Consider the following 128,790-nt stretch of genomic DNA (forward strand, 5'->3'; position numbering starts at 1 on the left):
ATACCTTATGTTTAATAAGAAGTCAATGAATAGTTGTTTCAGGTTACTAACAAGAATAAGAGAATAATTGAGTGTGTTTATCTGCAAAGAACAATTTTATTATTTTAATTCTCCCTTTTTAAAAAATGCCAAATTGATTTATGCAGAGATACAGACCACATACATAAAAGTATTCTATCACTAAAAATACTTGTTTAAACAAAGTATTCTATCAGTAAAAAAATAGGAAAATGTATCCAAAATCAGGATTCTTTTCTGTTATTTTTCTATTCTATTCTCCTCAAATAGGGGATCTACTCGAAGCAGATCAGTGAAGCTGGAATTATATAGTCTTTATTATAAAAGGACAGCTTTAAAAGATTGAATATTTTTCTTCTTGGAGAGTAGAAAAATAAAGAGAAACGTGATAACTTCATTCAGATGTGTGCAGACTTGTCACAGGAGGGTATGCAATTGAATTTTTATTTCTGTGAAAAGATAATCACTTGAAATGTGCATTAGCTGTAGCAAGGCAGATCTTCATTTATTTATTTATTTATTTTTTTACTTCCAAAACTAATTTGTTCTGATTTTAAAAAAATCAAATACAATATAAAAGTGGACAATGAAGATCAAACAAACTAAATGCAGTGGTGAAATAGATGTTAAAGGGAGAGGATAGAAAGACATGGTAGGTTATATGTAGACCTATTTGTCTATACAGGAAGTTATTAATGAAATGGGAGCACATTACACATCTCTGACAAACCTATCCCTTCTAGCACATGCCGAGTATGTCTGTGGTTTACCGGTTTATTTGGTGATTGATTAGTTTTTAAAGCTTGTAGTTGTTGAATTCGGATTTACTATTTGCCTAGCAACTGAATTATTAGAAGGTGAAATTTCTAGCAATATGCCAGCTGAATAGAACATTCTGATATTTTTACCACACCAAATTTATTTTCTGCATTTGGACCTACTTTGAAACATTTAAAGTACTAGATATTTTTATACTAAGATTCTTTGAATTTTGAAGTGTAACATTCTGAATGTTATTCCTTATTTCTGCCAGAAAATTATATAATAACATCTAAAACTGTGACTTTCTGTAGAAAATAAATTTGACTCAATTTAAAATTCTGAGCACAACTTACTGTCAACCATGCCAAAACCTGTTCTGTCTGACAGATGTTCTTTGGAGTCTAAATTGATAATTTAAAAGGACACTTTCAACCATTCAACTTAGTAAAGTGATCTCATTTGTATACAACCCATTCTGAAAGATCTATCAGTATATAGTTCTTCTAAAACCAGTCACTCTCTAAGAGACATTCCATTTATTTAAAAAGTTTAAGGCATACTAATATTGGCTGGCTTTTGTTTTCTGATCAAATTCCTCATTATCTTTTAAAACCTAGAGCTCAGTATTCCTATTATGTATTAGTCCAAGTTCTTAAAATTGTGTTTAAGGCTTTTTTGAGGAAGATTTGACCTGGAAGGTTTTTTTAGTCTACTTTTATGAAAAAATTTAGATGACAAATTCAAAGAGTCAGATATGTATTATCATAAATGTTTCTAGTAAAGTATTAGCCCTGTTGCCTAAATTTTTCAGTTTTAAAACAAGAGTGTTAGACTGTGAAACATAAGACCCAAATTCAAACCCCAATCTCATGGTCATTATCTGACCTTGGCAATCACCCATTATCTGTGATGTTTAGCTTTGTTGAACCTACTATTTCTTCCATATGATGCAGGTGATTAATATAGAAATGTAGGAATCCGTTATTATATGCAAAGTATTTGAGCACTGTATGTTTACCAGAGAATATATGGTTTCAAATTATGAAAGACATTCAAGCTGGTATAAGTAAAATGGGTCATTTATTGCAGGAATACAATTGAAAATGTCATAGGCTGAAGTACAGTCAAACCATACAGAGATTGAACTGGAACTGAGAAATCATCCAACAAATCAGAGTAACACACTCTTTTTCTAAGTGGTTGTCTGGTTTTATTTCTACTTCTTTCTCCTTTGCTGTTTTAATTGGTATCCTCTGCCTGCTTCTGGACAGATTTGGCTTCCTAAGTTTCAACTCCAGAACATTTAGAGATCACATTCTCTCAGCATTCTGCCTTACCCTACTTTACCCAATTTGGAGCCCTGTTATGTCTGTAAAGCTAATAGTTGGTCCCCCATGATCAGTGTCCTCACACAAGCTATCAAGCTATGGTAATGGGAGAGGGATGGGAGAGTCATATGGTACAAACATAAATGTTTATGTTCATGTTTCAGTACACATTACACATGGAGGACATTTTTTTTCAAAGTGGCCAAGGTGGGTAGGCATCTAAAATATTTCATTTTTAAGTGATGGGGGAATTGAAGTTGACAGAGATAGATAGGTTTTATTAAAGACTAGAATCAAATTTTGAACCTGAGTATTCTCATTCTGAGTTATTTCAGAATGACATTCTCATAGTAGAGAGAATAAACTTCAGGGATGGAAATGATTCCTTCTATTCCAAATTAATGGAATTATGGAATCATCTCTAATAAACAAACAAATAATTGCATGATTTACTTACAAACTTAGGTACCAAGAACTTGGTTTTGAAATTTGTAAAGGCTGCCCTTTTGTCCATTTTTATATGTGTGTTTCTCAAACTTACTCATTAATCAAGTATGAACTACACATTCTAGTCACCAGGACAGGTAATTTGAAGACAAATTACAAATCCAAACTCAACTCTCAAGAACAAAATCTTGGAGTGGGACTTTTAACTATGTATTTTCACAAAAATTCCTCAGATGGTTCCTATGAGTGCAGTGACTTAAGTTCTGTGTTTAGTCTCTACCAAATAAACAAACAATTTGGTGTATTATTTTAGTTCACTCCCCCAAAAAATCTTCACTTAATTAAAATTAGTGTCACATTCTCAGATTCCACATAGGGGAGCAATATGTTATCTAAATGAAGCTCTAAAAATTTATATTATGACTCCATGTTTGAGTTCCCTTGATTTGGTAATAGTCTGCATGTTAGAATGAGAGGAGGCAGAAAGATTGTAGTGTTATTGAGGAGCGGATGACCAAGGATAAGTCATTGATTATGAATTCATTCAGTTATTCATTCATTCAAGAAAATTTTACTGAGTGTTACATTGTTGTGGCACACATTTTGTCCCAATATGTCACATAGAATGATTATGCTTATAATTCCACAGGAGTTGGAATAGAAACATAGGATACTGGAGATTCGATTGACATAGTTATTGTGGGATCTTTGTACTATTTGCCCTCCCTCCCTCCCCGCAGTCCTGATGTTGTCTTCTCTGCCTTCTTTTTTACCAGAAAAATAACTCAAAAGAAAAGCAATTGAGCAGCAACAAAAGGGTCTTGACTTGCCTGTGAGGCCAGCAAGATAGATCAGTTTATATAAAGTGCTGAGTAATGCCTGAAAAGCTAGGGGCAGTTGGCCCCTTTCCTGCAGCTCTGTTCACCTCCTGTAGCAGTGCTGTTTAATCCCTGATGTTTTTTTTATAGCCCTGTTTCTAAACTCAAAATGAACCTCAAACTAAATAAAGCATCGAATATATGCACCAAAATTTTCTTTATTCAATTCAGTAGCACCGATGACTCTTTTGTAAGGGTGGCCTTGCTTTACTTATTGGGTAAATAAAAACATTTAAAGTTTCTATGAAGATCTCTTCTTTCTAAAAATTGCTAAATGATTTCCTGAGCTAAATACCTTTCTTTGGACTTAGTGCTTAACAGAACTAACACGAGGCTAGGTATGTTGAGTTTTCAAACAGAAATTTCCTTTTTGACTCAGCTGAAAACAAAGGTGCTCTAGAAGTGAGTGATTCTTTAATCTCCCAGCCTTCCTGCATCTCCATACGACATCAGTACATTGTTGTAAAACTGTGCATGGTGTAACTCTACCCATCAGTGAACCAACAGCATAATTTTTCCAATAAAATCATTGTTGCAGAGGAAGGGAAAAAAAAAACACAATGAAGGTTAGTTCACAATGTACATTTTGATATCTGTTTCATGTAGATTGTGGTAAAAATAAAATGTTACTAGTTGAAATAGAATGTACTTGTAGTTTGAAATCATTTTGACTAATTTGTCATTTTCAAACATAGATTTTAAGAAAATAAAATTTTAACCTCCAGATTATTGGTTAGGAGTAATAAATAGCAATATGAATAAACTGATACATAATATATTAGATTTGGGAATTTAGATTATGTTTTAAGAGTTTGCTTTAAATATATTTCAATTAACAATTAGTTATTAACCAAAAATTATGGGAAGTCTATTAAATAAACTCTTCTCAGTGCTCTTTTTGGTTAGTATAGGGAGTTTGTAATTGCAGTGAATGTGCAACACATTATTTACAATTTATATCAGGTAAATGGTACAATGTGGGCTGTGAACTGTGGTGATTGGGAAGTGCTATGGCCTGGCTTCTGTTTAAAGAGAGCTAAATATTGCCAAATTCCCACTTATCTTTTCACTTTTGATAGGAATATATTACATCACTTTTAAGATTGAAGGCAAAGTGGAATTACTTTATCTCTCAAAAGTTTATAGGTTATGACTCAAAATACTATTACCTTTGTCATTGCAGTTGTCCAGAAGGAGCAGTTTTATCCCTACTGGTCTGGATTACCTTTTCTTTCTTTGCTTGTTGGGTTTCTTTGTGTATGACCTATGGAGTCTGTAGTGGAGTGACAAATTCAACAAGGAAGAAAAGCAAGTCATGGGGACAGGTGTACTACCCAAATCTTTGAGGACCATCTTCCTTCGGTCAATAATAAAGAAAATCTATCTGGAAAGTGCAGAAACAGAATATTTACCATGCCAAGAGTTGAGTTTTCAGAACCTTCTATTTGAGATTTCTGCTAAAAATAGAAACAAGCCAATTAATATAACCATTACTATTTGCACATAATTAGGCCTTGAAGAAATTTGTTAACTTGATCTGGCTTGCCACTTTATTTTTCCTTTTATCCACAAATACCCTGCAAAAATTAACAGTGGTTTTAATAACTAACAAAGTATTATAGCGAGTCAATTTGTTGAGTAAGATTCAGATAATCTCAACATATGTTCCTAAATAGTTCTGTCAATCCATTATTTATTCTTTCAACAAACATTCATTGTTCCTATTGGCCTGGAATTCTGCTGTGACCTGTGGGACCCAGTCACAGGCATACAGATAGACCATGCACATTTTACCATTTATAAATTATATTCTGCTACAGTAAATACAAAATGTCTTTATTTATTGTGATTATCTTACTAATTATAATTATCTACTCCCTAAACAAAGTGAATAACTTTGACACAGGATGAAATAAGTTATATTGTTTCACTACTCTATTGTGATCTCTTCACCATTTCTGTAAACATAGCACTGATTTTAAAATTTACCATAATGTACTTTTGAAAATAAAGCATTCCAGAGGTTCCCCTCCTAAGGATTTTATATTTTGAGAATAATTCTAGAATGAATGAACTTTCCTTGGCACTACCACATTGTTTTGTTCTTAATCTTCCTCTTCTTCCTCCTCTTCTCCTTCTTTGTGACATTTAAGGTTTACATTATCAAGTTTTGGAACACATATAAATGACTGTGTATTCACTATATTTTATTCACATATAAATCACCTGTATTCACTATGAATACACGTTTCACTATCATAAAACAGATTAACATATCTATCACCTCACATAGCTGTTTTGGTTAAGACCAGCTGAATATACTCATTTAACAAAAATCACCCATACAATACAACTGTATTAAGTGTCTTCCTGTTGTGCTTCAGATCTCTGCCTTTGTTTATCCTACACATCTACTGCTGTCTCCTGCCAACTGCATCCCCCTATCCCCTCCTCTTATTTTTCTGTATAGACTTTCCTTGGCACTTAGATAATTCTATCAGAAAAGCCCCACTAAAATTAGTTTATTGTCAAGTATCCTTCTCTTGAAATGAGCAGCGCCAAGCCCACCGTGCAGTCCCCCTCTTCTTAGCAAAAGAAGATCTCCTAAACCCTCAATCTGAATCACTTTGATGCTGAGAAATGAATTAGATATTGAAAAGAAAGAAATCTCTTTAATTAATTTGCACTGATGCATGAACAACTCATCTGCTTTCAAAGATATCTGTCTTTAAAAAGGGAATGCTTATTAACTGAGTGGAAGATGTATTTAATTAAATTTCAGGCAATTTTTTTTTGTAGTTGTAGATGGACAGATGCCTTCTTTTTTTTTTTGCTTATTTTTATGTGGTGCTGAGGATCCAACACACTGCCTCACACATGACAGGCAAGCACTCTGCTCCTGAGCCACAACCCCAGGCCAAATTTCAGGCAATTTCGAAGAGAAAAAATTTTTTTAGCAGAGCAGCCTTTCTTCAGAGTGAGGGCTGCCAGGTTTGAGGAGTAAAAGTGAAAAACATCCTCTTATTTTAAATTGGAAAGTCAAATAGTTGGTGATTAACGTTTACTGTAAGTGTGCACTAAATATTATGTTGGATATATTTACACTAAAAAAAATGTTGTTTTGAAATTCAGATTTATTTTATTTTCACCTTCTGAGCAACCCTAGCAAGATTTCTTAAATAATCATTGTGGTTACTGGTATTTGCCTTGGCATTAAGCTGGCCTTGACTTACCTCACCTTGAACCTGCTAGTCCACCTCCAGCTGAAGAGTTGGTCATCTGACACCACTATATTTCTTCTATCAGTCTCCCAAGAAAAGAACAGTGGTTTTCCCAACAAATTAAACATTCTTTTAGTCTAACTCTTTAACTCAAAAACCAAAGCAATAATGCCCTGCCTAGACCAAAGACTGGGAATTTGCTGAGAGTGAGGGTGGGATAACAACGAGAAATATATTTGGGGATTTAAGCAGAATGAAAAATAGTTTGAGTGTAGGTTTTAATTAAATGTGATAATAGCATTTAAATTATTGACAAGGTTTTATCAGGCATACAATTGAACATCTTAAGCTGCCACCTGCTATTGAGCATTAAAAACTAGGAAATTTTCTCAGCACTGAAGGCATGTTAGAAAACATATTGAACAGAAGAATAAACATGAATCCAAACAGCATGAATTTTTGTTTTAGAAATTTGTCTTAGATATTTTGTCTTAGAAATTTGTCTTAGAAAATTGTCTTAGAAATTTTTGTTTGAACTATATTTCTAGTTCTTCATCATTAACTCCTGAACAAAGGCATTGGCACCACAAAAACAGGTCGAAAGAATGCAGGACATGCATGAATCTTATGTTTCCTTGTCTACCATGTTTATCAGCATTCATTGATAATCTTTAAATGAGATGAATCCTAAAATGTGTATCTAAATTAGACAAAATGACTATGTATGAATATGAAAACAGGTTATATCACGTTTTTCCTCTTATTTTATTATATTCATTTTTCTTTTTTCCCTCCCAGTACTGAGGTTGAACCCAGGGGTATTCTACCACTAGGTCCTTCCCCAGACCTTTTTAATTTTTATTTTGAGACAGGGTCTTACTGATTTTCCCAGCTTCAAACTTGGAATGCTCCTGTCTTAGCCTCTTTTATAGCTGGGATTACCAGCATGTACCACTGCTCCCAGCTTATCCTATTATTTAAAAATTGATTCTGTGATAATTCAGGATAGTGTTGCAACTTTAGTGTGTGTGGCACACACTAACTTATGGGGTTGAAAGAGATTTTCTGTTTTCAAAGTCAATGTTGTGATGATGTTCAACCTTTTTATTCCCTCTACTCTGGGACTTGAAAAATAAGTCCATAAAAAAACAGAAATACCTAAATCTCCAAGTCAAGGTCCAAGTAGCCTAAAATCTATTTCACAGAGCAGCTTGTAAAATGAATTTTCTTAATTTCCAGAATTTCCATATTATTCTTTTCCACTTGCCAACTCCAGTGCCTTGTACATGGGTTCCTTGTACATGGTGTATATTCAATCAATGTTTGTGGGATGAACAAAATAGATTTGCATATACTGAATGTCATACACTCAAACAGGAATAGACTTGGATTTGCTTTGACAGAGTACTGTGCATAAGGGTAGTGTCCAACCAGTACAAATCTGTCTTATCAGCTGGTGGGCACTCTAACAGAAAAGTATTATAACAATCCCTGAGGGTCTCTAATCCTGGCACATGTACCACAAAAGAATATGGAATGATTGACTTCACAGTGTAGACTCAAGGCTAACTTAAGTATAATTTTATATAATAAATAAATTAATTATATAATAAATTAATTTGTATTATAAAAATAACATATAGGGAAAACTTAATATAGTTAGTTTTGGGGTCAGGAAATTATCTCTGCCCTTTAAGACCCATTTTCTGCAAATTATTTCAGCTTACTCCCCAAAAAAGTAATTCTACTTTGAACAAGAGTCTATAGTAATAAGAGAAAAAAGAACTAAATGTTTAGTGTCCAAATTTTATACACACAGAATCTTTATGAACTGAATTTCTACAGCTCTGACTCATAACATCTCGATCACTCCTAATACTTTCTTTTTCTACAGTTCTATTCGCTTTCCCCATCTGCCCCTGGCTGCTTTGCTAAATTCTTCAAGCATCAACTATGCCCCTAGAAATTTTGCTTTGTGATGAGGTAGTTTCACAGGAATTTTTAAGAGCCAGAGAGCAACTTTAAATTGAATATAAGCTGAAGAGAGACCCCCTGAGCAGAATCCCACATTCCAGGACAATGTCACAGTATTTACATTTCTTCTGGCTATAGCAGTTCGAGGACTTCTGCAATCATTTTACATTCTGAATGGCCCAGGCAACATCACAAGAGTAAAAGTGAAAGTTGTTATAAAAATTAAAATACCTATGAGTTTTTAAGAACACATATACCTAGATATCTAGTAAAAATTCCACCAAAGAGACATACTTTGTCTCTTAGGAACATATTCTAATCATGCCACAAATCCCCAAAGGATTTTCAGACTGATTGAAAATGCTGTGTTATTTCAGAGAAATGGTTATCCAGGCAGATATTTGCAAAGTGAGAGTGTAACCATTTTCCCCCAGCATTTTGTTTTTTATTAAAATGTTAATGATTCTTTTTTCCTTCCAAGGGAACTGTACAAAGTAAGCTTGATTTTTTGTTTGTTTGTTTGTTTTTCCCCTCCTATTATGATCTCACAGCAATAAAAAGACAAATGCTGATAGCAGCATTTTCTCTGGTGGCTACTTATAACTACATACTTCCCACCTCGACCAGCAATTTTGGCAAAATTGACGTGCACCACCCGAGAAAGCAGAGAGAACAATGACATTCATTTTGCTCGTGTCTTCCTGAGATTTATATTAAGTTAGTTTTAGATGATAGTTTTCAAATACAACTTTGTTGACTCCTAACATTTCTACAGAATCATGGGTAGGGGTGAGAAAGGGAAGGGTAAATGGGCTTACCACCAGGTTTTCTCCTTTCTAAGTAATTCATTTTATTCAAAACCTATCATACACAACTAGGCTTTAGGCACTGCCTTCCTCATCCTCAGCTAACCAGGCCCAGGAGACCCACATTTGATTTTAGTGCCTATACCTCACCTCAAAATCAGCAACCACAAACACAGTCAGGAGCTGTTGGAATTCTATTTTCTAGATTCTCCAAAATTTCTATGACTAGACAATTTACCACTAGAATAAGATTACTTATTTTCTACCATGGAAGACCTCCTTAATAATTTGCTTTTATGCAAATTACTTTTGTTTTGTTTTGCTTTGTTTTGTTTTGGGTACCAGGGATTGAACCCAGGGGCACTCAACTACTGAGCCACATCCCCTGTTCTTTTTTTATATTTTATTTAGAGACAGAGTCTCACTGATTTACTTAGGGCCTCTCTAAATTGCTGATCCTGGCTTTGAACTCACAATCCTCCTGCCTCAGCCTCCCAAGTCCAGTCAGTCAAGCCATTGGGATTACACGAATGCACCATAGCACCCAGCTCATTATGATTTTCTTGTTATAAATTAATCACAGTTGTTTAAAGGAATTCTATATCTTGCTATCCTGCTCCCAGACAGCTGCCCTGGCTGCTTTGTTATATTTCTTCAGACATCAACTATGCCATGGGCAGTTTTGCTTTGTGATGAGGTGGTTTTACATGAACTTCTAAGAGCAGGAAGAGTAACTATATTAGAGTTTATGCTAAAGAGAGACACCCTTGAGCAGAATTCCACATTCCAGGACATTTCCTCTGTCACAGCCTTTAAACATCCTTCCAGGAGCAGCACCACTAGGGGAGGGTTACAATTCTTTGGGTTTTCAGGGAACATGTGTGGTCAAGCAGATTATGGGAACTGATTAAAATGAGTCTTGATACTTTTCTTTCTCTTCACAGTCATTCAGTACTACCTCAGATATATCGCCAAACTGGAATTAAATCCCAAAATAACTCCAACTGATGGGATTATTATTTTGGTCTTCTAAAATTTAATTCAATAAATTATATGATGAGGCAAAAGGTGCCTAAACTTGCACAACTTTATTAATTAAAAATATTTAATTTAATATTTAAATATTTCTTGATTCCAAGTATGCCTAGAATGCAATATTTTATTTTAGTTCAAAATAGATTTTTTTCCCCACGATGTATTACCCTTACAGTAGCATCAGAAGTAAACACAGATTGTATATTCAATAGTAACAAGTGATGCAATTCTTTTAATCAACAAAATCACAAGTGAATTGAATGAGATCTGCATTTCTTCATTTATTATTATGAATTTTTGAAAAACACATTCTTCTTCTTCTTCTTCTTTTTTTTTTTTTTTTTTTCCTGTGGTGCTGGGGATTGAACCCAGGATCTTAGTGCATGCAAGGCAAGCACTCTACTAACTGAGCGATGTCCCCAGCCTAAAAAAAGCACATATTCTTTCTTTAAACAAAACCATAAGAACTTCAACCTGAGAAGACACAAGTCTGTTTATTTAGTTCATTGGTCCATTGGTTAATCATTTGTCCCTGTAAATGAGTTCCAGAATCAGACAGAACATAAAATAATGGCAATTATTCTAATGGATCATAATGATAGCAGTGGAAACTGGAAGGAGAAAAATGAGAGATATGTCTCACCAAGTAGGGGTTGTGGGGGTCAGGAGAGTGGGTAGGGGTTACTTTCATGTTTTAAAAACAACATGGACCTTAGGGGAATTGATGAGCACAGAAAATCTCATGAAAATTTACCTCAGCTGTGCTATTTCTCAACTAAATTGATAAGGGCATCGGAATGTGAAGGTGTGGGGGCCTCGGTTGGAGGGGAGCATTAGACAAGATCCGTCTTTCTCACCCTGGTTCTGAAGCAAGAGAAAGGTGCAAGTAGTTAAGGACAGAAGGAAAAGTCACAGTGGTTAACTTAAAAGGGGAAAATTTCTTCAAATACAAAGCATTTATAAGATTGACTTTATGTTTTAAGTCTTTTGTGTGAGATGCTACAGTGAAATTAAAATTCCTCATTTTGAGCTTTTGTAGCTTTTGTATTTCTGTTTGGGTGGAGAAATTTATATATCCAAAGAAGGCTGAACTATGAGACTTTATGAGTTAAAGATACTTTAAATAAAGTCCCCCCATCTGCACTACAAGGTAACCAAAACCGAACAGTTTACCAGTGCTAGCCACCTCACTTGGAAAATCTTTTGGCTGATAATTAGTTTGCTTAAGTCCAAAGCAAACGTGTGTAATCTTCTATGGAAAAGACAGATATATAATGTCCAGAAGTAAAGACTTCAACGTATAGTTGAAAATTTATTATGTCATGTATTAAATTAGGTATAAAACTAAAAAATGATAGACTTTAAGAAACATCTACATAAAGAGCATCATAGGATAAATAATTGGAAGGAAATTAAAAATTTAAATTTTACATGTTCGAGTGAAAAATATAATACTACATATTACTAAAATGTAATTCTTATGGTACTGGTTTGCCCCCTCCTCTTTTCTATCAGTTAGATATGCCTGGAAATTATACTATAATTTCTTTAATTTATTACTGATATGTTCTAATAATTTTTCCTATCTTATTCTTCTTTCTTCCATATTAATTAATATTGGTCATACAGTTGCTATTTCTTTATCATTATTATTTTATCACTCACAAATTCCATTCATTTTCTTACAAGCTTTTTATTTTCATGGTCCCTCACTTGCATCTCATTTTCTATTGAATTTTTAAATTTTTTTCTATTTCCTTTAGAATGTCTTATCTGACTGGCTTCTACTTTTAATTTGTTTTGGTTTTCTTTTAAGGAATCAATCTTCTTCCACAATTTTGTTGTTTCATACACTATTTATTCTTAATCTATTTTTTTAAAATCATCCATTCAAAATTGTTGTCTGATAATATATACCTCATTAATTTTTCCTTCCTACCTATGGTTACTTTTCTGCCTTTTCTATTTTGTCTAAATGCATATCCATATTCATTTTTAAAATATCCCCTGTCTCTTTGATGTCTTTTCTCACCAGGTAAGTTTTATTGTCTAATCTTTAGAAAATAGCAAGGTCTCTCTTATCTACCCAAAGACATATTTAAATGCTGATTATAATGTAAACAGAAAACTGTCAAGTCAAAATCACAGATGCTGCTGGTTATTATAAATCTCTCCAATGTATGTTTTCATAAATCAGGAACATTTTAAGTAGCAGTTATAAATTTTGAAGTTAGAAAGTCAAAGTTCTCTTTCAAGTATAAATGCTTATTTATATCAACTTTTAGCAGAACAAATAGGGATTTCAAGTATAATTACAACTTTATTTCATAATATTTCAGAAAAAAAAATTAGTAATAATATTTGACATTTTTTATACATTTAATAAATAGCATCATGGAATAAGTCATAATTTTAAAAATGGGTATATTCTTATACTTGAGAATAAATTAAGGATTTTTAGAAGGATTTGGATATGAGATCTATTTAGCAGTTGAAGAAACACTGTCCCTAAGCTCAGGATTATGCTGTTATAATATAGGTTAAAGTTCTCACAAATGAGTACATTTCCACACCTAAATAAATTTATAATTATATATAATACATTTGAATTGATGACATTCATTAGTGGAACTTGCCCTTCTTGTTACCTTCTTGGCTGTTTACTTCTATAATTGGCACTGACAACTCATGACTAAGGATGGTTTCTTGGAGGGCTTTTCTCAAATGGACTATTTCTGTAGAGTAGGAAGGCTTTAGGGAACTATTTCTGTTCTATTCATACAACTTAATGGACAATGAAGCCCGGTGTGGCATTCTCTATGAAAGGCAGTAATTGTCCATAATGATTATATGTGTGCTTGTTTGTGTATGTTCATGAAGGGGGAGGGGGGGAGAAAACACCTATCACCTATATACAAAATCTAAATATATGTGTATTAAAGAAAATGCTAAAGCTTTGAAATAGAAAAGATGAAACCAAGTGGACAAAGACATACCAGCTAACTGCAAAGAAAAAGAAAGTAACAGTCGCTGTGTGCTATCAAAGTTGACTTCAGAGGGAGAGAAATCAAAGTCAGCCAAACAAAGGTTATTTGAGGATATACAGTCAGGTGGCACATACTGACGTTTTGTTCAACAACAGACCGTCTATACAACAGTGGCCCTGTAAGTCTTAGCTATCCTGAAGTCATGACAGGATGTGTTACTCTTATGAACATGATGAAGAGGGTGTAAACAAAGCTACTTTGCTGCCAATTATACAAAAGTATAGTAGCAATACAATTATGAACAGCACATAATACTTACTAATGATAATGACTGCCGCAGTCCGGCTGCAGCAAAATAACCTGTGACGAGCAACTTGTGTAGATTGATACAGCAGGAGTGGGAGCCGTTTATTGTATGACAGGAGGGGTATATATACATTCCACACAGCTTATCTTAGTTAACATAAACTAGATACAGCAGTCAACCAATAAGGAATCTCCACACTAAATGGCTTGCTGGCGCCACCTCACAAACCACTCCCCCTGGCAAAATGCCAGGCGCCATCCCAACTTGTTTACAGACCCTAACAAATGACCATATTACATAATGCCTATACTACTGGTTTATGTATTTTCTATACTTTTGTCATTATTATAGTGTGCACTCCTGCTCATAAAAAAAGATTATGCCATGTTATGCTAGCAGCAGCCTCAAATATATGTGTTTATTATGTTTCTTCATGCAATAATGTTGAATAACCTGTTCCATCTAGTTTTCTAAGTATACTCTGTGATATTGGCATGAAGACAAAATCATCTAATAACACATTTCTAAAAACATATCCCCAGCATTACATGATATATGACTGTAATGGATTCAATCCACTGCAAAGATATGATCATGATGGTGGAATGAGACTGAAATCTTTACTCTCACATGTATGATTGCACAAATGTGCAACTCTGCATCATGTACAACCAGGGAAATGAAAAGTTATGCTCCATTTGTGTACAATGAAATGAAATACATTCTGCTGTCATGTATAACTAATTAAAATTTTAACTAAAAATGTTTAAAAATAATAAATAATGAATGAACATTAAAAAAAGATATGGTCATAAGCATTGTCTACACACAAAATAACAGCATTGGAACTCCTAGAACAAAAAAGACAGAAGCTACAAGAATAAATAGTATCATTAAAAATAGACTAATTTATGGCTCCCAGTGCATAACAATAAAGTAGAACAGAAATATGTGCATAGGGAAATAATATATGATAAGAAATAAGGTAAACTCATTGAGATGTACTAAATTCTGTTGCTTTTAAATAAAGAATAAGCTTCTTTTCAGTGTTTCCATAAGAGTCATTTAAAAAAAGACCCCTCTTAGGACAAAGAGAAAAATCCCAATAATTCCAAGAAACAAAAATGACACAAATAAAATTATCAGATCATAATGCATTGAAACTAAGCATAAACAAATTAGGAGGAAATTTTAAATATATTCTCTTACACAGTTCTTACAATAGAGAAGATACTGAAGTCAAAATATTTTAAGAATTTTCTGGGTCTTTTTTTCCCCTTATTTGTCCATACGAATGGTAAAATAAGTTTTTCTAATCCACCCAGGCTCCACCTCTTGTCCAGCCCTAGTGACCCTCCCTTTGTAAATATTAATACACAATTCAAAGGGGTTGTTGTCTTTCCTATTGGAGAAAGCCCATATTCTTCCTTTAGTGTGTATTCCTTGCTTTACCCCAAAGATATTTTTCTCCCTGCTCCCTCTCTTGATTGCCCCCATTCTCCCTTAAATATGTACCTAAATAAACCACTGTTTATGCATGTTGAAATTCTTTTTCATCATCTATGCCAACAAACCTACTGGTCCTGGGTCAAGTTTCTGCTTCTCTCTGGGAACTCCTTAGACACTCCTTCCGAGACATCTCTTCCCCTTGTGACAGATGTACCATAATTTATCTACCCTTTCACCTCTTTATTGTCTCCAACTTTTAGAAATAAAAAATAAAGCTATAACAAACCTCTTTCTGCAGGATTTTCTGTGGACATAAGGCTTTAACTCCTTTATGTTAAATATCAAAGGGTGAAAGAGTATGTTAGTTTTGTAACAAATTGCTATGCTGTTTTCCAAGTGGACATAGCATTTTGCCAACCAACAATGAAAGAGAATGTCTATTGCTCCAAATCCTTGCCAGCATTTAATGTTATCAGTGTTCTGGACTTTATTCTTTATAATTGGCATATTGGAGCATCTCATTGTTAATCTAGCTTTCATTTCACCAGTGACATAAAATACAGAGCATCTTAACATATGCATATTTATCATATATATATATCTTGTTTGGAGAGGTGTCTGCTCCTGTCTTTTATCCCCTTTTATTCAAAATATTTATTTCCTTAATATTGAATTTTAAGAATTCTTTGTATATTTTGGGAAAGAGTCCTTTATCTGGTATACCTTTTGCAAATATTTTCTCCCAATGCATACTTGTCTTTTCATTTTCTTGACCTTGTCTTTCACAGAGCAGATGTTTATAATTTTAATGAAGTTCAGTTTATAAATTCTTTCTTTCATGGATCAAGCCTTTGTGTTATATCTAAAAAGTCTTTACCAAATACAAAGATAATCTAGGTTTGCTTCTATGTTAGAGATTTAACATTTAGGATTATCATGCCTTTTGAGGTAATTTTTCTAAATGGTATACAGTCTGTGTCTAGATTTATTATTTATCTATTTTTAACATATAGATGTCTAGTTTTCTGACAATACTTATTAAAAAGATTATCTTTTCTCTGTCTTATTATCTTGTTTCTTTGTTAAAGATCAGTTAAATGTATTCATGTTGTTCTATTTCTGAAATGTCTTTTCTGTTCCATTGATCTATTTGTAAATTTCATTTGTTTGGTTTTTGCTTTTTCGCCAGCACCATGCTGTCCTGATTACGTTAGCTTTATAGCAGTTTCTGCAGCTGGCATAGTGTCAGTCTTCAGACTTCAATCTTTTTCATTATCGTGTGGGTTATTCTAGGTCTTTGCCTTTCCCTCCTAGAAACTTTAGAATCAATTTTCAATATTCACAAAATACCTTGGTGGGATTTGAACTGCAATCACATTGAGTTTATAGATTAAGTAAGGAAGGACCAATATCTTGACAACATTGACTTTTCCAACCCATGAATATGGAATATGTTCCATTTAGTTCATTCTTTTATTTCTTTTTTAATAGATTTGTATTTTCCTCATATAGATCTTATACAAATTGTGTTAGATTTATACCAAAGTATTTCATTTGGGGCATTGCTAATGCAAACAGTATCATTCTTAAAATTTTAAAGTCATTGCTAGTATATAGAAAAGTAATTAAACCTTCATATATTAACCTTGTTTTCTGCAACCTTTCTATAGTCACTTATTCACTCTTGATAGTCTTTTTTTAATATTTCAGTTTTTCTATGTAGACAACTATGTTATCTGTAAAAATAAGAAGAAGACATTTTTATTTCTTTATTCCCAGTATGTTTGCCTTTTATTTCCCTTTTTTTGTCCTTCAGCATTAGTGAGGACTTCTAGTACCATGTTGAAAGGAATGGTTAGAGGGAGTGTACTTAGCTTGTTCTGATCCAGTGGGATGTCTTCTAGTTTTCCTTGTATTTTAAGCTCCTATTATTCAAGGGAAATTTATTGAATTTTTATGTTAATTTTAAACCTAGATTATTTAATTATTTTATTGCTTATAGGAATTTTATAAGTGTTCCTATTGAACTTTTTAGACATAAAACAATATATAAATACATATTATTTTACATTCATTATTCTTACTATTGTATAATGTAATTATTCATATATTTAATTGGATTGGTTTGTACCTCCAGAAAATTGTTAAAGAGAGCAATGTTGATTTATTTGTTTTAACGGAAATGCATCTGGATTACTCTGTCAATTATTTTTTCTTACTTTGGGGCATATATATATATATATATATATATATATATATATATATATATATACATACACACACACACAATTATATTTCTAATGTAGTATGAAAATTACCTTGTGTGCTGCCAGGAAAAGGTTAGTTTATTCTGTAATTTGTGTTAGAATAACTGAGTAACCTAAGGGAGGAAAAATGGACCTCTACTTCACTCCAGATAAAAATCAAATCTTAAATATGAATATCAAAACTTTTAAATTTATAAAATAAAACCATCAAAATGCTAAAATTGCAAGAAAACCTGATTGATATGTGTATGTCTATATTATATAGAATCTTTTTATCTTTTCTCCCACCTTCACCTGCTTGCTCCCCTGGATACTTTCTAAGCATGGCAAAAAATCCAGAAGCCAGAGAAGAGTTAGCTAAGCACATAAGGTTTTTAACATTTCTAATTAGATTTGTTAATCTGCATAAAATCACAAAACGTGATTTATTCTTTTTAAAAATTCTCATATCACAAAGTCAAATGGTAAATATTATACCTAAAAAGATGCCATAGTTATGGGAAAAAAATAACTACAAAAATAGGAGTGCTTTATATAGTCAGTCACAGAGAAGGAAAAAAAAAACTCTTAAATATATTAAAAATATGCTCTACTTTTTTATATAGGACAAATGTAAGTTAAAACTATATTGTACTCCCATATGTGTCCCTATCGTTCTGGAAGTATTGAAACTCTGATGACACATTATGTTGGTGAGGATATAAGTAAAAACACTACAAAGCAGTAAGGAGAATCACCTCAGAGAGAATCATTTTGTATTAATCATCAACGTTACATTTTATTTTTACACAGCAAGTTCACCTTGAGAGTTTAATTCTATAAATATATTATTTAATTCTATAAATAATTCTATGCATATATGAGAAATTATGCACATAAAATATATTAACTGCAGCTTTGTTTGTAATAACAAAAGATTAGGGCTGGGATTGTGGCTCAGTAGTAGAGCGCTTGCCTAGCACATGTGAGGCACTGGATTTGATTCTAAGCACCATATATAAATGAATAAATAAAATAATGGTTCCCCAACAACTAAACAAACAAACAGAAAGATTAGAAACAACCTGAATACCTGTAATTGGGGAGTTGGTTCAGTATATTATGGCATATGCATGCAATGGAAAATTATATAGCTTATAATAGAAATGAGTGAAATATATAAAAACTGAGATGAATGAATTCTATTTTTTTTAAAGAGAGAGTGAGAGAGGGAGAGAGAGAGAGAGAGAGAATTTTTAACATTTATTTTTCAGTTCTCGGCGGACACAACATCTTTGTTTGTATGTGGTGTTGAGGATCGAACCCGGGCCGCACGCATGCCAGGCGAGCGCGCCACCGCCTGAGCCACATCCCCAGCCCTCTATTGTTTATTATTAAGTGAAAAATATAAGGTGAAGACAGCAGTATATTACATTACTATTTGTATAAGTGTTTTAATAGAATACATAGGAATATACATATAATCATGTGCCAGCGAATACATATTACATACCTGGAGAGATATATATGAGACACAGATAAAGGAACAAGGTGGAAGGAGACTTTGTACTATATTTTCTTTCAAATGTTCCAAATCTATATTATATATATATATATATATATATATATATATATATATATATATATACACACACACACACATATATCTTCTATCAAAATCTAGTTAAAATAAGAATCTTTATATATTCTGATATATGTATATCAGATAATTTCTTTATGAGAAAATTTATCATATTTGTTATCCCTAAACTTTATTTTCCAAATAAATAAATGCCAGTATTATCCTGGTGCCTTATGAAGGAGCTAGCATTTTTAGAAAAACCATTCCTTTTCCTTTGTTCTATAGGCAGCCTATTCTTCCAGGCCCAAAGCTAATTGTAGATTATAACAGCCTCTGAAAAGTTTACCTAAGAGAATGAGAATAGAACTTTAGACTTAGGTCCTTCCTTCTTTCTGAGCCTTCAGTAAATAATATGGTCAGAAATCTCACAGCAATGGTAACCTCCTTCAGTGAAATTTGAAGTCCCTGGAGGACTCCTCACAAAGTAATTATACCCAAAATTTTATTACTGCAGTTTGTATACAGCAAAGCTGTAATTAACTGTATGATAGCTTGCTGAGCTCAATGAGTTAATGTGGTATCCAAATAAAATTTGAGCCTGAGCTTGGGAAGTTTTGGCACAGTATTATCTGTGAAATTTGAGCTCATATTAAATATGCCTTAAAACAATACATCTGGGATTTGTCCTCTGGCATCAAATCAGGTCTGACTCTGCTAGATGGAGCTGTGAGTTTTGCCTCAGGTCTTTTTAATACGTTTAGCACTACTGGACTATAGAATCAGCAAGAATATCATTATTGCTTTAGTGAAGAAAAACATTTCAGTTCCTATTGAGTTTATGGCACTGTCTGCTCTTGAATCTTTGTGTTTCTTACAATAAGAGATTTCTGCTGTATCCTATACCTACAACTATCTTCTCCCATCCCAGACTCAATCAAGTAATTCCCCAGTCTACTTTTTCTCTCATTCTTAATCAGTCACATAAATGACATTTGTCTAACCTTTGACTGTTTTTCCCACCTGTGTTCAGGTCAGCCAACCTTACCATGTTTAATGAAGTGAGTAGGTCACAGTGCTAGTCATCTCAAATCTCAGAGCAGATGAAGGACCACTTAGGACACCAGTGACTCTTTGATTGGCCATTAAGGCTGACTGCAGCAACCTACTCTGACCTGCATGGCCAGGAGTGACTTGTCAGGCCTAAGGGGTTGCATATTATGTCTTCTCAGAGATAGCTCCTTTCCACTTTATCCTAGTTGACATGACTGTACCATCTTTTGTGTCTGTAGGTTCACCATCTCTGTCTTTTGGGTGGGTTTCAGGGTGGACATCCCATTAGTGAAGTATTGGCAATTAACCTAATGTATTTTGGTTAAACTATATTTGAACAACTTCTTGATGTGGCCCAGCTCCTGTATCAGTAAAGAACAAGAGTTCATAAACAGGATGCTGAACAGAATGCTATACAGGAAACACATTTGTTAAGAATTTTTATTAAGCAATTACTTTTCAATTTGAGGAAAAAACAAAATGCTAAATCCTCAAGGTCATATTTCATGACAAGTATTATAAATATTAACAGCTCTTAACCTTCTCCTTAACATATCTCTGTTTTTTTTCTTAGGGATTTCAACTGCAGAGTAAATGGTAATTAAAATGTGCAGGATGACAAGATGGAGCAAACAGTGCTTGTACCACCAGGACCTGACAGCTTCAACTTCTTCACCAGAGAATCTCTTGCGGCTATTGAAAGACGCATTGCAGAAGAAAAGGCTAAGAATCCCAAACCAGACAAAAAAGATGATGATGAAAATGGCCCAAAGCCAAACAGTGACTTGGAAGCTGGAAAGAACCTTCCCTTTATTTACGGAGACATTCCTCCAGAGATGGTGTCAGAACCTCTGGAGGACCTGGACCCCTACTATATCAATAAGAAAGTGAGTGATTTTTGTCAGGCATATTTTGCTGCTAATTGCCTACTGCATATGTTGGACCACTGTAGCAATGTCATACTAAATTAGCACAGTCTTAATTATCCTTCTATTTAGAAATAAGACACATTTGTGGGTGTTTTATGCATATGCATGAGAAGTAAATCAATTATAACATATGAAGCTGTCCCAAATGCACTATGACAGATACCTAAAAATAAATGTTAGTTGTAGGCAGCTAAGCTAATGAGTTATTTTCCCCAGAAATTACATTTATTATGCAATTTATGTACTTTCTGCACTTGGAAATCTGGAAATCATCATGAGTTACAAAAACTTAAGAAAATATTAGTATTAATTTCTCATGAAAGAAAATTCAATATTGTTGACTTTCTAATTTCTGTATCATTAAAAGCAATACATTGATCAATTTCCTGAAGAAACTTTTCCACATGGAAAATAACTACACCAACTGCAATTTTTAAATTAGTTGATATTTTGGTAGAAATGTTTTGACATTGGTAAAAATTAGCAAAAATGTAAAATTCTGAAGAACCGTTTATAAATGATATTTTAATGCATAAGTTTTCTGTATCCATGCTTGAAATGAATACCTGGTATTAAGCACCTAATCTTTTATTACCAACGTGATTTCACCAAACCAAAAAGGAATCACTGACAGAAAATAAAAAAAAAGTTACTATATGGATTTTTAGTTTAATGTATGACTTTGGTTATTTTGCTACCTTTTATTATCTTTTTACCAAACAATACATTTGGGAACTCTGGGTGAAAGGTTAGAAAATAAATGTGACTAAACAAATAAAAGATTTAATTGGACAGGGGCCTTAAAATATCCCCAGAATTTTTAGGGATTTTTTATTGCTACCACAGTTTTGTTCATAGTTAGTGTTTGTTGAATGCACACACAAAGTTTGGCAATTTTACTATGTGAATTCAAGATGGTTTGTTAATCACTTCTAATTGACTTCTAAAGCTACAGAGACAAAATCATAACCAAGAAGATGACTCTTTCCATGTTTACATTTTTTTAAACTCTTCACTGAAGAGTATCCAAACTCCTATGCTTTGTCTTTATTTGTGAAAATATAAATGAGTGTTTTGAGAGGAACAAAATTTTTTCATGTTGAAAAGGAACTAATTCTCTATGTGGAAACCAGACCATCCAATCAATCTTTTCTTTGAAATAAAAGAGCTTTCAGACTGATAAAACCTATTGTCTTGTGGGGAATTCCCCTGATCTTGAAAACACTAAGTCCATAATGAATTATATATAACAAAGGACATAAAAAAACCCAAAATAATGCAAACCCATTCAAAATATCTAAAGGTCTTTAAATTGAGGGTAGAAGACCATCTCTGAGGAAATGAACTGTTAACCAAACTTTGTTAGGCTCCCATCTAAACTTGCCATTAATATTGCCCATCCTTATCTTCAAATTCATATTTTTTGAGGAAGGAAAAATATTCTGACATTTTGGAACAAATCACAGTGCGTGAGCAGAACAACTTGATAAGAGAAATATTGTTATCAGAAAGGAGTTTACCCCAAGGTTAGGTGCATCTCTTGCTTTCACATTGAGTAGACATCAAGCAAATCTTCAAATGTAAGTCATTTAGCACCAAAACGAACACAATTTTTTGCAGGGCTGGAATCCTTAAAAACCAACATGGCGTGGTTTATGCTCATGATTTACTTATGCATCTGACATTTTCTTCTTTTACATTTTAATGTTTTAAAACTGCCTGTAAACTGCCTGTATACTATTTTCTAGTCTTACTTTTTCTTTTATAACTGGATTATTTCAGTATTGAGGAATAGTCTTCCTCAATTCTGAGTGAATTTTCTCTGATTAAACTTGGAGTAGCTTAACAAAATTTCAAACTTTTAAGAGTAATATTTCTTTTAATATTTGATAACTGATTTTATTTAGAGACTTTATCTGAGATTGGTAATCTGTTCTTCATTAAAACAATATAGTGCACACACAGTACTTTTGGTGCAGCTGAAGGGTCAAATGGTGGAAAAATCAGTAAGTAAAATGTTTCTTGGAGCGAGATTTTGCATGATTGATGATATTAGAGATATAAATCTGTTTTGCAAACTGAAGTGAAATATGCAAACATCAGTTAGGCCAGTGGCTTCCCCAAAGTCGAACTCTTAATACTACAGTTAATGTGTCATTTGATAATGTATCAAGCATCTGGTTTCTTTCTTAGTAAAATATAGAATAAATAAATCAAGATGACCGTTTTAGTCCCTTTGTGCTACTATAACATAATACCTGAGGTTGGGCAATTTAAAATGAGCAGAAAGTTAGTAGCTCACAGTTCTGGAGACTGAGAAGCCCAAGACTGAGGGACTAGCACCTGGGTATGAAAGGCAGTAAGTGTAAGACAAAGGAGAGCAAGTGTGGCCTGAATTCACCCGTTACAGTGGCATCAATCCTACCATGCAGGTGCAGCCTTTATGATCTAATCATCTCTGAAAAGTCCCACCTCTTAATACCACAACAATGGCAATTACATTTCAACATGAGTTTTAGAAGGAGCAAACATTATAGCAATAGCATTGACTATAAAAATGGTTTCAGAATCCAATCTTTATAGTTTGGGTCTAAGTGCAATGTCATACATGCAGGGACTTTATGTGAAAGTAAATGACATAACACACTAAAGTTCACTGTGATCTTTTACAAAGACAATGTCCATGAGCTTATGGAAACATCACTGCTGCTGGTGTATTTTCCATTGACATATGCCCACATATTTTTATCCTCTATGCCCCAGTTTCAAATGTACAAATTATATAATATTCAAATATTCTACTAAAATTGTTAGAATAGTTGAAACCATGATCAGTGATATTATAATAATAACTGAAGAAATAATAGTAACCATCTCATGAACATTCCTGATGCAGGGAGCATTAGGTGTTTTACAGACTCTCAGATATTTTGAGCCTTCAGAAGTCCCAGGTAAGAACTAAGAAAAAAAAATGCTATCATAATAAAGTCACAGAATTTTATGTAATTCATCTGCCCTGAACAAGTGACCTTCAGAACATGATTCCAGGTTGGGTTTTTTGTTTATTTGTGTGTTTACTTTAGCTGTATAAAAGGCACATTTTGCTTGTGAACACATCTTTTCCCCCTTTTATGGGATGTATTTCAGTTTCTGTTCATAGCTCGGGTTGATGCACCATGTGCCTTATACATTCAAATTCTTCACTTGCTCTTTATTACAGAAAATTCCTCTGTTCTCATGTCCTTAAAATTACAGATGACTCATTAGTACCATGGGAAGAAATATCCTTTTGACAGTGTGGCAGTTTACTGGAAATAGAATGAGATATTTTAGATCTGCAGGAAAAAAAAAGTTTGTTAATTATGCAATGTAGAAATGTATTCACTTAAAAACTGTACTCTGTCCTTGACTGTCTCCTGATTGTCTCTTGGAGTATTTAAATACAACTGATCAGCTTCCCGAAAACTATGTGCACTCCTTCTTTACTGAGCCTGCATTGGAAGTCTTGCAAGAAAGGCTGCAAATTTATGCCTGGTCTGTTATTGTTGTTGGAATTTTAATTGTTATTTTAGGGTGTTATTTTAAATCAGCCTGAGGAAGTTTTTTTCTTGTAAAAGTAATTTAATAGAAAATCAGAAAAAGAATTGATAGTTAAAAGCTTAGGGTTCCATGAATTGTCATATAGACGGTGTCACATTGCCAATGGTTCTTTGCATATTGGCTCCTCTGTAACAACCTGTCACCAGGCCTCTCCGTTTCTTCCAAAGCACTGAAGCTGACTTCTAAATCTTCTTTCTTCCCATATATCATTTTTCTTATGCCCCTTTCTTTTTTGTCTCCTTCCAGTCTCTGACTCAGAATGTCCCAAGATGATAATGTTGGTAAATAAAATGATAGCTTACATTTATCGGATGCCTTTCATAAAGTAAGAGATCCTTCAAATGAAAGTGACCAAAACCCACAGAAAGTACTTTCAGGAGAAAAAAAAGAAAAAGAAAATGTTTGGGCTCAGTCTGGTTTTACTATGAAAAGACTCTACCTAAAATGACGTTATCAGGACAGTCCTTTTCCATTTTGAGCTCTGCTTTTACCCACGCTGGCTTCATTTATAGACTGGTTACCCCACAAGATGGGAGAAACTGCCACCAGTAGGTGCTGAGATAACATCCTACAGTCTAGTAACCCAAGAAAAAGGCTCATATTTTCTTCAAAACCTCTAACAAGTGTCCTAGAATTCCTTCTAATTAGGCTACCTGGTATTCTCTGAATCAATTACTGTGGCCACAAGTATATGAGATTATTTTTGGTCCGGGTTGCTGAGGAGTGGGTCATTTCCATTCGACCTACATAAGTAGACAATGAACATAGACTTTTTTTCCTAAATTGAAAAGAATAGAGACAATTAGAAAATAAAAGTCATGCTAGACAAGTCATAACAAAACGTATGTATTCTATATATTATGCATCAAGATATTTAAAATTCCTATTTAATCCATGTGTCCTTTCAACATAGCACTTGTCTTTATTTAAAACTAATGAAACTGGAGTTAAGTAGTTTTCCTTTGACCCAAAGCTAGTAAGTAAGAGACTAGGTTTAAAACCAGATCCATGAAGTCCTGTGGCCCCTTTGGTTTTGTGGTTATAGCACTAATGAGATCAGTGGGAAAGAAAAGTCGGTGGTAGATTCTTAATACATCTACAACTGCTATCCTGCCCCTCTACTCAGGCCACTTTGCAAATCATAAGTCATGTCTTCTGGGCTGGCAGTGTTTTCAAACCCTGACTTCACTGCTTGAGCATCCCCTGCCCTTGTAAGAACTAAAATCTTGGTGACTGGGTGGTCTGGAACAGCTTCTAAGTGATTAGGATTACATTTCCCACCAGATTCTAATAGGGTATTAAGCATCTTTTTTCAGAGACAATCAGTCCAGGAAACTTAAACTGTGTAACTTTGAAAGGAAGTAGCATTTGAATTTGGATCTGAAGACCCAAAAGGATGACAGTGATGAGTCTTGCAGGGGAAGGGAATAACATAAGAAGTCATGTAATAGGACTGAGAGTAACATAAGCAGAGAGTAAGATGAGGTTAGGGAGGTGGCCTGGTAGATAAAGGCACATTTTAGTAGATCTTGAAGTGTTTGAAGTGTATCTTGAAAGGAAAATGAATTCTCTAGAATGTTGTGAGTATTGGAGTGACACGGTCCACATTATGTTGTTAAAAAAAAAAAAAATCACTGTAGCTTGGCTGGGGTTATGGCTTAGCAGTAAGAGCACTTACCTAGCATGCAAGGCACTGGGTTTGATCCTCAGCACCACATAAAAATAAATAAATAAAATAAAGGTATAAAAATAATTTTTTAAAAAATCACTGCAGCCTCTCTATGGAGAACAGAATGAACAATTTGACAAAAGAAAATAAGTTGGGAATCTTTATGGAGGTTTGGTCTAGTACTGTGACAATGGAAATAGAGAATGCTAGATAGACACACAAGGTATAATTTATTTTAATTTATATATTTATTCTAATATGCTATACATGACAGCAGAATGCATTTCAATTCATAGTACACATATAGAGCACAATTTTTCATGTCTCTGGTTGTACACAAAGTAAAGTCACAACATTCATGTCTTCATGCATATACTTAGGGTAATGATGTCAATGTCATTCCATCATCTTTCCTAACGTCATACCCCATCTTTTCCCTTTTCTCCCCTTTGCCCTATCTAAAGTTCTTCCATTCCTCCCATGCCCCAACCCCGCATTCCCATTATGAATCAGCATCCACATATCAGAGAAATCACTTGGCATTTGTTTTTTGGGGATTGACTTACTTCATTTAGCATAATATTCTCCAACTCCATTTACCTTCAAATGCCATGATTTTATTTTTTTAAATGCTGAGTAATATTCTATTCTGTATATATTCCACATTTCCTTTATCCATTCATCTGTTGAAGAGTATCAATGTTGGTTCCACAATTTAGCTATTGTGAATTGTGCTGCTATAGACATTGTTGTGGCTGCATCATTGTAGAATACAGTTTTTAAGTCACTTGGGTATAAAAGAGTAGTGGGATAGCTGGGTCAAATGGTGGTTCCATTCCAAATTTTCCAAGGAATCTCCATACTGCTTTTTATAATGGTTGCACCAATTTGCAATTCCACCAGCACTGTATTAGTAGTATGCCTTCTTCCCTGTATCCTCACCAACACTCATTGTTGTTTTTATTCTTAATAGCTGCCATTCTCACTGAGGTGAGATGAAATCTTAGAGTAGTTTTGATTCACATTTCTCTAATTGCTAGAGATGTTGAACATCGTTTTATATATTTGTTGATTGATTATATATCATCTTCTGATAAATGTCTGTTCAGTTCCTTGTCCCATTTATTGACTGGGTTTTTTGGTGTTAATATTTTTTAGATTTTATATATCCTAGAAATTAGGGCTCTCTCTGATGTGCCTGTGGTAAAAAATTGCTCATTCTGTAGGCTCTCTATTCATCTCACTGATTGTTTCTTTTGCTGAGAAGAAGCTTTTCAGTTTGAATGCATCCCATTTATTAATTCTTATTTTATTTCTAGGGCTGTAGGAGTCTTATTAAGGAAGTCAGGGCCTAATCCAACATGACGAATATTTGGACCTAATTTTTTCTTCTATTACGCACAGGGTCTCTGGTTTAATTCCTAGGTCCTTGATCCACTTTGAGTTGAGTTTTTTGCATGGTGAGAGATAGGGGCTTAATTTCATTTTGCTGCATTTGGATTTCTAGTTTTCCCAGCACCATTTGTTGAAAAGGTTATCTTTTCTCTAATATATGTTTTTGGTGCCTTTGTCTAATTTGAGATAACTGTATTTATGAGGGTTTGTCTCTGTGTCCTCCATTCTGTACCATTGGTCTACAAGTCAATTTTGGTGTCAGTACCATTCCATTTTTGTTACTATTGCTCTGTAGTATAGTGTAAGGTCTGGTATAGTGATGCCACCTGCTTCACTCTTCTTGCTAAGGATTGCCTTGGCTAATCTGGGTTTCTTATTTTTCCAGATGAATTTCATGACTCCTTTTTCTATTTCTATGAGGAATGTCATTGGGATTTTGATTGGGATTGCATTGAATCTGTATAGTGCTTTTGATATTATGGTCATCTTGACAATATTAATTCTGCTTATCCAAGAACAAAGGAAAACTTTTTATCTTCTAATGTCTTCTTTAATTTCTTTCTTTAGTGTTCTTTAGTTTTCCTTGTAGAGGTTTTACCTCTTTTGTTAAGTCAATTCCCAATTTTTTTTTGTTTTTTTTTGTTTGTTTGTTTTTGAGGCTATTGTAAATGGGGTGGTTTTTCTAGTTTCTCTTTCAGAGGATTTGTCACAGATGTACAGAAATGCCTTTGATTTATGGATGTTGATTTAGTATCCTGTTGCTTTGCTGAATTCATTTATTAGTTATAGAAGTTTTTGGTGGAATTTTTTTGGATCCTCTAGATATAGAATCATGTCATCAGCAATGATAGTTTCAGTTCTTTTCCATATCCCTTTAATTCTTTCATCTGTCTAATCACTCTTGCTAATGTTTCAAAAACTATATTAAATAGAAGTGGAGAAAAAGGGTATCCCTGTCTTGTTCCAGTTCTTGGAGGGAATATTTTCAAATTTTCTCCATTTAGAATGATGTTGGCCTGGGGCTTAGCATAGATAGATTTACAATGTTGAGATTTGTTCCTGTTATCCCTGGGTTTTCTAGTATTTTAAACTTGTAGCGGTGTTGTATTGTTTCACATGCTTTTCCTGCATTTATTGAGATGATCATATGATTCCTGTGAATTATGTTTATTGATTTTCAAATGTTGAACCAACCTTGCATCCCTGGAATAAACCCCACTTGATTGTGGTACATTATCTTTTTGATATCCTTTTGCATTTGATTTGCCAGAATTTGATTGAGAATTTTTGCATCTATGTTGATTAGAGATATTGGTCAAAAGTTTTCTTTTATTAATATGTCATTGCCTGGTTTTGGAATCAGGGTGATGATATTGGCCTCATAGAATGAGTTTGGAAGTGTTCCCTCTTTTTCTATTTTATGAAATAATTTGAGTAGTATTGGTATTAGTTCTTCTTTGAAGGTTTTGTAGAACTCAGCTGAGTATCCATCTGTCTTAAACTTTTCTTGGTTGGTAGGATCCTGATGGCATCTTCTATTTCATTGCTTAAAATTGATCTGTTTAACTTGTGCATATCATCCTGATTCAGTTTGGACAAATCATGTGACTCTAGAAATTTGTCAGTGCCTTCAATATTTTCTATTTTATTGGAGTATAAATTTTCAAAATAATTTCTAATTATCTTCTGTATTTCTGTAGTGTGCATCATAATATTTCCTTTTCATCACAGATGGTAGTAATTTGAGTATTCTCTCTTCTTCTTTTCATTAGCATGGCTAAGGGTTTATCAAATTAATTTGTTTTGCCAAAGAACCATCTTTCTGTTTTGTTTATTTTTTCAATTGTTTCTTTTGTTTCAATTTCATTGATTTCAGCTCTGATTTTAATCATTTCCTTTATTCTACTGTTTTGAGGGTTGATTTGTTCTTTTTCTAGGGCTTTGAGACGTAATGTTAAGTCATTTATTTGTTGACCTTTTCTTCTTTTAAAGAATGAGCTCCATGCAATAAACTTTCCTCTTAGTACAGCCTTCATAGTTTCCCAGAGATTTTAATATGTTGTATCATTGTTCTCATTTACCTCTAAGAATTTTTCAATCTCCTACTTGATGTCTTCTGCAACTCATTGTTCATTCAATAGCATATTATTTAGTCTCCAGATGTTGTAGTATCTTCTGTTTTTTATTCTATCATTGATTCCTAATCTTATTCCATTATGATATGATAGAAGGCAGGGTAATATCTCTACTTTTTTATATTAGCTCAGAGTTGCTTTTTGGCATAACTTATGGTCTGTTTTAGAGAAGGATCCATGTGTGGCTGAGAAGAAAGTGTATTCACTTGTTGATGGGTAAATATTCTATACATGTCTGTTAAGTCAAGTTATTGATTGTATTATTAAGTTCTATAGTTTTCTTTGGAAGAACTATCCAGTGGTGAAAGAGATGTGTTATAGTCACCCATAATTATTGTGTGGTGGTCTATTTGACTCTTGAACTTGGGAAGAGTTTGATGAACGTAGATGCTCCATTGTTTTGGGAATATTTATAATTGTTATATCTTGTTGATTTATGTTTCCCTTAAGCAGTATGAAATGTCTTTCTTTATCCATTTTCATCAACTTTGGTCTGGTCTACTTTATTTTATATGAAGATGGAAACCCATGCTTGCTTCCGCAGCCCATGTGAGTGGTATGTTTTTTCCCAAACCTTCACCTTCAGTCTATGAATGTTGTTTTCTATGAGATGAGTCTCTTGAAGGCAGCATTTTGTTGGGCCCAGTTTTATTTTATTTTATTTTTTATTTTTTAAAAAGTTTTCTTATTTATTTATTTGTTTTAGTTATCAATGGACCTCTATTGTTTATTTATTTTTACGTGGTGCTGAGGTTTGAACCCAGGGCCTCACATGTGCGAGGCAAGCGCTCTACCACTGAGCCACAACCCCAGAGTTTGGGCCCATTTTTAAATCCAATTTGCCAATCTATGTCTTCTGATTGGTGAGTTTAGGCCATTAACATTTGGGGTTATTACTGAGACTTGATTTGTATTCCAGGTCATTTTTGTTTGTTTTTGATATTTAACTGGACTTTGTTTCTCCTTTGATTAGTTTTTCCTTTAGGGTAATACCTCCCTTTGCTGATTTTCATTGTTGTTTTTTATTTCCTCCTCATGGAATATTGTGCCAAGGATGCTCTGTAGTGCAGGCTTTCTAGTTGCAAATTCTTTTAACTTTTTTTTTATCATGGAAGATTTTTATTTTATCATCAAATCTAAAGCTTAATTTTGCTGATATAGGATTCTTGGTTGGCATCCGTTTTCTTTCAGAGCTTGGTATATGTTGTTGCAGGATCTGCTAGCTTTCAGGGTCTGGGTTGAAAAATCTGCTGGTATCCTAATTGTTTTCCCCCATATGTAATCTGATTCCTTTCTCTGTGGCTTTTAATGTTCTCTCCGTATTCTGTATGCTAGGCACTTTCATTATAATATGTCTTGGTATGGATCTGTTGTGATTTTGTACATTTGGTGTCCTGTTAGCCTATTGTATTTGATTTTCCAATTTATTCTTCATGTTTGGAAAATTTTTTGATATTATTTCATTAAATAGATGGTTCATTCCTTTGGTTTGTAACTCTATGCCTTCTTCTATTTCAATAATTCTTAAGTTGGGTCTTTTTATGTTATTGCATAATTCTTGAATGTTCTGCTCATAGTTTCTTACCATCTTCACTGTGTGGTGAATATTCTTTTCAAGGTTATATATTTTGTCTTCATTGTCTGAGGATCTCTCTTCTAAGTGATCTGATCAATTGGTGGGACTTTCTATTGAGTTTTTAATTTGGTTTATTGTTTCTTTCATTTCAAGGATTTCTGTTTTTTTTTTTCTTTTTTCAGAACTTCTATCTCCTTATTGAAGTAATCTTATGCTTTCTGTATTTGCTTATGTAGCTCTTTATCAAAATGATCTTTTGCTGCCTGCATTTGTTCTCCTAATTCACAGAACATTTTGATTATGTATATCCTGAATGCCTTCTCTGTCATTTCTTCTGCTGTGCTGGTCATGGTTTCTATTAATGTAATATCTTGGTTTTGGAGGGGCACTTTCTTCCTTTGTGTTTTCATGTTATTTCTGTGTCTTCCGTTTTAGCATTGCAGATCAGAGGTGTTACAGTTTTTACACTATTGGCTTATAGTGTCCCTGCAGGATTCCAATACCTCTCTTTTAAGGGGGAGAACAATATTAACAGATCCCAATACAAACAATATACAGCCTTAAACCAAATAGCTGCTATTAAGACATTTATGGTTTTGTCACAATAGACAGAAATGGTGAGTTTAATTATTATTTATAATATAAACAGTAGGTTTGAAGAAGGGTCAACCATTTCTGATGGCAGACAAAGAGAGAACCAAGGGTGAGATGTAGGATGAGATGTTAAGGAGGTAGGAGGTGAAGATATAGAGGTAATCGATATTAGGAAGCGTGAAAGAGGAATCTAAAGAAACTGGTTAGTAGCAGGAGATGAGAGAAAGTGATTTGGGGGAGACAAGTAAGTGGGAAGACAATAGTGAGAGTACAAAAAACAAATAAACATAAATATTAGTAAAATAAAAAATGTAAAAATAGGAGATGAAAGAATACACAACGCAACTGCAATATATTATTCAGACATCCCAGAATTCAATAGCCTAATTCATGAAAAGTACCTGGTTTCACAAATGTTGGTGATGTAAGGGCGGGGGAAGAGAGAGAGTGAAAAGAGAAAGAAAACAATCTCAAAGGAAGATACAAAGATTGTTTTTGTTGGAGATCAGTATCCTTCCTGCTTCCCTTCTCATTCAATAGGTGGGATTGTCTGTTGTTTGCTGGTATGTTCACCCTCAGGCTGGTGAAGGTTATTAGGGTGGGAGGGTTGGTCTTGGGAGTGGAGCTTCTGGAGATGAGATATAGCACTTGCTGGTCCCCTATGGGAGAATGCACCCCAAGTGTTAGAGTCTGTAAACAAGTCAGGATGGCGCCTGGCATTTTGCCAGATAAATGTTAGAGTCTGTAAACAAGTCTGGATGGCGCCTTGCAAAATGCCAGAGGGAGTGGTTTATGAGGTGGAGCCAGTGTGCCATTAAGTGTGGAGATTTCTTATTGGTTGACTGCTGTATCTAGTTTATGCTAATTAAGATAAGCTGTGTGGAATGTATAAATATTGATCTGGTCCTACAATAAACGGCTCCCTCTCCTGCTGTATCAATCTACACAAGTTGTTCGTCACCCCCCGGGTTATTTTGCTGCAGCTGGACTGCAGCACCCGAGGATCTTCTTTGGGATCTGATTGTGTGATGTGGTTTCCTGGTCTTATCTCCTTGTATCACATATAGACCTCACAATTCCTGGTCTCTAACTTAGTCTCTAAACTAGATCTCACTCCCTCCCTTCTTTTCTACTTCCCAATCAGGAACTTTTCTCTCTGGAGGTCTTGTGGGCTATGCTCTGGAGGCTGCACACCTGTCACAAAGAGTTGTTTTGTATTGAGTAGTTCAGGACCAGGTTTTGTGAGCTACTGACAGTGGTGTAGCTGCAAGCACTGTGCTGGGTTAGCAGCTGCCAGGAAGAGGGGGAGTTGTGGACCATGGGTACCTTGATATTGCTTCTAAGCCCTGGCAGGTGTCCCAAGCTAGGAGTTGCCTCAACTAAAGATGGCAACGAAGGTGTTTCAAGTTGGAGGTGGCTGCTTTCAGTGATGAGGTGTTGGGTTGGGTGGGGCCCGGTGGTTGCACTGGGCAACATGTTCAGAGATGCAGCTCTGTGGCTGGCAGCTGTCTCCAGACCCTGTGTGGTGTCCCCAGATGCACATTACCATGGTAGGGGACTTTGGGGTAGTGGTTGCAGTGTCCCAAGATGGAGGTGACTCAGGGAGCCCCATGTTAATAGATGAAGGTTCACGTGGGAGTGGTGGCCAAAGGTCCTGCAGGTGGGCAGTGGCCAGCTGTCCTGTGTGGGAGCAGTGGCCAGGATTCTGTCACGGGTGCTAATGGTTGTGGTCCCTGTGCTGACACTGAAGTCTGGGGTCCTGTGCGCACATGGTGGCTGTGATTCCTGCATGGGAGCACCTGTTGGGGGTCCTCTAATGACAGGCAGAGAAACAGTATTTCACTACTCGAATCCCCAGTCCCAGAGCGACACAGAATGCAGCCTCCCTCTAGTCTTTCATCTTGGATCCCTGAGGTATAATATTTAGGTACCAGACTGGGGAAAGGTGATAGCACCATTTTCTAAGATATGAAGTTTGGAAGGAAAGATATTGTACCTGAAAACTCCAGTGTGAAACTTAGTGTTGCTTTGAGAAATAGAAACGTTCCTCTCTGTGCACATCGGACATACAGAGACATACTACTAATATTTAACTTTTGTATTTATTTGACAATTTAAAATTTACTAAGGATATAGACATGTTTTATGTCATTTCATCCTCAGAACAACCCTAAGGTAGGTATTATTATAGTCCTCCCCATTGATTTGGGGAAATTGAGGAGGAATAATTTATTTATTATTTAAAATTTGCTCATAATTTACTCACACAGCAAATTTACAATCAAAACGTAACTCAGATTTACTCAGAATTTCTAGTAAAAGAGAGACTAACTGAGCGTTTAATAGTGTATGAAACTCATTGTATGTACTGATGATTCAGAGCTGAAAAAAAATACTGCACTTTCTGATTTTATCATTTTATATATGGTAGCAACCATATATATGTTTGTCCTCTCCATTGCTCCACTGAGGCAGATGTCAAGGCATCCACAGCCCTGGCTGACGAGTTCTAGCCAGGCACCTTCAGGGTTGTCTCTCCAACAGCCCAACACTCTATTCCACCCAGCTGAAGCACAGAGATGAGCCACGTTATGGACTCTCTTCTCTGGGTACAAATTCTATTCCTCTATATGAGCTTACAGCAGAAATTTTGAAAAACTGTGAGACATTAATCCCACAGATCTGTTTTGTTAGACTCATGTAATATTGTTAAAATATTTAGATTATTTTCCAACATTTATAAATCAGGAGATCTCTCTCTCTCTCTCTCTCTCTCTCTCTCTCTCTCTCTCTCTCTCATATGCACACACACACAAACACCAACACACACACCACCCACAAAATAATTCATATTTAGGATTTGTTTTGAAATATCAGATCTGGCATCAATGACTCACTTGCCAAAAAAATTATCAAGTACCTACAGTACCAACTGCCACCCACACTCTTTGGACATTTTAATTTTTAATCCATGTCTTAGAGAGTACATTTATAACTAGATGAATCCTATATATTACAATTGGCTGCAGACAAACAAGTGTCTTAAGTTTTTTTCGAGGCTAGTTATCCCTAATTTAAAGGGGAAAATTGAAAATAGGAGAGAAAAAAATTAAATGGTAAAAATGCTCACGTCAGAGACAGATTGAGAACCTGCAACAAAACTTTTCCATTCTCCAATAAGCCAGAGAAGGAGGGAAATCTTTGCCTCAATCCAAATGTTACAACAAATGGACAGCAGGTAAACCATTTAAAAATTCTCGGGAATGAAATGGAACTTGATGCCTTGGTATTGGTCTAGAATGAGAAATGTCCCCAGAGATCTACAGTAACAGGCATCTCTTGTTCTTCTATACTGTTCTTCATACCCAGAACTTTGAAGCACCTTTTTTTCTTGCCACATACCTGCCATTTGCCCTATCTGCTAGATGCTGTTCCCAAGCTAGAAGCATACATATCGGAAAGGTGGATTCCACCTCTCTGCAGGAGCTATAGCCAGATTTCCCCCTCCTGATTGATAGTAATATGTCAAGAAGAGAGATTTATATGTTATATCCCAACTTAGAACTCTGTTACCATGTTCAGGTGTCATTCTTTACAAGATAAATTTCCATGTATCATTAATTCAGAATTATACTTCATTAAGTATTACATAGGGCTAGATAGTAGCTCAGTGGTAGAGAATTTGCCTAGCATTTGCAAGGCCCTGTATTCAATCCCCAGCATCTTAGAGGAAGAAAAAGAAAACATTACATAGACTTTGGGGTCTGGAAAAAAATTACATATTTCTCTCTTGTAGAAAAATATATTCAAAGCTCAAAGTAAATGACTTTCAAATTTTCAGAATATAGCTGAAAAGAAAAACATGTTAAATATGTTTATCTTTTATTTTGAGGCCAAGGGATAAATTTAATGTACCATAATATTGCTACTTTTTAATACTGTTCATCATAATAGCTCATTTTTCTGTGTTACTTTTTTCCTTTTCCTGTAGCTTTCTTTTAAGTTAAAGCAATAAACTTGAAGTCATTCCTGTTATTTGGCAATTTTATGATTAAGTGTAGATGAAACACAAAGAGTTATGTCTTAATTATGTATTTTTAAAAACATAGGCTCTACTCAATGTATGTATGATATGTCAAAATATATTCTACTATCATATAGAACTAAAAATAACACATTTTTTAAAATAAGGTTTAGGCAGTGGTATATTTTAGAAAAGAAAACTGCAAAATAGTGGATTATTAAATTCAATGTTCATCTTGACAAAAAATTATAAACAAATCACTATCTATAAACCCAGAGACAGGAAAAGATTTCAGATCATAATAAGCACTGCTTTAAAAGTAATCTGTGCCAAACTATTGTAACATAATTATTTCCTTATTGACCATCTAATTAGATTGAGGGAAAAGATTTTAATACTTGTATACAATATAACCATTGATAATTTGGTCAAGTATTAGTGATTTTTTTTTAAATCACTACCTAACAAAAACAGACTGACAGCTCTGCTATTACAGAATCATCTGCATTATTTAATTAAAAAATGATACAAGATACTATGCATTGAAATTTGACCAATTGAATTGGAATCACAACATCTCTGTCAACTAAGTACATTTATTATCATTTCTCAAATGAGATAACTGAGACCCAGAAAACTGAAGTCTAAAATCTCACTCTAACAGACAACAGAGCCAACTTTTGAACCACACATCTGACTCCAGGGTCTGACTTCTTAATAAGATAAGTCCTACTTATATTTTATAGATCATTATAGTGTTGATTACCAGTGGTACTTATCAGTTTTTCCACATAACCACTTCCTTGTGTTTTCTTTAAAGCAAGAAATATTTTTAACTTGGCAAGGTTGCTAAAGAGAATCTGACCTAGCTGAAGGGTGAATGGCTGAGGTCTGGGTCTATGCTGTTCGATACAGGTCACACATGTGACTATTGAGCACGTGAAGACAGCCATGGCAGATTTAGAAGATTTGGAACAACAACAACAAAGATGTAAAATAACTCATAATTTCATTCTCAAGTGATAATATTTTGGATATGTGGGTTAAAGGAAGCATTGTTAAAATTTAATTTCATGTGGCACTTAAAAAATTTACAATGGTATCTGTAACTTAGATTTGTATTTCACATTATATTTCTCTTGGATAATGCTGATCTAAGTAAACCTCCACTAACTTTTCTAATTTACTTCTGTTAGTATAGGTAGTTGAACATTCTTTAGCTTATAAATTTCTTAGTCATGATGTGCATAAGTTTGTTTTCTTTTTAGTTGGTAGCACAGGAATGTGCAAACATTGTGCTAAACAGTTCATATATGTCTTTTATATTAAAATCAGCAATTGAACTTAAATTCAGGTTCATGCTACTTTGTAGCAATGTATCATATTGGCATTCAATAAATGTTATTTGATTTCAGCAACTATACTTATTTAAAAAAAATGTGACAAGCTAGGATAACCCCTAATGTGTGAATGTTGATTCCTGCAAAGATATCTGTCAAGTGACTTTTCACAAACAAAATTACTTTTGAATTCAGTCACAAAGCCATGTTTCAAACTTGTTTCAGTCATACAATTATTTATATGTTAAATGGTGTCATGAATTTCTTATAGTTCTTTTATAGAATGCAATTAAAATGTTGGTTTCAGCCCCATAATAGATGAACTGAGGAACAAACTTTAAGATAGTCATGATGTGACAGAATTTTACTAAAAGTCACACTGTTGGTGCCGGTAAATGGACCATCATGTCAACATTCAGATTAGCTGCAGAGTATAAGGAGAAACCTAATTCAAACTAGATGTTACTATATCCACCTTTTCTTCTCCATCAATTTTGAACTGTTCTTTTGTATTGAAGTGACTAAATGCAAAGCAAATTATCCTTAGGAATTGTGTAAATGCACGAAGTAGATTTAAGGGATGCTAAGATATTACTATGTCACCTAATATGTTCTTTTCCAATGTAAAAAATTGATCCTTTATTGAACATTTCTTAAAATCTTGATTTGCTTAAAGTCACAAAATATTTGTTTATAGTTTAAGGTATGGTGATATCTTGGCTAGTCTTTTGATTTTTCCCTCTTAGAGCTCTTTTCTATGTGTAAAATGCAGAAGGCAAGTGTCCATATGTTTTAAAATTCTGGAGTTACTCATTTGTTGTAAGTAAACAGTGTTTTTTTTTTTTAAATTAGCAATGTGTTAATTTTTTTAAGAGAGAGAGAATATTTTTTAATATTTATTTTTCAGTTTTCAGTGGACACAACATCTTTATTTTACATCTTTATTTTATTTTATGTGGTGCTGAGGATGGAACCCAGTGCCCCGCGCATGCCAGGAGAGCGCGTTACCACTTGAGCCACATCCCCAGCCCAACAGTGTTTCTTTCTGACTCTCCTCATCCTTCAAAACCATCAGTACCACTATTTGGAGAAAAATGTGTCTGAGTTTCCTTGGATACACGATCCTTTTGTTAATTTTTTTTTTTTTTTTTTTTTTTTGGAGAGAGAGAGAGAGAGAGAGAGAGAGAGAGAGAGAGAGAGAGAGAGAGAATTTTTTAATATTTATTTTTCAGTGGACACAACATATTTATTTTATTTTTATGTGGTGCTGAGGATGGAACCCAGCGCCCCAAGCATGCCAGGTGATTGTACTACCGCTTGAGCCACATCCCCAGCCCATCTTTTGTTAATTCTTAACACTACAAACTGAATGGTTAACTTCTTGGCTGTGTAAGAAAATGTAAAGAGGATGGATACCAATAGATGAGGGAATAAGCATCAGATCAGTTACAAATAGTAAATTTGAAGTTCCATATGGAACTTACTAACATAAAACGATAACATTTGAAATTCTACATACAATTACTATACAAGTTACTGTACAAGTCTATAAAGTTTTGCTTTATTGTGAGTCTACTGAAAATAAACCCACGATCACTAAAAAGTGGAAAACATGAAGTTTGTACAAAAACATATTCATTTCAACACTTGAAAAGCAGAGCTCTCACAGAAAAATATCCTATGAACATTATCTGTTAATGTTGGCATTATCATCACCTTCCCGGGTAGTTCTTGCAAGAATGTCATGCCCATCTGTATATCTTGTGAAAAATCAAAGCAGAACAAACTTTGTGTAGCAGAACACCATTAGCCCATTTATAAAATCAAATTATAAACATTTACACAATGCACATACAAGTTTTGTGAATATCAGGTTATAAAATAATCTCCTATACATTTTGAGTTTAATATACACATATATACATACATGCATACATACAAAAAATACATCCTGTTTCCATCTGAGGCTTGAACAACTAATAATTATGTCCATTGGTCTTTAACTGTTATGCCTAAGTATTAATGCATCTGTCAAAGAACTTTGGGATGAAAATTAGCTGTCAGCATTAGGGGTACAGTGCTTTCATTACATTTACCATTTTGAATACCAACCCTTCACACTTCCTTCTCAGGCACTTCTCTGGTAAGTTTCTTAGTCCTGCCTCTTTGACTTTTTAGTGCTCAAGGCAAACTTTTCTTTCTCTCCCACCCATTCTTTGGCTTCTCCACCTTTGCCTTTTGCTTCCCTGCCTTCTCTCTCATTTCTGTTTTCTTGGTGAATTTTCTCTGCTCCTGGTTTAGGCTGAGGGTGGTCAAGGAGCAGGAGTCCCTATAAGCTGTAATCAGAACCACCTTGAGCACCCTCACCCTCCAGTCCATGGTTTGGGCCACCTATGAGGTTGTAATTTCTTCTTCATTGTCTCTTTGTACCACTGTATCAATCGAAGTTATCTTATAATATTATCTGATAGGAGGAAATTCTTAGATTCAGAGTATATATTCTGTGTCATATTTTTACTGGTTCTCCTACTCTAGACCACATTATTTCTATCAGATTTTATTTGGGGTGTTTTTGAGGAAAGGAGATTTGCAGTTGGTGTGAAATGTGGACCCTACAGTCCAGAATTAGCTCAATTTTGCTCTTCTGTGGCTTTGAATGTTCATATTCCCTAGGGCAAAGGTATATGCATCCCACAAGTCTGTTCATGATTTATGGTGATTTCACAATGTCATTTAGGGGCAAATGCACTGAATGGATCAGAGGAAAACAGAAACTAAGTGCTGCACACAGGTGAACACACACACACACACACACACACACACACACACACACTGTAAATACACATTTTTTTGTGTATGTGGTGCTAGGGATTGAACCCAGGACCTTGTGCATGTGAGGCAAGCACTCTACCACCTGAGCTATATCACCAGCCCCTGTAAATTCACTTTCTGTGGTGAAATTTTCTTTTGTTTTCTGAACTTACTTCTTCACAAAGAATAAAGGAAGTGTACTTAGCAGTTAGGTTTCAAGTGGAGATTTTCTAACTGTTGCAAAAGGGAAGTCTCTTCTATAAAATGCAGTAAAAATAATTCTTAAAAAATCTATATGAAACTCTGATATACAAACTACAACCTCCTCCTTTTTTAAATTATTAGATTCAATAGACAAAGTTTCATCAAAGTGTCTTAAAAGCTTCTAAATAAGCTGTACTCTCAAATATTTGTATTTAGCTTATCACAGCTGAAGTTAATGACCAGCATTAGTTGAGGGACCATACTTTCATGGAAGATTTATGATATTTCTACCAAAACCAGTTAGGAAGTTCTATTTTCAAAGAGGAATTCCATAAATATGTTGGAGTAATTACTCATTTGAAAATCTTATTCTATTTGTAAATGGTAGTCGGAAAAGAAATGTAAAACCTCTTATTGACCTGAAGACTGTGAAGAATAAACCATTATCAAAGGTTCTTACTAGAAAATAAATATGAAGTTACAGTGCTATGTCCTTAATGGCTCTATGCAGATATGCATCCTAAAGCTAAAAACAAGGCTTTAGAGAGTGGGTGAATTTACATTAAAAAAAAAAAAAAAAGCTGACCTGGTAGCTCAAGGTCATAGTACTTGAATGAGGTTCTGGGTTACTAGATAGATAGATAGATAGATAGATAGATAGATAAACAAAATTCTCTTCCTATAATATGTTCTTCACAGAGAAAGTAGCTTTCTCTTACCTTTGGCTATGACTATAAGTAAGTGCCTTTAAAAGCCCTGAGTCACAGTCCTTTGTACACTATTGTATGTTGCTTCTTAAAGTTTTTTCTCTGCATACTATCAATTGTGATCAAATAAGTCTTAGTTTTGAAATGGAATTCCATTCACATTCATGGATCCTGGTTCTTTGGGGACTTTGAGCTTTTCTTCTGGGCAAAGAAATCACCACATGCAATAAAGTCAGTTGGGAGTAGAATTCAGTGTGTCAGCTAACTCAGAAATCCCAATACAGAATTTAGCGCTCTCAGTCAACAGACACTCTCCAGGGAACTTGGCCTCCAGAAATCAATTATTGGATCACATCCATCTAAACCAAGAATGTGTTTGAGGGTGACTGCTTTTATTTTCATTTACCAGTAAAGTGATAATGTTTATTTTATAAGCAACATGGTAACAAAATTTTTATTACAAAAATAGTATCAACTCTATTGAATGATTTTGCATTCCACAGGATTAATTTTTCAAGATATTTTAATTGGGAAAGCTGAAATCATTATAAAAGGAATTTAGTGTCTTAAAGACTTTTAGAATGAAAGTGAATTGTTCACCCATTTAAGAATTCCATTTAAATCAAACTTTTAAAATATTAAGAAAATAAATAAATTATCTTGGCTAAATTTCCTATGTACAATGAAATTATGTACAATGAAATTACAGCTAAGTATTAGGTAAAAGGTAAGTGATGTCATCAAATTCCCTCTTTAGTGAAGAGATCCAGTAATAGTGTCTCTTCATGGTATGTATCATAAATTATGATCATCCTGATTTCTTGTGCAACATTGGAATTATTCCTTATAGAAAATAACAGAAAACAGTAATAAAATTGAAATTGTTTACACTTTTATACTTTTGTGTTGTGTTCCTGTCTTACAGACTTTTATAGTATTGAATAAAGGGAAGGCCATCTTCCGGTTCAGTGCCACCTCTGCCCTGTACATTTTAACTCCCTTCAATCCTCTTAGGAAAATAGCTATTAAGATTTTGGTACATTCATATCCTTTTTCAAGTAATTAATGTTAACTGTTTGTACATAATCTATAAGTGATTTATACCTAAATACAAAATTAAATTACTTATACTCTACAGCTTTTATCAGTCTCATTTGTCAGATAAGTCTTATTCTTAAAGTTGATTAAGCACAGATGTCATGGGAACTTACAAAGTCTTTAACATTACATATGTGTATACATATGTATGTATAGTTGTTATCTTTCTAAAACACTTGTATGTATTGAGCCCTACAAATCTAATACAAAATATCTATCTTTATGTTTACCATCTTCGTAGAAAGATGTGTAGAATTTTAAGTGAATAATGACATAATAATAAAGAAATCTACTTCCAGAGTCGGGGTCAGCCATAGCTATATTCTAAAACAATTTAATATTCTGTAGAATAAACTTGTAGGTATATTTCCATAGAAGATTATCAGATGACCTTGATCAATACTTCATTAATTCTTGAACTTCACTGATAATTTTTGTAAAGAAAGTACTGAAATATTGGCTGAATTCCAAATTTAAGCCACTGAATTATGATTCAGTCATGTAAAACTGATTGCTTAATAAAGACTTTGGGAGTTGATGAAAGAAACTAAGATTATATTTCCAAATGCTTTGGGGATTTAGCTTTGTGATTCCTACTGGTTTAAAAAATCCACTGCAACTAAATTCATCTGTTGATATTTATCAATGAAAACTCCATTCCTTTTTGTGTTTCATTTGGTGGTTCTGGTATTAACAAATAAGGAAATACTATTATAATTATCATAAGCCCATTCTATCTGATTTTAATAAAAAGTTTCTAAAATCTAAAAGGTTGGGTTGAAGGTGGTGTAGCTCAGAGGCAGAGCACTTGCCTAACAATTACAGGCAAGGCTCTGAGTTTGAGCTCCAGCACCTGAAACAAGACAAAGTACAACAGTGAAACAGAAAAACAACTAAAAAACATAACTAAGATACCCTTCTATTTTAAGCTGATTGTAAGAGGTATAAATGTGCTATTATTAAAATTTAAATATTTGAAATTAAAAATTGCGTGTTCAGGGTTTTTCCACTTCTATGTTTCCTGTCTTAGTTTGTATTCCTAGTGCCATCATGTGGTCATTTGATGTAAACTTTTTTTTTTCAGTTGATGGAAAATTTTCATTTGGGCAGTAAACTATAGTGAAAAGAATATTGTGTCTAAAGACAGAAAACCTGCATTCTGTAGTCCTGGGCCAAGTTATCTAATTTCTCTAGAGCATAAGCCTTAATTCTCTGATTTCTAAATGTAGTGATAAGACTCCTTGTTTTCTAAGGTCCCTGTCACAGCTGCAACTCCATTATGCCTTCCTCATTTGTTTTAGCTAGCACTTAGAGCATCTTTCCTTATATACAGGCACTGCTCCAAGCATTTCACACACATTAACTCACTTAACTTGCCCACCAGAATGATGAAATCTCTTCATTATCAGTTCCACTTTATCAAAGTAAGTGGAGACACAGAGAGGTTCAGTAGCACAGAGAGGATAAGTGACTCACTTGAGGTCACTTTGCCTTGTTGAATTTTAATTACATTCACATCATATTAAATCTTGACCTTCAGGAATATTCACTTTTCATCTTATCCAATGCTGCTGCACTTGTAGAAACTTGGTCAAAACTGAAAAATCCAATACTTAGTATCATGCTGTCTTTGACCAAAAAAAATGTTTTCACATGTTGAAATATATTGAATGACATGTATGGAAGAAATTTCAATATTACAGACATGTATTCTTCCTCAACAATTAACTATTAGAATTAGTTGAAGCTAATGCTCTCTGTTCAAAATAATATGCAACTCTACAAGGCACAGAAAGCCTTCCCACCAAAGTTTTCTGAGAAGTGAATATATTTGTTCAATAATATTTGCAAAACCAACACCTTATACCAATACAATAATGTCTTCTTATGCATTATTTCATTTAACATAAACAGCTATTCTGTGAAGGTGATATTATTACTCACATTGTACAGATAAAGAAATGAAATTTGCCGGGCATGATGGCACGCGCCTGTAATCACAGTAACTTGGGAGGCTGAGAGAGGAGGATTGTGAGGCAGCCTCAGCAAAAGTGAGGTGCAAAGCAATTCAGTGAGATTCTGTCTCTAAATAAAATGCAAAATAGGGCTGGGGATGTGGCTCAGTAGTCGAGTGTCCCTGAGTTCAATCCCTGGTACAAAAAAAAAAAAAGAAAGAAAGAAACTAAAATTTAAAGAGATTAGATGACTTGCCCATGATATATTTATCACTGAGTACTGGTTGAACTATAGTTAAGGTTTTTTGATGTTAGTTTTATATACTAGTTAAATTTGTATTTTGTTTTGTGTGTTCCTTAACAATAACCTACATTATTCAGCATGCTAATTATGTGCACTATTTTGACAAACTGTGTGTTTATGACAATGAGTAACCCTCCAGACTGGACAAAGAATGTAGAGTAAGTTCGAATTCTATATTTATATGTATAAACACACATATACAAAATTTCAAATTTTGGAACTATGTCTTCATGTATCTTTGAGATAAAATTGAAGAACACTTGTATTAAAGCCATTTTAGGCACATTTATGCAACAAGAAGACTTGCTGGTATTAGATTTCATCTTTCTGTTTTGCTTATACCTGATGGTCACTAGAAGTCCATCTTTCTTGGACATTTTACCATTTTTTTTTTTTGCTGTAGAATTAACATGTCCAGAGAAAATGTGTTGAAAGAAATTGCAGAAGAGGTCCAATATGATGGATCTTGAGTTCAGTTCAATTCCATAATACCCATTTTGTCCCATTGTCCCAGATATGGGACATATAGAAAAACTTAAATTGAGCAACAAATATACCACTTATGGTAACTTTAAAATAGAATTTGAATATTATTATGTTATTGAAAACTTGGAAGTTAAGGGATTAATTCAGTGAGTTAAGAATTAAGAGCAAGTTATAAATGCCATAAGGAGACCATGTTGAACCTCAGGAGTTTCCAATTTTGTCAGCCATGTGTACCTCATATCAGGCCAATATCAGTTCAGTAGAGGTCACCAAAAAACTGACTTAAAAAACAAAACAAAAAAAACCTTCCAAAATTTCACGATTGTACAACTTTAAAATTTGAATTAGTTTAACTGAAAGCTAAACTAATGAAGGTGAAAGTTTGGGTAGTATTTTTTAAAAAATCCTGGCAGCATTACTAATATAATTGCTGTCTCTGTCTGGGATATCCCTTGAGGGCAGAAAGCCCAGCTGTGGGCTAAGTGCAATCCATGCTGCTCCAAGCCTGGCTGCTGCACCTGCCCACGCTCTCTATTGAAATCCTTGCTACTCCAGGGCCACTTCTCTTACCAATACAGAGGTGTTTCCAAGTGCATCTTCCCTTCCTGGATAGGTCCAAGGTGGAGCCAATAAGAAAATGGAGAGAGTCTGGAGAAAATAGTAAACTTTTTATACAAAGAATTCCTAAAGCATTGAAGCTAACAAGTTAAAATCCACAGGTCTTTAATTACTTTAATTTTTGTGATGTTTTGTTACCTTGGAACTCCTGTTTCTGATAGACATTTTAAACATTGGAAACATCCAAGTTTTTGAATGATCACCAAATTTTCTTCCAGAGTAAATTTTCACCTCATATAACCCTAGAATTATACCCTTTGATTTTAATGAAGTCTTTTTCCATGAAAGTTAGCCTATCTTGAAGAAAGAGAAAATGTTAGACTTGCTGATTCATCAATGTCTTCTTATTCTTAAAATATCATGGAAGTTGAGGGGTTTTTTAATTATTGTTTTGTTTTATAAGAGAATATCCTTCTATACTGCAACATTATTGATTGGCTACTCCATCATGAAACCATGCTGCTTCTCAGGAGACTCAATTCATTTTTATCAATACTAGGTCATGTCAGGCAGTAGCTAGATTTGAATTTTACATGGCATGTATTTCTCACACTGCTTATAAGACACTTTAAAAACACCTCTTCATATGTTAGGGAGTTGAATTTAAAGTTACCACTATGTCTTATTTCTTCAAAAATAAAATCAAGTTGCATAATTTCCTGTTTTTAGTATTCATCTGTTCCACTGACAGGTATAAGAAGTTAATATGCTCTGAAAGAAAACCATTACTCTATCAGTTCTTCTTTGGATGCTTGTTTCTAGGTACACTTTCACAGGAATATATACCTTTGAATCACTTATAAAAATTATTGCAAGGGGCTTCTGTTTAGAAGATTTTACTTTCCTCCGAGATCCATGGAACTGGCTTGATTTCACTGTTATTACATTTGCGTAAGTGCCTTTTTTGAAACTTCAAAAAGAATATAGTTGGGTTTTCCATTAGTACTACAGTTTAAAAAAATAAAGTTGATTTAGTATTTAGAATATGTTGGCATGACTTATACATTTAAGCTCTGGATCTTAAGTTAGCACCATAGAAGTTTAAGTGGTATTTCACTATAGCTTGAAGGCTTTTCAATAGTTGGAAATAAAAATTTCACATCAAATTTCATATCTGCCTTTCTTCCACATGCATACCAATGCCCCCCAAATATAAAAGTACAAGCGTATTTATAATATGTCTTTGCAAAATGACTTTAAATAATTACAGGGACAGACAATTCTACTGGTTCCATAAACTTATCTTATCAATTTTATATACTCTCCATACCTTTATTTCTTAGTTTGATAAAATAATAAAAAGTAAATATATACTAGTATCCAAGTACTCTGAAAATTAAACTAACCAGTTAAAAGAAGGCATTTGATATAATATGAATTAATAAATTATTATTATTTTATCAGTAAATGGGTATTTATGGCTTTATATACAGACATATTCTCTCTACCTCTATTTCTCTTTTGACTCCTTTTCTATCTTTTCTCTTTATTGCCTCCTTCATCTCTTCCTTTACTCTCATCACAAGCCTTCTTATCCTTATACCCTATCCATATATATTCAGTAATGTTAACAATTCCTGCATCCCTAGTGGTAAACTTTCTAGTGATAAACTTCCCTAGAAAGAGAACCCAACAAGTATTGGAAAGCCATTCACAATAAGTGACATGGTATGTGGAGAACAGTGGACCAACCAACAAACCCCATGCCCTCATCCTGCCTTTGGGAGTTAATTCTCTTGACCTATAGAAGGTGTAATATGGTGCAGATGAGGAAGAGAAGGGACAGCAATATACTCAGAGCTCCAAATGCTGCCTGTCTGGTCTTACTTTCATCTCTGAGCAAGATGATCCAATTCTTCACCACACCCTCAAGCCACAGTGCAAAAAAATGCATATTGATACTTCTGTTTCTTGAGAATGAAATAGCAATAATGGCAGGAGCAGTATTGGGACCCATAAAATATCATTACTAATTTGCTTAACTTTTGTTTAAACGTTGCACTAGAAAAACCTTATCTTGTAGATAAAGACAATGAAGCAATCTGCCTTTTCATACCTAACTTTGGGATTTCACTCTTTTTCTAAATGAAACCCTGAAATCACAGCCAAGGTTTATTTCTTTGCATTTAATTCTAATTTACACAGATGCTGATTACATAGCTTTCAAAAGGACAACGGGGTGAATACCTTATAAAATTTACATTTAGTTAATGATCTTAAATTATGAAAATAAAACTACAGTGATAGGCTCGAATGTCTAATTTGCTACTTACAATATTTATTATTTAAAATCATCTTGAAGGTCTTTATAAAAGACCCAAACAAGCAACATGAATCCTGCTTAAGTCTTGAGTAACTTTGGTTTTATTCCACAGGTTTGTAGCAGAATTTGTAAACATAAATGTAGGTGATTTTAATTTAAGAATCTTGAGAACTTTGAAAATTATTTTTGTAATTGCAAGTAAGGAGTGATTAAGGTGAAGTGTAGACCCCTTGTATCTACAACTCTTTCTTTGTGTCTTGTTACTGTGTCTGTGTGTGAACTCCCCTACTGCAGATATATAACAGAGTTTGTGGACCTGGGCAATGTCTCAGCGTTGAGAACATTCAGAGTCCTCCGAGCATTGAAAACGATCTCAGTCATTCCAGGTGAGAATAAGGTTCAACACTCAGGGGGGACCTATTGTGTTTGTCAGCATCTGCCTGTTTGCTTCACATTCAACATTATAGAAAATAAAAAAAATACAAGTAGGGCATTTCACAGAAAAATATTCTCCTTTTCTGAATATAAGTTTTATTTTTTTTTTCCAGCCATGGAGCTAAATAATTTCTTGCATGACACTATAATATACAGTCTGTATGATTCACCCTTAGATATGTTAGATTTTTGTCTTATCAGTTTTACTGAGGAATTATTCCCTGATGAATATGTCAATTTTCAGTTTCTTATTCAGTATAACCACTGATGCCTATATGTAAACAATATAAATCTTCTTTTTGCTAACAAAAGACAAGCGATATGATAAAAAGAACAGCGTGAATCTGAGTGGAGGATTTATGTTAAAGTGAAATTATACTCTAAGCCACCTCCAATTTCATAGCAAAACCTTTCCTGCTTCAAATTTAAACATATTTATTCAAGACATTTGTTTATAAAATGGACAACTGACCCTAATGAAAATGTGGCCAAGTTTCAAGAGCAAGGAGTAAAAAATCAAGACCCTTTCCTTAATGGAGACTTCCTGAAGACCATGAAACTTCTGTTATTTTCTTTCATCTTAAGGCAATGTGGATTAAATTTCATTGTTTGGATCATTACTTTTCTGCTGTTCATCTCCATAAGCTATCACCTACCATGAAGTGTCGCCCTTATCTACCACTGCAGACTTTTGCACACTCTACATTTTTAAGAGTATTGTGTGAAGCTTTTGTTATTTGAGATGTGTTAAGTCTTCAGGGTAATGAGCTTCCTTCTTTTAGGCCTGAAGACCATCGTGGGAGCCCTGATCCAGTCGGTGAAGAAGCTCTCAGATGTCATGATCCTGACTGTGTTCTGCCTCAGCGTGTTTGCACTGATAGGCCTGCAGCTCTTCATGGGCAACCTGAGGAATAAATGTGTACAGTGGCCTCCCACGAATGCTTCTCTGGAGGAGCACACTATAGAGAGGAACATAACTGTGAATAACAATGGCACACTTGTAAATGAGACTTTATTTGAGTTTGACTGGAAATCCTACATTCAAGATGAAAGTAAGAATTGCTGATATGTATATTTATTCTTTTCATTGTTTGATCTGCCTTTTATCTAGGCATGGGAAATTAAAAAGGATCATGTAAGTGGTAGTAAACTCTTTGGAAATTACTTAATAAAATTACTTAAAAATATATAAAATTACATTTTTATTTGACATTCTTTTCCCCTGGATTTTGTTTTCTTTCATTCTTTCTTTCTTTCTTTTTTTTTTTTTGTCACTGGGTATTTTTGTCACTGGGTATTAAATCCATAACCTTCTTCGTGTAAGGCAAGCACTATTCCACAAAATGACATCCCTAATCTTTCCCCTGAGTTTTAAATAATTTCTGGGATGAGTTTTAAAGAAGATTTTTTTTTCATTGTCTTACCAGTGGTTTGCTCATACATCAATTTTTAATTGATAACTATTCTAATTTTGACTTCCAAATGCCACCTTCTATTGTGTTGTCATTTGGGAGGCTAAAAAGAATTTTATCAGGATCCTCTTTTAACTGTACATGCTTCCTGTGGTAGTTGAGACAATTGAAGAAAATAAATGTGTGAAAACCCTTTTTAAATTCTAAAGTACTATGCAATATAACATATTAAACATTTACTACAGATTGCCAGGAACTTTGGCAGAATAGTGGGGAAAATAGTGGTGATAATATTGGCTTGACAGTACTTACAGTTGACTCTATTATTTTATGGAAATCAAGCAAGACCTAAAGATAAGCACTCTTCTATTTGAAAAAGTATTACATCAAAAAGAAGAAAATTATTGTCAATTAAGCTTCAGGAGAGTAAAATAGAAAGTTTCAGATAAATCAGTGAGGTTATGGGAATTGCTTTATCTTTATTTCAAGCACTTAGACAAAATAGTCAAACACTGAAATAGTCTATTCTAGAAGGATGGAAAAATAATTGGCCTAACACACTTTCTCTTTAAAATTGAAAATAAAAGTAGAAAAAAAATTTTCTCTTTCTTTTCTTTAATTTTAGTATGTGCCAGGAGCAGTATTTCAAAAGCAGGGAATAAGAAAAATGATTCATTGAAAAAGGATATGTCCTTTTAATGAAAAATATTAAATATATAAACTTAGACTGTGGATATGCTTACATATAGCTATATCTTTATTACTTTAAGATGGTGAGTAATACTTTGGGAAAAAATGAAAGGAAGAAAGACCTTTAGTGAATGACTGTGTAGAACATGTTGGATTAGTCATAGAACATATCAAGACCCTGTCTCAAAATATAAAATAAAAAATGGTGGGGATATAGCTCAGAAAAGGAGCATTTGCCTTGTGTGTGTGAGGCCCTGGGTTCCATTACCAGTATTGGGAAACAAAAAACAAACAAACGAACTGTTACTGGTGGTTTGATAATTCTTAAAGTAGTGATAGCATAATAAAAGGATGAAGACACATACTGAATATCTCCTTATAAATTCTGGAAATACCTTGGTTTGTTACAAATTAACTCTTTCATGATATTCAATGATAAGTTGACAAATAATTTGCAAATAGTTGGAAATCTTCAGGTTAAGAAAAATGCATTAGGAGCAGTGTCAGAGATGCTCAAATGTGTCCTATTCAATTCATGTGACGTCAGTTAGTCCACTGCTGTCCCCAACACCCTGAAGTCTGTTGTTTGCTTTTTATCTAAGTTGAAGGTTCTGTCTGAAGATGTCACCCAGGATTTATTGCTCATAGTGAAAATTTAGTGAACTATTTTTCTTACACTTAAATAAAATCAAGAATATCTGAAGCTATTTTTAACTCTAAAAATCTAGGATTCTTATTTGCTCTGATGATGCTTCACTTGTTGTGACAAGTTATTTCAAAACAAATGAAAATATAAATAAGATGATTCATCTTTAAAAGTGATAGACAATTAAATTCAATGAAATTAAAAATAAGCATCATGATTGAAAAGTTGTTTTTTTCAAGGTAAGGTTTTTAGGTCATTGAATTTAAAGGACTTTATTCATAAGCACAAGATATAAAAAATGTATCCTGAAGTTATACAGCCCTTTCATGGTATTTGATTTTAATTGAAAACTTAGAAATACATTTTTCTATATTTAAAGAAGTCAAGAGTCAGGCACAGTGGCACATACCTAAAATCCCAGTTACTTGAGAGAGCAGGCAGGAGCACAGTAAGTTCAAGGTCAGCCTGAGCAACATATCAAGACCCTGTCTCAAAATATAAAATAAAAAGTGGTGGGGGTATAGCTCAGAAAAGAAGCATTTGCCTTGTGTGTGTGAGGCCCTGGGTTCAATTACTACTATTGTGAAACAAAAACCAAACAAACCAAAAGTCAGTGGTTAAAAAATACTGATTTCTTTCTTAATGTTATGTTAGTGCCTGAGGCTACCACTAATTTTATATTAATAGTAAATAAAATAGTAAATAAAATCAAGTATCTAATGCCCTTTTTACAACATCTAGCAGTTGGAGGGAGAAGGGGCCAATACTATGTCTTCAAATGAATTATATGTTCTACTTAAATGAACCTAAAATTAGAACCTGATTTCCTGTCTCATTTTAGTATTTTTAACCAAAAAAGTATTCATAACTGACTTTCTTTTTTTTTTTTTAAAACAGGATATCATTATTTCTTGGAGGGTTTTTTAGATGCACTACTATGTGGAAATAGCTCTGATGCAGGGTAAGCCATTAATCTTGTGTATTTGTGTATGTGGTGTATACACACACACATATGTGTACCTCTTATCTCTTTCTGTAGAAACTAGCTAATAAAAGCCAACTAATTTATTACTACTGATTTGCTGCAGTTCAGATTATTTATAAAGCATGAGGTTATTTAAATTACTAGTTAAGCTTTTCTTGTAAAGTAAGAATACTTTTAGCTATAACACTGTTTCACTTAGGTAAGTATATCTTGCTAGGAATAGACTCTGGAGGCACCGAGGTAGGGAAAAGGAAATAGACATGTGAAAATGTTAGTCCTTAAGAGAAAATATTTTTGTTAATGTTGTTAGAGATGCCATACTATATAATTTAATTGAAGCAGGCCAGAGACCCCCTCTCAAAATACCCTTGCCATAATTAAGCTTCTCTTCTTGTCAGATGAGCAGGATGTCTTGTGGTTTGAAGCAGGTTTGCACACAAAAGATATGAGAGAGTTAGTCTGCAAGCTTGTTGTACAAAAAGATATTATCTCTGTTTTCTTGATAAAAACTTGTGAAACCTGTGTCTGATCTAGAGGATGGAACAGAGAGCACTTGTCATATGAACCTTCCCCCCTACCCTACACCCTACACGCAGACTGTAAAGTTCAAAAATTTCCAAAACCTTTGTTCAGAGAATTTTAAGCAAATGTCCTCTCTGAACTCTGCAGTCAATAAACCTGATCCCTGAAAATTCCTCAAGTGTCCAGTCTCTTCTGTCCTATTTCATAATGATAACAACAAGTGACTAATAAAGTTACATGGTAAAAAATTGGGAATAGGGGCTGGAGATGTGGCTCAAGCAGTAGCGCGATAGCCTGGCATGCGTGCGGCCCGGGTTGGAGCCTCAGCACCACATACAAAGATGTTGTGTCCACTGAAAACTAAAAATATGTAATTAAATAAATATTTAAAAATTCTCTCTCTCTCTCTCTCTCTCAAAAAAATTGGGAATTATATTACTTAGTTATCAATCGTAGTGTTATTCTTGGAGATAGCAAGTCTTCCTGGCCAGATAATGTTCTAAGTGTAAAATTCTACCAGAATGAAAAGGCAGTAGGATGTCTTATAATGCTTTCTTTCCCCCTTTACAGCCAGTGTCCAGAAGGATACATGTGTGTAAAAGCTGGTAGAAACCCTAACTATGGTTACACAAGCTTTGATACCTTCAGTTGGGCATTTTTGTCTCTGTTTCGGCTGATGACTCAGGACTTCTGGGAAAATCTTTATCAACTGGTGAGACTCTGAAGCAATATTCACTGCATTTAAGTTGAAGTTTTCAGAAACATAGACTAAGTCATGAAAATCACACCACAGCATAATACGGTAGAGAGAGCAGAACTTGAAAGCCAGAGATTTAAGCTCCCCTATTTTATAGATTATAATACATATTGAGCAGAATAATGCCAAGGATAGTAATTCTCTCCCATTCTCCCTGGCTCAAATCCTGTTTCTTATCCTTATTGAGACAGGTTCCCTTTAACCAGAAGGCACAAGCTCCCCTCAGCCCTGTATCCCCCCTCGATTATTATCCCACAGGTGGGAGGAAATGAAAAGGAGGTCAATGTACAAATACTTCTGATTTCTTCTTTGACTTTCATCAAAGTCTCAGCTTTTTGATGGAAGTCTCCATCTTATTTTATTAGTTTCATATTGGGTGAATCCAAGAATTTCCTCCTAGAAATTAAAGTGTGGATACTTAAGTTAAAGAATGAGGAGGCAGAGGTGAATGAAATAGACTGTCAGAGAAGAGGGAGAGCCTGTGACCTGTATAATTTGTATCAGAGTTCTGCAAGACACACAAGTTGAAAGGTGAAGCCACCCCCTTAATGAAGTAGTTTTGAGAAACAATTCTGTTCTTATTTGCAGACACTGCGTGCTGCTGGGAAAACATATATGATATTTTTTGTGCTGGTCATTTTCCTGGGCTCATTCTACCTGATAAATTTGATCCTGGCTGTGGTGGCCATGGCCTACGAGGAACAGAATCAGGCCACAATGGAAGAAGCAGAACAGAAGGAGGCAGAATTTCAGCAGATGCTTGAACAGCTTAAAAAGCAGCAAGAGGCAGCTCAAGTAAATTATCAAGTCAAATATGCCTTGTCCCACAGTACCAACCTCTTTCTTTCTTTTGGTACCAACTTTTTTATTGTTAAAAATTACTGGAGAGAAAGTAAAAGACGGTACCTGAGGAAACTGGTAGAATGGGGAATTAGTAAAGGTTTCTGAACATCTACTTAGTTTCATTTAATTATTCACTTAATTATTTTAAGATGCTGGTAATATTAACCACAATGGAACTTTCCCATGTTATTTTAGTTGTTCTGAGATGCTCAGAATAAAGAGGAAAATGTAATTTGGAGAGTATTCTTGGGCAAGACATTTTCACTAAGTGAATATACTGGCATTAGGAGAAAATTCTAAGGAAATAATCTTTTCTTAGAAAAAAATATTGGTTATTATCTAAAAAGATGTTCATCTATTTCATAAAAGTAGCCTTTATCTTTCTTTAACCAAACATATCACCTTTTAAAGTGGTGGCTTAATTGCCTTTATAAGGAAGAGGTTAAAAATACAATGTTCTCTGATTCCGTGGTATCCAATGGCATCTAAATGTCACCAACCTCACAGAGACCAGGGGATGTTGGACGGATACTTGTTTTATACTGTGATTTCAGTGCTCATAGTTCAGAAAGTGCCTGTCCTGTCATCCCATCTGCATCACATATAAACTTATGGTCTTTACTAAAGAAGAAAATTCATTCAGCTATATTAATTTATACACCAGAAGCCTGTATTGAGGGTATTCTGGGAACAATGATAATAATCAAAAAGTGCCATCTTAGTACCAATACAATTTGTGATCAAAAAGCATTGTTCAACCAGAGCCGAGTTGAAGATGTTGGGCACAGATTTTGGAAAACTGAATATCTTGTATTGCTTAGTAGAAAACTGCTGACCTCCCTCCTCCACTCTTCAAAATACAATATCATGGACGGGTGAAGAAGGGATTTTATAACTATCCATCAATTTGATTGATAATATTTTGAGGGCATTGAATAACACAGTATCAATGGTAATTATCTCATTCCCATTTTTGGTTATGACCTCATGTAACTTTCCTTCTATACTCCAATCTACTTTTCAGAGGAAAGAAGACAATGATAATTAAATCTAATTTATTAGGGCAAATCAAATCCCCCAAAGTAGTATGAATGTACGTTATTATTGATGCACAATGGATCCTTTTGAATATGTGGTCTGTGAAGCATAACAGAAACCTAATAAATGGTATGATGGAGAAAACCAGATTATCTCTGAAAGTCCTCATTAGGTAGAAAGAAAAAAAAAAATGCCCCTTACACTTGCAGAGCATCAATGTGAGAATAGCTCAGTCAGCTAAATGTATTTTGTAAATGCCATGAAAATTCTTAAGACAATTAAAGAAAGATTAAGGACTTTTCTAGTGCCATGCTAAATCTATTTTTCCTCTACATAGCAAGCAGCAGCTGCAACCACCTCAGAACATTCCAGAGAGCCCAGTGCAGCAGGCAGGCTTTCAGACAGTTCATCTGAAGCCTCTAAGTTGAGTTCCAAGAGTGCCAAGGAAAGGAGGAATCGAAGAAAGAAAAGAAAACAGAAAGAGCAGTCTGGTGGGGAAGAGAAAGATGAGGACGAGTTCCATAAATCTGAATCTGAAGACAGTATCAGGAGGAAGGGGTTTCGTTTCTCCATTGAAGGGAACCGATTGACATATGAAAAGAGGTACTCTTCTCCACACCAGGTACGTCACTGCTGAGTTTGCTGATGCATGGGTGAAAAGTAGAATACTGAAGAGAGGGAAAGAATTAAAATGGACCTAGGAATTTTAATCAATTGAATCAGCTATTAGTTTTATTATATCTAAATCTATCCTTTCTTCACATAGTTAAGTGAAAAGTTTACTCTAGGTATATTTGAGTCTACATCTTGGTATGCTTCAAGTAATGTTGGGTTGAAAGCCATGAGACCTGGATTTTCATGAGACTGACTGCTGGCATTTGTCTGTGACTAATGACATTTAATCTTTCTGGCCTCAGCTCCTTTAACAACAACAAAAAATATGGATCTGGGACTGGCTGATCAGTAATGTCCTTTTGGTTGTTTTATGATTTTATGTTGTTTTTCCCTGTAACATCTTTATAAGCCTTCGTGCATGTTTCTGAAAATATCAGTCATGAGACACTTTATTGAAAAGCACATCACTCTGAACTTCAGAAGTCAAGTATTGAAAATGCTATGCCTTTTAGGTAGAACAGGAATAACAGTTAAAGTAATTTTAGAAAAGTGGATTAATGATCTCTGAAAATGGTGGAATTCCTTAAAAGGAAAGAGCAACAAAAACAATAGTGGCCTTGCTGAGGTCTTGCGGCTAGTGCCAAGGTTCACAATATCCCCAGCAATAGACTTTATGTTGTTGCCGTTTGAAATTGAGAAATGATGGTTCAAGGATTTTTTTCATTATCTTTAGGTTGCACTCTAGCTCCCCATTCCTTAATACCAGTGGCTAGAAACCACTGATTGAATTTAATCTGAATGCCTATAAATTTAAGATGTGAACAACTACTGAAACTGAAATGAGAAGGAGAAGATCAAGTTCTTTCCATGTTTCCATGGACTTTCTAGAAGATCCTCCTGTCAGGAATGCTGAGATTTCCTTCAACTTAATCTTTCAAAATGATTGCATGTGACAAAGGTGATATTAACATGATTTTACTTTTTGTTTGTTTGTTTCAAACTTTTAGTCTTTGTTGAGCATCCGTGGCTCCCTATTTTCTCCAAGGCGAAATAGCAGGACAAGTCTTTTCAGTTTTAGAGGGCGAGCAAAGGATGTGGGGTCTGAGAATGACTTTGCTGATGATGAGCACAGCACCTTTGAGGATAATGAGAGCCGGAGAGATTCCTTGTTTGTGCCCAGACGACATGGAGAGCGACGCAACAGTAACCTAAGTCAGACCAGTAGGTCGTCCCGGATGCTGGCAGTGTTTCCAGCAAATGGGAAGATGCACAGCACTGTGGATTGCAATGGTGTGGTTTCCTTGGTTGGTGGACCTTCAGTTCCTACATCGCCTGTTGGACAGCTTCTGCCAGAGGTGATAATAGATAAGCCAGCTACTGATGACAATGTAAGGAAGTTTTAAATAGTTCAGGCATGGCTGGCCCATTATTGCTGCACCAGCCAGTGTTTCTACAGAATGGATCTCTTGAGAATGATTCCTGGTTGGTCAAGCTGTGAATGTACCTGCATCTTGTAATACCTTTAATAGACTAACCAACTTAACCTTAAAACCTGACTCTGTCCTGCACAATCCTGAATGCATTTACTTATTCAACATGCTAAGGATTAATTAGACACAATAATTAGTGCCTCCAATTGGAGGATTTGCTATATGCCCACACTGAATTTATATATCAGGGCATCCTCTAAGGCCCTGGTTAAAAAGTAAATAAATGAGTCTTCTGTTTAAGTGTAAAGGGTGTATAATAAATCTTTCCAACTGATTCTTCAACATAGCTGTGCTTTAGTTTAGATTTTCAAAAACACTGGGCTTAAACAGACAGCTTCACTCTTACCTTAAAATTTCTAGTACTCATATTTGTCTTACAAAAAAAAATGCTGATATAGGTCTTTTCAAAATTAATGAAAATGAAGAAACACAATAAATTGTTGATACAAACAAATGAAAGAGTTGCCTGTGAACCAAGTAGTATTACATGTTTGTGAATGTAGAACCAGATGAGGAATTTCCAAACAGATGCTGCCTCATTTTAAACTGTCCACTCACTTGGAAATATATCAGCATGATGAGGCATGACTAAGTCAGAATTAGATGACTTATTGCTGTGATACCCTGGATGAAACTGTTGTCCATGCAGCATGTGTGTGTGTTTTTAATATAGTTTGTGTTGTCAATGACTACCCATGTCTTATTTCTAGAGAAAGAGATGGCAGCTAAGTATGTTGTAATGGTTGGTATTTTCTTAAAATTAAATGGCTACCTTCTCAAAAATCAAATGCCTGGATCACTTAAATGTGTTTTAAAATTATTAAGTTCTTACGTTAGTTCAGAAATAAGGATAACTCTTAAATCTATCTGTCTAAATATTTATCAACTATAACATAAGTATGTCATATTTCATATAATTATGAAATCAGCAGACTAAAAATTAATTTTTGCTATATGACTGAATGGTTAACAGTTTTGACATTCCAGGTTAATGATACAATAAGTCAGCAATATCTGCCATCACCAATTAAATAGGAAAGTGCATGATGCATGTTTCATAAAATTCACCAAATCACCCTTTGATTGTTTGCTTATCATGTTGTTCAAGTTAATCGCTTAATGCATTAGCACTTTCTTTATAGGGAACAACTACTGAAACTGAAATGAGAAAGAGAAGATCAAGTTCTTTCCATGTTTCCATGGACTTTCTAGAAGATCCTTCCCAAAGGCAAAGGGCAATGAGCATAGCCAGCATCTTAACCAATACAGTAGAAGGTTTGTAACAAATTCCATTTCCATTTCAATCAACTTATATTGTCCCATTGGAAACAAATCTTTTTATTTTTGTGTTGGAATCCTCATTCTAAAGAGAAAGCAAAAGTGATTATTTATTATATGTGCTCCTATATTCTGGGAGCTTTAAAAGTTTATCTATTCTAAATAATATTGAATCCTAAAGACTATTTTCTGAACTGCATGTGGTAACTCTGAAAATACACAGTACAACATTCTGCTGGGGATTTTTAATCCCATTAATCATAGCGACTGAGATTCTAAGTGTGCCAGCAGCACTGTCCCTTTTAGCCTCATCCTAAATACTCTCAAGATTGGCCAGGAGAAGAAGATCATTTTCACAAAATAAAAACAAATCAAAGGATGATTCTTGGACCACAGCGCTAACTCTGACTACTTGACATTGACAACATAACCAGTCATTGACATCAGATTTTACACAATATGTTTCCCTAAGTATGTTCCTACTGATTTCATTTAAAAGATCAATCACTTAACTTGAGGCCAGGTGCTGAGCCACCGTGTCAATGCATAAGTGGAAAAAACTCTTTCTTCGTCACCTCTTCTCTGTGTGTATGTCTGGTGTCTCTAGGTGGCTAGAGTAAATCCTATAATTTTTTTAAAAAAATTATTTTACCAAGAACAAATGAGTTTGACTTTGTAGCAAATGGAAGTGTAACAATTACTGAAAATAAATCTAGTGGATCTAAATAAATATTTGTGGTTATAGAATAAATCTTTCAGTTGCTGTTCTTACTCTTTTAAATCCAGAACTTGAAGAATCCAGGCAGAAATGCCCACCTTGTTGGTATAAATTTTCCAACATATTCTTAATCTGGGACTGCTCTCCATATTGGTTAAAGGTGAAGCATATTGTCAACCTGGTTGTGATGGACCCATTTGTTGACCTGGCCATCACCATCTGTATTGTCTTAAATACTCTTTTCATGGCCATGGAGCACTATCCAATGACAGAACATTTCAATAATGTGCTTACAGTGGGAAACTTGGTAAGCATATTGGAAGGTAATTGTGTTCAGTCTTTTTAGATTTTCTGTTTAAGAAACTGTTCTATTTAATAATTTATAGCACTTTTTCAACTACACTTCCTGCCTCCTACTCCACCCTCAGGGACATTATATCTAGCTGAATTTCTACTTTTACCAAAAGCAATGGTCCTTTATATCCATCCATGCAAGAAGTGAGAAAGAGAACAGTAGGTGTAGATCCAAGGTACTACTTTAAAAAATCGATAGTGATATTTACGAATTTTAATGATGCAGAAGTCATTCATTGCTTAAGAACACTCTTTTTTAAAAAATGATAGTATTTGATTTTCCCTAGGTATAGAAGTCCAAAATAAAACTGTGGATCTTTTTCTTCTTCTTAATCATTATCATTGCAAGAATAAATATAATAACTATAAAATGTCTCCAGCTTGACTACTTCCAGGATCTACGTGGTCTATTTAATATTTCATTTATTTATTCTATATTACACCATAAAATATTGCAAATCCCAGGACATTTTATATATTGTATGATTAACAAGACTGATTTGGGTGAAGGTTGCCACTTTATTCTTTCGTTTGTATACTTCAAAATGTAAATAATCACATTTGCCAGCTGACTCCAGTCAACTCAAGAATATTAGAAATATTAGGTTTTATTTGCTGAAAGGAAGAGCATGGAAATGTGATGTATGCATTTTCCATAATATTTGCTTTGAGGTTGAGGATTTGTTTGTTTGTTTGTTTAGTACCAGGGATTGAACCCACTTAGTGTTTAACCACTGAGCCACATCCTCAACCCTTTTTAGTATTCATTCTGAGACAGGGTCTCATGAAGTTGCTTAGGGCCTCTAAGTTATCTCAGCCTCCCAAGCCACTGGGATTATAAGCATGTACTACCATGCCTGGCTCAAGGTTTAGTATTTTTTTAATTTATTTTTTACTTATAGTTGGACACAATATCTTTATTTATTTTCATGTAGTGCTGAGGATTGAACCCAGTGCCTAGCATGTGTGAGACAAGCGTTCTACTGCTGAGCTATAGCCCCAGCTCCGGTTTAGGATATTTGATGGTTAAAAAAAAAAAAAAAAAAAAAGTAACATCCTGCAATGTATTATTTATATTTATAAAAACCTACTTTTTATACTATGGAAGTAAAGTTATTTTTTTCATGTGTAACAAAATAATAATGATAGTATATTGCACACACTGTGACATGTATGAACATGTATGACAACTGTCTGACTTAAGGAAAATGTGTATAAGCTTATAGATAAAATGAAACTGTGTGTGAGCAAAATCTCATCAGTGTTGTTGTACAAAACCTGGAGAAAATGCAGTTTGATTAATGACAAGAACACTGCCCAAATTAGAATATTTTCACTCATGTCTTAGTTTTGTCATCTTAGAGTTTAAGCTATTCAGAAAGTCATTTCAACTATCTTGTGATCTTAGTTTCCTCTGTATAAAGAAATAATTATATGGCATCCAGTTATTGGGGGTTCTGTGAGGATAAAAATTTTAAAATTATATGAAAGTCTTTAATAAACTATAAACTACTATATGCATTTAAGTTAGTAATGGAATCTTTGGAAAAATAGCATAAACCTTTTTTTCTAAGAGCAGATTTATGTTACATTCTTTCATTATCTGATGGAAGTAGAATAATTTTGTTTTGATCTTAGGTTTTCACTGGGATCTTTACAGCAGAAATGTTTCTGAAAATTATTGCCATGGATCCTTACTATTATTTCCAAGAAGGCTGGAATATCTTTGATGGTTTCATTGTGACACTTAGCCTGGTAGAACTTGGGCTCGCCAACGTGGAAGGATTATCAGTTCTCCGTTCATTCCGATTGGTAAAGCAAAACAAAAGAGCAACAATAGCAAAAACTCTTCTAAAAACAGTGTTCTAGAATAATTCTGTCATGGACTTTACCATACAACCATTAGCATTTCAAGTTCATATCTTTGTATTGTCAAAACTGTTCTTAAGTATATATATATATATATATATATATATATATATATATATATATATATATATATATGGTCCCACTTACTATTAAAAACCTTTATTCTAAAAAGTATAATCAGGTAAAATTGAATATGCTACCCAGTTGCCATTCTGACTAATTATTTTTTCTAATGACTACTACAGTTAATATTTTCATTTGTTAGAAACATTTTTAATGAAAATGCTCCACCTTTTAATAATAGGCTGAAAATACAAATAGCCCTATGTAGCAGTGGATGACAATCAGTGACATGATGTACATGCCAAATGTTTTACCAGCTCTACCCCTGGAAAATAAATACCCATCAAAAAAGAGAAAATTTGTAGGACCAAAAAACATGTCTGTTAATTAATATATATGTCCTTGCAAATTAAGGAAATAATAGAGTCATAAAAATATTCCAGTTTCTCAGTGCAGGTGAATTCAGCTATATCAATGACCTGAAGTGGCATTAATGAATAATAAATATTTTTTCCTCTACGTACATCAGGGCTCAATATGATTTTACTTAGCATACTATTGACAAATGAGTATCTTTCAGTAGAGATCATTCAGATTCAGTTATTAATATTACAGTTTAAGGCATGAGGTATCTCAGAGCCTTCTTTGTAAAACAAACTAAGAAAAATTATTTCTAAGTAATCATTAAAAATTCACTCTCATAGAAAATGATGTACCTGGTTAAAATATGGGATAAATAGACTCTTCCTAGAGGGTCCAAAAAATAGTCATGAGCCCTAGAGGATAGGGCAGTACCAGTGGTTTAAGCGATTCAAACCTTTTTATGGGGCTGGGGGATGCTGGGGATTGAACCCACAGCCTCACACATACTTGGTAAGTGGTCTCCCACTAAGCTAGACCTCAACCCTAAGAGACTCAACTTCAATCATCATTTCTTGGTAAACCTCAACATTATTAAATGCTTGAAAAGAGCATAATAATATGTATCAATTTTTTCATTTTTCTAGCTCCGAGTTTTCAAGTTGGCAAAATCTTGGCCAACATTAAACATGCTAATAAAGATCATCGGCAATTCAGTGGGGGCGCTGGGAAATCTCACCCTGGTGTTGGCCATCATAGTCTTCATTTTTGCTGTGGTCGGCATGCAGCTCTTTGGCAAAAGCTACAAAGATTGTGTCTGCAAAATCGCCAGTGACTGTAAGCTCCCACGCTGGCACATGAATGATTTCTTCCACTCCTTCCTGATTGTGTTCCGTGTGCTGTGTGGAGAGTGGATAGAGACCATGTGGGACTGTATGGAGGTCGCTGGTCAAGCCATGTGCCTTACTGTCTTCATGATGGTCATGGTGATTGGAAATCTAGTGGTATGTATCCACTTAAGATATATATTTCAGAAATATATTAACAATATAACAGAATGATCATTTTGTCCCCAAAATTCTTATGATTATTAGTTCTAAATATATCTTATCTCAGAAATATTTATACCTCCAGTTTGAAAGTATCACAATATAGAAGTAATCTACAAATTTATACTCAACTCCATTATGTCAATCATTTCATCACATTTATTATATGAATCGCAGTAGAGGGTCACATTGAAGACAAGTCTAAAAGACTATTCTGGTAACATTTTACAAATTCAGGACCAAGGAAGGAGGAAGTCTAAAATATATCTAGAGAGAAACTACAATATGTTATACATATATTATACATACATATGGCAGTGGATGACAACCAGTTATAAGATGTGCATGCAAACACTTTTCTTAATGTTAACTCTGGAAAATATATAGATCCAAATAAGAAAAGAGTAAGTTCATAGGGTTATTAAATATTTCCACTAATTCACATATATGCTCTTGCAAATCAAGGAAAGAACTATAGTCATAGAAAAGGTAATCATTTACTTCAAATCATGTATAGAAAAAAAAAGAAAGTAAGTAATTAAGTTAGTTAGTTCAGCACTACCTTCCAGTATTGGACTAACAAGTGGTGCCTTTCAGTGTTCCTACTGACTCTGTCATTCATTTTCTTGCTCACTGCAACACATAACACTCAGTCACCCAATATCATATGTAACTGCATTAGCCAACAAATTGTCTAGAGGCTCTAAATCAAAATAAAGGATGGCTAGTGATGCCATTCTTTATTTTGAGATTGCTCTAATGGAGTAATTCTCTCTTAAAATTGGAATATAGCTATTTATAATATGGGAAAATATAAATATATTCTAATAAATATAGAAGGAGACCAATAGGGTAGAAAAAAGAAACCAGGGGAAGAGAGGAGATGGAAAGGGGAGGTACCAGGGAATTAATTGACCAAATTATGTTATGTGCTTGTATGAATATGTCACCATGAATTCCACTATTGTAATTATAATTAATGAATAAAAATTAATTAATGTATATGTGTATATGTGTGTATATATATATATATACATATATGTGTGTGTGTGTGTATGTATATATATATAATATATATAGATATATAGATATATTCCAAGGGGAACACACATTAATGTGTCAGTCCCACCAAAATAATACATATTATTTATAAATAGTTCTACTAATTAGTTGATAAGGAGGTATGTATAAGAAATGCAGTATGATTAAGATACCTATTTTAAGCCCATAAGCCCTAAATCCTAAATTTGAGCCATTTGAGTGGTGATTTTGCCTTTATCCAATTCAATATCTCTATCAAAAAAGAAACTACAAAATAAATGTTTAAATGCATAACTACAAACATTAATGATTTTATATTTAGAATTATATAATGCACATATAAATTTGTTTTTTCATACAGTTTTAAATTAATCATATCTTAGGTTAGCTCATTCAACTTCATTTACAAGTGAGAAAACTTGAAAGCTGTAGAAAACATGTCTTTGCTTAAGGATGCATAATTAAATACTTCTTAAGCTAAATCACAAATTCAGAGCACCCACGTTGGGATTGAACCCGGGGCTTTATGCCTTGAAAGTACACACTCTACCCTGACCTGCACTCCCAGCCCACCCAACTCCAAACAAATATGCTGTCATGTTTCTGTCTCATCTAATTTTAGAACATGGAGGTTCCTACAATTATAAGTTGTCAAAATATGCTCTTCATTATATTGAGGTGAAAATATAATCATGTCTATTTTTTTAAGGTCCTGAACCTTTTTCTGGCCTTACTTCTGAGCTCCTTCAGTGCAGACAACCTTGCAGCCACTGATGATGACAATGAAATGAACAATCTTCAAATTGCTGTGGATAGGATGCACAAGGGAATAGCATACGTAAAAAGAAAAATATATGAATTTATTCAACAGTCCTTCGTTAGAAAGCAAAAGATTTTAGATGAAATTAAACCACTTGATGATCTAAACAACAAAAAAGACAGTTGTATGTCCAACCACACAACAGAGATTGGGAAAGATCTTGATTATCTTAAAGATGTTAATGGAACCACAAGTGGCATAGGAACTGGGAGCAGTGTTGAAAAGTACATCATTGATGAAAGTGACTACATGTCCTTCATAAATAATCCCAGTCTTACTGTGACGGTACCAATTGCTGTAGGAGAGTCCGACTTTGAAAATTTAAACACAGAAGACTTTAGTAGTGAATCGGATCTGGAAGAAAGCAAAGAGGTAAGATGCTATGGAGATGGGTAGGTATAAATTTATATATGTGTATGTGTGTGTATGTATTAAGTTGCCTATCTTTATGATCATATATTTTCCATCTAGAATTCTTAGCCATGACTTAAATTTTTATTTCATTGAGGAACCAAAGATAAATTGAAGAATAGCATACTAAGGTGTGAGTTTTCCCATCTTTAGGTTATTTGTCAGATGGATTAGTGGATGATACAATGAATGAAAAAAATAGAATCATCATAGGACTATTTAATCCTTACAATAATCTAGAAGGGAATATGTTATTATAACTTTTTAAATAATAAAGCTAGTGTAGGAGGTCTAAAGGATGCATAACTGGTAAGGGATGGAGCTAAGACTTGGACTTAAGAGACTTTGTAAATTTTCTATGTCTTCTATTGCATCACATTAGCTCACATACAGAAAAGAGACCTGTAGCAACAGGAAATAGTCTTTACAGCTCCTCTCACTAAAACTGTATTGTCCTATGTTTTAGTCTACGTTGTCTACCATAGCACTATGTCATACACTGAGTGGTTTAAACAACTGAAATTTATTTTCTCACCGTTCTGGGAACAGGAAAATACAAAATCAAAGTACCAGTACAGCCAGTGTCTGATGGGGTCTCTCTTCTGAGGTTGTAGATGCCATCTTCCCTCTGTCTTCACATAATCTGTCCTCAGTGCATGAGTATGAGAAAGACTTCTGGTGTTTTTCTTTTTTTTTTTTTAAATTTTTATTGTAGGTTGTTCAAAACATTACATAGTTCTTGATATATCATATATCACACTCTGATTCAAGTGGGTTATGAACTCCCATTTTTACCCCGTATACAGATTGCAGAATCACATCAGTTACATATCCATTGATTTACATATTGCCATACTAGTGTCTGTTGTATTCTGCTGCCTTTCCTATCCTCTACTCTCCCCCCACCCCTTCCCTCCCCTCCCCTCTTCTCTCTCTACCCCCTCTATGGTAATTCATTTCTCCCCCTTGGATTATTGTTCCCTTTCCCCTCACTTCCTCTTGTATGTAATTATGTATAACCCTGAGGGTCTCCTTCCATTTCCATGCAGTTTTCCTTCTCTCTCCCTTTCCCTCCCACCTCTGATCCCTGTTTAATGTTAATCTTCTTCTCATGCTCTTCGTCCCTACTCTGTTCTTAGTTACTCTCCTTATATCAAAGAAGACATTTGGCAATTGTTTTTTTAGGGATTGGCTAGCTTCACTTAGCATAATCAGTTCTAATGCTATCCATTTCCCTGCAAATTCTATGATTTTGTCATTTTTTTTAATGCAGAGTAATACTCCATTGTGTATAAATGCCACATTTTTTAATCCATTCATCTATTGAAGGGCATCTAGGTTGGTTCCACAGTCTTGCTATTGTGAATTGTGCTGCTATGAACATCGATGTAGCAGTGTCCCTGTAGCATGCTCTTTTTAGGTCTTTAGGGAATAGACCGAGAAGGGGAATAGCTGGGTCAAATGGTGGTTCCATTCCCAGCTTTCCAAGAAATATTCATACTTCTTTCCAAATTGGCTGCACCAATTTGCAGTCCCACCAGCAATGTACAAGTGTAACCTTTTCCCCACATCCTCGCCAGCACTTGTTGTTGTTTGACTTCATAATGGCTGCCAATCTTACTGGAGTGAGATGGTATCTTAGGGTGGTTTTGATTTGCATTTCTCTGACTGCTAGAGATGGTGAGCATTTTTTCATGTACTTGTTGATTGATTGTATGTCCTCCTTTGAGAAGTGTCTGTTCAAGTCCTTGGCCCATTTGTTGATTGGGTTATTTGTTATCTTATTGTCTAATTTTTTGAGTTATTTGTATACTCTGGATATTAGGGCTCTATCTGAAGTGTGAGGAGTAAAGATTTGTTCCCAGGATGTAGGCTCCCTATTTACCTCTCTTATTGTTTCTTTTGCTGAGAAAAAAACTTTTTAGTTTGAGTAAGTCCCATTTGTTGATTCTAGTTATTAACTCTTATGCTATGGGTGTCCTATTGAGGAATTTGGAGCCCGACCCCACAGTATGTAGATCGTAGCCAACTTTTTCTTCTATCAGACGCCATGTCTCTGATTTGATATCAAGCTCCTTGATCCATTTTGAGTTAACTTTTGTGCATGGCGAGAGAAAGGGATTCAGTTTCATTTTGTTGCATATGGATTTCCAGTTTTCCCAGCACCATTTGTTGAAGATGCTATCCTTCCTCCATTGCATGCTTTTAGCCCCTTTATCAAATATAAGATAGTTGTAATTTTGTGGATTGGTTTCTGTGTCCTCTATTCTGTACCATTGGTCCACCCACCTGTTTTGGTACCAGTACCATGCTGTTTTTGTTACTATTGCTCTGTAGTATAGTTTGAAGTCTGGTATTGCTATACCGCCTGATTCACACTTCCTGCTTAGCATTGTCTAGATGCAAAAATCCTCAATAAAATTCTGGCGAATTGGATACAAAAACATATCAAAAAACTTGTGCACCATGATCAAGTCGGATTCATCCCTGGGATGCAAGGCTGGCTCAATATATGGAAATCAATAAATGTTATTCACCACATCAATAGACTTAAAGATAAGAACCATATGATCATCTCGATAGATGCGGAAAAAGCATTCGACAAAGTACACCATCCCTTTACGTTCAAAACTCTAGAAAAACTAGGGATAACAGGAACATACCTCAATATTGTAAAAGCAATCTATGCTAAGCCTCAGGCTAGCATCATTCTGAATGGAGAAAAATCGAAGGCATTCCCTCTAAAATCTGGAACAAGACAGGATGCCATCTATCACCACTTCTGTTCAACATAGTTCTCGAAACACTGGCCAGAGCAATTAGACAGACAAAAGAAATTAAAGGCATAAAAATAGGAAAAGAACTTAAATTATCACTATTTGCAGATGACATGATTCTATACCTAGAAGACCCAAAAGGGTCTACAAAGAAACTATTAGAGCTAATAAATGAATTCAGCAAAGTGACAGGATATAAAATCAATACGCATAAATCAAAGGCATTCCTGTATATCAGCGACAAATCCTCTGAAATGGAAATGAGGACAACCACTCCATTCACAATATCCTCAAAAAATAAAAATAAAATACTTGGGAATCAACCTAACAAAAGAGGTGAAAGACTTATACAATGAAAACTACAGAACCCTAAAGAGAGAAATAAAAGAAGATCTTAGAAGATGGAAAAATATACCCTGTTCATGGATAGGCAGAACTAACATCATCAAAATGGCGATATTACCAAAAGTTCTCTATAGGTTTAATGCAATGCCAATCAAAATCCCAATGGCATTTCTTGTAGAAATAGAGAAAGCAATCATGAACTTCTGGTGTTTTTCTTCTGCTTATAGAACACCAGCCCGATTGAATTAGAGCCTGAACTTCATAGCCTCTTTTAGCCTTTATCGCCCTCTCACAGGCCTTGTCTTCAAATATGGTCACAAATGTAGGGGTTGAGCTTGAACATTTGAATTTGGGGAGACACAGTTCAGTGCTTGAATACCTTCTTAAAAGTAGTAAGCTAAAACACTAATGTACATACAGACTGTGCCTAGTGTACAGAGGTTTAACTCTTTTCCAACTTGCATTGGTGTGAAAGTGGTATGCATTCAGTAGAAACCATACTTGTAAGTTTGAATGTTGATGTCCCACTGAGCTAGCAATATGGAGCCTCTGATGATGCTGGGCAGAGGCTGGGCCTCTGGCAACCCTCTCAAAAGATTAAACAACTGATGCTTGGCAGTGTGCTCTATAGCTATCACATTCAATAGGTTAGGTTTACTAAATTAATTTTCAATTTATAATAGTTTCAGCTTAATTATAGGCTTATTGGGATTGAATTACACTGAAAATTGAGTAGGTGTCTGTATGAGATCATTCAAAAGAAGTCTAAAATAAAGTGCCTTCACTTCAGTTAATGTTTGGAAATCTCAAAGATAGTAAAGTTCCCACCTTTTAATCTACATGTCTAAATATTTTAAAGGATCTGATTCATTTTACTAGGAGCATAGTTTCACTAGAATATCACTCTGTCCAAGGGAAACTACATTTCATTTTAATAGTTGTCCAAGCATATAACTTACTTTTGATTTATTAAGTATGTCCCTTTAAAGATGATCCTGGCTTTTATACTGAGTCTCTGAATAATCTAGGTCTTTTATACTGAGGCTCTGAATAATCTAGGTCTCATTTTCTACTTTTAGGAGTAGGGGGATAATATTAGAACTAGAAGCTGCTTCTGGAACTCCAGCCTTAGGCTTCTTAGTATTTCAGTTTTGTGCAATGAAACAGGGGAAAGAAAATAGCTCAGGGACATATCAAGAGATATGTCACATTTCTCACATCCATGGGCATGGATTCAGGGGAGAAAATGATAGATTATTTTTGTAAAACACTGTGGGGTTATTCAAGATTTTTAATTTGAACATTATCTTAGTTCAAACTTTGTTCATTGAAGGATATGGGTTTTGCTAAGGAACCAAATGGAGGCTGATTTTTGAAAAAACAGTTATCTTCATATTTAAAAAGTTGGTTCCAAATCTTTTTCTTGTAAGTATGGTGTGCTGATTATGCTGCTGAGCTCCAAGTTCTGAACTAATGACAAAATAAATTTGGAAATATTTTTTTCTAATACGGACTTTATACTCAATCTTTAGACCTAAATTCAGTGTGTGATTAAACTAATTGTTATTACACGTTACCTGTTGAGTTAAAAAATAAACTATTTCATTGCAAAAACCATCCATAGCAAATATTCTTCCTGCAAAAATTACATGATTACACAGTTTACCTGTTTTTGTTTGTACTGATCTGGGTTGAAAGGAATACTGACCTCTTTATAAACTGACCATCCACTGAACCACTCTAGGAAATTTTAATTCTTTATACTTGGTGACATTTTATAGCTTAGAGTACTACATAAACTGCAATTTTAAATGTTATGGTAGTAGAAATTTTAGAGATGCAATGTGTCTTAAATTATGAATCATCACCTAATTGAAATTGAAAACTCAATTTTATTACCAGTAATTTAAAAAAAATTAATGAAATAAAATGGAGTATTTCAATGGACCTTGTATATTGAAGGGAGAAGTATTTAAAAATGAATATTTTGTTCCACTTTAATGCACTGTTTAATGAATCACTTGGTCTATGCGTGTAGAGCCTGAAGTTCAGTTTTTAAATTAGAGAAACACCATTTCAGCTCTATAAGGGTATTGATCATCAAGCTTTTCTGACCACAACAAGAAGGGTCGCTTCCGTTTATGGTACCAACAAATATAAGGCACTGAGTATGGGTAATAAATAATATATATCCAGGCTCATAAATTTTACAAAGTACCATAATACCTATAAGCATGCACATCTCTTGTTTTATGTCATGACCTGCATGTACATGTTTATTATAGGATAGGCATTAAGATAAACTTTTCAGCTTCTAACTATTCTAAAAAGATTTATTGACATGTAACAATTGTACATACTAATGAAGTACAGTCTGGTGTTTTAAGACATGCATACACTATATAGTGATCAAATCAGGGAAATTAGCATATCCATCACAAATTTTTATTATTGCTTTGTTTTTGAGCACATTCAAAATTCCTCTATTTGGAACACACAATGCATGATCATTAGCTATAGTTTCTCTGGATCAGAAGGTATGTCAGAATTTATTTTTCCTAACTGACTAACATCATACTCCTTGACCAGTGTTTCCATGATTTCTCCTCTCTTCTCTCCTAACCTCTGGCTACCACTACTTTGCTTTTAATATCTATAATATTCCATTTTTTATATTCCACATATGAACGTGATCATGCAGTATTTGCCTATGTCTGGTTTATTTCTCTTAACATAATATCCTCCAGGCTCATCCATATTGTCAAAAATAACAGGATTTCCTCCTGTTATTGACTGAAAGGGATTCCACTGTTTACATACCATGTTTTCTTTATCCATTCATCTGTTGATGGATACCAAGGTTGATTTCATATCTTGGCTACTTCGAATAGTGATGTCATAAACAGGAGTAAAGACATTTCATCAATGCACTGATTTCCTTTGGATATATGCCTTGGGACAGTATTGCTGAATCACATGATAGTTCTATTTTTAATTTTACAAAGAATCTCTATACTGTTTTTCATAATGACTGTACTAATTCAAATTCCCACCAACAATATATAACAGTTTCTCTTTCATCAAATCCGGGGCAGCATTGTTACTTTCAATTTTTTGATAATAGCCATTGTACCTAAAGTGTATATCAAAACAACCTTGACTTCAAAATATACTACAAAGCTATAGTAACTCAAGCACCATGGCATTCACATAAAAACATAGACCAATGCCAGAAGTAAATCTATGTATTTTTTTTAAAGAGAGAGAGAGAATTTTTTAATATTTATTTTTTAGTTTTCGGTGGACACAACATCTTTGTTTGTATGTGGTGCTGAGGATCGAACCCGGGCCGCATGCATGCCAGGCGAGCGCGCTACCGCTTGAGCCATATCCCCAGCCCCTAAATCTATGTATTTACAGCTAACTGATTTTCTACAAAAATGCTAAGAGTGCACAAAGAAAATAGTCCTTCTCTTTGACAAATGGTGCTAAGATAAATGGATATCCTCATGTAAAAAAATAAAATTCGACACTTCTGTCTCACTATATACAAAATTCAACTCAAAATGGTTTAAAGACTTAAATTTATGATCCAAAGCATGAAACTTCTTGAAGAAAACATAGGGAAAATGCTACATGACATTATTGTTTTCGGCTAGTTTTTTTTTTTTTTTTTTTGACAGAACTTCAGGAGCATTAGCAACAAAAGCAAAAATAAAGATAATTGCATCAAACTAAAGATCTTCTGTAACACAAATCGGAAAAAGACGAAATAGACATTTCCCAGAAGATGTACAAATGACAGACATCAGACATATGTATAAAAACCATTCACTATTACTTGCCATTAGAGAAATGCAAGTCAAAATCACAATGAGAGAGTACCTCCTCCCCATGAGAATGGCTATAGTCACCTCTGCATAGAACCATGTTGAAGGATTCTCTTCATCACACTTACTCTGATGGGAACATACTTAAAATTATGTTTTTATTTCCCATAATTCTGGATCCCATGTTTCTCTTGATTCACTCTAATATTGAATTAGATTTTGTTGTTTTCACTTTTGTTAGCCATGTTAGTGACTTTGGCTTCTAATAAAGTAATAATCCCTCTCATTATTTTTACATAAATTCCAATTGAAATGCAATTTTATCTGATTCAACTGAAATTTTTAGATTAAATACTGAAATATTTACTAAATGTCAATTTCATTATATCATTCTTATATCTAGTTTTCGGCAAATATTCTTCTGGAGATTACCATAATGGTCCAAATTTCCTGACTCTAACTTCAACATTTCTTCCTTCTTGATCAGAAATAAACCCACACAAAATTATTTTTCCTCGTTGATTCCTCAGTCTTATATTGTGCTCTGTTCATCAAAGCAAGACACATTTGTAAGATGTTCTGCTTTTAGATGAATTAAACTGATGGAAGATGCCTCCCCCAAATAAAGATTCCTTTTTCCACATTTTCTTTTTTTATTGGTTCTTTTTAGTTATGCATGACAATAGGATTCATTTTGACATGGTCATAAAAGCATGGGATATAATTTGTTCTAATTCAGCCCCAGGACTTCTGCTTTCCCTCCCATCTTCTTTTCCCCTACTATATTGATTTCTGATATTTACTTATAGTTTTTTTTTTAATTAGTGTCTTGAGGATGTCCATAATGGTGAGATTCACTGGGGTGTATTCATATATGTACATAGGAATGTTAGATCAGATTCCTCCCACTGCCTTTCCTTATCTCATCCCTCCTACCTTCCTTTCATTCCCCTTTGTTTCTAATCTTTCTTTTATTATTTTTATCCCCCCACCCTTATTTTTAATTAGCTTCTGCATATCAGAAAAAACATTCTACCTTTGATTTTAGGAAACTCTGTTATTTTACTTAGCATAATAGTCTCTAGTTTCATCCATTTACTGGCAAATGCCATAAAGTCATTGCTTGTTATGGTTGAGTAATACTCTATTGTGTATAGATATACTTTATTTCATACTAAGAATGCACTCTATACCATACTAAAGAAATCACATTATTTTGGATCTTTCTATTTTACTTTTTGTTCTTTTTGCCTATCTTTATTATTCAGCAATTTAAAGAATATACTAAATAAGATGGGGATGCTAGTAAGCCACGATTCTGAATTTTATATGTGAACATAAAATACGTATAATTTGTATATATATACATATATATATGTATGTATGTATATATATATATATATATATATATATATATATTACAGGTATTATACATACAATATACATACTTTTTCATAAAATGGTGACTTGATCATTAATATGAATTTCCATGTTGGAACAATGTTGACTAAAATATGTTACTCCTTGTCACCTCTATTAGACCTCTTCCATTTGAATATGTTATCATTTTAATTGTTGAATTCAGTAATGACTCTTATCTACTATGAGTCTCTATAAAACCCCAGAAATTATATTCACTCCTTGGATTAAATTTAGAAGTGACTATTATTTATTATCATAAGTTTGCACATATTTTATGCATGTGAGGCCATAATTATAATGTTTTTGATTAAAAAAATTATACTTGAGCCAGATACCAGGAAATATAATTCTCTTAGCCTCCTACCATATAACCCTGCTGGCTATATAATTTGCAAATTTATATATATATATATATATATATATATATATATATATATATATATATTTAATATATATATATTCTCATATATATTTGTTATATAAATAATATCTCTTTGTATTATCAAATGTGGTAATAAATATGATGTGCTTAAAACAGTGCCTGATATATAAGTATTCACTAAATTACTATTATTATTATTATTATTATTATTATTACTATTATTTTGGTACGAGGGATTAAAGTTAGGGGCACTTGACCATTGAGCCACATCCCTAGCCCTATTTTGTATTTATTAAAAGATAGGTCTCACTAAGTTGCTTAGTACCTCACTTTTGCTGAGAGTGGCTTTGAACTTGCTATCACCGGCCTCAGTCTCCCAAGTTGCTGAGATAACAGGCATGCACCACCATGCCAGCTACCATTAGTATTTTTACTAGTAGCATTCCCAACAATAGTTCAGTAAGTTTTCTTATAAGAATTATTAGTAACATATTTGACTATTTATCCTTTTCTTGTTGTTTGCCTTTTTCCTTCTGTAATAAATGGTTTACAGGTTTATCTGGAGACAGTGATAAGTTTTGTTTTGTGTGTGTGTGTTTTGTTGTTGTTGTTAAATTTGAAATGTTTTGATTACTCTTGATATGGTAAATGACTTAGATATTTAAGAAAATTATTTCCTGAAGCACAATTAGAAGGAATATGTATGCAAGAACCTAGAGACATGAAGCAACAGCACATAATATGGACAAAATTAGTAGTGGAATTGCTAAGGTATGAAGTCTAGGAGATGAGGCTAGAGATGGAACTAAGGAGCAGATGATCTCAGCTCCCAGAAAACCAAGAACAGACTAATGAGAAGAGACAAGCAAGCTGAAAGCTTACATTTGTTTTGCTTCCTCTGCGAGGAGTGCACTAACACATTACTGTCTTCCATTCTAGGAAAAACTTAGGGATTTTTGTTTGATTTACATAGACACTAGGCTAAAAATTCAGTAGCCTTAACTTCAGGCAAATCACTAATCTTACATTATTTCATTTCCTAATTTAACAAATAGGCTATCTGTTCTATGATGCTTATTAGAATGCCATAAGTGTCTAAAAGATGTTTGGAAGTTAAAAGTACTCAAAAGCAGCCAAGTCTCATGGTACATACCTGTAATCTTAGGTACTCAGGAGACTGAGGCAGGAGGATCACAGGATCAAGGCCAATCTGGGCAACTAGTTTGGAACCCTGTGTCAAAAAAAAAAAAAAAAAAAAAAGGTTGTGGCTGTAGCTCAGTGGAAGAGTGGGTGACTAGCATATGTGAGCCCGTAGGTTGCAATCCCCAAATGCCCATCTCCCACACAAAAAAGTTCAAAAAAGCAAAGATGATGTCAACAGAATAATTACTACTACAAATCTGTTTAAACACTTTTTAAAGAATTATTTAAATCATTCTTTTTTGAAATAAAAGTAGCACATTACTAAAGTAATTAGGAAAAAAGCATATTTGTTTTTGCAATGAGCAAGCCCCAGAATAAGAAGTAAAAATGTCAATTCAGTCCCTATGATTCAGGCAATAAAAATAGCAAATATCATTTGTTGAAGGTTAAACTCAATCAAAGCACTGTTTGTAGGGCTTTTCATGTACTGCTTCCTTCAATCTTTATATTGTCAGATAAATAGTACTATGCAATTTTATAGATGAGAAAAATGAACTCATTTCAATAAATCAGCTAAACAAATAAGCTTTAACAAAGTATGCTGAAGTCATACACATAGTAAGTGGTATGATTTGCAGTTTTGGTAACTAGCTTGGAAATTATAAATGCAATTTTGCAGAATTTTTGTTTACTTTTAATGTTTTTTTGTATAAAAATAATATTCTGTTGGCCTAGTATGTGATGAGTTGTGTTTCTTTTGCTCCTGTATATCTGATTATGGACATACTTTATGTTCAAGTTTGACATACTTTTAAGCAGAAATCAGAGTTCTTTAGAGCTGTATACCCCCCTTCACCCCTACCCTGGACACATGTTTGAATAATATTAGATTTACCAATTTTTAGGACTAATTTAGTACTTAGTAAACATGAATAATTCACTGAAGATTATTCTTCCAAAATACAGTTTGATGAAAAAGCCTTCTGTGATATAGGAATAATGTTGGAACTAATAAGTTAATATTTGACTTTTCCATCTGTTCTATGGTAATGTTAAATCTCAATACAGTGTCTTTTTCTTTCATATTATATTGTTACTTTTTTGAGAGTCTTTAATAGAAATCATTTTAATTGTTAACATGTATAGTATATATTGGAAATGTTTACTATACAATTATATACAATTTCTATATAATTATAATTACTATACAATTACTATATAATCATACAGAGTGTATGCAATGAAATAGTAGTACTAATACTTTTGATTCTGAAACATCTCATTTATGTTTTTCTATATGTGCATGTATATACATATAAACATTAAAATGCCCAGTTTCAAAAAAAGTACTTGATATAATATTCTTTGCCACATTTAAATATTTTATATGTGTGTGTATCTGTATGTATGTGTATACACTAAATACACATATAATCTGTATTATTTTGACCCTTAAATTCAAAATTTATTTCTTTATTCATATATTTTCATCACTCATTGTAAACTGAACTCCTCTTAAACCTTATAAATAAGCTCCTTATAACAAAACAAGTCTAAAGATAAAAACATAGCCATTATAAAATCAAGTAAGAGAATAAGAAAAAAGGCACTTAATCATTTAAGGAAACATTGTAGAATGTTTTGTTTGATTTGTTTTGCTTTACCCTGAAGGTCAAAATCATTTGCTATAGTAGAGAACATTTTTAAAAGCAAGAAATATTATATGAATCCACTGAGGAGGAAAAATGGTCTCATCATCAAGGCTGTAGTTATTAAGTGGTTATTGAATGCCCTGGTGTACAAGGCAAAGTGAATACTTAAGATAGAATGCACTCTCTTCACTCTCTCAGCTCACATATTAAGTAAGTTTGCCAAGAATATCTTGAAAATACAGATTAGTGTATATATTTATAATTTAAGCTATTGTGAGTCAATATGTAAAAGCCTACATATTTTCAAAGTAGCTAATACATTTAATACATTGAAAATAGACTAATGGCTTAATAAATACCAAAATGGATTTTTAAAATATTTTACCAATTATCAGAAATTGTAAAACTAAGTTTTTTGTTACGTGAATGATGAATTATAAAATTCAAATTCCTCAAAATTACTAGAAAAAAGGGAATAAATAATTAACTTTATTGATTTTCAAATCAATAAATGTACTTGTCTGAAAATGTTTTAGTTCTGTTATTATCCAGTTTCTCTACTATTTTATCTGAATTCCTGCCTCAGGTGATGATGTAGAGATAGACTGTTCCCACACATGTAGAAAGTGTTTCCTTCCTTTTCTGAGTAATAGTGTTTTTATTTCTCAAACAAATAACAGAGTCATCTTATCTTTGATTTCTACAATGAGAAAAATGAGACAATATAAATTGACTTATAAGGGTTTTAATGCAATGTTTTTCAAAATACCAATGACATTCTTCACAGAACTAGCAAAAAAAAAAAAAAAAAAAAAAAAAAACAGTCCTAAAATAAATTTAGAAGAATAAAAGTCCCAGAATAGCCAAAGAAATCTTGAGAAAGAAGAGTGATGCTGGAGGCATTACAATACCTGTTCTCAAATTATACCACAAAAGAACTACAGTAATAAAAACAGCATGGTATTGGCATCAAAACAAACGTGAACACCAACGGAACAAAATAAAAGACAGAGACAAGCCCACATACTTTTAGTTATCTGATAACAAATAAGCCAAAATATATATGATGGAGAAAAGAAAGCTTTTTTAAACAAGTGCTTCTGCAAAAACTGGATATCCACATGTAGAAGAATGAAACTGTATTTGTATCTCTCACCTTGTACAAAAGTCAAAGTGGATCACAGACCTGGGAATCAGACTAGAAACTCGGCAACTGCTAGAAGAAAACACAAGGTCAACACTCCAACATATTTGCAATGGCTCTGACTTCCTTAACAAGACCCCTAAAGCTCAATAAATAAAACCAAGAATCAATAAGTACAATGTAATCAAATTAGAAATCTTCATAGCAAAAGAAACAACATAGAGCATGTAGAGAGAACCTATAGAATGAGGGAAAATCTTTGCCATGGGATTAATATCAAAAATATATAAAGAACTCAGAAAGCTTAATACCACAACAAACAAATAAACTAATCAAGTAATGAGCAGAAGAACTACATATACATTTTTTTCAAAAGAAGAAACACAAATAGCCAACAAATAGCTGAAAAAAATTTTTTTCAGTATCCATAGCAATAAGGGAAACACAAAGCTACACTGAGATTTCATTCTCACTCCAGTTGAAATGGCAATCATCAAGAATACAAATAATTATAAATGCTGGCAAGGATGTTGGGGGAAAAGGTATATGCATACATTGTTGTTAGAACTGCAAATTCGTACAACCACTTTGAAAAACTGTGTGGAGATTCCTCAAAAATCTAGGAATTGAATCAACATATGACCCAGCCATCCTACTCCTTACTGTTTATAGAAAAGAACTAAACCATTATACTATAGCAATACAGCCCCATGAATGTTTATAGCAGCACAACCCACAACAGCCAATTGGAACCAGTTCAGGTCCCCATCAATAGATGAATGGATTAAGAAAATAGGGTTTATATCCACAATTAAGTTTTTATTCAGCTATAAAGAAGATTATGTACAGCTATAATGCACTAATAAAAAAAGCAATGTTTTTACTTAAGATATTGAGAATCTGAATAATATGAATAACAAAAGTATATATAACTACATTATTTTAAAAATTATACTTATAGGGTATTCTTATTTCCAAGTGTCCACAAGAAATTCATATAAATTAACCATATACTGGATCTCAAAGTAAAGCTATCACTATTTTCACATAAGATAGTTTTATTTTTGAAACAGCTGTATATGTATATCTGATCAAAATGCAACTACACCTGATATTAATAATAGATAAAATTCTAAAAACTTGACTATTAAGAAAATTTCTCCTAAATAAATAGTGGGTTATGGAGCAAATAAAATACATTTCTAGCTGTCTCAATAACAAGAATATTTTGTTAAAATTTCTGGAATAGGATCAAACAGTTAGTAAATGTCTTCATATTACCAAGAATGATCAAAAATGGATGAAGGAGCATAACAAACATCTTAATTTCAGAAATTAGAAAAAGAAAAAAGTGAAGGAATATAATAAATATCCAAATGAATTATTAATGTAGCAGATAATACTAATATAGCAGGTAGTTCATAGGGGGAAAAAAACAATACAGACATAAACGAGGGCAGGCAGGATTCTGAGATGACCCTTGACAATCTTTACTTCTAGCAAAGTAGATTTACTGTTGAAATTAATTCTGCATCTGAATGCCTTTCCACACACAAATTTAAGCACAGGAAACAATATGCTTTCTAGTTCTTAATGAATATTGGTCAATACTGAAGGCTTCTCAAAGCCCCTTCACTGATTATACATGAAGAATTGGTATCTTGCATAAGACTCCATTTCTATCATGAAGAAAAATGGGTGCAATGGATGGTGGTGACATATTCCTTATATGATTTTTCATAAAATATGGAATGAATGTTTTCATGATGCTGATATTGCTAACAAAGGCCAATTCTGAGCTCGGAATGTAACTCAGTGGCAGAACTCATATTCAGGATACATGAGGCTAAGGGTTCAATATCCAGCAAAACAAACACACAAACACACACACACACACACACACACACACACACACACACACACACACTGCTATTTCTATCATTGTTGAAGTGGTAATGCTTGAATCTCAGCCTAGGCCTATCACTTTATCACCAAATTATGAAACTCCTCAATGTCGAGGATGAGAAAAGAGAATTTCTTCAGAGCACCACATTATGAGATGAATGAGATTGTCACTCAAGCCCATCATTTGATGATTCTCTTCACTTGCCAGAGAAATAACCAATGAGTTTTTCCAGGGTGTGTCTTTAATTCAGTATAAATGCTAAAATGGAATGTAAAAACATTCAGAACCAAAAGCATGGGAAAAGTAGATTGAAATCTATTTGCTACTGTATCCTATGTTGAACAAAGTTCAAGTTCTTGAATGTGGTACCCAGGTTAATTATACATTTGTTGGAATATTGAAATCGGACTTTTTTGATAAATCTTATAATTTCAGAGATCATCTGCAACTCAAATACTAAGAATAGTGTCAGCACTATCATATTATTACATATCCTAATGACCTGAAATGTTGATTTGTCTATTTTATCAAAAATCTAAAAAGAAGGGAAGCAATCAGTTGGATAAGGACCCAGACATACAAATTGTTTTTGAGCAAATATAGTTTGTTGAACTTTTCACCAAAGTATCAATTTTCTTCCATGCAAAATTTTTAATAATTTTAATAGTTTAATTTTTATTACTTAAATTATGTGATAAGTTGAGTGGTATGTATTTATGAATGTCTATTAGATGATCTGCATAAATCTAAAGTTGGGGACACTGTGTTCCCCAAACCATCTTGGATATTGGAGTCATCAATGAATATTCAGCATCTAACACATTGTTAATGTTCAATAAATACTACTTGAATAAATGGCTGAATTGATTAATTATTCTTACTACCTAAATGGCTTATTGCCAGTCTTCAGAACCATCATTTATGATTAGTTCTTGTCTTAGTGGGAAAATCTATATTCTGTATTATTTTTGCCATGTTTATCTTCTGAAAACCCTAAAAAGAGAACTGAGTCTGGCATAATGGCTTATGCCTGTAGTCCCAGCTACTCAGGAGGCTGAGACAGAAGGATCCTTTAAACTCAAGACTTTGAGGCCAGCCTGGAAAACATAGTGAGACCCCCAACATAAACAAATAAACAAAACCCCCCAAAACTATGTGTTCCATGACTGTTGTTCAAAATACAAATAATGCTGCTTCTTAACTGAACTTTCTCCTTTCAGCTGCACATGGCATATCATTTACTGAGGGGTAAACTGAATTTTTCCACCCACTACTTGTTAATCTCTTCTGTGCAATATTTCAAGCTTTAAAATATTTACCAGGAATTCAAACTGTTTATTTAATATGCCTAAGGTTATTTGTTTATTGATATATTTAACCTATTGTATGACTACTTCTATCAAAAGAGGACATGGCATATATAAATATTAACATAGTTATATTAATTCTATATACCCTATCAGTGAATATTAGTATCATGAGTTAAAGCTAAAAGTAGTATTTGCTCACAATTAAGACATTGCTAAAGAAATATATATAGTCAAACATTAAAATGCAGAATGACATTATTTCCTCCTAAGGTAGAAATTCTCTTCCCCTCTCTGCTCCCTTTCCCTTTCTCCTCCCTCGTCCCCCTTTTTCTCTTTGATTCCTAGGACAGAAGTTTCCTCCTCCGTGTGCATTGCTGAAGGCCTTTTATTACCCCTTTACACAGCCATTTGGTTGCATCCTTAACATTCTCAATTGTGACAAAGGAGTTAACACAGAAAAAAAGTTTATTTCCTCTTCTTACTCAATCTCTCTTTTGCTTTAAATTTACAATCTCTTTACCATAGGACAATACCAAATACACTCATAGTGATAATCTCTTCTTGGTAGGCCACTCATTAAAGGGATCTGTTTTTTATGCCACCCTACGTACAGAAACTTAATGAAAGCAGCAGCTCGTCAGAAGGCAGCACGGTGGACATTGGTGCACCTGCAGAGGAGCAGCCCGTGGTAGAACCTGAAGAAACTCTTGAACCTGAGGCCTGTTTCACGGAAGGTAAAGACACAGATCCTCGTGTTCATTTTTCTCTAGTAAAGAAGAAGCCTTTTGCTGTTGGCCACCCCAAATGGACCACTTAGAATAGACTATACCTTAGTAATAGATCTATTTCAGTTACCCTTAATGTGTTGACAGATAAAAAGGATCGGAGTATACTGTTATGCTTTAGTTATCTCCATTATGTGAAAAGATCATGAACACAGAGAAAAACATTTTAACTTAATGAAAGCTACTGATTAGTAATTTTTAAAGAAAATGGTAACTTTGCAATGAATTGGCATATCAAGCATTCATCAAAATTCTCATACATAGAATTTTCCTTAACAGTAGATTTTGACTATAAAAACTTAATGAATTATAAATTCTGGACAGTATTTTTAAATGAAATCATCATTTTTTTAATGCATGTTGGAAGAAACATGGAAATAAGGGCTGCCCTCGATATTTGATACCTAAACAGTGTTGAGCTGGTACCATATACGTGTAAGAAATAGGAGGCCGGGTGTGGTGGTACATGCTGATAATCCCAGCAATTCAGGAGGCTGAGTCAGGAGGTTAGCGAGTTTAAAGCCAGCCTCAGCAACTAGAAAGAGAATTCACAATGGATTTTAATGATGATAAATAGAAAACTTCCCTTTTAAAAAGAATATAGATTTCACCCTGCCTCAAAAGACAAAAAAAAAAAAAAAAAAAAAAAGGCTTGGGAATGTAGCTCCATGGTTAAAAAAAAAAAAAAAATCCTATAGCTAGTTTTTTTTTTTTTTTTTTTTTTTTAATTGTCTGATTCCCTTAAGAATTTGAGTTTGTAAAACGTGAGTACTTGTTCATGTTTTTATTTGGCACTCTTTACCTAATTGGCCTAAACTATCTGCAGTGTTCCTTTATTTCCTATATGATTTATATACATAACTCAGAATCCTTCTCAAAACTACCTTTATCTAATCATGGTAGAGGAGTTTCTTATACTCTTGAACAGCTGTAATAAACATATATTTAATTCACCTGATAACTAACAACATATTATGTTCAAAAACTGGTTTTTTTTCTCTTTTAAACTGTTAGATGTGTCTCTACTCTCTTCTTTTCCTTTATTCCTTTGTTCCTTAGATCCCTATTCTTATCTTTTCCTTCCTCTCTTCCTCCATTCTTTTACTTTCCTTTTATTTTTCTTTTTTTTTTTTCAAAAATACTTGCCTTTTAAAAAATTTTTAAATCTTCCATGGGGCTTAGACAGATACTCAGAGATATTTGTAGATTTAATTTTTTTTTTGTGTGTGTGTGTGTGTGTGTAAGTGAAAGCAATATGGGGAAGACCATGGCAAATCGAACTAGGACCTTGCAAATCAAATTTAGTGAAAAATCACATAAGCCTTTCTAGAAACTCCACAAGGAAACCTGTACATCAACAGGTCTAGCATTATTGGAAAAGATCAATAATATTTTTCTATATTCTCTTTAAAATGGAAGTTTTCTCTTTCTCATTATTAAAATCCATTGTGAATTTCTTTTCTAGAATGAATTCAGTGGAATACTGTAGGATAATGTATAGAATAAAGCAAGCTACTTTACATTTATTTGTAATTTACAATTTTTTTTTTTTCTGAACAATAACACTGGGAGGCAGAAGTAGTATTAGCCAGGGAATCATTCAATGAGCCTGAGTAATTCTCACAACTTCACACGGCTAATGAAGGTGCCCTTACTAATCCAGGCTTAGAGAATTATCACAGCAAGACAGAAATGGCAATAGTGGTGGAAACATGAAACAGGCACAAGTCAAGGGATATTACAAAAGGACTGTTATTTTACTTCTATTTGAACATTATACTTGCAGGCTGTGTGCAGAGGTTCAAATGTTGTCAAATCAGCGTGGAAGAAGGAAGAGGAAAACAGTGGTGGAATCTAAGAAGAACATGTTTCCGAATAGTAGAACACAACTGGTTTGAGACCTTCATTGTTTTCATGATTCTCCTTAGTAGTGGTGCTCTGGTGAGTCAGTGTTAGGCAACAGTATTACAGCACTGATTTTTTAGTATCTTTTAACACTGAAACCTTGTTGGTAGTTTCTATTCCATTGTCTTAGTAGCCCAGGCATTTTTAATAACCCTATCTTTTATCTCTTAGACAACAGACTTAGCAAAAAACTAAAAAGTCATTCCTGAATGTACTTTTAATATGTATACATACATTTATAATAATCTACATATAAGTTTTTTGCTTTGAGTAAGTAGCCCCCCCCATTTGTCCCTTCTGCTTATTCACTCTAACTAAAATATACTAATATTTGATTACCCTTTTTAATAAAATAATAAGAATGGGTCCAATAGTATAGTCTATGGAAGTTTGTGATTGGGCATGTATATCCTCTGAGTTCTCATGAATTTTGTTTCTGAGTGTTATTAATACTATTACTGCCTTATAGACAATTGATCAATCCTTAGGGAACACTTCTTTGTGTTCCCCCTTCATGTACTACTAGGAAACAATAAATGTAGATAACAATGAATACTGGACAGAATACTAAGTGATTCATTTAAGCCTTAATTTCTCTTTAGAAAACTACCGCATACCATATTGATAGCATTTTAGAAAAACACAGACATAAAGATGATAGATCCATAGATAGATAGATAGATAGATAGATAGATAGATAGATAAGAAGGATAGGCAAAGAGCTTGGCTGCTTGAAACAAATGCAAGTTTCTTTAACTTAAGTTTATAAATCTAACATAAGGCTGCAGCTTTCTCTGATGAAATAAATTTCTTCCACGTGCCACTTTAGATATAGTCTTTAGTCATTGAAAGTAATGTCTACTTAGAAGTAAAATATCAAGAGGGGTCCATATTGGAAGTATACATATTAGCATCCAAAAAAAGGAATGTCCTCTTACCATTATTGTCATACGAGATCTCTTCTGAGAAATATAAACTGTTAACAAAATGAAAAAACAAAAAATCAGATGAACTTGGTAAATTTGGTAAAATTGTGCACTCTGATGATCAATCACAATTTCTGCTTTTATAAAAACATATGCCTTAATTTTTTATCTCTATAATTTTCCTTTTTAAGGCAAAAAAAAAGCTAAGAGAAGGAAGCAAAACAATGTAATAAAATGAATATATAACTTCAAGTTGCGGTGGGCCCCTTAGAATATGGCATTAAGAACTATTTCTTGGGCTGGGGATGTGGCTCAAGCGGTAGCATGCTCGCCTGGCATGCGTGCGGCCCAGGATCGATCCTCAGCACCACATACAAACAAAGATGTTGTGTCCACCGAAAACTAAAAAATAAATATTAAAAAATTCTCTCTCTCTCTCTCTCTCTCTCTCTCTCTCTCTCTCTCTCTCTCTCACACACACACACACACACACACACACACACACACTCTCTCTCTCTCTCTCTCTCTCTCAAAAAAAAATAACTATTTCTTGAACAAGTCAAATTAACTCATTTACTCCTTTCTCCTTTATTCTGCATATAATAGCAATGCCACGTATAATTTTCCCCTGAAAAGATAATTTTCAAAACTTTGTACATTGGGCTGGGGTTATGGCTCAGTAACAGAGCCCTTGCCTATCATGTGTGAGGCACTGGGTTCAATCCTCAGCACCACATATAAATAAATAAAAAATAAAGGTACATCAACAACTAAAAAATGTTTAATAAAAACTTTGTGAGTAACAAAACATCAATAACTACTATTCTTTGTTCTCTTGTTCCAATGAAGTGTCATAATGCACTTAAAATTTTTTAAAAGTTTATGGCATTTAATAGTTTTTGAAAACTAAAACATACAGCATTCTCTTATAGGCATTTGAAGATATATATATTGATCAGCGAAAGACAATTAAGACGATGTTGGAATATGCAGATAAGGTTTTCACTTACATCTTCATTTTGGAAATGCTTCTAAAATGGGTGGCATATGGCTATCAAACGTATTTCACTAATGCCTGGTGTTGGCTGGACTTCTTAATCGTTGATGTAGGTATCCTCCATTCCTTTGTCTTCTTCTCAATATAGTTTGTCATATTTATTCTGTAATTCTATAATAGTGAACCTCTGCCCATGGTATTGTAATGATGTGATATGCTACTAAGCTCATTCACTGGATGATGGTACAGTATTTGGAAGAAATGGGCTAATTTAGTAATGTTAAAATAGTAAAGCCAAGACCTTGTCCCAGAGTTGCAGAATGACAGCCCTTGGGCAGGGGTGCAGAGGGTGGAGGGATGCTAGAGAAAAGATGGCCAGCACAGGCCCTGTCACTGACCTAACCGCATTTTTTTATTCTAATTTTTTATATATGACAGCAGAATGCATTACGTTCATATTATACACATAGAGCACAATTTTTCATATCTCTGGTTGTATACAAAGTATATTCGCACCATTTGTGTCCTCATACATGTACTTAGGATAAATGATGTCCATCTCATTCCACCATCTTTTCTACCCCCATGCCCCCTCCCTCCCCTCTTACCCCTTTGCCCTATCTAGAGTTTTTCTAATTCTCCCATGCTCCCTCTCCCAACCCCATTATAAATCAGCCTCCTTAGATCAGAGAAAATATTTGGCATTTGATTTTTTGGGATTGGCTAACTTGCTCTTGCATAGGCAGAATTAATATTGTCAAAATGACTATACTACCAAAAGCACTATACAGATTTAATGCAATTTCAATCAAAATCCCAATGACATTCCTCATAGAAATAAGAAAAGCAGTCATAAATTCATCTGGAAAAAAAAAAAGAGACCCAGAATAGCTAAAGCAATCCTTAGCAAGAAGAGTGAAGCAGGTGGCATCACTATACCAGACCTTAAAGTATACTACAGAGCAATACTAACAAAAACATGGTATTGGTACCAAAATAAACTGGTAGACCAATGGTACAGAATAGAGGACACAGAGACTAACCCACATAATTATAGTTATGTATGTTAAACAAAGGCGCCAAAAACATACATTGGAGAAAAGATAGCCTCTTCAACAATGGTGCTGGGAAAACTGGAAATCCATATGCAACAAAAAGAAATTAAACCCCTATCTCTCACCATGCGAAAAACTCAACTCAAAGTGGATCAAGGACCTAGGAATCAAACCAGAGACCCTGTGCCTAATAGAAGAAAAATTAGGCCCAAATCTCCATCATGTTGGATTAGGCCCTGTCTTCCTTAATAAGACTCCTATAACACAATAAGTGGGATGAATTTAAACTAAAAAGCTTCTTCTCAGAAAAAGAAACAATCAATGACCTAACTACTTTTTAACTGGCTGACAGGTGCCCAGTATTTATTTCCTTTTTGGAGAGAGAGATTTTTCTAAAAGCAGTATAGAACTTTGGGCGGCGGGCGGGGAAGTGATAGTTTTGTTGTTCCCTTTCACTCACCCTTCTGAAGAGGGACCCAGGATTGGTGTCAAAAGATGAAACCAGAGTTTCTTCCCTTCTGCTGGTGGGTGAAGTTTTTATAAGCTATAGGTCTCTTTAGCCAACAAACATTTTGCAGCTCTTAATGGCGGGCTATGCCCTCCAGCGTTCCAGCAGACCCCAGTAGCTCACTGCCAATTTCTTCTTTCTGGGTTCTAGTCTCACAAATTTGAAAAATGAAATCCACAGACAAGGGTGAGTGAATTAAGAGTAGGATTTATTCAAGTGTTAATAGAAACAGAACTCCACAAAACAAGACAGGAACCAAGAGGGGTGACTGCCTGAGCGTGCTAATACAGGGTTTTATATAGCACTTGGATCAAAATTATTGGTCCAAATTTATGCTAATTGAGATTTGGAAAAGCATGGAAAATATTATTAGCCCTGCAATTCCATTCAGATCAGCCTCACTTTCATTTTTCCCTTGCTCAAGTGGAGGTTGAGGTTATGGGTTCATGGATGCCAGGGGTTCCAGGCTGCAGTCCTGTGTGAAGCCGGCTTCTGCAGAGGATGTCAGCTCTAGGCTCCTGCAGAGCACTGTGGGGTGAAAAGTCAGTGCATCTTGGGTCTCCATAATGATGGTCTGCAGTGCCTTAGGCCAGTACTGGCCTGGGGGACTCCATGCAACCCCAGTCAGTGCTTACTATCTGGCCTCCAGCCCACTTAGGCTGTTCCACAGCTCTGGGACAAGTGTTTGACTTCAGTAGCACTTGAGTGGATGAAATGGATAATAAAAAGCATGTTGCTTAAATGTTTTATGTTGTAAATCAGAAAAACTCATGTTTTTACCCCTGCCCACTTGTTAGTTTGGGGCCACTAAGTTACTTGGCCCCTAACTTTGTAAAATGGTGGTATTAACTGAACAAAATTAAAGATGCTCAATAAACACTGAGGCAGGTGGGCACTTTTATAATTAACAAAAATTTCTCTTTGATCTACAAAAGCTTTTAAAGGTAGACATAAATGTAGGTTGCATAGATGATAGCTCCATTATAGGAGATAAGCTGTGCAGAGAACCGAGAAAGACATGCCTACTTTATTTATCCATTATGCTAGAATGTAGACTAGACTTGTGGCAAGCCCATTATAGACCACACAACTCTTTGTAGGATTTGTATATCCAATAATTACTATTTCACTTAGCCTAAATTAAGTGTCTGACTTCAAAATTCATTAAATATCATATTTCGTGTTATCAATTTGGCATGATTTCAGCTTTGGAAATCATGTCCAAATTATCATGACTCAATAAGCAACAGTTTTTCACCTAAAGGATAATATTCATCAGGACTATAAATGTTTCTCATGGAAACTGTTTCTAGAGCTGAGTCATGCATACATTAGGTCTCCTTGATTCTAAACAAAGGTCAGAATAAAGCAATTTGAAATGCTTAATAATGTTCCCATGAAATGAATGAATTGAGAGAAACCTAAATAAAGTAATTGCTTTCTCATATCAAAAAGGGAAGAAGTTTCTCATATTGAGGTTTCGAGCATTAGAAATTAAATCCATTACTCCTCATAAATTTTTACACTAGATTTTAAATATAAGTTAACCCTTTTGAAATTTACTGAATTTAATTTTGTACTATTTTATTTGTTACATTTCTGAGCTTGGGGGGGGAGAAATATGATTTTAACATTATTACCAATTGGTTTTAATAAGCATTTCTGAAATACTTTTGAAAAACAATTCTATAAAGAATACTTTTATTTTTAATGTCATTTTTATTATTTCATAAGGATCAGTGTACCACTCTGAAAATGACACAAATAAATATAGCACAACACAAATAATGTAAAAAGTATGTTAAATGTTAATAAATTTGCCTGCAGGTTTCATTGGTCAGTTTAACAGCAAATGCCTTGGGTTACTCAGAACTTGGTGCCATCAAATCCCTCAGGACACTAAGAGCTCTTTACCACACTTTAAAAAAATGAAAATTCTTCAAAAATAGTGTTCAGCATATAGAATTGGTACTCTTCAAATTAAAGTCATAACACTGCCCAAATACAGAATTTGGGCGATTTGTGTAGAGAATTAGATTTTTTTCCATTAGTGTTGCATATTTTATGTTAATTAAGTGAATCTATTGATTATTCACCAATTATCCATTTAGGGTCAGGTACATAGCAGAAACTGTAAATTAGTTTAGCAAATAAAGAGGATATTATGATGGAATTACATTTTAAGTTAAATTATTTACATAGAACTCAATTTTAAAAGTAAAAAAAAAAAGGTATTAGGCAAACCTCCCCCCCAAAAAAATCACCTTTAAAACCAATTTATCACATTAATTTCTGACAATACAGATTATAAATAATCTAATAATATAGTATATTAACTCAGGGTAGATATTTCTTTTTTTCCTAGTACAATAGTAGTTTTGTGTTAAATAACTAGCTGTAGGCAAAATGCTAAATTCAGCAGCACCAATAAAATAAAGCATATCTCTGACATTTTCCCCACCTGGATTTCTTCCTTATAGCATGATTATGGTGAGGATTATTCTGGGAATTAGAGCCAGGTTTTCACATATGCGAAGCATGTACTCTACAACTGAACTATTCCCCAAGTCCTTATTTCATTAATGCTTCATTTTGTTTTTCCAACTAATTGCTCAACTCATTTATATTAGTGGAACAGTTAACAAATTACATGGAATTTAAGTTATTTTTGACCAAGCTTTTAAAAATTTAATTACTAGTATATATTGATTATGTAAATTAATGGGTTTCATTGTGACATTTCCATTCACATATACACTATGCTTTGCTTATTGCCCTATTGCCCTCTCTTCCTTCCTCCACCCAGCTCCCTCTACCCTAAAAATTCCCCTTTCTATTTCATGTTGACTTTTTTTTAGACTCTACATATAAGCAAAAATGTGATATTTGTCTTTGAGTATTGTTTATTTTGCTTAACCATAATGATCTTCAATCCATCCTGAAAATGATTTGATTTTGATTGTTAAACTAGTGTTTAATTAATGTCTTTAAAACAACTTGTTTTTAAAATTTAAGCTGAAAACACTTGCTTAAATTTTTAAAACTTTTACTGATATGTCCAACCACTTGTCTTCAAATACATAAATTAAAATGGCATTTTACAATTTTTACATAATAACTATAGATTGAAGGAAAAGGGTTCTATTTATTTATTATTATTTGTGTGCGCCTGCAGGTTTCATTGGTCAGTTTAACAGCAAATGCCTTGGGTTACTCAGAACTTGGTGCCATCAAATCCCTCAGGACACTAAGAGCTCTGAGACCTCTACGAGCCTTGTCACGATTTGAAGGGATGAGGGTAAGGAAAATGAAAAATCTGAAAGATCATATATAGCCAAAATTGAGTGCAATTAAATTTAGAATAAGGAAAATATGTGCATGCGAAAGGAATGGCAAATCCTTGCAAACTTGCTACTTAATCCTTTTATCTGTTGCATATTTACTTCTAGGTGATATGCAAGAGAATTTAGGCTCTCTTAAAATGATATAAAATCATTTATCTGCTGTGCTTATCAAAATGACTTTATTTCCTTATTCATTTTGGGAGTTTCCTTGCAATTTTGCATACAAAAAGCAAATGCACTATTAAAGCATCAATATTATAATTATCTGAAGTGAATTCTACATCATGTACTTCTCCTTTGTGAAGACCCAACTGTACTTAATGAGTTTTACTGAAAATAATATAAAGTACACATGTATATAAGAATGAGTATAAAGGAAAATATGAAGTGTCATATAAATTTTGTCTTTATAATGCCAAAGTTTGCATTATTTGAATATATTCAAGGATAGATATTTAATATTAGCTGAACTTTTAATTTTTAATATAGATACATGTAATATAGCCTCAATTTACAACTGCACTTGTGTTCTTAATATAAATAAATGAAGACATTATATAAATATTATGTACAAATCCACATTTTATGGCAATAAATAAAACACTTATAACAAAATAAACCGAATGTATAATTTTGACTCATTACTATAGGTGATTCATAAACTAACGTTAAAACACACTTGTCAAAATTACACAAAATTTTATGTTGTCCCTTTTAAGAAAACATTAAGCCATTCATCGTGATACATAACAGATTAGAAATGTAGCTATTATTGACTTGATATTTCCATGACTCTTTAAAAAGCATAAAATATTAATTTATATGAGATATATCTATAAAAAATTAATTCTTTTTTAAAGGACCAAAATTTCTTTTATCTAAACAAAGTTGCTGAAATGTCTGAGTCCAACAGAAAACATTGCTCTTTTGGTACCTGAAGTTTGATTCTGTTTGTAGAAACTAAGCTGTATTGTCGACTTATATTTGCATTTTCTAGGTCACATATAGCCTATGTTCTCTTCTAAATTAAAATTTATTATAAATGTCACTTTTTAAAAATGTAAGACTTTTCTTTAATTTCCCTAAATATATGAAAACTTTTTCCTCATTAGAAACAATTCAACAAATTATCATGCAAATAGTGCTGCTTTATTTCTCATACAGAACAATTTTTCATTAAAATGTGATCAGATATTCTCTCTAGGATATGTAAAAATTAAGTTTGCTTTCCAGTTAAAACGTCACTTTCTTTTGTTCCAGAGTAGCAGTTTCAGTTCTCAAGAAAAATATACTTTTCATACATTCTACTTGAAAACATATTGTCTGAATTAAAATAATACATTATAAAAGGTTTCTGAAATCTGAATGATGCCTAACACATAAACTGCTATCAACATTTCAAATTTGACCTTTTAAAAACTTAAAAAATTCATGAGTGGATGGTCATTTATTTCAATATATAGCTCCTTATTTCCATAACGATGGAGCTACATATACTTTTTACAGAAATATCCTGATCTATAATTATTAATATATTAACATTATATATTGATATATTTTGGGGGGCTAGTTGTTAAAGCTTGAAGTTTGGAAACATAAACTCCTTTTAGATGATTTCATATTTATAAACATGGCTTCTTGCCTCACAATGACATCAAATACACCACACTAAAATGACAGAGCTCTTCAACACCTACTTGGCATTGTAGAGTCAAATTATTGATTCTATTTTTTATATTTCGAGTATTTGGATATTTTTTTACTTTGTAAAAATAGAATCATGAATAATGGTGAAGTTGAAGGTAACACGATTGTAGTTGGGAAGTGAATTTTGAATATATTCAGAAACTCTCATTTAGTTCTTTTTCATAGCAACATAATATTGCAATAGCTGTGTCAAAGTGTAAATCAGGCACTCATTTTATTTTGTTTTTCTGTCACTTTTCCAAAGCATGTGCTTTTATGCAACACTATTGAATAAAGCATGTTAATAGTGCTTGATAAGAACTTAAAAAGTAATTTAAAAAGTTATCATCACTTTGCACTTTATGTTTTGCATGTTTTATGCACATTTCTGGCTGACAGCTTTTGAACATTTATTGTATTTCAAATTTCCAGTCCAAATTTTCCAACTTGTAAAACTGAACTGAGTGAATTGATGTTGTGAATACCTAGGGTAAAATAAAATTTGTATTTCAATTTGTATTTTTCAATTTCCTAATCTAGGTAATCTTAAATACCTTTTCAAAAGAACTCAAGTATTAATTGATAGGGAAACAGACAGAGAGCATCATATACAAAAAGTAACACCATATGTTCTGTCATATCAGATTTCTAACTAATAACAAACTATATATTTCTATTTTATATAGGATAATCTTGCTCCAACTTGGATGGGGTGGAGCGCTGGTTCCTCCCCTCAGCCCCTTATTATGGGTACTGTATTACCCCTTTTGTACCTTTACTCCTTGCACTGTGACTTATGTGTAGTGGGGTGAGGGAGGGAATGGGAAGGGTGCAACTGCACCACAGTAGGAACAATAGAATATTTACTACCTAATTCACAATTTTCAATTGTCTTAAATTTATTTGGGAAAAAATACCTTTCTGCATTTACCTTTTGTGGATTTTAACCACAATGATTGATATCTTCATTAAGTATCACTAAATATGACTTTTTATGTGTATATTGAATTATCCATTTATGGGGACATTATTTGGTGAGGGTGGGGAACCCTGGTGTAGGACAATTGTGTGGAAATAATTTAACTTACTGAGCTGAAGATATGGTTTGAGGTTACATGCCTTGACATTTAGCACCTTGGTCTGGGTTCTGAAAATGGCCAGCTACATGCCATCAGTCTATTGTTATGTGTGAGCATATGCTAAGGTGTAACATTCCAGGTTTCATAAGACTGTTATTGATTGTATGACATTTTCATTTTTTATTGTGTGAGTTCATAGAGTTTATTCTCAAAATGTAAACAAGGCAAAAATATATGAAGGAAGAGTTGAATAAGCACTCATTTGTGTCTTAAATAGGAAAAAAACTTAATATAAAAGAATCAAATTATTTGAATTATGCAGAATAGAACACTCACCCAAAACTAAAACAGAAGCATCATAAGTACTAAGATTGATTCATATGAGGCCATGGGTTTGTTCCCCTGAACCACAAAAAGAAGAGTAAAGAAGAGAGAAGAGAAGAAAAATATATAAACTCACTTCTTTTAGAATAAGTCGCTCCCAACTAACTTTCTAGGATCTCAGAAGATATCCCGGTAAAAATAAAAACAAATCTACTTTTTTGTTTACTCTTGAAGTTTAGGAATATTGTTCAAGAAGAATAGTTTTTATTTCTGAGGTAGAAAACCATTGTAATTTTTGTTTGAGTAATTGATGTATCTTTCAGAAATAATTGCCTTAATTAAACCCACAACACAAATTTTATTGTTAGATTAAAAAACAAAGATTCAATTATTCTTTTCCAGACTCAGAAATGTATGACTTTTCCTTTACCTACTTTTTATTTTTATTCCTATAGTCTTCCTGTATTTCAAGTAGAGTAGCATTAGAATCCAACCACTAATATTTATTCATCAGGACATTTCCTTTATTAGACATCTCTTTTTATGCATCTGAAAATCTCACTTTATTTTTTCCAATTCATTCAGACCAACTCTGCCCTTGCATTGCCTGCATGGGAACCAATTACTGCAGTTCCTTAGAGACAAAAGAGTTAATACACCTCGCTCTATGCTGAACCAAGGATTTGGTTTAGGCTCTCAGGAAAAGACAATTCTTCTTATGATCCTTTGCTGTCTAACGAAATCTTAAATATGAGATTTGTATAGGATATTTCCCATTACTATGTCAAACCTTTTTTCAAGATAAAATTATTTACCTTAGTGAAATAAAACTTTTTAATGCTTTAGATGTATAACAATTTTGCAAATCATATCTTGAATTGCACTGCTACAGAGCACATGCTTACATCTAATTCCATAATTAGAATTAGTTTTAACTTAAAACTGATCACTGTTCCAAACTAAACCTCTCAAATTCATTACTTTTCCCCCATTTATCTGTCCTTACTTCTTCAATTATTCTTCTCCCATATCTGCTATTTCCAGATATCTGCTATTATTCTTTGATCAATAAATACTAAGTTAATCTTTGCTTCATTCTTTCATCCATTCAATCATTTTTATATTGCCCATATTGAAACCTCTTTGTAGTAATCATATTTTCCAGACACTCAAAGTCTTGGAGGGGGTCACAAAAATATTTCGAATCTTATATTTTTTTAAAATTTATTATCTGTAAGGATTACATGAATACAATGAATCTAGTATAGAGCAATGTGGGTAACTGAAAAGTGAGAGCAAATCTCAGGACAAGTGATAGGATAGACTGGAAAGAGCATGAGATGCTACTTTCTGAATTTAACCTGTTTTAACTTCATCTGTCTTATTTGCCAAGTAAGGACACAATACTAAGTTATCAAATTATCTCTACATTCCAATATAGTAGAATTCTGATTCTTGAATTAAAAGGAGAAAACTCTCATGTTTATATAGGAGGCTAAATGAGGATGAAGGTTAGGCACCATAAAAGAAGTGCTATTTGATTTAAGCCTCTGAGAAAGGGGAGTATTTCAGAAAGGGAGATATTGGTCAAAGAATTCAAAAGAAATGGCATCTCAATTTTCTGGCAATTACATTAGCACATGGTAACTCTATAGTTGGGGCAGCATCAGGGGTAGGTGGCCAGGGAAGTTAAACTTGAGGTGTGGATTGTAGAGTGATATGCATATCATGACAAGGAAAACATTTTTTGTAATTACTGGGGAGCCATTAAATAATTTTAATATAGGACTTGGGGAAGATTAATTCATCTTACATATATTGAAGGCAAGAGAAAGGAGCATTTGACAATAGTGCAAAAAGGAAAGTTATCACCAGGATAAGGATGGTGACCATGAGGATGGAAAAGTGACAAAAGTGAGAAAAGTTTTGAAGAAAGAAATATGAGACTTACAGACTGATATGAAAAGAATGTAAGAAGTAGCTACACAGAAATGCAAGAAAGTGTCTGCTAACACTCTATACTGAGTGTTGAAGGTAAAATTATGTATTTTAATATGCAATTTTTATATAACAGTAGAAAGAGCATTTTAGTGTGGATGACAAACAAAATATTCAGATAAGGATGAAAAGAAATAATAACTCAATTTCAACTTTCAAATCTCAAGTCTAAAAGAAATCTGATTATGTCCTTGCATTTAAAAATGGAATACAAGGTAGAGTTTTATTCAGTTAATTTTAAGGTAGACAATAAAATAGCATAAAGTGTTTGGTCAACTGTGTAGATCACATTATCTGGTTCTCCCTGGCTAACTCAAGCTGAGTTAACTTTTTCATATTCATTTCCCATGTTTATCATTACTAGTTTCGTTATTTCCTTTGGCCCACTTATCACAGTGTTTTATATTCTCAGAAGGCCTCTTCTGTATAGACTTTATACAGAGTTTGAAAGTATAAAGAATTGCTTCTTGTTCTTTTTTTTTGTTCTAAAAGCACACTGGAATCAAAAGACAAATAAAAGATATTTTTGGTGCCTGTTTACTTTGAATCAGATTTACAGCAATAATAGAGGTGCATAGGTGGAATTAATCTCAGCTATTAATGTTCAAGCCTGAGACACCAGCCACTTGCAAGCATTTTAGAGTTTGTCTTTATCTTCCTTCTTAGATATTCATGTGCAGCTCCAGTGGGAACTGTGGAGGAGGAAGCAAGGACTACAGTGTTGTCAAATATGAAAACTCACATTTTTAATTTGTGGTCCAGAGAAATAAAGAGGGGGTAAAAACCTTTTTCCATAGGAGAAAAGTAGATGATAACTTAGCACAGAACTTAATGTAATCACATCAGATTTGGGAACTATGTATTGTATCCCTCCTTTTCTTAAGAAACCAATTTGTTTCATTTAAAATAAGTTTATTGGATTAAACTCAGTAAATGAAACAACTTATATGACTGGAGCTTGAAATAAACGATGTGATGATCTAATGAAATACATAACGCTAAATTGTCTTGCTTCTTATGCAAAAAATATTATTAGTCATAGCAATGCATGAATAATTAAGGCCAAAATTACATTAGGTATTATATGATATTCTTATTTTTAGACATATGAATATTTTTTTTATTTATTTTAAAAGTATAATAGTCAAATCAACTCATGCCCAAATGTTTTAGTTTTGTTCTTTAATATATTGCCTTCTTTAAATGAGTTAATCTTCTGTATAAGATTCCTACTTCTCTTTTTTCTAGTAAGCAGCACATATTCTGTCTTCATCTGGCAGCAAGTTCCTCTGATTTCGCTTTTCCTTTAATCTGTTAGAACTTCTCCCTTTTTTAAGCTTTAATTTTTTTGTTATATTGCCTGTATTTGTTTTCCTAAGCATATTGCTTAAGAAATAGTGGATTTCATTTCAATATTTTTTACTTTGATTTTAAAAGCATATTCTAGGATAAGTAGTTCTTGATATAAAAATATTGAAAGATTAAAGATTACTAGGGGAATGTCTTTTCTTTTTTAACCAATAAGAATTCTGACTTTTCTTTTTTTCCATTTGTGTATTAGGTGGTTGTGAATGCCCTTTTAGGAGCAATTCCATCCATCATGAATGTGCTTCTGGTTTGTCTTATATTCTGGCTAATTTTCAGCATCATGGGCGTAAATTTGTTTGCTGGCAAATTCTACCACTGTGTTAACACCACAACTGGTGACATGTTTGAGATCAGCGAAGTGAATAATCATTCTGATTGCCTAAAACTAATAGAAAGAAATGAGACTGCCCGGTGGAAAAATGTGAAAGTAAACTTTGATAATGTAGGATTTGGGTATCTCTCTTTGCTCCAAGTTGTAAGTGAACACTATTTTCTCTGAAATATTTTTATTGTTCAGAATAATAACAACGTAATGACTACAACTGTTATTAAGTTACTAAGAAGAAAGTTTATACCATTTTTTTTTCTAATTTTGATTTATTAGTACAAGTTTGTGAGCCCAGGTGGATGGCAACTTCATTACATGTGCAAACATGGTCAATGTGGTCAATAGTGACCAGATATTGTAGGTCTTTCAATAGATCTTTTTCTCCTTTTTCCTTTATGTTTTTCCTTTTTTTTTCTAAATTTCCTTCACTTCATATATGAACAAATTGATTATTAAATCAATAACTTTGTTATTAATTTTTTTCTATTGCTATTGAAAACATTTTTCACTGATGGATTACGCCTCTCCCCAACACATAAATACTTAACACCTGATGAGATTGTAACTGATTTGGAGGAATCAACTGCTGTTTAGTTATATTATTTTGGATTGGAGATTCTGGAATGATATTTAAGTTTTATGATTAGATTCTTGCAATAAGATGAAATTAACACTTGAGAGCACCTGGACACAGAAATGAACCACATGCAACTGTTGTCTTATCTCAAATGACCTCTAAGCACCATTATTTAATTATATTTTATCCTAAATATCCTACTATGCATCTAAGACTAGTTCTCTAAAAAAAATGCAGTTCATAATTAATAAAAACACAAAAATTGACAAAACTAGAAATAATATTATGACACTTAGCTGCAGCCTCATTACAATAAAGCAGTGAATAAAAATGGCCCAGAGTTTTTGAAAAATACAGTAAAGATGCTACTCTGATTTTGCTGCTAAATACTCAGCTTTAATACAAAAACGGAGCTTCTGTCAAATTTCTTCTGTTGTGCTTCTATAGGGTCTTTAGGGTAGAAATCTGGTTATATTACTGAGATAACATTTTTATTTATTCAACCAGGACAATCACTAAGCAAACAAATCTATACTTCTCAAAATCCTCTTACAGTTTTCTCTGGTGTCTTTACTATGATTTCAATTCCTCCCACCTTTTTGTTGAAAATTTTTGTTTTTCCTCTGGAAATTTTAAATCTCTTAATGTTCATGCAATTAAAATATGGATTTAAAATCTAGCAAAATGATTTATTTAATACTATACTAAATAAGAATGACATTTCTTTGGGCATTTATCCTATTTACTAGTACTCACACTTGTAAATGTTACTGAAGCATATCATTTCCTCTATAAAATTGAGGAAAGAAAATTTGAAAAATTTAAGCAATCCTTCAAAATGCTAACATTTTGAAAATACGAAGTTCTGTACAAAATTATTAAATATATTCTGCTACTGAAAAAAACAACTAAAATACAGCTTCATAATCGGCTATATACAGAATCACCTCTGTTGATTAGTAATTCCTTGAAATTATTCCACGAGTCTGTTTTTCTATTCCTGTGCCAAGTATGTAATGGACTTGTTCTATCACTGACTGAAGCCATTGACACGTTCAACATTTCTCTCTTTGTGGTACAATATATTTCTATTGCCAAGAATCATAGCTTTCTCTTTCCATTACAACATACTCACTTGTCTATCTTCTCATGATGCCACCACTCCACAGTGTTAGAGTTATAAAGCATGTATGATACAGATGCTGAAAACTATTAGGCTCCTTCATTAGCTAAAGAACCACAGAGCTCAAAAATTCATGTTCAGGATAAGTAAAAAATTACAGTAAATTATTAAACTTGGAATCCTTTAAACTGAATACCAAGTGTCTACTGTACTGTTTTCTACCTCTCTTGCCCATATTAATGCCTTCTGTGCAAAAAATACAGATAAAAAGTGGAATGTAAGGTTATTTCTGAATGCTTAACTTCTACAGTCCTAACAGAATAGCTTCAATACTATTTTTAATTTATATATTGTTATAAAAAACAGAAATCTCATTTCAGTCACTTTAGATTTCAGCAGATGATAATCAGATCTGATTTTTAGGTTTTTGGCTGCTATAGATATGATCAAATGTGTTTACATTTGTATGGCTTTCTAAAAGTGTTCTACCAAGTTGTAATAGCACTTTAAATTTCATGAGTTCATTAATTATAAAGAATGGAGAATTACTTATAAGTCGATTATCAAGCAGGATTATCTGTAAAATGACCATTATGTTTATTTAGTATTTTGGGTCCAAAATCCTTATAAATTTGTTTTGAAATGTTTTTCAAAAATACTTCTTTAAAGTGTATCTTTAAGAATACTTATAAACATCAGTTCTGAAGTATTTTGGCTCCAAAGTAAAATGTGTGTCCTTTTTAATAGGCAACATTTAAGGGATGGATGGATATCATGTATGCAGCGGTTGATTCCAGAAATGTAAGTATTCTTTATATTATAAGCCTGTTTACTATTTTGATGAGGTGCTTAAATAAAATCAACAAAACAAATGAAATGAGTCTATGTTGGTTAAATATATTCAAGAAACAATATGACTCAGGTTAATACTTGAGTATAGTAATGTTTATCAGTAAGATCTCATTAAGATAAATTTTAAAAAGCATGAATTATTTTGAAAGTCAAAGGTAACATAAGGGCATCTATTTAATAAGTAACAGATGTTCTTCTTGTTAATATTTTTCTATTTTGTTTCCTTTTTATCCACAAATTTTATAATCATTAGTAATTTTGGTTTGCAAAAGCAGGTATGAACAAATATATGATTTCCATCAGTTGCTGAAAGGTATAGTTACCCTCCATGTTAAACAACATGAAAAGCTACAGAAACTGTCCTAGGGCCACAGATTTACTTAACAGTCTCTTTCAAATCCATTCTGTTATATGATGTCAATATCCATAAATTTATTAGATCCTTTGAAAATGTTGTTATCACTTCTTTGCTAGTAGATTCCTCCAAGTATATATCAGCTAAGATCTACTTTATCTAACCCCAATGTCTTCCATGCTTCAGTAATGTAAATTGATATTCATGTTTATTCTAATTTTAGTCTTCAAAACATTGTGAAATTGAATATTTTCTATAGGCCTTCCTCTTTCCATTCTAAGTTCTCATCTGTTTTAATTCATGTTCCATAGACATGACTTTAACATCTTCTGTCCCTGTAGTTTTTAGACTGAACTGATAGTTTGATTTTTATCTTTATTGAAGCCACAAGTAGCTTTCCTTCTATGCTGAGCACCTTCCCAATAGCCTTCAGAATTGTGTTATTTGACCATTAAATATATTTTGCTTTATGTGTTTGGTCAGTTTTAAATCTACCGTCTCTAATAAGAGTTGAATTGATCTGGGAACTAGGTGTAGCATCTCTTTACCTCTTTACTAGCTTAAAAGTGATAGCTCTATGCCTATTTGTTATACATACAATTTAGAGATTAAATTATGAATTGAGAATTTAAAATGAACTTTCCATTTATGTCTACTTGATCTGAAAAATCCAATGAGTGATATCATGTTGGGGTAGGATGTCAAACATACAAATGAATAATTCAGTTATTATTTGCTAAATACATTCTTGCATATGTGAATGATTGTTTCTAAATGTATTCTATATGTATTTGTAGAAGTAATTTTTCACTAATTTTTAAAATGCTAAATTTTATGTACCTTAAAAACCTTCCAAATTCATCACATTACTTCCAAATAACAAAACATTAATTGTGGTTACAAAAATTAGATTCTACAGTATCATAATAACAATATTTTTCACATGAAAATATCACTAAAGGACTGGAGTTGTAGCTCAGTGGTAGAGCACTTGCCTAGCATGTGTGGGTCACTGGGTTCGATCCTCAGCACCACATAAAAAAATAAATTAAGTAAAAGTATAAAAAAATAAGATTATTAAAAATATATATCACTAAAGGATATGTATATATTTCAGAGATTATTTTTTGAGGTAGTTAGCACAGGAAAAAATCCTGAAATATTACTAAGTACAGTATTTTCTATACTCATGAAAAAGGACCAGGGATATTTCCTACATTAAAATATATTGTAATATTTTGCAAAATATTCTCCTTTGGTAGGTGGAACTGCAGCCCAAGTATGAGGAAAGCCTGTACATGTATCTTTATTTTGTTATTTTCATCATCTTTGGATCCTTCTTCACCTTGAACCTATTTATTGGTGTCATCATAGATAATTTCAACCAGCAAAAAAAGAAGATAAGTATTTCTAATATTTTCTCTCCTACTGAATTAGAAAAATTAATATTTAGGATACTTTAAGAGAACAAACGGTTCTATATATGAACTATTTTTTCCTTCCTCCTCCTCTGCTATCAACTACCACTCTCTTTCAGGCTGTAGAAAGCTGAGAATGAATGACTGTTCACATTCCTGTAGGCAGGCTCACCAAATATCTCTTCTTTTTTTTTTTTTTTTTTCCTATTGTAATTAAGAAATAACATTGGCTGTCTTTTGAAAGAAAATAATTTATAAAAATCTACAAAAAAAAAAAAACAACTTGAGGAATGTTCCACTTTTTCCACTTTGCCATGTTTTGTCCTTATAAATCCCCAGGCCCCTTTATCCATATCATCAGTTAAAAGATTACTGGGGCTGAGGATGTGGCTCAAGCGGTAGCTCGCTCGCCTGACATGAGTCGGGCACTGGGTTGGATCCTCAGCACCACATACAAATAAAGATGTTGTGTCCGCCGAAAACTAAAAAATAAATGTTAAAAAATTCTCTCTCTCTCTCTCTCTCTCTCTCTCTCTCTCTCTCTCTTAAAAAAAAAAAAAAGATTACTAGAAGTTGGGAAGTGGAAGAAAAGGGTGGATAAAGGCAGGCCATATTTGATCAGTGTATGTTGTATCTATCCATCTATTGAAGTATCACACAAAGCCCCACTGATATGTACAATTAATACATGTTAAAAGAAAAAAGCAAACTCAGAATGTTTGCAAGAAATTAGGCAACACATATAAATTTTCTCTAGTGTTTCTTTTCATACTTTTTTTCCTTCCTTGTTTCCTTTCATAATGTTCACTTCTTTCTCCCAGATATTTAAGTATAAGCTATCACTTCGAATCCTAAATTGTACAGATCTTTATTTGTAATTATCATTTATGAAGCTCATTTTATTGTTTATATATGTTCATTATAGAAAGCATGAAGAGTAAATAAATATTATCACTTGGGATAACCACTATTCATATTTCATGTTCTTCTATTCACAATGTTTCTAGGTATATTCTTATTGTTGAATTTATTTTTTTTCCATCTACAACTTAAAATTTTCTTTGACATAAGTATTTTCCATTTTTAAGTCTTTATGTATAAATTAACAGAAATTATTTAACCATTCCCTAACAAGTTGATAATTTAAATTCCTCCTAATCTTTAGTGATTTAAATACTACCTTGTCAGAATTTTATATCCAATGAAGGAGAAAAAAAAAAGAAATGAAAACTGAGTTTTTAGCTATTCCTTAGGATAAATTCCCAGAATTAAGTGTTTTCCTTCCCCAAAATAATGTAGGCATTCGAACTACTAGTAAAGATATATAAATGTTCAAGTGGTGCTTGCTGTTCCCTTGCTGGTATCAAAACTTCTTTGATTTTGAATATTTAGTATTTGACAATATGAAAGTTACATTTATTTTAATTTTTATGTCTTTTCTTATGAATTGATCTGAATGGGATTCCAAGTGTCTCTCAGCCATTTTCATTTTTTTATGTACTGTTACGTCTCATTTGCTTAGTTGTCTTTTTATTATGTAATGATTGCTTTTTTCCCAATACAAAATATTTCTACTCCTAATGCTAACATTATTCTCTTTACTAATAGCATAATCTTGTCAGTATCAAGCTTTTCCATTTACTCATCAGCTTGTGTCCAGTTCTCTGTCCCTAGTGTCCTGTCCCACACCTACTATACTTAGGATTTCTGATTTGTCCCTCAACTCCTCCAGTTCTCTTTCCATTTCTTTGATTCAGTTCTTGACAGAGTCGAGTGACCTTTCATCGCTAACTCCAAACCATCTTGCAATATAAATATCTTTAACTCTTTGCTAAATTTGAATAAGAACATCATTGTATTTAACTCAGAAAAGTAATATGTTGCCAGGCACAGTGGCACAGTCCTTGATTCCAGTGACTGGGAAGATTGAGTCCAGCCTGGGCACCTAATGAGATTCAATCGCAAAATGAAAACTGGGGATGAAGCTCAGTAGTTGAGTTCCCATAGGTTAAATCCCCAATACAAAAAAAAAGTAATATATATATATGTAAGGAACTAAATAAATATTTACTATCTCAGTGAGCCAAATTTTACCACTCCCTGAGTATATGATCTTGGGTAAGTGCTTATGAATTTTTCTTCTCAAAATAATAATAATAATAATAATAATAATAATAATAATGTCTTTTTAAATGAGTATAAGAACTAAAATTACAGTGCCTACAAAGTACATTTAATTGCTCAAATCCTTAGCATAATCATGCTAATTGGTTCAAAATTACATTACTTTTTAACTGTCCCTTTTTATTGTAATTGAAAAATCATGCACAAATGGACACAGTTTTAACCAGTTTTGATTTTTCTTTTCTATACTTTGGAGGTCAAGACATCTTTATGACAGAAGAACAGAAGAAATATTATAATGCAATGAAAAAATTAGGATCGAAAAAGCCACAAAAGCCTATACCTCGACCAGGAGTAAGAAATATCAAATGATATGGGGGAAAAATATACAAAACCAAAAATTTGTATGGGTTTTCTCAGAGAAAAGAAATCAGCTAACATTTTCAACAACAAAATTTTCTTTCACATTTAGATAATCATTAATTCATACTTTTATGGTAATGGTAAAAAAAAAATTAAAAGACTAAACAAGATGGCATATAAAATGTACCTTTGTCTTCAAAAGATTTAGAACTACACAGTTAGAATCCAAATTAAATGGCCAGAGAATGTGTAGACATTTGAGCTGCAGAGAGAGAGTTAATTATCTATTTGTAGAGTAATTGCCATTTAATGCTGGGAAGTGGGTAAACCTTTGAATGGGGTTAAGGTACAAGTAGTTTCCTACTAGATTCAGAGATTGATGAATTGTTAAGTGAAATAAAATTTCATTTTCACTTTATGTTTCCCTAGAAGTACTGAGTGTTTTGGAGAAGGGAAGAATTTCAGCAACTATCATTCATATTGACTATAAATTTAGAAATTACTAATGTCTTTAAAAAATCAAGGTCAAAAATTAAATTTCAACATGATAAATAACAATCCTTGTATTTCCATGATGAACTAAACAAGCTGTGAAAATGGAGGGACCTTGCCCACATTAATGATTTTCATGACAATGATCTTTGAGCTTAAATTTGGAGGGAGCATCAGAGAAAATTCATAATGCTAGGCCAATAGTGCCTTTTTGAGAATGATGAGAAATACATACTTTCCTATGTTGATACTTATTACTAGAAGTAGAGATGAGTCAATGATGTGTGTAGAAAATGTAGGATACTAAATATCCTTAGATTTTTTTATTGGCCAGGGAAATAGACAGATGATGGCCTTCAGTGTCTGACAGTGACAGAACCGGGGAAGAGAACTACAAATCAGTTACAAAATATGTGAAATTTTTCTTTTAACATCAAAACAAGGACCGAAATTCTGGTCTGATTATCCCTGTGGAGGCTCAGCATTTTGTTTCTGACAATGCTAGCGAAGACTCTTTAGTAGGAGAAATATCAGTATTATCATATGTGGAATGTAATTGTATGTATCCTGAGATTCCCAAGTTCCCTTTAATAATTCTTTGAGGATAAAGGAAATTGAATATTAATATTATTATACTAATAGTATTAATCCAACTGATCATAGTCCAACTGATCATGGGAAAGTTTGGTAACATCAAATCAAACAGGTTTCTCACCTCATAATTTTAGTATATTGATATGCATTTTGTTTCCTCTGACTGGTGTATACAGTATGTGATGTTTCCTATTAGAAACTGTTTGGACAAGGTGTTGCTGTTCTGATGAATAGGTAAAGATAAATAGCAATTTAGATAACTAAATTTTAAATATCAATGTGCCATAAATCATCGCTTACTAAAGTCAGGGTCATACAGCTATAATGTACAATATTAGACAGTGAATTAATGCAAAAATTGCTGATGCATATGCTAGTGTGCAAAAAAATAAAACTGTCTGTTGCTAAAAGCGTTTCTGTTTCTCTACAGAACAAATTTCAAGGAATGGTATTTGACTTTGTAACCAGACAAGTTTTTGACATAAGCATCATGATTCTTATCTGCCTTAACATGGTCACAATGATGGTGGAAACAGATGACCAGAGTGAATATGTGACTAACATTCTGTCACGCATCAATCTGGTATTCATCGTGTTGTTCACTGGAGAGTGTGTGCTGAAGCTCATTTCCCTCCGCCATTATTATTTTACGATTGGCTGGAATATTTTTGATTTTGTGGTTGTCATTCTTTCCATTGTAGGTAAGAAATATTTAAGATTTCTCAAATTCAGTTTAAAAAAAAAGTGAAAGGTAAAAACAACTTTGGAATAGAGGTCCTCCCAACATTTAATCACTGTGAATATTTTGATGCATTTCATTCAGAAGTATAATCAGGAAAGACATTACATTAGAGAAAAGCTATGGAGACATCAGCACGTAGATACTGGTGGAAGCTGGTTGAAAGATAAGGAAAATTAGAACAAAATGATGATAAAGACAAAGACTAAATATTAGCAGATACGAAGATTTTCTACATTACCATAAAAATAAAGTTTTACTAACCATGCACAGGGAAGTGAGGTAAACTGGAACTTCATTTCCTTAGTTATATACTTAAAAGCCTGGAATTTACAATAGATTTCATGAACAACAGCTCTTTTCATAAAAGATATAAGTGAAGGTCTTGTGAAGGGAAGATCTCTGTGTGTAGGCCTGAAATATTCACTCTCTCTTAAACAAGGGGACATCAGTCAATGTTTTACCATCCATTAAAGGGAACCTTTTTTGGGCAGATTTTCATATCATTCCCCACTCTGAATAAATTGGCCTTAAATCCAATTCATATGTTATATATACTTTTGATCCCCAATCTAATCCATGACTATAATCCTTTCAACTCAAAGGCATTTAGATTTTTGAGCTATTCTTCAGTATAGTTTTATTTAAAAGGAAAATTGGGAAAGTAGGTTAAAAAAAGGGACTTGATACCAATACCAGACACAGGGAATCAAAACAAACATCAACCTTGGATCCTTTTACAAATGCACCATAAGGTACACAAGCAAATATGTAAATAAGAATATTATAATGGAAGCTCAGAAAAGCATCAAGTTCATAGATGAAAATAGCATAAAAAACTACTTTTTGGTGGATAAAATGTAAAAAGAGGATTTATAATTTGGCAATTTCAGAAAAAATAAATTATATTCATATAAATTTATACTAACATTATTGGCTGCTGTTGTTCACCAGACTTGTGCATTTATTTATTTATTTATTTATTTAGATTCTGACTTGGGAATGTAAGGTTAAAAATAGATTGTCAACATCCCTCAAAGACAAAAAATACTGTAGTCCTTATAGTTTAATTTATTATTGAATGTCAAAATCAAAGGTTATTCATATTATAGATAACATATATAACAGACATGAATAGGTCCAAATGTTAACAATTTGTGAATCTAGATGGAGGGTGGTTATGTATTTATTGTACTATTTTACAACTTTTCTATGATAAATCTAGATTATATCATTCAGCCCTCCACACCAGTGAGTTCTGCATCTGTATGTTCTTTATAAATCATGGACAAAAAGTCTTCAGAAAAAAATTGCATCTCTATTGAACATGTACAGACTCTTTCTCTTGTCATTATTTCCTATGTAATAGACTATAAGCTACTTACATAGCATTTACTTTGTGTTAGGTATTGTAAGAATTTTAGGGATGATTTAAAGTATACAGGAGAAATTGCATAGGTTAAATGCAAGTACTATACCATATTTTATGGGACTTGATTATCCATGACTGCTGGTATCCTGGGAATGAAAGGGAGTCCTGGAATCAGCACTTTGAAGATATTGAAAGATGACTATATTATGTGTATGTGATATCTAAGAAACATAATTGAATTTCAGTATTCTGAATTTACCTCAGAGCCTTAAAAACTTAAGCATTATCTTAATGAATAACTTTTTCACTGGTTGTATTCTCATTGTTTTTTCTTTTTTTTTCTTTCTTTTACTCTTATCATTTATCCACAGGAATGTTTCTTGCTGAGTTGATAGAAAAATATTTTGTGTCCCCAACCCTGTTCCGAGTGATCCGTCTTGCCAGGATTGGCCGAATCCTACGTCTGATCAAAGGGGCTAAGGGGATCCGTACACTGCTTTTTGCTTTGATGATGTCCCTTCCTGCCTTGTTTAACATCGGCCTTCTGCTCTTCTTGGTCATGTTCATCTATGCCATCTTTGGAATGTCTAACTTTGCCTACGTTAAGAGGGAAGTTGGAATTGATGACATGTTCAATTTTGAGACCTTTGGCAACAGCATGATCTGCTTGTTCCAAATCACCACCTCTGCTGGCTGGGATGGATTGCTGGCACCTATTCTCAACAGTAAACCACCTGACTGTGATCCTAATAAAGTTAATCCTGGAAGCTCAGTTAAGGGAGACTGTGGGAACCCCTCTGTTGGGATTTTCTTTTTTGTCAGTTACATCATCATATCCTTTCTGGTCGTGGTGAACATGTACATCGCTGTCATCCTGGAGAACTTCAGTGTTGCTACTGAAGAAAGTGCAGAGCCCCTGAGTGAAGATGACTTTGAGATGTTCTATGAGGTTTGGGAGAAGTTTGATCCTGATGCAACCCAGTTCATGGAATTTGAAAAACTATCTCAGTTTGCAGCTGCTCTTGAACCTCCTCTTAATTTGCCACAACCAAACAAACTCCAGCTCATTGCTATGGATTTGCCCATGGTGAGTGGTGACCGAATCCACTGTCTAGACATCTTATTTGCTTTTACAAAGCGCGTCCTAGGAGAGAGTGGAGAGATGGATGCCCTCCGAATACAGATGGAAGAGCGGTTCATGGCTTCCAATCCTTCCAAGGTCTCCTATCAGCCAATCACTACTACTTTGAAACGAAAACAAGAGGAAGTATCTGCTGTTATTATTCAGCGTGCTTACAGGCGCCACCTTTTGAAGCGAACTGTCAAACAAGCTTCATTTACATATAATAAGAACAAACTCAAAGGTGGGGCTAATCTTCTTGTAAAAGAAGACATGATAATCGATAGAATAAATGAAAACTCTATTACAGAGAAAACTGATCTGACCATGTCCACTGCAGTCTGTCCACCCTCCTATGATCGGGTGACAAAGCCAATTGTGGAAAAACACGAGCAAGAAGGAAAAGATGAAAAAGCCAAAGGGAAATAAACAAAAACAAATAAAAATAATTGGGTGACAAATTGTTTACAGCCTGTGAAGGTGATGTATTTTTGTCAACAGGACTCCATTAGGAGGTCAATGCCAAACTGACTGTTTTTACACAAATCTACTTAAGGTCAGTGCCTACAATAAGACAGTGACCCCCTTGTCGGCAAACTGTGTGACTCTGTGTAAAGGGGAGACAACCTTGACAGGAGGTTACTGTCCTCACTACCAGCTGACACTGCTGAAGACAAGAGACAAAGTGGTTACGCAGACTGTAGGGACCAGTTTAAAGGGGTGCAAACTTATAATTTGGGGATTGTTTAACACGAAACACTTTAGTGTAGTAATTGTATCCACTGTTTGCATTTCAACTGCCACATTTGTCACGTTTTTACAAACTCTGTTAGTGGATTCATCTTTTTTTTATCCATATGTTGTTTGTTATATGTGACTATTTTTGTAAACAGGATTTCTGTTGGGAAATGGACTCAAGGACCCCTTTTACAGGTATGCCACCTGGGGGTCATGGCAGCCTCATGGCCCTCCCACCTTCACCAAGACATGGTTTGCATGAAGGCATGCTGCACTTAGAGATCATGCATGAGGAAAAGAGTCACAAGGGAAGCCACGACAGTTCTTAAGCAGTTCTTAAACCTCATCTGTGTTCCTGGGAGGGTAGCTGGGTGATAACTGGAGGTGCCTTGCTGATCTTGTTTCATCCAGTCTAGCCCCTAGACCAAGTAAATTGTTTGGGGGTAAGTCATTAAGTCTCAGCAGGTGCAAACTTCATTCAAATGTCTGGAGTCATAAATGTTATATTTCTGTTTATTGTATTAAAAACTCTAAATAATGAATACTGATCCTCTTCCCCACCCCCCCAGAAGACTGAATTGACCAAATGAATCCTTTATAAATTTCTGCTTAATCCTGCACTTTGTTTAGCCATCTTCAGCGAGGTTGACACTGTATATGTTAATGAAATGCTATTTATTATGTAAATAGTCATTTTACCCTGTGGTGCACGTTTGAGCAAACAAATAATGACCTAAGCACAGTATTTATTGCATCAAATATGTACCACAAGAAATGTAGAGTGCAAGCTTTATACAGGTAATATAATGTATTCCGTACCATTATAGATAGTTTGGATGCTATCAATGCATGTTTATATTACCATGCTGCTGTATCTGGTTTCTCCCACTGCTCAGAATCTCATTTATGAGAAACCATATGTCAGTGGTAAAGTCAAGGAAATTGTTCAACAGATCTCATTTCTTTAAGTCATTAAACAATAGTTTGCCGCACTCTAACAACTTTTTGGTTATTTTAAAATTTTAAGTGAATAACATATGGTGTATAGCCAGATTGTACAGACATGTTTAAAAAAACACCGCTTAACCTGTTAAAATGTGTTTAGAATTTTATAAGCAAATATAAATACTGTAAAAAGTCATTTTATTTTATTTTTCAGCATTATGTACATAAATATGAAGAGGAAATTATCTTCAGGTTGATATCACAATCACTTTTCTTACTTTCTGTCCATAGTACTTTTTCATGGAAGATATTTGCTAAACAAGAAATGAAAACAAGACTGGGTAGTTGTAGATTTTGCCTTTTTATTATTATATTTGCTAATTTTAGATTATTTCATAATTTTAAGGGGCAAAAAATAGGCTCACAACTCACATCCAAATTATGCTTTGCAATTGGAAAGGGTATAAAATTTGATTTACATTTTTGGTAGTGCCTGCATTAACTGATTGAAGGTAGTGTTTATTTTTCATTTTTGCCTTTTTTTCCTCCTAACTTTTCTTTATGCTTTCATTTCCTTGGAGTCATGCTGCTTTAGATTGCTCTGAGTATAATGTTGGCTTTGCAATTTTTAATTTTTTTTCCACAAAAAGAGAGAGTAGTGAAATTGTCAATTACATCAGGACACTTTGTGTTTCTTACAGAAGCAATCATAGGCTCCTCTTTTTCTTAAAATTACTTAGATAAATTGTATTAGTGAACTGCATGCTGGAAAATGCTACTATTACCCTAATGATGCTAACCAACATTAAAAATGTGCAAAACTAATAAAGATTACATTTTTTTATTTTATTGTTTGCCCATTTAATTTTAGTGTTTTTCAACCGGATGGAGATATTTTTATTTTATAGTTGGGGCAGAAGGAGAGCTCAGTATGTGCATGCACACACACACCACAGGGAGACAAGAAAATCTAGAATTGAATTGAAACTGGTGGGAAAGACCTCTCTGTAACAACGAGAAGCGTGATCTCTGTTAGGACAAAGAGTGGGTGCCAAAGCATAAGCCAGTATCTCTGGGAAAAAAATATATATATATAAGAACAAGCACAGTGGTGGATGGCCACTTGAGCTATAAAAAGAAGCCTTTAAATTTTTATTTAAAAATTCAAAAATGCCATATATGAGTAGGATATTTTTTGCATCTTCAGAGACTTTCTTCATATTTCCCCATTCTGCTGTATGCATAAGGACAGTGAGATTTTTGCATTGCATCAATGGCTCCTCCTACCTTTGAGTTCCCAATTGTTTGACCAGTGGGAAGCTCTTGCAGGAAAACACCCACACTCCCAACCACATCTGAGGGAGAAGAATATTATTTGCTGGTTTCTTCTTTGCTGGGTTGCCCTGGATAGGAAATGACCGCATTCCTCCACTGAATGTCATATTGTCCTCTCCTATAACTAGGGCTACTTTCATTGGGGTCAGGTAATCCTTAGTCCTCTTGTTCCTTCAGGCCTGCTGCTGGCCTGGGAGTGTTCCCTTATTCCTCATGGCTTTCCCCTCACCATGCCCACACCTTTGTAATCAGCCTCTATATGAAAACCTTCTCTATGTCTCATTTTAAGCACACTATCTGTCCCCTGTCTAACTAATAAAAAGTGTGAAATAGCTGGTGAGAGTCAGAAAAGGCCAAGGTTTGCAATGAGTTAGCTTCGAGGTCATCTGACTGTCTTTCATAGGTAGAAAAACACCAACTGGAGGAAACACAGGGAAATCCAGTGCAGAATTCACAGGGACATGGAAAAGTTACTTGAGTAGTCCAGAGAGTAAAGTTAACAGTCTAAACAAATTAATCTAATTTTCTGAGGAAAGAGAAGCTTTTGCTTGTTTATAGGCTCGTACTATCTCAGTTGTGGATCCAGAAGGGGAACATAGCCATGCTCCAAAAGGAAACAGTAATGTACAGTGCTTCTTCCATCCTTCCACAACTTATTTACCCCATCTGTTCATAATATCATCACCCTAAAACAAAATGACAGTTAATTCTGACTTAGTAGTGGCTGAAAAGAATTTCCTATTTCCAACTAAAGTTATTAAGAACTATGGGATAAACAGTACAGAGATTTTATATCACACATCCTGATAAGATGCACTGAAGATAAGATTACTGTGTGCTGTGATGCACTGTGAAAAGATTATCATCTCCTGATAAAAGCCATATCAGTACAGATATAAAAGAAGCACCAGTGAAATACATTTCACTCTATCTATATTGTAAATATATCATATGCATTAATCCATATAAATCTTCACTTTCATCTTGGTATTATTTTTCATAATATTACGGAATGGAATATATGATGTATGGAAAAGCCCACATCATGTCTTGGTATCCAGTTAGGTTTTCATAACCAGAATATAACCATAAGGAAAACAAAATTGAGGGCATTCTATAAAATAACTGGACTAAATTCTTAAAATGTGCGTCATGAAAAACAAAATGAAACAAAAAGACTAAGGAACTGCTTCAGGTTGAAGAGCTACAATGGCTAAACACAATTTGTGTTGGTATGGGATACTGGACTGGGAATAGTGATGGAGAATGTCATTAGAAACACTGAATTGGAGTGTGTACTGTTGACGAGTTATTAATATTTTAACATTTTGATTTTTCTTAATTTTTAAGCCAGTGTACCTATTATATAAAAAAAAAAAGAAAATGTTATTGTTCTAAGAAAATGCATGCTAAAGTATTTAGAAGTGAAGGAGATAAAGTCCACAGCTCCCACTTTTGTGAGTTCCAAGAAAAATCAGTTATATATAGTTAATTATATATGTATATACATACACACACACACACACACATATATATGTATACATACACATGTGTATAGATAGAAAGAAATGCAGATATGGTATGCAGATAAACATAGATGTATGTGTCTTTGGGGAGGGGAGGGTTTTTTGGCTGTTGTGCTGTTGAAGTATCTATATGTCTATGTTTGCACTATTACCTGATTCTTATATTCTGGACTTTATGATTTCTACACTCAGAAAAAAAGAAAAGAAAATGTTATTGTTCTCAGAAAATGCATGCTAAAGTATTTAGAAGTGAAGGAGATAAAGTCCACAGCTCCCACTTTTGTGAGTTCCAAGAAAAATCAGTTATATATAGTTAATTATATATGTATATTCATACACACACACACATATATATGTATACATACACGTGTGTATAGATAGAAAGAAATGCAGATATGGTATGCAGATAAACATAGATGTATGTGTCTTTGGGGAGGGGAGGATTTTTTGGCTGTTGTGCTGTTGAAGTATCTATATATCTATGTTTACACTATTACCTGATTCTTATATTCTGGACTTTATGATTTCTACACTTAGATCTTCTCTACCAACTTTAAAGCATCCTGGATTTTAATTATTATAGTTTCATCCAAGTCATCTTTCTGAAGTGTTACTTAAATGATCACATTCCTTGCTTTTCATGGTAATTCCTATTTGCTAAAACCAAAAATATTTTAGGAGAGATGTATGGCATAGTGGTTAACTCCCCAGTATTTGAAGATGAACTGATCTAATTTGGAGATTCATATCTTTATTCTGGTGATTCTGTCCAAATGATAATTGTAGATGGTTTTTGACTATCTATGCTGGAGCCCAGACCTTGAGGGATGTAAAAAAAATTTTTTTAAGAGAGAGTGGAGAGAGAGAGAGAGTGAGAGAGAATTTTTTAATATTTATTTTTTTAGTTTTTCGGCAGGCACAACATCTTTGTTTGTATGTGGTGCTGAGGATCGAACCCAGGCCGCACGCAAGGCAGGCGAGCACGCTACCGCTTGAGCCACATCCCCAGCCCCGATGTAAACAAATTTCAAACACAGTTCCACATAGCATGATGATATTTTCATATGCCTTGGTCAACCCAAGAAATTTAAAAAAATGTAAAAGATATTTACAAATCTGAACATATTCAATTTAAAGAATTTCATTTGAAAATTGTGTCTTCTAGATTATTTTCTAAAGATTAACATTATTTAACATACAAATATTCTTTTGAAGTGATGGTGAGAAAAAAATGATACTAGGTTATTTGTTTTAATATTTTATTTGGCCAAATGAAAAACTTTTGGTCTTCTCATTTGTATTTCACTGATGTATACAATCCTAAATCCTAGGAACCATTGGAATAGACAGCTCAACTTCATAAGTTTGTATGTTTGCAGGAATTAGAACTATATAAACTTTTAATATTAAGGGCAGAAAAAATGTCCTGTGATTGCATATGCTATCCTGTGTGCAATGGGATTTCATATTATTATGTAAGTAAATTAATGTGTTTCTGAATCACCATGAATTAAATAAAGTATTCATAAAAAGATTGCTCTAGTAAGTTACAGCTGCTAGTATGGTTCTTCCTGGCCCATGGGAATATTTCACTGATGTTGTCAATTAATATTGATTCAATCAGTGTGACAGCAAAAGCACTAGGAAAAACAAAATATTCTAAGCAGCCAGGTATAGCTGGGAATGTTGTTCACTAAGATGTTCTTAAAATCACAAGTAGCTAATCTGCAATGTCACCTGATTATCCAATATTGCTCAAGTCTCTTATTGTCCCCTTAGAACACTCTTCATGTTTGAAGGTAACTGTCTCTTACTTCACCAAGAAACAGGAGGATACAGTCACGAATTTCTTTGACTTCTTTACTACACAGTGAAAAATTATCCAAGTCCTTTCCCATCCCTTCCCTTGACTCTCCTTCCCTTCTCTTCCTTTCTCCTCTCTTTCCTTTGCTCTCTCCCTGTTCTTCCCTTTTTGCTTCACCTTACATCTGTCTCTCCCTCCTTCCTTCCTCTTCTTCCTTCCCTTGGTCCTTCCCCCGATCTTTTCATAGAACAGCTTTTCCCATTCATTTCTACATTATCTGATACCTTGCTCCATCTGTTCCCCCTTTTTTGTATCTCTCGCTCTTAACTGATCATTTTTATTTATTGGTTACTCAAAACATTACAATGCTCTTGACATACCATATTTCATACATTTGATTCAAGTGGGTTATGAACTCTAATTTTTACCACGTGTACAGATTGCAGGATCACATTGGTTACACATCCACGTTTATACATACTGCCATATATGTCTTTCATTTTTATGCACTTTCAATTTTTTCTCATCTTGAAAAATAACTTTGGATAACCTTGATGCATCTTTTTCTAGTATCCCATTATATCATTCTTTTAAAGATTACCTTAAAAATCCAAGGCTTTATACAAACTCTTTACAATCTTGGTTAAAATTAAAAGACATATAGGTCTCAGTAGTATTTGTGAGAAAATGTGGCTGCGAATAGTCCTGTTAACATAAGCACTTTGTACTTCAAAACACTGTGCTAGCTATTATACTTTCCATTACCATTATGAAAAAAGAGCTATAAGATATTAAAGGAGGTGGACAAAGCAACAAAGAACATTACCCATATGGAACAATGCTGTGCATACTCAGTTTCTGATTATCACAAATTACATCTCCTCAGCTCTCTGTTTACTTAGAAGGGTATGATGCTCCCAGAAGTATTTAAGTCTTTATTGCAATTTGTTGTTTTTATTGTTTCCTCTCATATGACTGTAACCTTTACTTATGAGAATACAGAAACCAGAAAGTTCTTAAATAAATTTACAGGAGATTGTATTTTTAAGAATAAATTCCTTATGAAAACAACTGTTATATAAAGTTTAAATGTCCCACTAATATGCCAATGCACTCATTCCTTCTGTGATAATTAAACTTGGCATTATGTATGTGTGATTATTTGTTATAAAGTGATAAGGCAGGTCTTTGTCCTTCAAGCTCTTTAAGATAAATCATGCCTCTCTCAGGTTCAAATATGAAACCAATGAAGAATCTTATTCTTCAAAGTACCATTTCTTTCTCTTTAATGCTTTCAGATATGGTGTTTACCAATCTACAGGTAGCTGAACTCAACCATCTTTATTTTATAAGTCTTCATCATATTTATAGATCTTAGAATTTGATGGTGATGAGTGTTACCACCTGCTCTTTAAAATTGCCCCCCCCCTCTCTCTCTCTCTCTTTTTTCTTTTTCTTTCCAACATCTGTTATCTTCAAATTATTATTCTAATTCAACAAAAGAAATGTTTAAGTTACAGAGGCTATTGAGGAATGGATGCATAACTATATAAGAATAGGGAAGATTATAATTGGTAACTTCTGATCTGAGTTATAAAGAATAGGAAGGGTAAGACAGCCCTCACAGTAAAAATGTCCTGGAATAGTGGTCAAAAGCATACATACACTCTAGAGGTATATCCCCTGGATTCAAATACCAGCTCTGCTGAGAGTACTAAAAAATTCAAAAGCCTTGGAAATTCCCTTCACCTCTCTTTGTCTCAATTTTATTATTGGTGAAATGGCAATAATAATTTCTTCGAAGACTCAATGAGTTAGTAGAAGTAACAATTTCAAATCAACAGTTTCATGTAGATAATCATGACTGTGTAAGTATGTATTTTGATAATTATAACCCAAAACAAATGAAAATGAGCATCAGGTAGGCATGTCTAAAGCATTTGCAATGGTTCAGTATTTACTACAGTGAGAAATTAATAGTCGGTAACTGGGATATAAGAAGGGTCACATGATAAAGGGTCTTAACTGCATGGTGGGGGCTTTGCTGATGAACACTGTTTGAAGGTTTGTGAAGGTAGAGCAGGGAGGTGGGGCGTGGGCGGGTTTTAACTTTTAAAGTAAAAGAAATAGAAAGCAGAGACACAATTTAAGAAGCTACTGAGAGAAGACTGGCATTGAATAATAAGACAAAAGCCTGAAATTACCTTCTTCATCTGTCTTTTACCCAGTGAAACCAACCCTATCCTTCAGTATTCAGCGAGAGCTGTCTTGTATCTTATTATTGGAAGAGGATTTTCTGTCTTGTGAATTTCCATGGGATTTTGAAGTATATGTCCAACTTGAAACCTTAAAGAAAGTAGAAGAAAAATATGAATAACTATGGTAAAACAACATGAATAAGACAGGACTCTTCCAGGCAACCAGGACATGAGAAGCCACTTTACTGCCCTTAATCTGCCTTGCCATGACATTTGGAGCACAGAATTTCTCTCTTCTTCTCTTTCCCTCATCTTCCACTGTGATCATGTGGTGCCTGAGAGGCAAAGATGATTCTTTACAGTCCTTTGCTAAATAGGGTGCTCAGTAGGTATTTAGTAAATGAGAAAAGTGGTTATCTTAAAATTATTTGAAATAATTCTTTTGAAAAATTATTTATCTGTCTAAAATATTTTTCCTTTACTTACATCCTATACAAGAGGTCTGTCATTATGAACAACATGTGTAAAGTAAAAGCATCATAAGATCTGCAAATAAAAATGAACTTTGGTATATTACAGTAATATTGACTATATACAACAAAACTTAAATGAATGTATATTACATGAATTAAAGTACATGCATTACCTATTACCTACAAAGAAATAGACACAGAATTATGTGTGGGAATAGGTAAAAAAATTGTATATTTTTATATATTTATATATTGTATTTATAGATATTTTTAAGACATGAATCCATAAATTAATTTAACTCTTTGGAACTTAAGGGTTGTATATTACTCACCTCATTCTTCCCTGTGGTGGAACTATTGAGCTTGCCATTTTAAATTTATTCTTCTAAAAGGAATTGGATTTTCTGGATCTTGTTTTCTCTTCAACATGACTTGACCTCATTCTTATCTGCATTATTAATGTTCATCTTTCATCAAGGATGGTGAAGAAGTGTCTTATTCAGCAGGATTTTTTGCAGTCACAGAAAACAAAAATTTCGAAAGACAAACAAATTGTGCCTTTGGTAAGTCTCAGCCATAAGTAAAACTATTTGCTCTGCCTTGGGGAGAATGTCTACCGAATTATACTAATAAGCTGAGACAGATGAAATTGTAAAGAAGAGAGTAACTGTTAAGTTTTGAATGTATGAACATATAAAGAAGTGGATGGTAGAATTTAGAGCAAATGGTTAAAATACCCAGAAACATTTCTCTCAGATAAGAAGTGTTAGAGTCTGGATGGCGCCTGGCATTTTGCCAGAGAAATGTTAGGGTCTGTAAACAAGTCTGGATGGCGCCTGGCAAAATGCCAGAGGGAGTGGTTTGTGAAGTAACAAAACCGAGCCATTAAGTGTGGAGATTCCTTATTGGTTGACTGCTGTATCTAGTTTATGCTAATTAAGATAAGCTGTGTGGAATATATAAATATGGCTCCGGTCCTACAATAAATGGTTCCTATTCCTGCTGTATCAAGGTACACAAGTTGTTCGTCATCCCCCGGTTATTTTGCTGCAGCCAGCCGGGCTGTGGCAAAGAAGAAAATGAGAAATGACATATTTGTACGCAGTAGAGGTTGTCCTATCTGTCACAGGCTATGATTTGATAGCATAAAACCAATTAGACTTGAACTATATGAAATTTTGTATGAAACTAGCCAGGTATGTCCCAGAACAGTATGACAGTTCCCTTTCTCCACACCAAAACCTAGATATTTCCATGGCCTTTTCCTTAATCTATGCCTTAAATTTCTAAATCAATAACATGGAAACTCCAGTAGTGTTCCAAGTCTCTGGGCCTACTACATAATCCTTCTCACCTTTCAGTATACTTAGAATAGTTGTTGTTTTTAACTCACCTGATTATAAAATGTAGATGCATGCATGTGTCTGTTTGCTAACACTTAGAATGAGACAGAAGACAGCTACAGCAAGCTCTCCCAAGACCATTGTGATCAGGCAAGTTTAGGAAGCCCTTGTTTTGTGGTAGGTAGCCAGGTAAGTTTCAAAAAACCCATCCTCAGTTGACTGTGGTATGCAATCAATACAATCAAAAGTCAGAATGTGCTGGCATTACTAAGTAGCCATCCTGAGTCAGAGTTTAGTTCTGAATACTATTACAGGCTCAAGGACGTCTCAGCAACATGGTTGAGTAAATTTTTAAAAAATAGCTTACTCTTTAACATACATGATTTGTATTTACTAATATAAAAGGTGCTCTAACATCGGGGACACAATGATTTCATATTGAGCTTTGCAAAAATGTCCATCTTCCTGCCCTGAGTGAAATACCTAAGCACTGGGATGAAGGATTCCACAAATAGGACATTGGAACTGTCCCAGGCAACTGGTGGTCACTTATGATCTGATCTACCAATATAAAAGAGATCATGAAAGAAAAATCAAGTCCAAGTTACATTACTATTCCAAATAGGGAACTATTGTCTTGGCTGGGATAATATCTTATGATAAACAAAATAATTAAATAGTAATGATGGTTTTTACTTACCCATAAGTCTTGCCTAATTCTTCATAGGCCTTTGTATCAGGCATATACAATTTCTAGAAATTCGTACAGTTTTCTTGGTTGGGCTGTAAAAATAATACATACCTATTATTGAGGAAAAAAAACCTAAAATAGTACAAAAAATATAGAGTACTATTGTCCTACTCTGCAATTACTTTCTTACTTAGACAAACATTTTTTATTATTATAAGTAATATTTTATATGTTGTCCTATGTTTTGACTTTATAATTATTATGTCTTGGGTATTTTTCCATGTGGCACATATAAATGTAGCTCATTCTTTTTAAATAATACAGAATATTATAGACTTAACCAACCAAGCACTTATTAACAATAATATTTTTACACTTTTGCTCCATATCAAGTAAGGGTGTAATGAATATAATTGTTCCTGAACAGCAATCTGTGTTGTACAATCTATGAGCATTTCTTTTGGATAAATCTATGAGATTGAATTTTTACATGAAAAACATCCAGTCTATTTTATATTACATAGTGGATTAGATGTAGGTGATTCTCCTTAGAACAAAGGTCATTATAGGATGCTGTTTACATTTTTGTCATGTAACATCTCTTCTAGAACAAATGGTTCTACAGTCATAACATCTGTGAGGGCAGAAACCATGTCTGTCTTCTACTGTTTAGGACAATGCCTGGCATTGCACTATTTAAAAAGTTGAATGACCTACAAACTTGAATAGAACTTGTACCCTGTGCTGGAAACTTCCTTAAAATATCTTGAAATTTAGGAAAACAGAAACATAAAGCCAATAATACTTTCTTTTTAAGTGAACCTGCCACAAAATGGTATGCACAATAATATCATTTTTTAGATGGTGGGAAGCTGCATAAACATGATTGCTTGAAAAAATAGCTGACTTGAGAATGAAAGTGAAGACAGTTTTAAACTGAAGAGTTAAGGTGTCTAGGATAAAACTGAATACAGAGACTGGGGACTTATAAACAACAGAGATTTGTTTCTCATATTCTAGAGAATGGTAGTCTTAGATCAAGGCTCTAGCAGATTCAGTATTTGGTGAGAGGCCACTTCTTGTTCATAGGTGGCCATCTTCTTACTATGTCATCACATGGCAGAAGGGCATACAGACCTCTAGATCTCTTTTATAATGGTACTAATATCATTAATAATGGTTCTACCAAACTCTCCCATCAGATACGTCACACTGAGGGTAGGATTCAACACATCAACAACCAGTCTATAACATTCCACACCTGTCCCTCCCCCAATTTGTGTCTGTCTCACATACAAAATATATTCATTCCATGCCAATAACCACAAAAGTCTTAACTCATTCAAGTGTCAACTTTAAAGTATAATACAAAAGTCTCATCTAAATGTGATACAAGTGAGATTCAAGGTAGAGTTCACTCTGAGAAAAATTCCTCTCCTGCTGTGAACCTATGAAACAAAACATTATGTACTTCCAAAATGTAATGATGGGACAAGTATAGAAGAGGCATTTCCATTCCAAAAGGAAGCAATAAGAAGAAACCTGACAAGTCTCAAGTGCCAAATCTAACAGGGCAGATGACTTTAAAACTCAAGGCTTGGAAATAGCCCTCCTCAGCAAGATGCTCTGCCTCCTGTATCCACTCGGATAGGAGTCCCACCTTCTGGACACAGAGGGACACCAGTTCCAGCCCCATGGTTTTGGGTGGAAGCTCTCTTGTCCATTTAAAGCAAGGCAGTGGTCTCCCCTCTACCCTTTAGAAATTGAAGAGTCAGGCCCAGTGATCTCTGAATTGCCTTCAAGGTCACTCTTCTTTTCTCTTGAATAATAACACATGTTCATTGTTAGATATGTTGTATGATCCTGTCCAGTAAAATCTAAGAAGTCCAACTGTTTTCCTCTGCTCCTTCTCACCTCTTCTCAGTTTTTCTGTTAGGATGACTAAGTTCATGGTTCATACTTTGTCAAAGGATTGCTTGTCCACATCCTTAGTGTTTTCTTCCAAACTGGTTGTCTTACTCTTTTTAATATGGCTAGACAGAGAATTTTCCAAATGTTCAAATTCTGGTTCTTTTTTCTTATGTCATTTCTCTGTTCTCAAATTTTACGATAAGCAATTGGGAGAATTAGGCTGCTTCTTCAACACTTAAACTTCAACATGTAGGGATTTCCTTCAGCAGATACCTAATTTCATAGCTTGCAAGTTCTACCTTCCACAAAACAATCAAACATGAGCACAATCGAGGTTTTTTTTTTTTTTTTTTTTTTTTTTTTTTTTTTGCCATTCTATAACAAAAATCTCTTTTCCTCCAATGTCTGACAGCACCGTTCCTCATTTCCAAGTGAAACCTCATCAGAATGACCTTTTCAGTCCAGATTCCTATCAACATTCTATTCAGGATGACTTAGGGAGACTCTTAAGAAGATTGAAGCATTCTCTATCCTTTTCTTCTTTTCTTTCTGGGCCTTCATCAGAATCTGCTGCAGTGCGGCTGCAGCAAACTAACCAGGGGGTGACGAGCAACTTGTGTACGTTGATACAGCAGGAGTGGAAGCCGTTTATTGTAGGACAGGAACAGTATTTATACATTCCACACAGCTTATCTAATTAAAATAAAATAGATACAGCAGTCAACCAATAAGGAATCTCCACACTTAATGGCTCGCTGGCCTTACTTCACAAACCACTCCCTCTGGCATTTTGCCAGGCGCCATCCAGACTTGTTTACAGACGCTAACATTTCTCTGGCAAAATGCCAGGTGCCATCCTGACTTGTTTATAGACTCTAACATGAATCACCCTTAACAATCATAGTAATATAGCCTTTTTGTTGCCTGCACCTCAAAACTCTTACCAATCCCATCCATTATTAAGCTCCAAGGCTGTTTCTGCCTCTTTAGATATATAACAGTACTTCCTGTTATATTATTATATCTATTGGCACAAATATTTGTATTTATTTATTTATTTATTTATTTATTTGTGCATGTTACCATAGCAGAACACTATAAACTGAGTGATTTGGAAAGAAAAAAAAAGATTTAGTTCTTACAGTTCTGTAGGCTGTAAGTCTGTTTTCAAAGCTCTAGCAGGCTTGTTGTCTGAAAGTGCTGTCTTCCTTATTCATGTATGTCCATCTTTTTGCTGTGTCCCCACTGTATAGAGGTGAAGTAGATCTCCAAAAGTATCTTTTAAGGGCACTGCTGTTATTGATATCAGATTTGTCCCCCAAAAGCTCATATGTAGAAGTCTTGGTCCCCAGTGCAGCAACATTCTGAGACGTAGGGCCTTTGGAAGGTGATCACATTATGAGGGATCTGACCTCACCAGTATTTTAATTTTTTGGTGGGTTCATAATTTAATGGGCTACTGTGAGGTGGTGAAAATGTAGATGGTAAAGGCTATCTGGAGGAGGTATGTTGTTAGGGGCATGCCCTTAAAGGCTGTTTTGTCCTTGGCCTCCTCTTGGCTCTCATTGCTTCCTGGCCAACATGGGATGAGAAGCTTTGCTCCACCAAATTCTCCCTGCCCATGATGTTCTGCCTTGCCACAAGCCCACAGCAATGGGCCAGAGTGACCATAGACTGAAACCTCTGAATCTTTTAGACAAGATTTTTTTTGTTTCTCTCAGTGATTTTGTCACAGTATTGGAAAACTGACAAACTAAGGTGCTGATATCATTCATGAGGGCTCAGCTACCATGACCTAATCACCTTCTCCAAAAGTCCCACTTTTAGAGGTCATCACATTGGAAGTTATGATTTCAATGTATGAATTTGGAAAAGATGCAAATAATTCACACTATGCAAATACTACTGCACATTTGATACTACTCAATTCCTACTTGTCCTATGAATTCATAAGTAAGAAACATAATTCAATTACCTATGAAGAAGTATACTTAAAAGAAGTTAATCTCATTCAGTAATAAGATTTTTATTTTAAAACAATGAGATTATAGCACATTATTTCTCAGATAAAAATTATCTCTATTTTTTTACATTACAGTAGCAAAGCACGAATTTTGTAACAAAATCAACACTACAGAATTTACATAGAAAATGAGAGGCCTAAAGCTATATACTGTTAAAACTTATTTCATACTATTTTGAAGAATTGTGATTATACATAACCATAAATCAGAAAATTTTACTTAACCTTTCAAACTTCTAAAACTACTGTTTCTCAATCACTTTTCCAGAAGCCCAGAAATGTTGTTTTCTGAAAGAATATTTAATACCTGACCCAATCATTTCTCTTTTCCATATATTTGAAAATAAGAATTTTCAAGATCCATTCTAGTTTCAGAACATCATTTTACTGAGAATAAAGTCAATTTCTGGTGTATAAAAAAATAAACGACCATAATTAACATGGTAAATCAAGTAAACCTCACATGAGTTTTGTAGATTTTTGAAACAATAGACAAAGGATATTTCCTCAGCAGGAATAACTGCTCTCTATGTATTGATTTGCTGTAATAATTGTCTGGAGAGAAAAGATATAATAGATATAACAATATAATATATATTACAATATAATAGAAGGTCATTCAGTTATTAAAAATCTGGGGAAGATGGTTTTCCTCAACTCTGCTCTGTGAAGCTATGTGTCATCAGAATCTCATGACTCAGTCTTTTAATTCACCCTAAAATAGAACCACACTCTGGAACACCAAGGAAAAAATTTAGTCTCCTTGGTATTGTCTGAATTATATTTGGAGATCAATTATGTATTTTAGGGTCTGCCACATTCAGGGACAAATCTCGAGGGCTTTTCCTGTACCAATAGTTTGGGGACACACCTTTGTCCAAACCTAAGCTAATTTATTTTCAGAAGCCATTGAAGTGTTTTGATTTTAAACCTCATTGACATGCCCCTTCGTGTGCAAATTCACTTTATCTAGAAATGATGACTCTCCATATTTTCTTACTATTGACATTCCAAAATGGTACAGCCACATACAACCTTCATATGCTAGACAAAAGCCTACCATTAGTAGAGCATCTAAATTCATGTTTGTGTGAGTTATATGAGGAGGAGAGTTTGGTCAATAAATAGCCTTAATACCAAATATTAAGTCTTTTACTAACCCAGTGACTCTCAAAATGTGATCCCAAGATGAGCAGCATCAGCAACATTTAGTTACTTGTTAGAAATTTATATATTTGTTTATCCCCACTGACTCTGCAGGTGGAGGCACAGCCACCTGCATTTACCTCCTCCTGGGTGGTTCTGATGTATACTCAAGTTTGAGAAGCACAGCTCTAAAAACCTTCTTTGTTTTATGCATGGGGCAACAATGTCCCCCAGTGGCCAAAAAACATGTATATTATTTTTTTGAAGTAAATATTTTCATACATTGTATTTTAAATGATTTCCAAATACTGTCTTAAAATTCCAAATACTGTCTTAAAATTTATGTGCGCAAGAAATTTTTACTTCTTTTCCTTCTTTTTAATTTAATTAAATCCAAAACTGACTGAACATCATTCCTATGGATTGGCAGGAAACTATTTTATTTATTTATTTTTTAATATGAGGTTTTGTTGTGTTTCTCAGCTGGTCTTGAACTTCTGGGCACAAGTGATCCTCCAGCCTCAGCCTCCCAACTATCTGGAACTACAGATATACATCACACCTAGCTCAGGAAACTAATTCTTATTCTTATGACACTCTTTTCTCCCAACTTAATAGGAATCCAAAAGACCTATATGATGTTCAGAAATGGGAGAATTAAAACTTGCACAATATTTATTAGGTACAGTGTAATATTTCAGTATAAGTTTATAAGGTGTAGTGATCAAATCACCTCCTTATCATTACTTTTTTTTTTTTTTTGGAGACTTTGAGAACCTCTTTCTAACTAACTATTAATAAAATATATAATAGGTTATTGTGGTGGCCACACCACTCTTTTTCAGAACACTAGAATTTATTACATCTATCCAATTGTGGTTTGGGTACTTATTCAACCTCAATCTATCACCTTCCCAGACTTCCTGGCCTCTACTAATCACAATTCTCCATTCTAATGGATTTAGTGTTACATGTAGTAACAACTTATGAAAAACTGTGAAACAAGTTTTAGCAGTATTTATCTTTAGACTTCTCATTTTCTCTATCTTGGACTGTCAGTACAAAACTATGAGCTAAATAAAACCTTATTTCTATAAAGAAATAACTTCAAGTAGGATGCTATTGCAAAAGACAATGGACTAATACACTTGCATGACTGATTATTTAAAATTTTCATTTAAGTTTAATGCTACTTTAAACATTTTGAACAGTCTCATGTGGCTAGTAGCCATCTTCCTGAGCAGCACAGTTCTTAAAACTTTGATTTTACCTTGATACAAAAACACTAAGGTTGTAGCTATGTACTAAAAATAGGGAGACTAGAAAAATATGGAGAGCCACACAAAAACAGCCTTTCAAAAATGTTCTCTGGTGATGAGTATATAGGGGGTTCATTATACTCTTTAACTTTTCCATGTGAGTTTTAGTTCTCAAAATTAAAATTGAAGAAAAACATACTGCCAGAAATTACAACCAAGTTATAAGGGGATTCATGAACAAGGATCTCCCACGGAGTCTGTTCAGTCAATTTAGATAAGTGGAAAGGCTGATGAGAAGGACTCGCACATGAGAAATCAGGAGTTAAACGTAAAAAGAGACAGCCTAGACATTTTGGAGTGAAAAAAAAAAAAATCTTAGCTGTCAGGAGGAAACATTGCCTCTGCCTTCAGGCATAACTCTAGATGGGAAAGATTCTCTTCCAAAGGGAGATGGAGTCAGGCCCAGAACTAAATAGAGAGAATGATGCATGCATCAGTGTCAAGTGATCGTTTGATGAGCTCCTGGCCTAATTTCTTATAGGAAATGCAAACTGGCAGAACTAGAGGGATTTGGGGCAAGCAAGTTGAACCAAGCTACAAAGAGGCATGAAGGAAGGCAGAATATGCCTCTCTGTTATATGCCACTTTGGCATAAGAATAATTTTGAGTTAAAAACTTAAAAAACAGTAGAGGCAAGAAGAGCATTCCAATCTCTTCTTTTATTCCTGAAAACAGAAGATTAAAAACTCTTATGTGAGACATGTCCTTTCTGAACTTACAGAAAACAACAAGAAGAACAACAACAATCTTATTTTCCTCATAAGGAGTAAGCAAGAGAATTTTTTTTTATAAACAGACCTAAAATAACTTTTATCTTCCCACGGTTTGTTTTCTTTGAGTTTCTTTTACTTTTGCCTATACCAGAAACATCTAATTTTACTGTTTTACTTTAATTTGAATATATGATGAGATAATATATAGAGAGGTAGACCATTATAAAAATCGGGGATAAGGATAACAAACACAGAAATGCATGATTGAAAAGACATATCACTTTAAAGTACAAAAAAGTGGGGGGAGGGGAAAGAAAAGAAAAAGAAAGGATACATCACTGCTATACAATTTGCTAAATGCTTATGGGATCAATATTGTGCTATGTTTGGAGTATCTAGGAGTACAAGTATTATAGCCAACAGTTTCTCAACACTTCCCCTACACCTAATATCACTCTGTGCTTTAACTATTATTCATTTAAGCTGGGCATGGTGGCCTAGGCTGGTGATCCTAACTACTCAGGAGGCTGAGGAGGGAGGATCACTTCAGCCCATGAGTTCCAAACCAGACAGAGCCACACAGTGGAATGTCATCTCAAACAAACAAAAAAAGTTAACATTTGATATTCTTAACAATCTTACAAGGTAATAGCCTTACTTTACAGCTGAAGCCCAGAAAATGTAGGTAACATTTCTAAGTGAATGGCTAGTGAATGGTGGTATTAAGGTACTAATGCTGATGACCTGCCTCCAGTGACCACTATACCATACTTCCTGACTTTCACATGTGTGTTCATCATCCAATTGATAAGAGGAGACAAACAATAACACCATATCCACCGTACAAGGGAGAGAGAAGTACAGCAGTTTTCATATGTGTGGTGTTTGGGATTGAAGCAGGGCTTTATGCATGTCAGGGAAGGAATTTACCCCTGGGCTACATCCTGAACCTCACTGTAAATCTTATATAGCAGTATGAACTTAATGGAAATTATGGCTTATATTATGTCTTTTCTGCATCAAGAACTTTTTATGCCTGCTAGGCATTTTATTTCTTTAGTGAAGAAGGAAAATGAAGCTCAGGAAAATTAGGTCCCTAAGTCACAAAAGTGAACAGCATACAGGAGGTTCACCCCAGGTCTGGAAGCCCATATTCTTGCCACTACCACATGCTCTCTTTCATATCCATCCAATTTGTGATCCCTAGAGGCTTCAAAGAGAACTAGATCTGAGATGAAAGAGTAGGTTTTGCCAGGTGAAGAAAGAATTTGGATCACAGTAAGTGAAAACATTCCCAAAAGAAGAATAGCTGTCCCATTGGTCTGGAATAAAGGCTCCTTGAAGGGAACAGAAGGCAGCATTAATATGATAATCAGGTGAGACACTTTGGATGTCAGACTGACTTGGATGTCAGTTCGTAGCCAAACAAAAGAACCAATAAAATATATGTGCTAAGGAATATACTGACTTTTCAGAGAAAACAGAATTTTCTACAATTGTCTTACATGAGACCTTATCAAAGAACACCATTACTGTGAGTGCCAAAAAGTAGGTTTAATTCAACCAATACTCACAAAGTGCCAGGCATGGTGTTTTATGCTAAATGATTTAACCTTAGAATGAAATTCAGTGAAAGAAATTTTACAAGGTATCTGGATGCAGTCTTCCAGTAGTCTGACTCAGCCCAATTTTAGAATTGAGAGATTTCAGAAAAGTAGGTTGATCATCTATTTCTTTAACGGTTATCATTAGACAGTTTCTTCGAGATGAACTATTCCCATGGAACCAAAAGTTTACGGTTCATAATTACACACTTTGTTGAGCATGTTGGCTTGTGGCATTCTCTGCTGCATACACAATGCAGATTAACCAGTTTTTGAAAATCAGACCAGTAGTTATTACCAGCTGTCTATCATGACAAATGTCTAGCTGGACTATGAATATCGAAAACAAGTCTCATGAAAATTGTATGTGCCCCACTGGATGGAATGTACTTTAAAGGAAAACAAACAAACAAAAAATATTGCTTTGCTTTAAAGCCTGGGTAATATCTACCCTTTCTCTAAAGACTGTGGTTACATAACCTAC

At 33.8% G+C, this 128,790-nt stretch overlaps 1 protein-coding gene across 3 annotated transcripts; it reads left to right on the forward strand.

Moving 5' to 3' along the window:
• Window positions 1-20,713: 20,713 nt before the first annotated feature.
• On the forward strand, window positions 20,714-108,966 carry Scn1a (sodium voltage-gated channel alpha subunit 1). 3 transcript variants are annotated; one of them, XM_076866474.2, is made up of 26 exons: window positions 20,714-20,977; window positions 42,000-42,118; window positions 44,500-44,589; window positions 46,298-46,426; window positions 48,093-48,184; window positions 49,016-49,285; window positions 51,879-51,942; window positions 53,059-53,200; window positions 53,834-54,040; window positions 55,464-55,748; window positions 56,749-57,129; window positions 58,374-58,506; window positions 59,296-59,534; window positions 61,220-61,393; window positions 62,521-62,877; window positions 64,673-65,155; window positions 81,719-81,839; window positions 83,677-83,831; window positions 85,654-85,827; window positions 90,457-90,579; window positions 97,274-97,555; window positions 99,856-99,909; window positions 101,578-101,715; window positions 104,107-104,211; window positions 105,737-106,007; window positions 107,789-108,966. In XM_076866474.2, the coding sequence occupies exons 1-26, from the start codon at window positions 20,714-20,716 to the stop codon at window positions 108,964-108,966; spliced, it is 6,030 nt and encodes a 2,009-aa protein (XP_076722589.1). The 3 variants fall into 3 exon arrangements, with proteins under 3 accessions (XP_076722589.1, XP_076722590.1, XP_076722591.1); XM_076866475.2 differs by having other exon boundaries at window positions 56,749-57,096; XM_076866476.2 differs by having other exon boundaries at window positions 56,749-57,045.
• Window positions 108,967-128,790: the final 19,824 nt, after the last annotated feature.

The sequence above is a fragment of the Callospermophilus lateralis genome, chromosome 9 (assembly GCF_048772815.1).
Source record: "Callospermophilus lateralis isolate mCalLat2 chromosome 9, mCalLat2.hap1, whole genome shotgun sequence".
In the NCBI taxonomy this organism is placed as follows: Eukaryota; Metazoa; Chordata; class Mammalia; order Rodentia; family Sciuridae; genus Callospermophilus; species Callospermophilus lateralis.

Excerpts from the sequence above, each read along its gene's own strand:
- Scn1a (XM_076866474.2), top strand. The coding sequence starts at position 20,714 with ATGGAGCAAACAGTGCTTGTACCACCAGGACCTGACAGCTTCAACTTC. Across the intron at positions 90,580-97,273 it reads CACGATTTGAAGGGATGAGG|GTGGTTGTGAATGCCCTTTT; the intron begins GTAAGGAAAATG and ends TTTGTGTATTAG. Across the intron at positions 106,008-107,788 it reads TGTCATTCTTTCCATTGTAG|GAATGTTTCTTGCTGAGTTG; the intron begins GTAAGAAATATT and ends ATTTATCCACAG.